The 144,179-nt window shown below is 45.7% G+C and overlaps 1 protein-coding gene across 1 annotated transcript; it reads left to right on the plus strand.

The window, feature by feature from the left end:
* The first annotated feature begins 8,713 nt into the window (after window positions 1-8,713).
* ABHD3 (abhydrolase domain containing 3, phospholipase) lies at window positions 8,714-108,189 on the plus strand. The gene is made up of 9 exons (XM_044295289.1): window positions 8,714-8,935; window positions 9,017-9,180; window positions 43,347-43,529; window positions 62,344-62,389; window positions 77,221-77,333; window positions 98,368-98,541; window positions 100,818-100,866; window positions 103,741-103,906; window positions 107,258-108,189. The coding sequence occupies exons 1-9, from the start codon at window positions 8,777-8,779 to the stop codon at window positions 107,434-107,436; spliced, it is 1,233 nt and encodes a 410-aa protein (XP_044151224.1). The 5' UTR covers window positions 8,714-8,776; the 3' UTR covers window positions 107,437-108,189.
* Window positions 108,190-144,179: the final 35,990 nt, after the last annotated feature.

Raw genomic sequence — 144,179 nt, forward strand, 5'->3', positions numbered from 1 at the left:
GTTAGCTATTAGCCTTAGGGTCCATTCACACGTCCGTTTTTTCTTTCCTGATCTGTTCCGTTTTTTGCGGAACAGATCAGGACCAGATCAGGACCCATTCATTTTCAATGGGTCCTGGAAAAAATCGGACAGCACAATGTGTGCTGTCCGTTTCCGTTGTTCCGTTCCGCATGTCAGTTTAAATATAAAACATGTCCTATTATGTTCCTGAAAAATCGGATCCTGGTACAATGCAAAGTCAATGGTTCCGCAAAAAACGGAAGACATTCGGATGTCATTCCGTATGTCTTCCGTTTTTTGCGGAATCCGTTCCTGGAAACACATAGCAAATTTTTTTTTTTTTTCAAAGAAATCCAAACAACTTTATTTGATTATTGAAATGTATACATGTTTCCGTTTTTTGCGGATCCGCAAAAAACGGATGACATACGGATGACATACGGAAACATTTTCAGGAACAACGGATCCGCAAAAAACGGACCGAAATTCGGATTATAGAAAAATACTGACGTGTGAATGTAGCCTTACACTGATTGGCTGGCCGGAACACTTGATACCAGTTTATATAGGAGCCGATGTCCCGCGCTCGGATCATTCAGTGTCAGGAGGAGTAGACAGTAGGCAGGGACAGATAGCTTTTTGCTGGAAATTCTGAGATTTAACTCCAAAAAAAACTATTGAAAGACCAAACAGTCCTCTTAAGGACTACAGTATGTGTTTGACAGCAGTGCAGCACCATTTTTTTTTTTTTTTACCAGGGGTTAAATTCAGCAGTATTAGGGACAGGAAGGGACATACATTATAAAAAGGGGCTTATCCGCTAGTGTTTGTCTGCAAGTGAGATCTACAGTACGCCATCAGAAAGCAGTGTGTTTAGCAGACACTATAAAAAGGGGCTTATTCACTAGAGTATGCCTGCTAGTGAGATATACACCGCGCCTTTAGGGAATTTTTTTCTGGCGAAATTAACCTAATTTGTACTACATCTGTGTATGCGTTCAATCCGCAACCGTTATATTCAGTACTCCAGCAGATAATTATTTATATTTTGGGCAAATGTAACTAGTTTTTGGCACATCTGTGTTTGCATTTAGGCCGCAACCACATATACAGTATTCCAGCAGAGAATTATTTGCATTTGAGACAAATTTAACTACTTGTGGGCACATCTGTGTGTGCGTTCAATCCACAAACGTTATATACAGTATTCCAGCAGAGAATAAATTGTAGTTTAGGCCGCAACCGTATACACAGTATTCCAGCAGATAATAATTTGTATTTGGGACAAATGTAACTAGTTTTGGGCATATTTGTATGTGCGTTCAATCCACAAACGTTATATACAGTACTCCAATGTTTTATACGGTCTGCTCACCTGTAGGCCCTCACCCTTAATGTTTTATGCGGTCTGCTCACCTGAAGGCCCTCACATATAATGTTTTAGAAGGTCAGCTCAGCAGCAGGCACTCACCCCTAATTTTTTATAGGGTCACCAGCATGCCCTCGTTCCGAATGTTTTGGAGGGTCACCAGCAGGCCATGAAGGATAATTTTTCAAGGGTGTGTATTACACCCTTTGTGTAAGAAAGGGTGTATTGGAGTGCCGGTTCCTTGTAATATTTGGCAGCCCTTTCACTTAGTGCAGTGGTGCCCAACCATTTTTCATCTGAGGGCCGCACTAGACTTGGTATAAATTTTGTGGCCCGGAACCAGGTAGCTTTGCCAGAAAGAAATGCAAACGCTGTGAGGGGGCACGTGTGAGCATTACTACTGTGAAGAGGGCACATATCTGGCATAACTACTGTGAGGTGGCACATATCTGGGCATAACTACTGTGAGCTGTGAGGAGGGTACATATCAGGGCATAACTACTGTGAAGAGGGCACATATCGGGGCATAACTACTGTGAGGAGGGCACATATCGGGGCATAACTACTGTGAGGAGGGCACATATCGGGGCATAACTACTGTGAAGAGGGCACATATCAGAGCATAACTACTGTGAAGAGGGCACATATCTGGGCATAACTACTGTGAGGGGGCATGTGTGAGCATTAAGTCTGTGAAGAGGGCACATATCTTGGCATTATTACTGTGAGGGGGCATGTGATGTATACATGTGTGTAATGTATGTAGTGCAGTATGTAGTGCAATATTATCACACACTGCACTACATACATTACACACATGTATACATCACATATTGCGCTGTCACCTTCTTCTGCAGGTCTACCTTGATGTCTGGTTTTTAGGCTTCAGTCAGATCCTCCACCGCCATGCTTGCGCCGTGTGCCCGACACTACCAGGAGCTGGCCCCTCCTCCTTTCATCTCCCGCCGGCTTCTCCTACAGCAGGGCGCTCTATCGCTCCAGTGCCCGCCCAATCTTAACAATCAGGGGTGTAGCTAGAAATGACTGGGCCCCATAGCAAAAATAATTATGGCCCCCCCCCACATACCTATCACCCCTTCCAGAGCTCCCACCCAAACACCCCTCCAGGACCTCCCACCCCAACATCCCCCTAAGTGTCCTCCACAGATCCCCCCCTTCAGTGTCCTCCACAGATCCCCCCTTCAGTGTCCTCCACAGATCCCCCCCTTCAGTGTCCTCCACAGATCCCCCCCCCTTCAGTGTCCTCCACAGATTCCCCCCCCTTCAGTGTCCTCCACAGATTCCCCCCCCTTCAGTGTCCTCCACAGATCCCCCCCCTTCAGTGTCCTCCACAGATCCCCCCCTTCAGTGTCCTCCACAGATCCCCCCCTTCAGTGTCCTCCACAGATCACCCCCTTCAGTGTCCTCCACAGATCACCCCCTTCAGTGTCCTCCACAGATCACCCCCTTCAGTGTCCTCCACAGATCCCCCCCCCTTCAGTGTCCTCCACAGATATCCCCCCCACCCAGAGCCGTTTCCTAGCTAATTTATTCACTGCACTTGCCTCTGTGAAATTGAAGAGAAGCGCCGAAATCTCGCACAGGCGCACTGGCAGAGGCCAGGTGCCATTTGCAGCGCGCCCTGTGCTGATAAAGTCCGGTCACTGCGCGGGCCACATGACACGGCTTCGCGGGCCGCAGGTTGGGCAGCACTGACTTAGTGCATAGGCTTTAGGAGTGTAGCAGTGTACCTGAACAATTGTAGCACCATGTGAATAAGGCCCTCCTTTATGTGATATACAGGCTGCATCGGAGTGCTTCTTTCTTGTAATTTTTTGGCAGCACTTACACTGTATATACAATTGAATATACAGGAAAGGATGTTTCCTAACAATTTTTCCTCTAAAAAGGTTGTTTTTTTGGGGGGGGGGGGGGTAGGGCGGGGTTTTCGATGTTTTTCTGTCGGTCTGTAAAAGTGGCGTACAACATGGTTCCCAGCAGCGACATTGGAGTCTAAGATGCCCCTGCTGTTCCTGATCGATTTCAGAGGTGTTTTCATCACTTTCAGACCTTTTCCTATGAACCAGCCACCCTCCCCTCATCCGAGAAGGGAGTGCCTGGTTGTCTCCTATTGACTTCCATTATACTCGGGTGCTATCATGTGATACTAGCAAAACTGTCGTGATATTTCCTGTTAGGAAGCACTATACTGGCCCATTGTTGTTTATTTGATCGAACAAAGTAATAGGAATATCCATTAATACACATATATCTCGCAGGTACTGTAACAACTATATATAAAAAAAGAAGTCTATCTAGCCTTCGCTGGACCGTCATTGGCTGTGGAACACACCCGAACTTCCGGTCCACGCTCCACAGTCATGCGCACCATATATCGCAAGAGCCAAGGTTCCTTAGTCTGAGATCACAACCCATGCGTCTCGGGACAGAATGCAAAGCGCTGCAACTTATCGGAGCAACAGATTATAATAATAACAGTGCGACTATCAGGAGAATTTAAAAAGCAATCGTAATCTTATGTCACGTGGGGGGAAAAAAAAACACTGCACAATGTCTATATAGACCATGCCACTAGGCCAGGATAAGGAAGTAGGTCACCTCCTATGCATCCCTAAATACAATTCCTGACCTCCTGACTGTATGAGCCAACCCTAATGGTGGGAGGGCTCATACCCGGAACCTTGGACCCCAATTCGCCCTGATGATAATGTAAGGAGAAAGAGACAACCGGTTCCTCAAAGACACAGAAGAACTGGAGTCTCCCACAGGCCTAGCAACAATGAAGGAGCAGAGAGCAAGCATAAACAAATAATGGCAGGTAAGAGCCCAGTGCAAACGAAACGCACTGGAACAACCACCACTTACCTGCCACAACGACAGGGTGGAACAACTACAGCTTGCTGACTTGTGGTTCACCCCTCAGGGAAACCATGGTACCCACTTCCGCAGGCACAGATAAATGTCAAACAACCATGCTGGACTACAAACACCAAATAGACCAGACATGGAACACCAAATGACATACAACAAACACCCTGTACATAAACCCACACCAAACATCATAAAACAGTTGAGGAAGGGTAAGGGGACACTGGGAAACATTGAGATGACATTGCCAAAGACCTTGATGTTCCACAAGGAGGCCCTCAAGGACAGGTGACACATCCAGAGAGAGCAAAGCTCCTACTCATACAAAGGCAGACATACAACTAACCTCAAGCTCAGAACTCCAGTGCCAAGAGGCCCAGCTCCACCTAGCACACTCCTATAACCTTAAACAAACAAAAATGGGAAGGATCACCAGCCTTAAAGGGGAAGTGTAAAAAAATGCTAACAACACGTTGCCACCAGCAACAAGCATGCAAGGCAAAAGTGTCATTGTCCACTACCACCAAACCATGACAGCCTTGACATATTGCATGAGTGAAAAAATATTGTATATTACATCTAAATGCTATAAATATGATAAAAGAATAAAAAGAATAAAAAAACTAAAGTAGTTGTGCTGATCTAGTGTACATGAATAAATCTATCCTTCATATGTAGTTCGATCATGGAGTCTTTAAGGCAAGTATGATCAATGAGTATGAACAGCCATGCACTCGTCCAATCTCCCTAAATCAACACATAAAAAGTGTAATAAAACCATAAAAACAGTATTAAAACCAAGGAAGAAGAAAAAAGGAGGACATTAAGCGGAAGAGACGACACAAGAGAATATAGAATAAGGACAGTAAAAAACAACTGTCCTATAGAAATGGGGCAAAACTGATTCTCAGCGCTTTGTGTTCCGGCCCGAGACGCATGGGGTGTGATCTCTGACTAAGGAATCTTGGCTCTTGCGATATTTGGTGCGCACGACTGTGGAGCGCGGACCGGAAGTTCGGGTGCGTTCCACAGCCGATGACGGTCCAGCGAGGGCTAGATAGACTTCTTTTAGTATATATAGTTGTTACAGTACCTGCGAGATATATGTGTATTAATGGATATTCCCATTACTTTGTTTGATCATATAAACAACAATGGGCCAGTATAGTGCTTCCTAACAGGAGATATCACATTTTTGCTAGTATCACATGAGAGGATATCACATGACCTCTTCCCTAGTATCACTTGATAATACTTGTTAGTATCACATGAGAGGATATCACATGGTAGATTTACTAGCATCACATGATAGGAAATCACATGACCTCTTCCCTAGTATCACTTGATAATACTTGTTAGTATCACATGAGAGGATATCACATGATAGTTCCAGATAGTATCACATGAGAGGAAATCACATGATAGTTTTACTAGCATCACATGATAGTACCAGATAGTATCACATGATAGGATATCACATGACCTCTCCACTAGTATCACATGATAGTACTTGTTAGTATCACATGAGAGGATATCACATGATAGTACCAGATAGTATCACATGATGGTAACACATGAAATAACTGATTGAGGTTTAGCCCAATACTCCCATGTGTTTTTAATTAGAGGTTATTAACAGGGTATAAATAGGCACAGTAATCAGTAGTATATTGAGATGGATGTAGCTCATTGAATATATATTTACCGCACTACCAATGTATTCTCTTTGCTTGCACGTGTATGCTGCTGTTATGGCTGTTTTTATATGTTCATGATTTGCATAATTTAATAAAGATATAGATTTTTGGTATTTGTCTGTTCTTTATTAGTGGGGGGACATTAATTCTTTTTGGTGTATAGATTAGTCTGGCCCCACTGGATCCCACTGACAGCATTAGTTGGTGGGCTCCATCTTTTGATGGGGAATTTTAAAACAGGCAAAAAACAGGAAAACTCCTTTAAAGCATAATGTTTTGTTTGAAAAAAAAAAAAGCATAAAAAGTGATGTTTGTGACTAAAATTCTGAGCCAAGCAGAAGCCGAGATACACAACACCTTCTAAAAATAAAAGGACAAGATGTGCAGAGTTCCCACGTCACATCTCCATGTTGACATGCACATGCTGCATTCACCGGAACTGAAGAGATCAAAAATCTCCACATTCCAGATGCTGTAAAATATTTGAGTTGACATGTTAGCAGATTAGATGCAGGGGTGATAAGAAAAATAAAAGCTCCCCTAAATGTGACAATTAGGGAGCGCATATCCACCCTGATTGGTAAGAGGGGTGATGACATGAAGACAAGTCATAATCACTAACTTTTCTGGAAGAGCTGGCAAATCTTCTGGGCACCCCTTATATTCCCCCTGGGTGCTGCTGCAGACATCCTGGCCTTAAACACTTAGGAGGGGAGCTAAGGTGCTGTCCGCATCCATATGTCCGTTCTGCAAATTACAGCACATGTCCTGTTCTGATCCACAAAATGAAGTCAATGGGTCAAGAACGGTATCCGTATTTTGTGGATCTACGGCTTGCGGACCTGTACAATACATACAATCGTGTACATGAGGTCTTAAGCTACTTTCACACTGGTGTTTCGGCTTTCCGTTTGGGAGATCCGTTCAGGGCTCTCACAAGCGGCCCAAAATGGATCAGTTTTGCCCTAATGCATTCTGAATGGAAAATGATCCGCTCAGAATGCATCAGTTTGCCTCCGTTCCGTCTCCATTCCGCTTTGGTGTCAGTCTGACGAAATTGAGCCAAACGGACCCGTCCTGACACACAATGTAAGTCAATGGGGACGGATCCGTTTTCTATGACACAATCTGGCACAATACAAAACGGATCCGTCCTCCATTGACTTTCAATGGTGTTCAAGACAGATCCGCTTTGGCAATGTTAAAGATAATACAAACAAATCCGTTCTGAACGGATGCAAACGATTGTATTATCTCGACGTATCCGTCTGTGCAGATCCATGACGGATCCGCACCAAACGCGGGTGTGAAAGTAGCCTTATTTACACATGGCCTTGCTTGGATGGCTTCCATTTATAATGGACCCCATAAAGCCATGCACGCCCTTGACTAAGGCCTTTTTCACATGAGCGAGTTTTCTGTCAGGGTGCGATGCGTGAAGCAAATATATAGCATCCGGACTGAATCCTGACATATTCGTTTCCTGTTTTATATTCTGCGTTTTTCACGCAGCCCTGGCCCCGTAGAAGTGAATGGGGGCTTCAGTGAAAAGCAGATTGCATCCGGATACAATGCGGTTTTCACTGCTGGTTGCTAGGAGATGTAGATTGTTAGCCTTCAGTTTTTTTTGCATGCGCATGAAAAACGTATCAAAAACTGATTGCACCTGTGCGGAAACAAATGAAACACTGAATGCAATCACAGACAAAACAGACTGAACTTGCGTGCAAAACCATCCGTTTTTTCCTGAACAGATCCTGACTTTATTCGTCTTATTCGCGGGTCCATTTGGGTATTTTGATTCTGCCATCAGTAGCACTGCCTGCTGCACTAAGGGCGTGTTCACAGCGGTGCTGTATAGGGACGCATACCGTAACGTCCATCACGCAACAGACACAAACGGCTGTAATGGAGTCCATCATGCAACCCGCCATTGTACCGGACAACAAAGCCCACCATACTGGACTATTCCGTTCCATGTTTTTGATGTACTCTGCTACAGGCCCCTAAGGGCTCATGCACATGGCCGTTCTGTTCTGCCATTTGCGGTCCCGAATGCACGGGCAACATCTGTGCGTATTCCGAGCCATCTTGAATGGGTCTGTGGTCCATCTCACCACAAAACAATAGAAAATGCTCAATTTTTTTTTACAGTATGGAGGCACGGAGAGAAACGACAGCGTGCTCCCGTACCGCGCCTTCCAGATTGCGGACTCATTCAAGTGAAAGGGTCCGAATCCAAGATGCGGTGAGCACACGGCGGGTGCCCACGTATAGTGGACCCCCTGTTTGCGAACCGCAATACAGGCATGGCTGGGTGCATGAGCCCTAATACAAATGTAAACAACCCCTATTACTGCCAAATGTGAGAGAAACCTTGAAGGACCCCAACCCAAAGGAACAAACCCAGGTGTGAACAGAAGCTTATACTCATAAGGAAATAATCTAGTGAGAGCATGAGGCTAAGGACTGCTGGACACAGACAGAACCGCTGACTGCTTCCTTGCCCCGGGCACGTGACTGGCACCCCCCCGGGCGGGCACACACTGGGGAGAGGACCCGGAGCCGATGTGACAGGACGAGGTGATGCTGCTTTGTCTGAGGTTCCTCCGCTCCTGCCCGCCGCTAATTGCCCACCCTGGGAGCGTTGGTCCAAGCTGATTGGCGGCAGTCGGTGAGTGGGCGGAGCTTCCGGACTTCCCAGGCGCTGATTGGTTAGAGGTGGAGCGTAGCACAATCTCCCCATCCCAGCGCCGGCTGGTGTGCTGCTCCTCGCCCGGTGTCCTTTGCATGTGGCTGAAGGGTGACAGCAGGAGGAACAATGCTGGGCATCATCAACCTGCAGGGGCTGACCCGGGAGCTGACACTCTACCTGGAGAGCCAAGTGCGCGTGGGTCTGTTCGGCTCCGGGGTGGGCTTGTCCTTGGTGCTGGGCTTTGGTGCAGCCTATGCCTGTTATTACCTCAGTGTCATCGCCAAGGTAAGAGATTGTCAGCCCGGGCATCCTGCCACCTGTACCATTCCCTGTGCCCGGGGTGTAATTGTCGCTTCTTGTCACCAGAGACCTCAGCTGGTGGCCGGGGGAGAAGCCTTATGTCGCTTCGTGAAGCAGCACTGCCCGGCGGTGACAGAAACTTACTACCCTACGATGTGGTGCTGGGAGGGCAGAGCCCAGACCCTGCTGAGACCATTCATCACTGTCAAGGCGCTAGTGCATTACAACAAGTGAGTACAGCTCCTCTAGCGTCCGCCTCCATGTGCCAGTGATGCCAGCCCTGCCCACCGGAGGAGTCTGCACCCCCACAATACCTTACCCCTCATCCTGCAACCTGGAGAAGGAGGGGGACGTGACGGGCTCCAGTGCCATGCACAACGCCCACTGGCGCCAATAATGGATTCAATCCTTGTGGATTAGGATTTATTAGGATCACCACCTGGACTGGATCCATCATTGGTTTTGCACCACCAGGCGTTCTGCATGGCAGTGGTGCCCATAGCATCCTCCTTCTGTGGATTCTGCTGACATCCAGACCCAGGTTATTGGGACGCGGCAGCACCCGATGTATCATACGCGGTCCTGTACCAGCTGTTGTTACACACTTAGGCCTAATGCACACGACCGTATGTATTTTGTGGTCCTCAAAAAACGGATCCGCCAAAAATACGGATGACGTCCATGTGCATTCTGTATTTTTCGGAACGGAACAGCTGGCCCCTAATAGTGCAGTACTATCCTTGTCCGTTATGTGGACAATAATAGCAATTTTTTTTGCGGAACAGACATACGGAAACGGAATGCACACAGAGTAACTTCGTTGCCCATAGCAGCAAATCAGATTCCATTTCATTTTCCAAAGGAGCTCTGAAAAATGAATGTTGGAATATGATTGGTTGCTACAGGCAAGTACCGTATTTTTCTCCCTATAAAACGCACCTGCCCATAAGACGCACCTAGATTTTAGAGGAGGAAAATAAGAGAGAAAAAAATTGGAACCAAAAGGTGTGCTTTTGGTGGGTTTTGAACTAATAGTGGTCTGTGGATGACTCTATTATGGAGGATCTGTGGGTGACACTGTTATGGAGGATCTGTGGATGACACACTGTTATGGGGGATCTGTGGATGACACTTATGTAGGGGATCTGTGGATTACACTATTATGGAGTATCTGTGGATGACACAATGTTATGGGGGGATCTGTGGATGACACAATGTTATGGGGGATCTGTGGATGACACACTGTTATGGGGGGATCTGTGGATGACACACTGTTATGGGGGATCTGTGGATGACGCACTGTTATGGGGGATCTGTGGATGACGCACTGTTATGGGATTTCTGTGGATGACACACTGTTATGGGGAGGGGGATCTGTGGATGGCACTGTTATGGGGGATCTTTGGATGACACACTGTTATGGGGGATCTGTGGATGACACACTGTTATGGGGGATCTGTGGATGACACACTGTTATGGGGGATCTGTGGATGACGCACTGTTATGGGATTTCTGTGGATGACACACTGTTAGGCCCCTTTCACACGGGCGAGATTTCCGTGCGGGTGCGATGCGTGAGTTGAACGCACTACACCCGCACTGAATCCTGACCCATTCATTTCTATGGGGCTGTTCACATGAGCGGTGATTTTCACGCATCACTTATGCGTTGCGTGAAAATCGCAGCATGTTCTATATTCTGCGTTTTTCACGTAACGCAGGCCCCATAGAAATGAATGGGGTTGCGTGAAAATCGCAAGCATCCGCAAGCAAGTGCGGATGCGGTGCGATTTTCACGCATGGGTTCTAGGTGACAGTCTATTCACTGTATTATTTTCCCTTATAACATGGTTATAAGGGAAAATAATAGCATTCCGACTACAGAATGCTTAGTATAATGGTGCTGGGAGGGTTAAAAAAAATAAAAAAGTTAACTCACCTTATCCCCATGATCGCCTAGTTCCCGGTCGGTCTCTTCTTTAGCTGTGGCTAAAGGACCTTTGGTGATGTCAGATCACATGCTCCATCACCATGGTGATGGACCATGTGATTGGAGCATGTGATCTGACATCACCAAAGGTCATTCAGCCCAAGCCCACAGCTAGAGAAGAGACCGACCGGGAACTACACGATCTTGGGGATAAGGTGAGTTAACGTTTTTATTTTTTTTTAACCCTTCCAGCACTATTATACTAAGCATTCTGTATTCAGAATGCTATTATTTTCCCTTATAACCATGTTATAAGGGAAAATAATAGAATCTTCAGAACATCAATCCCAAGCCCGAACTGCTGTGAAGAAGTTCGGGTTTGGGTACCAAACATGCGCGATTTTTCTCACGCGAGTGCAAAACGCATGACAATGTTTTGCACTCGCGCGGAAAAATCGCGGGTGTTTCCGCAACGCACCCGCACATTTTTCCGCAACGCCCGTGTGAAACCAGCCTTATGGGGAGGGGGATCTGTGGATGGCACTGTTATGGGGGATCTTTGCATGACACACTGTTATGGGGGATCTGTGGATGACACACTGTTATGGGGGATCTGTGGATGACACACTGTTATGGGGGATCTGTGGATGACACACTGTTATGGGGGATCTGTGGATGACACACTGTTATGGGGGATCTGTGGATGACGCACTGTTATGGGATTTCTGTGAATGACACACTGTTATGGGGAGGGGGATCTGTGGATGGCACTGTTATGGGGGATCTGTGGATGACGCACTGTTATGGGATTTCTGTGGATGACACACTGTTATGGGGAGGGGGATCTGTGGATGGCACTGTTATGGGGGATCTTTGCATGACACACTGTTATGGGGGATCTGTGGATGATGCACTGTTATGGGGATTTGTGGATGACGCACTGTTATGGGATTTCTGTGAATGACACACTGTTATGGGGAGGGGGATCTGTGGATGGCACTGTTATGGGGGATCTTTGGATGACACACTGTTATGGGGGATCTGTGGATGACACACTGTTATGGGGGATCTGTGGATGACGCACTGTTATGGGATTTCTGTGGATGACACACTGTTATGGGGAGGGGGATCTGTGGATGGCACTGTTATGGGGGATCTTTGCATGACACACTGTTATGGGGGATCTGTGGATGACACACTGTTATGGGGGATCTGTGGATGACACACTGTTATGGGAGATCTGTGGATGACACACTGTTATGGGGGATCTGTGGATGACACACTGTTATGGGGGATCTGTGGATGACACACTGTTATGGGGGATCTGTGGATGACACACTGTTATGGGGGATCTGTGGATGACGCACTGTTATGGGATTTCTGTGGATGACACACTGTTATGGGGAGGGGGATCTGTGGATGGCACTGTTATGGGGGATCTTTGCATGACACACTGTTATGGGGGATCTGTGGATGATGCACTGTTATGGGGATTTGTGGATGATGCACTGTTATGGGGATTTGTGGATGACGCACTGTTATGGGATTTCTGTGAATGACACACTGTTATGGGGAGGGGGATCTGTGGATGGCACTGTTATGGGGGATCTTTGGATGACACACTGTTATGGGGGATCTTTGGATGACACACTGTTTTGGGGGAATCTGTGGATGACACACTGTTTTGGGGGAATCTGTGGATGACACACTGTTATGGGGAGGGGGATCTGTGGATGGCACTGTTATGGGGGATCTTTGCATGACACACTGTTATGGGGGATCTTTGCATGACACACTGTTATGGGGGATCTGTGGATGATGCACTGTTATGGGGATTTGTGGATGATGCACTGTTATGGGGATTTGTGGATGACGCACTGTTATGGGATTTCTGTGAATGACACACTGTTATGGGGAGGGGGATCTGTGGATGGCACTGTTATGGGGGATCTTTGGATGACACACTGTTATGGGGGATCTTTGGATGACACACTGTTTTGGGGGAATCTGTGGATGACACACTGTTATGGGGAGGGGGATCTGTGGATGGCACTGTTATGGGGGATCTTTGCATGACACACTGTTATGGGGGATCTTTGCATGACACACTGTTATGGGGGATCTGTGGATGACACACTGTTATGTGGGATCTGTGGATGACACTTATGTAGGGGATCTGTGGATTACACTATTATGGAGTATCTGTGGATGACACAATGTTATGGGGGGATCTGTGGATGACACAATGTTATGGGGGATCTTTGCATGACACACTGTTATGGGGGATCTGTGGATGACACACTGTTATGGGGGATCTGTGGATGACACACTGTTATGGGGGATCTGTGGATGACACACTTATGGGGGATCTGTGGATGACACACTTATGGGGGATCTGTGGATGACACACTTATGGGGGATCTGTGGATGACACACTGTTATGGGGGATCTGTGGATGACGCACTGTTATGGGATTTCTGTGGATGACACACTGTTATGGGGAGGGGGATCTTTGGATGACACACTGTTATGGGGGATCTTTGGATGACACACTGTTATGGGGGATCTTTGGATGACACACTGTTATGGGGGAATCTGTGGATGACACACTGTTATGGGATTTCTGTGGATGACACACTGTTATGGGGAGGGGGATCTGTGGATGGCACTGTTATGGGGGATCTTTGCATGACACACTGTTATGGGGGATCTGTGGATGACACACTGTTATGGGGGATCTGTGGATGACACACTGTTATGGGGGATCTGTGGATGACACACTGTTATGGGGGATCTGTGGATGACACACTGTTATGGGGGATCTGTGGATGACACACTGTTATGGGGGATCTGTGGATGAAACACTGTTATGGGGGATCTGTGGATGACACACTGTTATGGGGGATCTGTGGATGACACACTGTTATGGGGGGATCTGTGGATGACACACTGTTATGGGGGATCTGTGGATGACACACTGTTATGGGGGATCTGTGGATGACACACTGTTATGGGGAGGTGGATCTGTGGATGGCACTGCTATGGGGAGGGGATCCGTGGATGGCACTGTTATGGGGGATCTGTGTATGGCACTGTTATGGGGAGGGGGATCTGTGTATGGCACTGTTATGGGGGATCTGTGTATGGCACTGTTATGGGGAGGGAGATCTGTGGATGGCACTTTTATGGGGAGGGGGATCTGTGGATGGCACTTTTATGGGGAGAGGGATCTGTGGAAGGCACTGTTATGGGGAGGGGGATCTGTGTATGGCACTGTTATGGGGAGGGGGATCTGTGTATGGCACTGTTATGGGGAGGGGGATCTGTGTAAGGCACTGTTATGGGGAGGGGGATCTGTGTATGGCACTGTTATGGGGAGGGGGATCTGTGTAAGGCACTGTTATGGGGAGGGGTTCTGTGTATGGCACTGTTATGGGGGATCTGTGGATGGCACTGTTATGGGGAGGGGTTCTGTGTATGGCACTGTTATGGGGGATCTGTGGATGGCACTGTTATGGGGAGGGGGATCTGTGGATGGCACCCTGTTATGGGAGATCTGTGGATGGCACTGTTATGGGGATCTGTGGATGGCACTGTTATGGGGAGGGGGGATCCCCTCCCCATATATAGAATCTTATGCTATATATGTGTCATCCACAGATTCCCCCCCCCCCCCATAACAGTGTCCCCCAATACACCGGGCCCCTCTGCTCACAGCAGTATTCATATGTAAACTGTAATCCTTAACCTCTTCTTAACTTTAGTTAAAGTAGCGCTATACCGTGTACTACTACTTACTATCAAGCTCCCGTACCGTAGCAGGCAGAGCGGCCGGCAGCGTAACGTCACTCACTCACGTCACGCGCATGATCCGTCTGCTTCATTCATAAAGTGGGAGGAGCATGCGCGGAACGTGAGTGAGTGACGTTACGCTGTCGGCCGCTCTGCCTGCTACGGGTGCTTGATAGTAAGTAGTAGTACACGGTATAGCGCTACTTTACCTAAAGTTAAACAGAGGTTAAGGATTACAGTTTACGATTCCAGCAGTTGCCAGTCTCCAGCCCCTCCTCCGTCCCCCTGATACATCGCCGCGCTGTGCAGCATCGCAGCCGGCGATGTGTCAGTGTTAGCGATGTAAAAATGGCAGCATGGGCCCCATAAGACACACTGCCATTTCCCCCCACACTTTTTGCAGACAAGAATAGGCAGTTCTATGGGGGGGTGCCGGCCGGACGTGTGAATGGACCCTTACCCTGTACTAGATTTCAGAGCTAGGAGCGATGACACGGGAGAAGCCATGGACTCTCAATCAAACAAGAGGTGGGGACGCTGGGCGGCGTTACTGATGGTCCGCCCATGGTGCACTTAAATACTAATTTGCATTCAAATATATTAAGGGGTTCATTTATTAAGACCGGCGTTTCAGAGTTATGTAGAGGCATAAATGACCCCCTAAGTGTTTGTTTTCTCAGGATTACAGGGCAGGATTTTCCCAAGAAAGGTATGTTTGTGATTCAGGGAAACCGACCCCTACATCACAATATGCTTACTTGGAACCTGTGGACTCCCTTTAAAACGTTGCTATCTCCTCAGCGCATTACCCTATGGAAGCAGTGGACGTGTCGATGACAGATGAAGGCCACGTGTGGATGGACAGTCATACTACCGTTTGTCCATCCCTGTACTGACAATTGCTGCTTACACGTGCAGGTCACGAGCGCCGATTGAAATGCTGTTGTCATCAGTCAGTGCTTATTATCAGGCAGAATATCTGCCCGTGTAAGCATCTCGAGCATTTAGACAGTCATTTTAGGTACTTTGGAGGCTCTGAAAAACTAAACATGGGTACCATTAGTGTTATGGATCTGCCTCCCACAGAGCTATATCATCAGTTTCAAACATGTTATGTAGGTGACAGACACCTTTAAAGAGTAACTAAACCTTTACATAAACTTTTAACGTGTTGTCCCTAATGCCCTAATAAAACTCTCTCTAATATACTTTATTTATTTATTTTCTATTTTTACTCCACTTTTCCCTGCCTAAATCCTTGAGCAGTCTGGTATTGAAGTCCTCTCTATAAAGCTCTGACCTTGATAACGATCTACATGAGTCCGGGACCTTCTTGCTCTCATACATGTGGACTATAGACATGTCTTGAAGATCACTATATGAGTATATCTGAGCCAAGATTGGACAATCTTCCAGCTTACCTCAGACTCAGCCAGGTGCAAGAATCATGGCCGCTCTATGTGTGTCATCTCATGACGTCTGGACTGTCTAAATGCTCGAGATGCTTACACGGGCAGATATTCTGCCTGATAATAAGCTCTGATTGATGACAACAGCATTTCAATCGGCGCTCGTGACCTGCACGTGTAAGCAGCAATTGTCAGTACAGGGATGGACAAACGGTAGTATGACTGTCCATCCACACGCGGCCTTCATCTGTCATAGACACGTCCACTGCTTCCACAGGGTAATGCGCTGAGGAGATAGCAACGTTTTAAAGGGAGTCCACAGGTTCCAAGTAAGCATATTGTGATGTAGGGGTCGGTTTCCCTGAATCACAAACATACCTTTCTTGGGAAAATCCTGCCCCAGTGCCCTGTAATCCTGAGAAAACACTTAGGGGGTCATTTACTCCTCTACACAACTGTGCGCTTAAAACTCAGTTCTCTGTACACCGCTGACAGCTCAGTTGTGTATGGAGTACACAGTACATTTTATCAATGGGGCAGCAGCAGCGCTGTGAGTACGGGCAGGAGCGCATATTACCCGTACTCCCCGGACGATAACTAACTCTTGGCATAGCACATGGGTACCCTGGGAGCGCCATGGCTTTCTCTCCTCTTTTCCTAGGCCAGTAATGACACGTTCATGCATCACGTGGTCTAGGAGCAGCTCAACCCTATTCAAGTGAAGCAATAGGGTACCAAGCACAGCCGCTATGCGATGTACGAATCTGTGCTCGGTGAACTTCAAGAAAGTCACGGTGCTTACAGTAGCGCCGGTGCCTTCATATAAGAGCTGATCGGCAGGGATACCAGGTGTCGGACCCCCACCGATCAGATACTGATGACCTATCCACAGGATAGGTCATCAGTATAAAAATCTTAGAAAACTCTTTTAGAGGGGTTGGCCACCTTTTGGGGGCTTTTCGGACCCCCTGATCCTTGGCAGACCTGCAAAGAACAGCATACTTACCTGCTCCCTGCTGTCGGGTCCTTTTCTCTCCGGCTGCCTTGCTTGAGTCCCCCACTGTCTATATCCACTTTGACACTGCTGCAGGCATTCGCTGGCTGCAGGAGTGACCTGCTGTCCTTGTGTCGTGTCAATTGGTCACATGACTCCAGGGGAGCTGGTCACCGCTGTGGCCAATGATTGGCTGCAGAGGTGTCAAAGTGGATAATGACTGTGGACATTAGAAGATGTTTGCAAAAAAAAAAGCTTTCATGAGCGATGAATGATTGAGTTTACACCCAACATGTGACCCATGATCTGACAACCGTTCTGATGACACATTATTGGAGCGTTCACCTGATTCACTGCAGTTACACACAATGTACATCAGGCAGCTACAGGGTCTTATTTGCGGTGGTGATCACCATTTGCAGATCAGTTATTATCGCTATAGTCATGCGGCATTCATTTCTACATACACACACCTTTAGTTTATGGATGCTACAGTGACTCATGAGCCTATCATATAAAATACTGGCTTACTAATGTCCCCATTAACACAGTGAGCCGGTCATACCAGTTACTCCTCCATGACCAGTTTATCCACTACATCTCCACCGTGATCAGCTATCTAGATCTGGCCACACTATCATCAGGGATAACCTTCCACTTGTGTGATAACTGGAACTTATCTCTGCAGAACCAATACAGTTATTACTATTATCACTGTCGTAAGATGGCTAACAGCTAGGTCAACCAACTCTAGTTTAACCACCTCAGCTCCCCTAGCTTAAACCCCCTTAATGACCAGGCCACTTTTTACAATTCTGCACTACACTAGTTTCACGGTTTATTGCTTGGTCATACAACTTACCACCCAAATGAATTTTACCTCCTTTTCTTCTCACTAATAGAGCTTTCATGTGGTGGTATTTCATTGCTGCTGACATTTTTACTTTTTTTGATATTAATTAAAATTGACCGAAATTTTTGCAAAAAAAACTTTCTGTTGTAAAATTTTTCAATTAAAACTACATTTCTATATAATGCAATAAGTGTATATGTATTGGTTTGGGTAAAAGTTATAGCGTTTACAAACTCTGGTGCAAAAATGTGAATTTACGCACTTTGACTTTCTGAGCACCTGTCATGTTTCCTGAGGTTCTACAATGACAGTAGAAACACCCCACAAATTTCGGAAAGTAGACACCCTAAGGTATTCGCTGATTGGCATAGTGAGTTCATGGAAGTTTTTATTTTTTGTCACAAGTTAGCGGAATATGATATATATTTTTTTTCTTACAAAGTCTCATATTCCACTAACTTGTGACAAAAAATACAATTTTAGGTATTCCGTGAGGGCCATGGCGAGTTCCTAGAATATATATTTTTTGGCACAAGTTAGCGGAAAATGATTTTGTAAGAGAAAAAAAAATAATAATTTCCGCTAACTTGTGCCAAAAAAAAATATTCTAGGAACTCGCCATGCCCCTCACGGAATACCTTGGGGTGTCTTCTTTCCAAAATGGGGTCACATGTGGGGTATTTATACTGCCCTGGCATTTTAGGGGCCCTAAAGCGTGAGAAGAAGTCTGGAATATAAATGTCTAACATTTTTTTACGCATTTGGATTCCGTGAGGGGTATGGTGAGTTCATGTGAGATTTTATTTTTTGTCACAAGTTAGTGGAATATGAGACTTTGTAAGAAAAAACAAAAAAAAGATTTCCGCTAACTTGTGCCCGCCAAAAAAAAATCTTCTATGAACTCGCTATGCCCCTCAAAAGTGATCTTTATAGCGCCGCAGCGATTTTACAGTGTTTTTGCAGTGATCAGAAAAAAAATATTCTGTCACTGCGGTGGGGCGGACTGAACGTAAGTGTGCGCACAAGATCAGGCCTGATCGGGCGAACACTGTATTTTTTGTAGAACCTATAGAACATGTCCTATTCTTGTCCGCAATTGCGGACAAGAAAAGGCATTTTCTATATAGTTCTGGCAAAATGCGGAAAGCACATTGCCGGTGTCCGTGTTTTGCGGATCCGTGGATCCGCAAAACACATACGGACGTCTGAATGGAGCCTTACAGGGGGGCGATCAATGACAGGGTGGTGATCAGGGGTTAATAAGGGGTTAATAAGTGGCGGGTGGGGGGGGGGGGTGTAGTGTAGTGTAGAGTGTAGTGTAGTGTGGTGCTTGGTGCTACTTATTACAGAGCTGCCTGTGTCCTCTGGTGTTCGATCCAAGCAAAAGGGACCACCAGAGGACCAGGTAGCAGGTATATCAGACGCTGTTAACAAAACAGCGTCTGATATACCTTTCAAGGGTTAAAAAAAAAAATCGCATCTACAGCCTGCCAGCGAATGATCGCCGCTGGCAGGCTGTAGATCAACTAGTTTACCTTCGGATCCTGTGAACGCGCGCTCCTGTGAGCACGCATTCACAGGAAATCTCGCGTCTCGCAAAATGACGCACCAGCGCGTCAAGGAGGAATAACCCGCCGCCCGCAGGACGCAATCCTGCGTTAGGCGGTCGGGTATCGGTTAAAGGGCACCTGTCACCATCAAAATGCAGTGCAGGCAGCATGTTATAGAGCAGGAGGAGCTGAGCAGATCGATGTATAGTCTTATGGGAAAAGATTGAGTATAATTTGTGTTTTATTCATCTAAATCTCTGCTCATTCTGAGCAAAGAAGAGCGAACTGGGCTCGAACTGCTCTGTCTGAACCCGGTTCATTCCTAACATTCATCCATCCATATCAGTTCCATATAACTTGCATGGCGAATGCACAAGACTAAGAAGTCTCGCGTTCCTGTGGGCCATATCTACAAAGCTTCATCGGAGCCCATACATGTTATACTTGTACGGAACTGCTATGGATGAATGAATGTTAGGTATCCGGGTTCAGACAGAGCATGGAAGGATGTTAATATCTGATAGGACCGCTGACATGAGCAGAGATATAGATGAATAAATTACCAGTCTTACTGAATCTTTTCCCATAAAACTATATACCAATCTGCTCAGCTCCCCTTGTTCTACAGTCCTGATCAAAAGTTTAAGACCAACTGAAAAATGGCAAAAAATCTTATTTTACATTGTTGGATCTTAACAAGGTTCCTAGTAGAGCTTCAACATGCAACAAGAAGAAATGTGAGTGAGACAAAACATTTTTGGAGCATTCAATTAATTGAAAATAACGAATAAACTGAAACAGGCAGTTTTTCAGCTGATCAAAAGTTTAGGACCACATGCCTTTAAAAGGCCAAATCTGTGCAAAGATGTGGATTCATTGTCATTTCCTGTCAGGTAGTCACACGTTGTGATGGCAAAGTCAAAAAAACTCTCCCTTTTTGAACGTGGTCGGGTTGTTTAACTGCATAAGGCTGCTTTCACACTAGCGTTCGCTGGTCCGTTCGTGAGCTCCGTTTGAAGGGGCTCACGAGCGGACCCGAACGCAGCCGTCCAGCCCTGATGCAGTCTGAATGGAGCGGATCCGCTCAGACTGCATCAGTCTGGCGGCGTTCAGCCTCCGCTCCGCTCGCCTCCGCACGGTCAGGCGGACAGCTGAACGCTGCTTGCAGCGTTCGGGTGTCCGCCTGGCCGTGCGGAGGCGTGCGGATCCGTGCGGATCCGTCCAGACTTACAATGTAAGTCAATGGGGACGGATCCGTTTGAAGATGTCACCCTGTGGCTCAATCTTCAGGCGGATCCGTCCCCCATTGACTTTACATTGAAAGTCTGAACGGATCCGTCCGAGGCTATTTTCACACTTAGCTTTTTTTTAGCTAATATAATGCAGACGGATCCGTTCTGAACGGAGCCTCCGTCTGCATTATTATGAGCAGATCCGTTCAGAACGGATCCGCCCGAACACTAGTGTGAAAGTAGCCTAAGCAGGGTCTCTCACAGCGCGCCATCGCTGCTGAGGTGGGACGCACTAAGACAGTAATTTGGAATTTCTTAAAGGGAACCTGTCACCTGGATTTTGGGTATAGAGCTGAGGACATGGGTTACTAGATGGCCGCTAGCACATCCGCAATACCCAGTCCCCATAGCTCTGTGTGCTTTTATTGTGTATAAAACCCGATTTGATACATATGCAAATTAACCTGAGATGAGTCAGAGCTTGAAAATATGACTGACTCTTCTATGGTCACACAAGTAAGATATGACTCTTATGTTAATTTGCATATGTATCAAATCGTTTTTTTTTACACAATAAAAGCACACAGAGCTATGTGGACTGGATATTGAGGATGTGCTAGCGGCCATCTAGCAACCCACGTCCTCAGCTCTATACACAAAATCCCGGTGACAGGTTCCCTTTAAATGATCCTGATTATCCTGGGTTATGGAACAAAAAAGTCAAGTGGAAGACCCAAAAAAATGTCATCAGCACTGAGCCAGAGGATCCAATTGGCTGTCAGTCAAGACACTGGATGATCCTCGACCCAAATTAAGGCCCTTACTGGTGCTGACTGCAGCCCCATAACCATCAGACGGCATCTGAGACTGAAGGGCTTCAAAAACAAAAAACGTCTTCAAAGACCTCGTCTCCTTGAACGCCACAGAACTGCTCGTTTGGACTTTGCAAGAGAGCACCAAACATGGGACATTCAAAGGTGGAAGAAAGTTTTATTCTCTGATGAGAATTTTTTTTACCTTGATGTTCCTGATGGTTTCCAGCGTTACTGGCATGACAAGCAGATCCCACCTGAGATGTTTTCTACGCGCCACAGTGGAGGGGGCGCCATAATGGTCTGGGTTCCTTCAGTGGAACAATGGAGCTTCAGGAAGTCCAGGGGCGTCAAACGGCCGCTGGCTATGTCCAGATGTTGCAGAGAGCATTCCTCATGACTGAGGGCCCTCGTCTGTGTGGTAACGACTGGGTTTTTTAACAGGACAATGCTACAGTACACAATGCCCGCAGGACATGGGACTTCTTCCAGGAGAATAACATCTCTCTTTTGGCCCATCCTGCGTGTTCCCCTGATCTAAATCCAATTGAGAACCTTTGGGGATGGATGGCAAGGGAAGTTTACAAAAACGGACAACAGTTCCAGACAGTAGATGGCCTTCGTGCGGCCGTCTTCACCACTTGGAGAAATGTTCCCACTCACCTCATGGAAACGCTCGCATCAAGCATGCCGAAACAAATTTTTGAAGTGATAAACAATAATGGCAGAGCTACTCATTACTGAGTTCATGTTTGGAAGTTGGATTTCTGTTTTGGGGGGGGGGGGGGGGGTTAGTTTTTTTTTGGGAGGTGTGGTCCTAAACTTTTGATCAGCTGAAAAACAGCCTGTTTCAGTTTATTCGTTTTCATAAAATTGAATGCTCAAAAAATGTTTTGTCTCACTCCCATTTCTTCTTGTTGCATGTTGAAGCTCTACTTGGAACTAGGGCTGAAACGATTATTCGAATAACTCGATTAAATCGAGTCAAAAAATTCATCGATGCAGTTTCCCTGCATCGAGGAATCGTTTACATCACGTGATCACGGAGCGGGAGTGAAATTAAGCGTCTCACTCACCGCTTCCGTGTCCTCCGGAGGCCAGAGAGGCAGGACTGAGCCGGCCGGCACAGCGGAGGGAGGAGGAGGGAGTCTCTCCCTCCCCACTGTGCGCGGCTGCCGCTGAAGACCAATGAGGACAGAGTAGGAGGAGGAGGGGAGGGACTGTGGCCACTGCGCCACCAATGAATGTGCCGGCCATATCCCACAGGGTCCCCCTCCTCCCCCCCATCATTGGTGGCAGTGTCAGTTCCGATCGGAGCCCCAGCAGTGTAATGCTGGGGCTCCGATCGGTTACCATGGCAGCCAGGACGCTACTGAAGTCCTGGCTGCCATGGTATGTTAGTGAGCAGAGAGCAGCGCATTATACTCACGTGCGCTGTGGCCGCCGGTCGCTCCTTCTTCTGTCTGTGCGGCGGATTGCTAATGCTTACAACATTAGCAATGCGCCACACAGACCTATGAGAAGGAGCGACCGCCGGCCACAGCGCACGTGAGTATAATGCGCTGCTCTCTGCTCACTAACATACCATGGCAGCCAGGACTTCAGTAGCGTGACTCCTGGCTGCCACGGTAACCGATCGGAGCCCCAGCATTACACTGCTGTGGCTCCGATCGGAACTGACACTGCCACCAATGATGGGGGGGAGGAGGGGGACCCTGTGGCCACTGCCACCAATGATTAATACTGGGGAGGGAGGGGGGGTTGCGTTACCAGAGGGGGCAGGCAGATCAGAGGCTGGGGGGAGGGGGGGGAGGCAGATCAGAGGCTGGGGGGAGGGGGGGGAGGCAGATCAGAGGCTGGGGGGAGGCAGATCAGAGGCTGAGGGCAGCCAAATCAGAGGCTGGGGGCAGGCAGATCAGAGGCTGGGGGCAGGCAGATCAGAGGCTTGTATAAAGTTATTGGTTTAGAGAGGGGTTAATGAAGGCACCTCCAAGGCTGGGGGGGGGAGGCAGATCAGAGGCTGGGGGGGGAGGCAGATCAGAGGCTGGGGGGGGAGGCAGATCAGAGGCTGGGGGGGGGGAGGCAGATCAGAGGCTGGGGGGGGAGGCAGATCAGAGGCTGGGGGGGGAGGCAGATCAGAGGCTGGGGGCAGCCAGATCAGAGGCTGGGGGCAGCCAGATCAGAGGCTGGGGGCAGGCAGATCAGAGGCTGGGGGCAGGCAGATCAGAGGCTGGGGGGAGGCAGATCAGAGGCTGAGGGCAGCCAAATCAGAGGCTGGGGGCAGGCAGATCAGAGGCTGGGGGGAGGCAGATCAGAGGCTGAGGGCAGCCAAATCAGAGGCTGGGGGCAGGCAGATCAGAGGCTGGGGGCAGGCAGATCAGAGGCTGGGGGCAGGCAGATCAGAGGCATGTATAAAGTTATTGGTTTAGAGAGGGGTTAATGAAGGCACCTCCAAGGCTGGGGGGGGCAGGCAGATCAGAGGCTGGGGGGGGGAGGCAGATCAGAGGCTGGGGGCAGCCAGATCAGAGGCTGAGGGCAGCCAGATCAGAGGCTGGGGGCAGCCAGATCAGAGGCTGGGGGCAGCCAGATCAGAGGCTGGGGGCAGCCAGATCAGAGGCTGGGGGCAGGCAGATCAGAGGCTGGGGGCAGGCAGATCAGAGGCTGGGGAAGAGGCAGATCAGAGGCTGGGGGCAGCCAGATCAGAGGCTGGGGGCAGCCAGATCAGAGGCTGGGGGAGAGGCAGATCAGAGGCTGGGGAAGAGGCAGATCAGAGGCTGGGAAGAGGGCAGATCAGAGGCAGATCAGAGGCTGGGGAAGAGGCAGATCAGAGGCTGGGGAAGAGGCAGATCAGAGGCTGGGGGAGAGGCAGATCAGAGGCTGGGGGGGGCAGGCAGATCAGAGGCTGGGGGGGGCAGGCAGATCAGAGGCTGGGGGGGGCAGGCAGATCAGAGGCTGGGGGGGGGCAGGCAGATCAGAGGCTGGGGGGGGGCAGGCAGATCAGAGGCTGGGGGGGGAAGGCAGATCAGAGGCTGGGGGGTGAGGCAGATCAGAGGCTGGGGGGTGAGGCAGATCAGAGGCTGGGGGCAAGCAGATCAGAGGCTGGGGGGAGGCAGATGGAGAGAGAGTGGTTAATGGAGGCTGCAAGCACCACCTTGGCATGTATAAAGTTATTGGTTTAGAGAGGGGTTAATGAAGGCACCTCCAAGGCTAGGGGGGAGGCAGATCAGAGGCTGGGGGCAGGCAGATCAGAGGCTGGGGGGGGGAGGCAGATCAGAGGCTGGGGGGAAGGCAGATCAGAGGCTGGGGGGGGAAGGCAGATCAGAGGCTGGGGGGGAGGCAGATCAGAGGCTGGGGGGGGGAGGCAGATCAGAGGCTGGGGGGGGAGGCAGATCAGAGGCTGAGGGCAGCCAAATCAGAGGCTGGGGGCAGGCAGATCAGAGGCTGGGGGCAGGCAGATCAGAGGCTGGGGGCAGGCAGATCAGAGGCATGTATAAAGTTATTGGTTTAGAGAGGGGTTAATGAAGGCACCTCCAAGGCTGGGGGGGGGCAGGCAGATCAGAGGCTGGGGGGGGGGAGGCAGATCAGAGGCTGGGGGCAGCCAGATCAGAGGCTGAGGGCAGCCAGATCAGAGGCTGGGGGCAGCCAGATCAGAGGCTGGGGGCAGCCAGATCAGAGGCTGGGGGCAGCCAGATCAGAGGCTGGGGGCAGGCAGATCAGAGGCTGGGGGCAGGCAGATCAGAGGCTGGGGAAGAGGCAGATCAGAGGCTGGGGGCAGCCAGATCAGAGGCTGGGGGCAGCCAGATCAGAGGCTGGGGGAGAGGCAGATCAGAGGCTGGGGAAGAGGCAGATCAGAGGCTGGGGAAGAGGCAGATCAGAGGCTGGGGAAGAGGCAGATCAGAGGCTGGGGAAGAGGCAGATCAGAGGCTGGGGAAGAGGCAGATCAGAGGCTGGGGGAGAGGCAGATCAGAGGCTGGGGGAGAGGCAGATCAGAGGCTGGGGGCAGGCAGATCAGAGGCTGGGGGGGGCAGGCAGATCAGAGGCTGGGGGGGGCAGGCAGATCAGAGGCTGGGGGGGGCAGGCAGATCAGAGGCTGGGGGGGGCAGGCAGATCAGAGGCTGGGGGGGGAAGGCAGATCAGAGGCTGGGGGGTGAGGCAGATCAGAGGCTGGGGGGTGAGGCAGATCAGAGGCTGGGGGGTGAGGCAGATCAGAGGCTGGGGGCAAGCAGATCAGAGGCTGGGGGGAGGCAGATGGAGAGAGAGTGGTTAATGGAGGCTGCAAGCACCACCTTGGCATGTATAAAGTTATTGGTTTAGAGAGGGGTTAATGAAGGCACCTCCAAGGCTAGGGGGGAGGCAGATCAGAGGCTGGGGGCAGGCAGATCAGAGGCTGGGGGGGGAAGGCAGATCAGAGGCTGGGGGGGGGAAGGCAGATCAGAGGCTGGGGGGAAGGCAGATCAGAGGCTGGGGGGGGAAGGCAGATCAGAGGCTGGGGGGGAGGCAGATCAGAGGCTGGGGGGGGAGGCAGATCAGAGGCTGGGGGGGGAGGCAGATCAGAGGCTGGGGGGGGAGGCAGATCAGAGGCTGGGGGGGGAGGCAGATCAGAGGCTGGGGGGGGAGGCAGATCAGAGGCTGGGGGGTGAGGCAGATCAGAGGCTGGGGGGTGAGGCAGATCAGAGGCTGGGGGCAGGCAGATCAGAGGCTGGGGGCAGGCAGATCAGAGGCTGGGGGCAGGCAGATATCCTCTGATCTGCCTGCCCCCAGCCTCTGATCTGGCTGCCCCCAGCCTCTGATCTGCCTCACCCCCCAGCCTCTGATCTGCCTCCCCCCCCAGCCTCTGATCTGCCTCCCCCCCAGCCTCTGATCTGCCTCCCCCCCCAGCCCAGATCAGAGGCTGGGGGCAGGCAGATCAGAGGCTGGGGGCAGGCAGATCAGAGGCTGGGGGCAGGCAGATCAGAGGCTGGGGGCAGGCAGATCAGAGGCTGGGGGCAGGCAGATCAGAGGCTGGGGGCAGGCAGATCAGAGGCTGGGGGCAGGCAGATCAGAGGCTGGGGGCAGGCAGATCAGAGGCTGGGGGCAGGCAGATCAGAGGCTGGGGGGGCAGGCAGATCAGAGGCTGGGGGGGGAAGGCAGATCAGAGGCTGGGGGGGGAAGGCAGATCAGAGGCTGGGGGGGGAAGGCAGATCAGAGGCTGGGGGGGGGAAGGCAGATCAGAGGCTGGGGGGGGAAGGCAGATCAGAGGCTGGGGGGGGAAGGCAGATCAGAGGCTGGGGGGGGAAGGCAGATCAGAGGCTGGGGGGGGAAGGCAGATCAGAGGCTGGGGGGGGAAGGCAGATCAGAGGCTGGGGGGGGAAGGCAGATCAGAGGCTGGGGGGGAAGGCAGATCAGAGGCTGGGGGGGAGGCAGATCAGAGGCTGGGGGGGGAGGCAGATCAGAGGCTGGGGGGGGGAGGCAGATCAGAGGCTGGGGGGGGAGGCAGATCAGAGGCTGGGGGAGGCAGATCAGAGGCTTGGGGGAGGCAGATCAGAGGCTGGGGGCAAGCAGATCAGAGGCTGGGGGGAGGCAGATGGAGAGAGAGTGGTTAATGGAGGCTGCAAGCACCACCTTGGCATGTATAAAGTTATTGGTTTAGAGAGGGGTTAATGAAGACACCTCCAAGGTGCTTTCATTAACCTCTTCAAACCAATAACTTTATACATGCCTAATGCCAAGGTGCTTCCATTAACTCCTCCAAACCCAATGGGCATGTATAAAGTTATTGGTTTGGAGGGGTTAATGGAAGCACCTTGGCATTAGGCATGTATAAAGTTATTAACCCCTTCAAACCAATAACTTTATACATACCTAATTACGTACGTTATTTTAAGTAGCTTTTTCTTATTAGATTACTCGATGAATCGAGAAATATAATCGATAGAATACTCGATTACAAAAACATTCGTTTACTGCAGCCCTACTTGGAACCTTGTTTAGATCCAGCCATGCTAAATATGATTTTTCAAGTGGTTTTAAACTTCAGGACTGTATAACTTGCTGCCTGCCCTTTAAATAAGCAACCAATCATTTTCTTCATTCACTTAGTAAAATCCGCAAGCGGAAAATCCGCACCGAATCAGCATTGGCCGCACATATTTGCCTGCGAACACCTGCGGATTTCAGTGCGGATTTTCTGCACATGAACTAACCACAACCACTTTTTAAAACTGGAATGAGTGATATTTTATTATTTTGGAATTTTTGAAGCCACAGTTCTGGAGTGCAGTTTGACTAATGATTTTTTAAAGTGCTAGAAGTATGCTCTCGTTACGTGTATTTCTACCTCCTTTGATGCACCCCGTTAGCATTTTAGCCTTGGCAGCAGCTGCCTGACACTGGTTGCTACAGTTAGGTTTACTATCAACTGAAATCCTCAAGCTTTTTCCATGTCAGTTTTACCCAGTGTTTTATCATTTAGTATGTACTAGTGACTTGCATTTCCCTTCCCATGTGCATTGGGGTCATGCATTGTGTTCTGCTGTCACTTATATGAATCGGAGCATTGTTTAAAATTGACACTTTCATTGCCAGCCTGGGTATCACATTCCTCAGAATGTCACATGACACAGATGAATGTGTGAACTATATATATCCCTAGTCTGTCCTGTTTGGGCTCTGCGTTTTTCATTGTAAAGAAGTGACGTATCCATCTAATAAATTCATTCATTTCACTATGTCCTTCTTTAATGGCAAAGCCAAAAAATGTTGGAGCTGTTGGCAAAGGACGCTTTCTGCGTAGTTTTCAGGTATGAACATACTATTGTTTGGAGTATGACACTCTTACGCCTTGTTCACATGCATTGCATAAATCAACGAATCTAACAACAAAAATAGGAAACTGTGTAATATATCTTGTGCATATATTCACAGGCAGAAGTTGAAGTGCGTTATAGAACGTTTGCCCCCATTAAAATACTACCTCTCCTGTGTGTCCCACATAGAGATCTTGAAAAAAGTACTTTATAAAGTTATGTAAATTAGCTTTCTCTGCCTACTATGGCCGGAGGCACTGATCTTAACGGTCCGCATGCACAGGCCCGACGGAGATCTCAAAGCTAGAGGAGGAGGACGAAGTAGGAGAGGAGGGCGGGCCATAGGACTGCAAGGGGAGAAGTTATCTGGGCACAAAGCTGCGGGGCCTGGGCATTTGCGTCCGTAACTCTGCCCCAGGGCACTTCTGACAGATAAAAAAATAACGGAATTCGTAAGACTGAATTCAGAACTGAAAGCTTTAGAGGCATTCCGTTATTCATTCCGTCATAATAGAAGTCTATGGGCTGCATAACGGATCCGTCCCGTTTTCGTTATGGAGTAGAGGACTCCCCTGCATAACGGAAAAGGGATGAATCCGTTTTGCAGCCCATAGACTTCTATATGACAGAATGAATAACAGAAAGCCTCTAAAGGCATTCCGTTATGCATTCCGTCATAGAATTGCGTTATAGTCCGTGGTAATGGAATCCATAACGCAATTCTGCTTTTACCAGTAAACGAATCGCAAATGAATTTCAAAATATGAAATTCGCTCATCTCTAGTTGTGATCTGCATGACAGGGAGATGCAGCGACGGCTGTAGAGGGATCTGGGATCTGCTTGGATCTGGGAGGACACAGGCATTGGGGACCAGGTAAGTATTGTCTGAATGAGGGGCCTGGCCATTGTGTGTGTGGGGGGAGCGGTTACAGCTTTGGATAATCTATTTAACACATTTTGGTAAATTTAAGGCATTAAATTTCTGCCTCAGGGAATGCCCCAAACTTGGCCCGGACCACCCGCTTATGGGTAGGATCCATTTTTGGTTTGGGGCACCCACATTTTCCAGGATTATCTCTGAAAAGTAGGGACAATCCCTGCAAATTCTGGACTGTTGGCAACTGTGTCATGAGGGAGGACGGTTCCCTACTCAGCACCCCAGTCTATATGCCAGAGAGGAGACTTACTGCAAGAAGCAGCTCCCACTTTTTAAGTGTGTTTTCCACCCAATATTTCTTTGAATAGGCTCAGAATACTGTAAAAAAAAAAATTGTGGTCACTTCACCATTCTCTGCTAACTGGTCCATTCAGCCAACGACTGGCCGCAGCAGTGACCGGCCGCAGCCAGTGATTGGCCAAGTGGTCATTTCCTGCAGGTCGAGGGGGGCCAGGAAGTAGAGCCTGGCAGGGGACCTGGTAATGGTGGATTTACATGTGCAGATATTCGGTCAGATTATCAGGGACGAATGTTTCTGCAAACGCCCGTTCTTGACAATCTGCCCAACCAAAGGTGCAGCGGATCACTTGATCAATAAGCGAAACGCTTGTTCATTGGGTGGAACTCATTAGTGCAGGCAGGTAAATGTTAGTTTCTGGGCAGGAGATTGTGCGGTCTAATCTGCTGCCCAGAAACAATGGAGCTGTATGAGGACGGGCGATAGCAATAGGTGTTCGCTGCATGTAAACTTTATAAACCTGCAACTATTATTTCTTAGTCCTATTAGGGAACATAGTTTTTGTAATGCACTGGTATACCTTATATATCAATGGATTGTAGCCAGTACAAGTGACAGGCTTCTATTAGGCTGTGTCTGCTGCACAGTCTAATAGACATAAAGGGGGTCATTTATCAAACTGGTGTAAAATAGAACTGGCTTAGTTGCCCATAGCAACCAACCAGATTCCACCTTTCATTTTGCTCCTTTAGAAAATGAAAGTATGAATGTGATTGGTTGCTATGGGCAACTTAGCCAGTTCCACTTTACACCAGTTTGATAAATGACCCCCAAATTCTTGGCAGTTCTGGGGGCCTTTCTTACCCCCCCCCCCCAGCCACCATGGACAATGGTGACAGGGAGCCCTATCAATTCAACTGCGTAGATTCCACATTGCAGCATCTAGTGAGGTATGTCCGATGCCGGCTGTTACAGTGGGAGCCCGGCTTCACTCAGTGCTGTTATTTGAAGCCTGTATCAGCTTCCTGACCTCCTCACCAGGATTAATGGTGCGGGTGGCAGGGACTTCAGGCTAGACACACTGCACTGATACCTGTACCGCAGAAAGTCTCATGTGTAGAAAGATTCAGAAAACTTTTTTCAGAGAGTAAAATTGCCTGTACAGGCGTCTATAACTCTTGTACAGGCGTTATTGCGACCTCTGGTTGCATTAAAGCCAGGGGCGTTGCTAGGGTCTCAAAAGATCCGGGGCACAAGCCCCAATAAATATGTCGCCCCCCCCCCCCCGCACTATGCTGTGCTTGCTATACAGCGGCACTTACCTGTCACATCCAGGGCCTCCAGGTGACGTCTCCTCTCTGTCATCATCTTCTTCACTCGGTCTGGACAACTTCTCTCAGCCGCCTCGTCTCTGCAGAGTGTGACACACAGACATCTGAGCTTCCTCACTTTCTATCATTATCCCCCAACTGGAGTCCTCACAGTGTTATCCTGCTGCTTGCTATGCCAAAACCTCAACCCCCCCCCCCCCCAATACCCCCAAATACTATCCTAAAGAAACATTACTGCCCCCCATAGTAATTGTACTCCTCATAGTCCCACCAATAGTAATTCCCTTCTAGAATGCCCTTATTAGTAACACTGCCCCAACCGTGATAATGCTCCTCAACAATGCCCTCAATCCCTCCATATTAATAATACCCTCACAGAGTCCCTAGTAGAAATAAGGCCCCCTATTGTTCCCCCAGTGGTAATAAAGCTCCCTACAGACCCCACAGTAGTAATAAGGCCCCCATAGTGCGCTTAGTAGAAATAAGGCAGATCTATAAGACCCTCCTATAGAGCCCCCAGTAGTAATAAGACCGCCTATAATGTCCCCTGGATTTGCAGTGCCCCCTGCAGTTATAATCCCCCCTCCACCATACAGTCCCATGTAAATAACATCACCTCCTCCCCAGCTGCCTCCAACGCACAATCCCATGTAAACATCACCCCCTAAGGCTACTTTCACACTTGCGTTCGTGCGGATCTGTCATGTACTTGTACAGGACGGATCCGCACCGATATAATACAAACGAATGCATCCGTTCAGGACCGATCCGTTTGTATTAGATTTTAATTTCTAAGTCCCAATACAGATCCGTCCTGACTTACATTAAAAGTCAATGGGGGACGGAACCGTTTACAATTGCACCATTTTGTGTCAATGCAAAGGGATCCGTCCCTATTGACTTACATTGTTAGGCTACTTTCACATTAGCGTTCGGGTATCCGCTTGTGAGCTCCGTTTGAAGGCTCTCACAAGCGGCCCCGAACGGATCCGTACTGCCCCAATGCATTCTGAGTGGACACGGATCCGCTCAGAATGCATCAGTCTGGCGGCGTTCAGCCTCCGCTCAGCAGGCGGACACCTGAACGCTGCTTGCAGTGTTCAGGTGTCCGCCTGGCCGTGCGGAGGCGTGCGGATCCGTCCAGACTTACAATGTAAGTCAATGGGGACGGATCCGTTTGAAGATGACACACTATGGCTCAATCTTCAAACGGATCTGTCCCCCATTGACTTTCAATGTAAAAGTCTGGACGGATCCGTTCAGGCTACTTTCACACTTAGATTTTTTTTTACAATATAATGCAGACGGATCCGTTCTGAACGGATCCACCGTCTGCATTATATGAGCGGATCCGTCTCAGACGGATCCGCTCTGAACACTAGTGTGAAAGTAGCCTAAGTCAGGACGGATGCATTTGGCTCCGCAAGGCCATGCGGACACAAAAAAACGCTGCTTGCAGCATTTTGGGATCCGCCTCCAAAATGGAACGGGGGACCGCACGGAGCCGAACGAATGCATTCTGAATGGATCCGCATCCATTCAGAATGCATTGGGGTTAAACTGATGCATTTGGGGCTGATTGTGAGAGACCTGAAACGGATCTCACAAGCGGATCACCAAACGCAAGTGTGAACGTAGCCTAAAGTAGTGTTTCCCAACCAGTGTGCCTCCAGCTGTTGCAAAACTACAACTCCCAGCATGCCCGCACAGCCAAAGGCTGTCCAGGCATGCTGGGAGTTGTAGTTTTGCAACAGCTGGAGGCACACTGGTTGGGAAACACTGGACCCTAAACATTAAGTCCCATGTACATAAACATCATTCCCCCCCACCATCCACTTTCAACATACAGTCCCATGTAAATAACATCACTCCCTCCCCCAGCCACCTCAAGCACACAGTTCCATGTCAATAACATCCCTCCCTTCAGCCCTAAAATACATCCCAGTTAAATAACTACAACTCCCAGCATTGCTCTGCCTCTCCCTTCACTTACCTCTCCTGTACAGACATCACCATTAGGCTCCTTCTCCTCTTCACTCCGGTGTCCAAGCCTGCACTGGTCACATGATGGTGACATCATCCAGGTCATCCTATCACAGCCTGTTTTGCTGATCACATGACCTGTGATGTCACCAAAGGTCCTTCGCCTCTTCCCAGTGTAAGATTCAATTGTATTTGCCGTTCTGTGTACGGCAATACAGTTGTATCTAGCAGGCAGGCAGGACATTCGGGGCCTGGGACAAAACATCCGGGGCCCAGGCCCCGAATGTTTTAACCTAGCGACGCCCCTGATTAAAGCGATGTGACCAACAGGGGTGCACCTAGCCTTTCTGCTGCCTGAGGAGAAAATTGAAAAAGCGCCCACCCCCACCCATACCAAATTCTCAACTTAACCCCTTCCCTTCTAACTTTATGTATATCACTACATATCACATACAGGCTAATACAGCCCCACATACCTCTTACATCCAGTGATGTCTCCTTTGATGTAGATGTTCTCTTTCCTCATCTCCTCCTTTCAGACCAGACCACCATTTTCAGCCATTTCTCATCTCTGCACCATCCTCCCATCTTCTGGACAAATCATCCTACCACCCCCAACACTGTGCCGCTGTGCTCTCCAATATCATACTGCAGAAACAGATAGACCCCCCTGATAATACTAGTACCACACAGATAGTGCCCCCAATACTGTGCCCACTGTGCTCCCCAATACTATACTGCAGAAACAGATAAACCCCCTGACAATAGTAGTACCACAAAGATAATGCCCTTCAATAATTATTGGCACGCAGTGTCCTAAAATAACTGCGCCCAGCAAATGGTGTCCCTGCCACTAATAGTGTAAACATACTGTCCCCCCCAAAGATAACTGTTATAAGTTGATACTGTGCCAAGGTGCTCCACAGTAAAAGTGCTCCCCAAAGTCCCACCAATAGTAATAATTATCTGCTAGAGCACACATGGTAGTAATGATGCTCCTACAGTGCCCCCAACATGTCCCCCACTGTTCCCCAGAAGTAATAATGCTCCCATAGTGCCCATACTAGTAATCATGTTCCCCATGGACCACCAGTAGTAATAAAGCCCACCACAATTCCCCCCCAGTAGTAATAATTCTCTATATAACGTGATATTACAAAAAATGCCCCGTTATAATGTGTGCCAGTGCAAAATAATACCCCCTTTTAATGACCCCAGTTGAGCTAATGTCCCCATAGTGCCCCCATAATGTGCCAGTATAAAATACCCCTATATAGTGCCCCCAGTAAATGCCCCATAGTGCTCCTCTCCCCCTTCCTCCTAGTGCCCCCATAATCTACCAGTATAAAATGCCCCTATATAGTGCCCCAGTGTCCCCCATAATTTGCAAATATAAAATACCCCTTCTTAGTGCCCCCCGTAGAGTAGCCCATAGTGCTCCTCTCCCCCCTTCCCCATAGTACCCACCATAATGTGTCCCAGTATAAAATGCCCCTATACAGAGCCCCCCCCCATATAAAAATACCCCTTCTTTGTGGCCTCAGTAGAAGCCCCTATAGTGATAGTGTTCCTCTTCCCCATAGTGCCCCCCATATAAAATACCCCTTCTTTGTAGCCTCAGTAGATGCCTCCCAATAATGTGCCAGTAAGAAGTGCCCCCAATAATGTGCCAGTAAGAAGTGCCTTCATAGTGCCCCCCAATAATGTGCCAGTAAGATGTGCCCCATAGATGCCCCCCAAAAATGTGCCAGTAAGAGGTGCCCCCCCATAGATGCCTCCAATCATGTGCCAACAAGTGCCCCCCATAGAGGCCCCCCCAAACATGTGCCAGTAAGAAGTGCCCCCCCCCCCCAATTATGTGCAAGTAAGAAGTGCCCCCACAGCTCTCCTGTACTGTACCATATAAAAAAAAGAAATACTTACACTGAGGCCTCATGCACACGACCGTTGTGTGTACCCGTGGCCGTTGTTCCGTTTTTCCCCTCCCCCACGACAGCACCACTGAGAGATGGCTCCGCCTCCATGGACAGGAAACCTGTAGCATAAAAAGGTGGAGCCGCTCTCCCACCTCAGTGAGGTTTCCTGTCCCTGGAGCAGGAGACTTGTAGTATTTTCTTGCAGGGACCCATGGCTTGGAAATCCTAGGAAAGCCTAGAGAGCCATGGGTCACGCCAGCCCTTACCAGTTCGTTGCTGAGGGACGGGAGTTGGTCCGGGCCAGCTGTTGCTCCTAGGGGCTGAAGACACCGGTCCCTCAAAGGAGAGGCCCGAGTGTGGCCGCGAGGCAGGCGGCGAGGGGGAACATGCCAGAGGGCAGACATCCCTGGCGCGCACCCAGCGGGGACTGCGGGCAGACGCCGGGCAGTGGAGCGTGTCGGAGCGCCAAACCGGAAGTCGCAGGAATGACGTCGATTATGACGTGCGTTCCACTGACGAGACTTCCGGTTCCGGGCCGGATATAGGAAGCGTTTTGCGTTCCAACAGATCGGAACACAGCGGCGATCAGTTGGAGGATAGCTGTGCTCTCGGCTGGACAGAGGAGGACCAGAATTCGGCCAGACTCCCCTTTTTCCTTGCAGTGAGAGGTTGGCAGCATCTTGGAGGCGCTCCCAGGGAACATGCGGAACTCTCAGAAGAGAGGTGCTGTTCCCTGTGCTGTATTGACTCTTCTATTCCCTATACCTCCAGGGTTATCATGGAGGAAGAGAAGAGACCAGAGGAGACGGAACCAGAAAAGCAGCCGGTATAGGACAGGCTTCCTATGGGGTAAGGCACTGAAGTTTTATGAAGTCTCTGATGTGTACCTTGTTCTGTTATTGGTTATAGATGGCAGCTAAGAAAGCCGCATCTAAGAAAAAGAACAAAGAGTGTGCTTTATGTAGATGTCCCCTGGCCTCGTCATATAGTAAAAGGTTATGCCAGGACTGTATTGAAAAGACCCTGGCGGAGGAATCCCCCAACCTTATGCGAGACATTAGGAGTCTCATTAAAACAGAAGTTAAGGAATCCCTTAAGACGTCAAAGAAATCTAAGAAGGTGGTAGATAAAACAGATTCAGAACCGGATTCGGTTAGCGAAGAAGATAGAGATGACCGGTCCGAGGATTCATCATTTGCGGAGGAAGAACAGGAGAAAAGATTCATGTTCCCAGTGTCGGATACAGAGAAATTATTAAAAACGATTAGGGCCACTTTAGAGCTGGAGGATATCAGGGAAGATAGGTCCGTTGCAGATGCAGTCTTTGAGGGATTGCGAGGAAAGAAGAGGAGATGTTTTCCATTGCATAAAAGCATATCGGCCCTAATAGAAAGGGAGTGGAAAAAGCCGGATAAGAAGGCCTTTGTTAGTAAAAATTTTAAAAGGAAATACCCATTCGAGGAAGAGGCTTCCACTTCATGGGATAAAGCGCCAAAGCTGGACGTGGCCATTTCCAAGGTGTCCAGGAAATCTTCATTGCCGTTTGATGACATGGGTTTTTTGAAGGATCCGTTAGACAAAAAAATCGACTCTTGCCTAAGGAATACTTGGGAAGCATCCACTGCCTCCTTTAGGCCCAACATTGCAGCAACAGTTACTGCCAGATCCCTAGCTTTATGGTTAGAGAGGTTAGAAGGTCAGTTGAGGGATAAATGCCCCAGAGACCAGATTTTAAACTCTCTACCGACCCTTCAGAAGGCTGTAGATTTCCTATCAGACGCCTCGGTGGAGGCAGTTCGTTTAGCAGCCAGGTCTGCGTCCACCTCTAATTCCGCCCGTAGGGCCCTTTGGCTAAAAAACTGGAGGGGGGGCGACATGGCCTCAAAGCAGCGCTTATGTGGCATCCCCTGTCAGGGACAGTTTTTATTCGGGCCTGAATTAGATGCCCTTCTGGAGAAGGCGGCTGATAGGAAAAAGAGAATGCCTCAGGAGTCCTCTTTTTCCCAGTTTCGGCCCTATAGACGTCCCTTTCAGTACGGCCCCAGATCTCAGGGGAGAAGACAGCTGGGAGATAGAGATCAGTTTCCCAGGCCCAGGGGTTCAGGGAACAGAGGTTTCATGTTTGGAGGTTCCTCTTCTTCCCAGAAGGATAAACCTTCAAAGAAATGACGCCAGATTGCAGGTAGGGGAAAGACTAAAGTTCTTTCCCTCCGCCTGGAGAGAGGTAGCAGGGGCATGGGTGAGCAACATCATAACAGAGGGCTTAAGGTTGCAGTTTCTAGGTCATCGTCCTCAAAAATTTATAGTGACAAAGGAATCCAGGAGATTATCAGAAGAGGTAGATCTGCTAATAGGGAAAAAGGTGTTAGTCCCAGTGCCAAAAACAGAACAGGGAAAAGGCTTCTATTCCACACTGTTCTTAGTCAAAAAACCGGATGGATCTTACCGTACAATTATAAATTTGAAGCATTTGAACAAACATCTAATAATAAAAAAGTTCAAGATGGAGACCATAAAATCTGCGATTCATTTGGTGTTCCAGGGCTGCTTTATGGCAGTGGTGGATCTAAAGGATGCATACTTACATATCCCGATGCATCCCCTTTTTCAAAAATTCCTAAGGGTAGCAGTGACAGAGGGTACCAATATCAGACACCTTCAGTTCCAGGCTATGCCTTTCGGCCTAGCAACTGCCCCGAGAACCTTTACCAAGGTAATGGCGGAGGTAGCGTCCTTCATTCGGAAAGAAAACATCTTATTCCTTCCTTATTTGGACGATCTCTTGATTATTGCGGGATCACGGGAAATATGTCAGAGATCAGTCCAGACAGTAATTCAGATCCTGGGAAGGCTGGGGTGGATGATCAACTCCAAAAAATCAAGGTTGGAACCCAGCACAAATCAAATATTTCTGGGTCTTCGGTTAGATTCTCTACAACAAAGGACTTTCCTACCAGCAGAAAAGATAGGGAAGATCCAGAACGAAGCCCGCAAGGCTCAGCAGAACCCAGAGATGTCGGTCAGGAAAGCAATGTCTCTATTAGGATTAATGACGGCCTGTATCCCAGCAGTCCGTTGGGCTCAGTTCCATTCAAGGACGTTACAATGGGAGATTTTAAATTGGACAAAACGAAAAGAGATAATGTTAGACTCTCAGATATGTCTCAGCCAGAGGACACTGAGCTCCCTCAATTGGTGGCTAAAGGTGAAAAACTTAGACCAGGGCACTCCATGGAGTTACCCCAATCCAGTAGTAATCACTACGGACGCCAGTCCTTGGGGGTGGGGTGCACATTTTCAGGGTCGGTTGGAGCAGGGAATATGGTCCCCGGTACAGAGACAGTTTTCATCCAACAGGAAGGAATTAAGGGCAGTGTTACTGGCTTTACGAACAGCCCTGCCAGAACTCCAGCACCAACATGTCAGAGTGATGTCGGACAACAGTACAGTGGTTTCGTATCTGAACCGCCAAGGGGGTACCAGATCCCTATCTTTGATGAGGGAGGCAGAGATAATATTCTCAGAGTTCGAGGAAGAGCTAATCCACATATCCGCCCTACATATAAGGGGGAAAGAAATGTCCAGGCCGACTTCCTGAGCCGTCATCGTCTAAGACAGGGGGAGTGGTCTCTGAATCCAGCCATATTCACAAAGATTGTGGATCGGTGGGAAGTGCCAGAAATAGATCTATTTGCCACCAGGGAGAACAGACAGGTAGAGAGGTTTTGCTCCCTAAATCCCTGCGAATCCCCTTATGGGGTAGACGCCTTCCTCCTGGATTGGACATTCCGCCTAGGTTATGCCTTTCCCCCCCTACAGCTCCTACCCAGAGTTCTCAGGAAGATAAGGGAAGAGAGGTCGGACATGATAGTCATCGCCCCCTTTTGGCCAAAAAGAGCCTGGTTCTCCCTACTCAGATCCATGTCGATAGCGGAACCATGGGTCCTTCCCGACTTTCCGGATCTCCTGAGGCAGGGCCCAGTAATGCATCCAGAGATAGGATCTTTACATCTAACGGCGTGGAGATTGAGAGGGTGTACCTGATTAGGAAAGGCTTCTCAGAAGCCTTGACTTCCACCATGCTTAGTAGTAGGAAGAGGGTAACTAATACCATTTATGCGAGAATATGGAAGAGATTCCTTTCCTTTTCAGGTATAGACACAGAGGTCTGGCCTGAGAAAATCTCCACCAGGCAGGTCCTAGAATTCTTACAGAGGGGTCTGTCGTTAGGTTTGGCCAAGAGCACTTTGAAGGTGCAGGTTTCGGCCCTCTCAGCATTAAGTGGTAGGAGTCTGGCTATGGATCCCTGGGTAGTCAGGTTCTTTAGGGCAGTAGATAGGGTTGCACCTGTCAGGGGCCCCAGGTTCCCCCCCTGGGATTTAAACTTAGTTTTAAAGGCTTTGACCAGCCCCCCCTTTGAGCCTATGGTGGAAAGTTCTATTAGGAATCTTACACTAAAATTAGTCATGCTAATAGCATTAACTTCGGCTCGTAGGGTTAGCGAGCTTCAGGCAGTGTCCATCAACCCCCCGTTTATGTCCATACGGGAAGATAGAGTGATTCTTAGGCCAGATCCAAAGTTTATCCCCAAAGTACCTTCTAGAACTAATAGGGTACAGGAAATTGTCTTGCCAGTCTTTTTTCCAGACCCAAAAACTGAGGAGGAAGATAGATGGCACTTATTGGACGTAAGACGATGCCTGATCCATTATCTGGAAAGATCAAAAGACTGGAGAAAAACCTCTTCCTTGTTTGTATTATTTGCGGGGGCTCGGAAAGGTAATACGGCCTCTAAGAGTACTATTGCTAGATGGATACGAGAACTTATTTCTCTAGCCTATTCGTGTTCTGGTCTTTCTCCTCCACTGTCCCTGAAGGCTCACTCTACCAGGGCAATGTCTACCTCCTGGGCAGAAAGGTCCAATGTTTCTATTGACCAGATCTGCAGGGCGGCCACATGGGCTTCTCCTTCTACCTTTTATAAGCACTATAGGCTTCAACTCGACTCTGTTTCTGACCTCCTTTTGGTACTAAGGTGTTAGAAGTGGTCACCCTCCCTTGAAGTTCTATGTAATCTCTCTCAGTGGTGCTGTCGTGGGGGAGGGGAAAAATGATGATTACACTTACCGGTAATCGGATTTTCCTGACCCCACGACAGCACCCGTCTAATTCCCTCCCTAAGGTGGTGGTTGGTGAAGAAGTTCACGTGGTGTGATGCAAAAAAAAAAAAAAAAAAATGTGTGTGTATATGTCGAATTAACCAAAAGGGGAGTCCCTCTCATTCTCTGTAAACCCACTGAGGTGGGAGAGCGGCTCCACCTTTTTATGCTACAGGTTTCCTGTCCATGGAGGCGGAGCCATCTCTCAGTGGTGCTGTCGTGGGGTCAGGAAAATCCGATTACCGGTAAGTGTAATCATCATTTTCCGTGATTCTCTGCGGATCCATTGACTTTCAATGGGTCTGTTGAAAACTCGGAAAATGCACCGTTTGTCATCCGCCTCCGTGATCCGTGTATCCTGTCCGTCAAAAAAATAGGACCTGTCCTATTTTTTTGACGGACAACGGTTCACGGACCCATTCAAGTCAATGGGTCCGTGAAAAAACACGGATGCACTCAAGATTGGCATCCGTGATCCGTGGCCGTAGGTTACTTTCATACAGACGGATCCGACAGTATCGTGAAAACTCAGATCCGACAGTATATTCTAACACAGAGGCGTTCCCATAGTGATGGGGACGCTTCTAGTTAGAATATACTACGAACTGTGTACATGACTGCTGCCTGGCAGCACCCGATCTCTTACAAGGGCCTGTGATCCATACAATTAACCCCTCATGTGCCGCACCTGAAGGGGTTAATTGTGCGTATCATAGCCCCCTGTAAGAGATCCGGGGCTGCCAGGCAGCAGGGGACAGACCCCCCTCCCTCCCCAGTTTCAATTTCATTGGTGGCCAGTGTGCGTGTCCCCCCCCCCCCCCTATTGTATTTATAACATTGGTGGCCAGTGTGCGGCCCCCCCCCTCCCTCCCTCTATTGTATTTATAACATTGGTGGCCAGTGTCCGAAGATCCGTCTGCATAAAAGCTTTTTCAGAGCTGAGTTTTCACTTCGTGAAAACTCAGATCCGACAGTATATTCTAACACAGAGGCTATCCCATAGTGATGGGGACGCTTCTAGTTAGAATATACTACGAACTGTGTACATGACTGCCCCCTGCTGCCTGGCAGCCCCTGATCTCTTACAGGGGGATATGATACGCACAATTAACCCCTTTAGGTGCGGCACCTGAGGGGTTAATTGTGCTGATCACAGCCCCCTGTAAGAGATCGGGTGCTGCCAGGCAGCAGGGGGCAGTCATGTACACAGTTTGTAGTATATTCTAACTAGAAGCGTCCCCATCACCATGGGATAGCCTCTGTGTTAGAATATACTGTCGGATATGAGTTTTCACGATGTAACTCAAATCCGATGGTATATTCTAACATAGAGGCGTTCCCATGGTGATGGGGACGCTTCAAGTTAAAATATACCATTGGATTAGAGAAAACTCCGATCCAATGGTATAAAAGGGACTCCTGACTTTACATTGAAAGTCAATGGGGACGGATCCGTTTGCAATTGCACCATATTGTGTCAACGTCAAATGGATCCGTCCCCATTGACTTGCATTGTAATTCAGGACGGATCCGTTTGGCTCCGCATTCATGTCCGTGGATCCTCCAAAAATCAAGGAAGACCCACGGACGAAAAAACTGTCACGGACCAACGGAACCCCGTTTTGCGGACCGTGAAAAAATACTGTCATGTGCATGAGGCCTAACCTTCATCAGGCTGGCAGCGATGCGATGCAGGCCTCTTCAGGCCTGTGTCCCACGCTGTATGGCTCAGGCGGCACGATTACGTCATCGTGCCACCTGCACCGGCCTCTGTTAGGTTGCAGGCACTAGGCCTACAGCCTTTCAGTGGAAAGGGGAAGGGAGACGCCTCTCCCCTGCCCCGCAGCATCCATCTGTATCGTTGTCCTGAGGACGGCGATACAGATGACTATGGAGATGAGCGCTTCCACAATGGAAGCACTCATCTCCTTGTGCTCTGCCACCGCCTCCCACTTGTCACTAGGGCCGCGCCACCTGAGGCGATCGTCTCACCTCGCCTAATTGGCGGTGCGGCCCTGGAGACCAATAAACATGATGCACTGGCCTAGGAAGAGGCCACAGCACTCACCGGAGCACCAAGGCCTCCTAAAACTCTCTGAAAACCCCTTTAAATGAACATTGGGATATGGTGTTTATTGGATACTAAATGGCGGACTGAAACAAATGGATCGCTGTATTGGGTTACTTGATAGGCACTGCATGGCACTATTAATTGGAATATCCACATTGACGGATGAGGGAAATCGACTTCCTCTTTTATGCTTTTTAAGCCTATTATACTTCATTATTCGTGAATTATTTATGTATGAATTTCTGCTAATGGCCACACCGCAATGTAATCCTGCAGACAGCGGACATTTGCTTACAGGGGTTAATTAAGAACCCTGGCAATAGCTGTAAATGTGATAAAATAACTAAAGAAGTTATACTTGCCACTTTTTTCCACTTCAAGAGTGGCACTCTGGTTCTTTCGGTTTGGGAAAAACGGGCCACATGTCAACTGCATCACCCCGACCCGAACTGACTGAATCAGGATCCAGACTCATTCAACTTGAATGGGTCCGTGATACGTTCTCACATGTTCTACTTTTTTGTGGTGCGGATCACGGAGAGAAACCCCACAGAAGCACTCCGTAATGCGTCCGTGGGGTTCCGTGCCTCCATTCCACACCGGACCTTCTGTATTGCAGACCCAATAAAGTGAATGGGTCCGCATCTGTGATGCGGGGTGCACACGGCTGGTGCCCGCATATTGCATGAGCCCTGAGAGTTTTTGGAGTGCACCATATTTATAAAGTACATGAATACCATTTTTTATTTCCTCATGTTCAAAAGTTTTAAGTTTCGGCTTTGGTTTGGGTCTCACAAATTTGCATCAATTATATAAAGAACATACAGTGCTTTTTTGTGGTTTTGCTATATTATAGTTTTGATGTTTGCTATAATTTGTTGTTTTAGTGTTTTGCTATATTAGATTGTTTTGATGTTTTGTAATATTATGCTATTTTATACTTTTACTAGATTATACTTTTGATGTTGTGCTATCATTTGTTGTTCTAGTATTTCGCTATATATTGGATTGTTTTAGAGTTTTGCTATATCATATTGTTTTGATGTTTTGCCATGTTATGTTATTTTGCGAAGATGACGTTTCACAAAGGCAGATATGATGACTGATATGATAGAGATGCTGGTGCTGTGCCTGGACATAATGTTGTCTTTTCAGTGCAGTAGCTGTATACCTGGCAATGATATATTGTGAGATATATGTCCAAGGCTGAAACAAATGATTCCGTTTTTCAGTACACTTTTTATGTCTCCCTTCCCTATTGGGAGGCAAGGTGCAGCTTCGCTGTCCTTTCCCCCTTTGATGTCTCATAACCCATCTTGTACTGGCTGAAATCTTTGTAGCTATCATTACAGCTTCTTAGCAGAAATCTAATTAAAGTGTACATTTTTTATTGTGCCTTACAGTGAGCTTATTAAAACAGCAGATGGAGGGCAGATTTCACTGGACTGGTTTAGTAATGATGATAATACACTCTACCCTGATGCCGGCACAAGACCTACAATCCTTTTACTGCCTGGTCTCACAGGGACAAGTCGGGAATCCTACATTCTTCATATGGTTAAGCACAGCGAAGCTCTTGGATACAGGTAATGCTCAATAATGCAGAATGCCAATGCATGCTTTTAGCAGCTATTCTTACTTGCAGTTCAATAAGCTGGGAGCAGAACTAGATGTCTAGTGTCTATCTGATGGGGCTGAGACCATTGCCGTACACAGGGCAGAGACCGCGATTTTATTTGCAATCTAATTGTACAACTGGAGTCAAATACAGAATAGACGGAAGATGCCAATCCAAGTAGACCAGCTCACCAATACATTTCCATTCTCCACCACCTGTGGGTGCACTGCTTCGTTTCATTACACTGGCTCTTTTCACAATCGTATGTAGTAGAGCTGAGATGCAAATTGTGCCCAATATAGTATAAAGACGCCATGCAATCACTTGGCGACTTCAGCGGTACATGTATGCAGGGGAAATATGGCACGGGATCAGGAGGTGAGCTTGTGCCATAGCCGGTGGGTGACCGCTGTGTTACACAGCTGACACTCACGTGTTCAAAGATAACTCTAGTCATGGAAACTTAACCCCTTATGTGGTCAATACTGACAGCTGCATCTGATTCTGAGCAGTTAGTCGTGGGGGAAGGGGGTGAACCCAATTGCTCCCTCACTGAGTGGGGGAGGGGGTGAACCCAATTGCTCCCTCACTGGCAACTTGCACGGTGCCTATCAGTTGTCATGGCAGCTTGGGACCTAAAGTATTACAATGTATGGTATAAGTAAGAGATACAACAATCATCACATGTTCAAGTAATATAAAAAAAAAAAAAAAAAAAGGTAAAAACATAGTTTATAAGGCTGAAAAAAGACATTTGTACATCCAGTTCGGCCTGTTATCCTGCAAGTTGATCCAGAGGAAGGCAAACCTGTGAGGTAGAAGCCAATTTAGGGGAAAAAAATTCCTTCCCTGGTCCAATCAGGCAATCAGAATAACTCTCTGGATCAACAACCCATCTCTAGTAGCTATAGCCTGTAATATTATTACGCTCCAGAAATACATCCAGGCCCCTCTTGAATTCCTTTATTGTACTCACCATCACCACCTCCTCAGGGAGAGAGTTCCATAGTCTCACTGCTCTTACCGTAAAGAATCCTCTTCTATGTTTGTGTACAAACCTTCTTTCCCCCAGACGCAGAGGATGTCCCCTCGTCACAGTCACAGTCCTGGGAATGAATAGATGATAGGATAGATCTCTGTACTGACCCCTGATATATTTATACATAGTTATTAGATCTCCCCTCAGTCGTCTTTTAGTGAATAACCCTAATTTTGATAATCTTTCAGGGTACTGTATGCCACCCATTTCAGTTATTACTTTCGTTGCCTCCTCTGAACCCTCTCCAGCTCTGCAATGTCTGCCTTGTTCACAGGAGTCCAGAACTGTACACAGTTCCATGTGTGGTCTGACTAGTGATTTGTAAAGTGGTAGGACTATGTCCTCATCACGGGCATCTATGCTCCTTTTGATGCAACCCATTATCTTATTGGCCTTGGCAGCAGCTGCCTGATACTGGTTTCTACAGCTTGTTGTTCACTAAGATTCCTAGATCCTTTTCCATGTCAGTGTCACCCAGTGTTTTACCATTTAGTATGTCCGGGTGACTTGCATTATTCCTTCTAATGTGCATAATCTTACATTTATCAGTGTTAAACCTCGTCTGCCACTTCTCTGCCCAAGACTCCAATCTATCCAGATCCATCTGTAGTAGTATACTGTCCTCTTCCGTGTTAATTACTTTACACAGTTTAGTGTCTACAAAAATTGATAGTTTACTGTGCAAGCCTTCTATAAGATCATTAAAGGGATTCTGTCACCTCCCCTCAGCCAAAAAACGATTTAAAAGCAGCCATGCAGCACAGCTTACCTGGATTAGGCTGTGCTGTTTTATCTTGAAATCCGTCCAGCAGTTACTTCAAAAAACGACTTTGATCAATAAGGAAATGCGTCCTGAAGGTGCCCAGAGGGGCGTTTTTTTCTTCCTAGTGAGCCCAGTACCGCCCCTCTTTCAGTGCCCAGCCCGCCTTCCTTGTATTTTCTAACCGCCGCCCCCAGCCTGCCACAGCCTCCCCTCCCTCTCCTCCCCCTCCCTCACGCCGAACGAAGTCTCGCACAGGCGCAGTACCCACTGAGGGCTGCGCCTGTGCGATCATCAGGAGACTGAGGGCGGCAGCTTCATCTTCGTCACTGGGCATGCGCCGAGCCCAGTGACGTCCGATGCTCGCTCTTCCCTCAGTCAGCAGGGAAGAGAGAGCATCGGACGTCACTGGGCTCGGCGCATGCCCAGTGACGAAGATGAAGCTGCCGCCCTCAGTCTCCTGATGATCGCACAGGCGCAGCCCTCAGTGGGTACTGCGCCTGTGCGAGACTTCGTTCGGCGTGAGGGAGGGGGAGGAGAGGGAGGGGAGGCTGTGGCAGGCTGGGGGCGGCGGTTAGAAAATACAAGGAAGGCGGGCTGGGCACTGAAAGAGGGGCGGTACTGGGCTCACTAGGAAGAAAAAAACGCCCCTCTGGGCACCTTCAGGACGCATTTCCTTATTGATCAAAGTCGTTTTTTGAAGTAACTGCTGGACGGATTTCAAGATAAAACAGCACAGCCTAATCCAGGTAAGCTGTGCTGCATGGCTGCTTTTAAATCGTTTTTTGGCTGAGGGGAGGTGACAGAATCCCTTTAATAAATATATTGAAGATAATAGGGTCCAATACTGACCCCTGTGGTACCCACTAGTGACAGTGATCCAATCTGAGTGTGTACCTTTTAATAGCAACCCTCTGTTTTCTATCACTGAGCCAGTTACTTACCCACATACAGACATTTTCTCACAGTCCGAGCATTCTCATTTTATATACTAACCTTTTATGTGGTACAGTGTCAAATGCTTTGGAGAAGTCAAGATATAAAACATCCATTGATTCGCCGCGGTCAAGTCTAGAACTTACCTCCTCATAGAAACTGATTAAATTAGTTTGACATGACCGATCCCTCATGAAGCCATGCTGATATGGTGTTATTTGCTTATTTTCATTGAGGTACTCCAAGATACAGTTGAAAAGTTTACATACACTACATAAAAAGACACATATGCGTGTTTTTCTCAATATCTGACAAGAAATCAGAATTAACCTTTCCTGTTTTTGGTCAATTAGGATTACCATAATTTATTATTATTATTTGCCAAATGCCAGAATAATGAGAGAGAGAATGTTTTAAGGCATTTTTATTACTTTCTACAATGTCAAAAGTTTACATACACTAAGATTACTATGCCTTTAAACAATTCTGGACTGCCCATATGATGATGTCATGTGTTTGGAAGCTTCTGTTAGGTTTGTTGGCAACATCTGAGTAAGGGTGCATTCACACAACCGTATAAATGGATCCGCATCCGTTCCGAAAATTTGCGGACACATTCATTTTAATGGGGCCGCAAAAGATGCGGACAGCACACTGTGTGCTGTCCGCATCCGTTGTTCCGTGCCGTGGCCCTGCAAAAAAGATAGAACATGTCCTATTCTTGTCCGCGGACAAGCTTAGGCATTCTCTATATAGCGCTGGCCATGTGTGGTCCACAAATTGCAGAACGAACACGGCTGGTATGCGTGTTTTGCGGACCGCAAAACACCTTACCGTTGTGTGAATGCACCCTTAATTAGAGACACACCTGTGGATGTATTTAAATGCACACCTGAAACACACCGCTTCTTTGTATAGCATCATGGGAAAGTCTAAAGAAATCAGCCAAGATATCAGGAAGAGCATTGTGGACTTGCACAAGTCTGGCTCAACCTTGGGTGCAATTTCAAGATACCTGAAGGTGCCTTGTTCATCTGTACAAACAATTATATGCAAGTACAAACAAGATGGGAATGTCAAGCCATCATACCGCTCAGGAAGGAGACTGGTTCTGTGTCCCAGAGATTAACGTGCTTTGGTCCGACATGTTTATATCAACCCAAGAACAAAAGCAAAAGACCTTGTGAAGATGATGGCGGAAGCTGGTAAGATTGTGTCAATATCCACAGTGAAACGAATACTTTATCAACATGGTGTCACAGGTTAAGGGGAAGGGAAAACACCAAATGCACACCACAATGAATAGACAACAATCTATGCCTCAAAAGCTAAAGAAGAGGGATGGTGACCTCCTAGTAATCCCTAGGCCTTTCCCTAACTCCTGCCAGTATGAGCAGATCCTGATGGTGGAAATACTCATACACCGGATACCTAAAGCTCTGCTAAAACTGACGCGCCCTAGGATAGGTAGCAGGGGATAAGACAGCTAGTCCCTTCTAGAATTAAGGAGCCTGTGTCTCCCTGAGGCCTTGAAATAACACACACACACCACATAATAAGAAACAGTGAAGACAACAAGTACTTAGCTTAGAGATGTATGAAGAAGCAGGAGATCCAAGACAAACCAGCACTAGCAACTCCAAGCAGAAGCTATCAACCGCATAGTCAGCAGTGTGAGTCGGATCTAAATAGAGCCTCATCACTGATAACGAGCGGCACCTAAGGAGAGCTGAGATCCTGCAAAACAACAACATACAGTAAAGACCAAAAGTTTGGACACACCTTCTCATTCAAATAGTTTTCTTTATTTTCATGACTATGAAAATTGTAGATTCACACTGAAGGCATCAAAACTATGAATTAACACGTGGAATTATATACATAACAAAAAAGTGTGAAACAGCTGAAAATATGTCATATTCTAGGTTCTTCAAAGTAGCCATCTTTTGCTTTGATTTACTGCTTTGCACACTCTTGGCATTCTCTTGATGAGCTTCAAGAGGTAGTCACCTAAAATAATTTTCACTTCACAGGTGTGCCTTGTCAGGTTTAATAAGTGGGATTTCTTGCCTTATAAATGGGGTTGGGACCATCAGTTGCGTTGTGGAGAAGTCAGGTGGATACACAGCTGATAGTCCTACTGAATAGACTGTTAGAATTTGTATTATGGCAAGAAAAAAGCAGCTAAGTAAATAAAAATGAGTGGCCATCATTACTTAAAGAAATGAAGGTCAGCCAGTCCGAAAAATTGGGAAAGTGTCCCCAAGTGCAGTCACAAAAACCATCAAGCGCTACAAAGAAACTGGCTCACATGCGGACCGCCCCAGGAAAGGAAGACCAAGAGTCACCTCTGCTGCGGAGGATAAGTTCATCCGAGTCACCAGCCTCAGAAATCACAGGTTAACAGCAGCTCAGATTAGAGACCAGGTCAATGCCACACAGAGTTCTAGCAGCAGACACATCTCTAGAACAACTGTTAAGAGGAGACTGTGTGAATCAGGCCTTCATGGTAGAATATCTGCTAGGAAACCACTGCTAAGGACAGGCAACAAGCAGAAGAGACTTGTTTTGGCTAAAGAACACAAGGAATGGACATTAGACCAGTGGAAATCTGTGCTTTGGTCTGATGAGTCCAAATTTGAGATCTTTGGTTCCAACCACCGTGTCTTTGTGCAACGCAGAAAAGGTGAACGGATGGACTCTACATGCCTGGTTCCCACCGTAAAGCATGGGGGAGGAGGTGTGATGGTGTGGGGGTGCTTTGCTGTTGACACTGTTGGGGATATATTCAAAATTGAAGGCATACTGAACCAGCATGGCTACCACAGCATCTTGCAGCAGCATGCTATTCCATCCGGTTTGCGTTTAGGTTGACCATCATTTATTTTTCAACAGGACAATGACCCCAAACACACCTCCAGGCTGTGTAGTAAGGGCTATTTGACCATGGAGGAGAGTGATGGGGTGCTGCGCCAGATGACCTGGCCTCCACAGTCACCGGACCTGAACCCAATCAAGATGGTTTGGGGTGAGCTGGACCGCAGAGTGAAGGCAAAAGGGCCAACAAGTGCTAAGCATCTCTAGGAACTCCTTCAAGACTGTTGGAAGACCATTTCAGGTGACTACCTCTTGATGCTCATCAAGAGAATGCCAAGAGTGTGCAAAGCAGTAATCAAAGCAAAAGGTGGCTACTTTGGAGAACCTAGAATATGACATATTTTCAGTTGTTTCACACTTTTTTGTTATGTATATAATTCCACATGTGTTAATTCATAGTTTTGATGCCTTCAGTGTGAATCTACAATTTTCATAGTCATGAAAATAAAGAAAACTCTTTGAATGAGAAGGTGTGTCCAAACTATTGGTCTGTACTGTACATAGAGTGAAACAGAGAGACCTGTCAGATAGCCTCACGTGCAGTAAGTCTATCCGATCTTCTCACCTCTCTCACAAGAGAGACCGTGACACATGGGCTGAAAGGCCACTCTGCCAGGGTAGAAGCCATTACTCCAAAAGAAACATAAAAAAGCCAGATTAATGTTTGCAAATGCACACAGGAACAAAGACCTACATTTTTGAAGACTTGTCCTGTGGTCTGATGAAACTAAAATTAAACTTTTTGGCCATTGTGATGATCGTTACGTTTGGAGGAAAAGGCTCGGAAGTCTAAGAACACCATCCCAACTGTGAAACACGGGGTGCCAGCATCATGTTGTGGGGTTGTTTTGCTGCAAGAGGGACTGGTGCACTTCACAAAATAGATGGCATCATAAGGAAATAAGATATGTGGAAATACTGACGCAACATCTCAAGACATCAGCCAGGAGGTTAAAGCTTGGGCGGAAACGGGTCTTCCAAATGGACAATGACCCGAAGCATTCTGCCAAACTGGTTACAAAGTGGCTTAAGGATAACAAAGTCAATGTTTTGGAGCTGCCATCACAAAGCCCTGATCTCAATCCTATTGAACATTTATGAGCAAAGCTGAAAAGGCAGGTGCGAGCAAGGCGACCAACAAACCTGGATCAGTTACACCAGTTTTGTCAGGAGAAATGGGCACAAATTCCGACCAAATATTGTGAGAAGTTTGTGGAAGGATATCCAAAACGTTTGACCCAAGTCATACAGTTTAGGGGCAATGGTACCAAATATTAATGAAATCTATGTAAACTTTTGACTTTGCAGAAAGTAATAAAAATGCCTTAAATCATTCTCTCTCTCTCTCTCATTATTCTGGCATTTGGCAAATAATATTAATAATTATGGTAATCCTAATTGACCAACAACAGGAAAAGTTAATTCTGATTTAATGTCAGATATTGAGAAAAACATGCATATGTGTCTTTTTATATAGTGTATGTAAACTTCTGGTTTCAACTGTAGCATCTCTTAGAAAACCTTCAAACTGTTTACCCACAGGCAATGTTAAACTTACCAGCCTATAGTTTCCGGGCTCTGTTTTTGAACTTTTTTTGAAAGTTGGAACCACATTTGCTATGCGCCAATCCTGTGGAACACTCCCTGTCAGTATAGAGTCCTTAAAGGTTTTTTTTCCAAGTTATGAAAAAAAAATTATATAGCACTGTAATTCTGATAGGCAGTAATATATAACTAAGCTAAGCAAGTTTTAGGCAAAAAAATTATATTTCCTCATTTCTCTGGTTCTCTTCTGGCCCTTTGTTTACCTGCAATAACAACAATCTCTTCCCCTCCCCCTGCTCTGCAAAGGGAGTGAATACAAGGGCTGCCCTGAGTGACATGTCTGACTGCTAGGATGCTCAGCAGCATGTTGTATGTGTAGGACTACAAGTCCCAGCTCTACAATGACACTGCTAATACACACAGGATCCTCCTCCTACCTGTTCTTGTGCAATGCTCTGCAGAACTCCTCCAGTCGGTCAGATCCTGTGCCTAGAATTCGTCTCCTCACTGCCTGCAGCTACTCAGTAAAGCCTTCAGCCCTGGGTCTGTGCTGCTGAAGGGGTTAAAGTTTTTCCTGAAGAATCCAGGGAGAGAGAAGACAGCAGCAGCCAGTGCAGGGGGACGTGGCCAGCCCAGTGACGTCTCGTGTACAGACACATATCTGCTCTCTCAGGCTTGTGCACGAAACCTTATCAGAGCAGGGAGAGAATCTGACATCACAGGTCATGTGACCCTCAGTGAAATCTGAGAAAGCAGCCACTGCAGATAAGGTAAGTGCATGGTAAAGCTGTTACATTTGATTAGTTAGAGACATACAAAGAACAAAAAATTAACTCGGACAACCCCTTTAACCACCTCCGGACCGCCTAACGCACATGTGCGTTCCGGAGGTGGCAGGCTGGCGCACAGTCACGCATATATGCGTCATCTCGCGAGACGCGAGATTTCCTGTGAACGCGCGCACACAGGCGCGCGCGCTCACAGGAACGGAAGGTAAGCGAGTGGATCTCCAGCCTGCCAGCGGCGATCGTTCGCTGGCAGGCTGGAGATCCGAATTTTTTAACCTCTAACAGGTATATTAGACGCTGTTTTCATAACAGCGTCTAATATACCTCCTACCTGGTCCTCTGGTGGTCCCTTTTGTTAGGATCGACCACCAGAGGACTCAGGTAGGTCAGTACAGTCGCACCAAACACCACACTACACTACACCCCCCCCCCCCCCGTCACTTATTAACCCCTTATAAACCCATGATCACCCCATATAAACTCCCTGATCACCCCCCTGTCATTGATCACCGCCCTGTCATTGATCACCCCCCTGTCAGGCTCCGTTCAGACGTCCGTATGATTTTTACGGATCCACGGATACATGGATCGGATCCGCAAAAAGCATACGGACGTCTGAATGGAGCCTTACAGGGGGGTGATCAATGACAGGCGGGTGATCACCCATATACACTCCCTGATCACCCCCTGTCATTGATCACCCCCCTGTCATTGATCACTCCCCTGTAAGGCTCCATTCAGATGTCCGCATGATTTTTACTGATCCATGGATCGGATCCGCAAAACACATGCGGACGTCTGAATGGAGCCTTACAGGGGGTGATCAATGACAGGCGGGTGATCACCCATATACACTCCCTGATCACCCCCCTGTCATTGATAACCCCCCTGTAAGGCTCCATTCAGACGTCCGCATGCGTTCTGTGGATCCGATACATGTATCCATGGATCCGTAAAAAATCATGCGGATGTCTGAATGGAGCCTTACAGGGGGGGTGATCAGTGACAGGGGGGTGATTACCCTGATCACCCCCTGTCATTGATAACCCCCCTGTAAGGCTCCATTCAGACGTCCGCATGCGTTCTGTGGATCCGATACATGTATCCATGGATCCGTAAAAAATCATGCGGATGTCTGAATGGAGCCTTACAGGGGGGGTGATCAGTGACAGGGGGGTGATTACCCTGATCACCCCCTGTCATTGATAACCCCCCTGTAAGGCTCCATTCAGACGTCCGCATGCGTTCTGTGGATCCGATACATGTATCCATGGATCCGTAAAAAATCATGCGGATGTCTGAATGGAGCCTTACAGGGGGGGGTGATCAGTGACAGGGGGGTGATCACCCTGATTACCCTGATCACCCCCTGTCATTGATAACCCCCCTGTAAGGCTCCATTCAGACGTCCGCATGCGTTCTGTGGATCCGATACATGTATCCATGGATCCGTAAAAAATCATGCGGATGTCTGAATGGAGCCTTACAGGGGGGGTGATCAGTGACAGGGGGGTGATCACCCTGATTACCCTGATCACCCCCTGTCATTGATAACCCCCCTGTAAGGCTCCATTCAGACGTCCGCATGCGTTCTGTGGATCCGATACATGTATCCATGGATCCGTAAAAAATCATGCGGATGTCTGAATGGAGCCTTACAGGGGGGGTGATCAGTGACAGGGGGGTGATCACCCTGATTACCCTGATCACCCCCTGTCATTGATAACCCCCCTGTAAGGCTCCATTCAGACGTCCGCATGCGTTCTGTGGATCCGATACATGTATCCATGGATCCGTAAAAAATCATGCGGATGTCTGAATGGAGCCTTACAGGGGGGGTGATCAGTGACAGGGGGGTGATCACCCTGATTACCCTGATCACCCCCTGTCATTGATAACCCCCCTGTAAGGCTCCATTCAGACGTCCGCATGCGTTCTGTGGATCCGATACATGTATCCATGGATCCGTAAAAAATCATGCGGATGTCTGAATGGAGCCTTACAGGGGGGGTGATCAGTGACAGGGGGGTGATCACCCTGATTACCCTGATCACCCCCTGTCATTGATAACCCCCCTGTAAGGCTCCATTCAGACGTCCGCATGTGTTTTGTGGATCCGATCCATGTATCCATGTATCCGTAAAAAATCATGCGGATGTCTGAATGGAGCCTTACAGGGGGGGTGATCAGTGACAGGGGGGTGATCAGGGAGTCTATATGGGTGATCACCCCCCTGTCATTGATCACCCCCCCTAACTTGTGACAAAAAAAAAAAAATTCTAGGAACTCGCCATGCCCCTCACGGAATACCTTGGGGTGTCTTCTTTCCAAAATGGGGTCACTTGTGGCGTAGTTATACTGCCCTGGCAATTTAGGGGCCCAAATGTGTGAGAAGTACCTTGCAATCAAAATGTGTAAAAAATGGCCTGCAATATCTGAAAGGTGCACTTTGGAATATGTGCCCCTTTGCCCACCTTGGCAGCAAAAAAGTGTGACACATCTGGTATCGCCGTACTCAGGAGAAGTTGGGGAATGTGTTTTGGGGTGTCATTTTACATATACCCATGCTGGGTGAGAGAAATATCTTGGCAAAATACAACTTTTCCCATTTTTTTATACAAAGTTGGCATTTGACCAAGATATTTTTCTCACCCAGCATGGGTATATGTAAAATGACACCCCAAAACACATTCCCCAACTTCTCCTGAGTATGGCGATACCAGATGTGTCACACTTTTTTGCTGCCAAGGTGGGCAAAGGGGCACATATTCCAAAGTGCACCTTTTGGATTTCACCGGTCATTTTTTTACACATTTTGATTGCAAAGTTCTTCTCACACATTTGGGCCCCTAAATTCCCAGGGCAGTATAACTACCCCACAAGTGACCCCATTTTGGAAAGAAGACACCCCAAGGTATTCCGTGAGGGGCATGGCAAGTTTTTAGAATTTTTTATTTTTTGTCGCAAGTTAGTGGAATATGAGACTTTGTAAGAAAAAATAAAAAAAATAAAATCATCATCATTTTCCGCTAACTTGTGACAAAAAATAAAAAGTTCTATGAACTCACTATGCCCATCAGCGAATACCTTAGGGTGTCTACTTTCCGAAATGGGGTCATTTGTGGGGGTTTTCTACTGTTTGGGCATTGTAGAACCTCAGGAATCATGACAGGTGCTCAGAAAGTCAGAGCTGTTTCAAAAAGCGGAAATTCACATTTTTGTACCATAGTTTGTAAATGCTATAACTTTTACCCAAACCATTTTTTTTTTTGCCCAAACATTTTTTTTTTATCAAAGACATCTAGAACAATAAATTTGGCGAAAAATGTATATATGGATGTCGTTTTTTTTGCAAAATTTTACAGCTGAAAGTGAAAAATGTCATTTTTTTGCAAAAAAATCGTTACATTTTGATTAATAACAAAAAAAGTAAAAATGTCAGCAGCAATAAAATACCACCAAATGAAAGCTCTATTAGTGAGAAGAAAAGGAGGTAAAATTCATTTGGGTGGTAAGTTGCATGACCGAGCGATAAACGGTGAAAGGAGTGTAGTGCCGAAGTGTAAAAAGTGGCCTGGTCATGAAGGGGGTTTCACCTAGCGGGGCTGAAGTGGTTAAATCTGCCTTAAACATCTAACCCCCCCCCCCAAAAAAAAAAAACAGTATTAAAAATTCTAATCATCCCAATTTTACATGTAAAAATAATAATCAACAAAAAAAAAACACAATTTGTATCACCATGCTCAAAAATGTCTAGACTATTGACACAGTAAGTATTATACAGTAAGTACAGCGGATTCTCAAGTTAAAATATTAATTGGTCCAGGACGACTATTGTAAGTTTAGTAATTGGTTCCAAAGCCCCAAAATGTCATCCAAAATAAGAGAAAATGAAGATTTAAAACTTACAGATAAAACAAGTCCTTACGTATAACAGTCAGGAGTGGCTGGTAACTAGCAACTACAGTAATACAGTTATTTTACTAGAGAATTGTGTGTCAAAACAAAATTGTCTGCAGAAGCTCCATGAGATTATGGGGGTCATTTCAGATACAATCAGAAATACATTATATATATTAGGCGGATTTCTGGTGCAGATTGAGACGCAAAAGTTACTTGTGCCGCAATCTGCAACTTTTCCCAATTCACTCCAGGTGTAAAAAAGTGGGCGTGGGCAGGGAGGGGGATGGGGACGGGTCGGTAGGCCCCTCTCATTTATCATTTTCTACAACTGTTTTAGGCATAGAAAATGCTCTAATTTTAAGCTAGCAAGGAAGCTGGCTTACATTTAGACCAGCGGTGGATGCGCTTGAAGTTATATAGAGGCCAGCGCCTCTTCATAACTTCGGCAGATCCACCAGCGCAGGGGTTATTAAGACCAGCGTCTAAAACGGTGTTCTTAATAAATGACCCCCTATGTTGACATGGCATATTTTTCAAAGGGATTCTGTGAGTGTATTCTGTTGCCCATTGATTTCAATGGAAATCTGCACCATAGTTCTGCTCTGAATTATTTACCCCCAGATTTTAAATCCTTGTCACAAAAAAAGTTCTTGCCAGGAATCTGCACGGAAACTCTGGCTGTGTAGCCATATGCGGATTAGTTCCATTGAAATTAGGCTAAACCATGTGCAGATTCCTGCGTGACAAACCGGCTCATCATTGGATTTTAGTCATAGATTTCTGCCATGGATTATGTGTTGGAAATCTTCAGTGTGAATACACCCTAATACAGTAGTCCCCAACCTTTTTTGCACCAAGGACCAGTTTCATGCAAGACAATTTTCCCAGGGACTGGGTGGGGGGGATGGGGCAGGGCTTAGGGGGTGCTAGTTGGCGCTGACTGATTCACGCGCATAGCAAAACACAAGGTGCATATTAAAATATATAACGACTATATAAACTGACTAGGGTCTCTTCTGCACTGGTCTCTGCTGCACTGTACCGTATTTTTCGCCCTATATAAGAGGCGACTAGGTTTTAGAGTAGAACAATAAGAAAGAAAAAATTTCATTACACCTCAGGTCAGACCAGCAATCAGACCCCCAATGTTAATTAGACCTCAGATCAGACCCCCAACATTTAGCCATCTATCAGCCCCCATGTCAGCCATCAGACCCCCATGTCAGCCATCAGACCCCCATGTCAGCCATCGGCCCCCCATGTCAGCCATAAGCCCTCATCTCAGCCCCAGGTCAGCCATCAGCCCTTATGTCAGCCCTCGCAAATAAACTAAAATAAAAAAAACACTTACCTCTCCTGCTCCTGGTCACCATCGCAATCCTATTCATTCTGCTTTCAGCTGTGTATCGCGGCGCACAGTGTGAGGTCACAGAGCGACCTCATGCTGTGCGCAGCCCTGCACAGTCGATAGCCGAGCCGAGGACCAGGAAGAGGTGAGTACAGATCCTTCACCGCTTCCTGGTCCTCCTGTACTAATGAAGCGCCTCCATAATAGAAGCGCTTCATTAGTACCGCGTTAAAGACGGCCCTGATCGCCGCGGCCTGGCAAACAATCCTCAAGGTCCTGGGCCGCGGCCCGGCGGTTGGGGACCGCTGCCCTAATACACTGTTATAGCCTAAAACAGTGTTCACTTAAGAAATGTTATCCACATGCAACAATAGATCCACAGCATAAACTGGCCTGCGGATCGGATGCAGCCTTGGAAAATCCGTCTGTGTGACTGTACCATTAAATTCTAAATTTGTTTCTTACAGTGTAACAGTGATCTAGGGTCCAGGCGTGGGTGATAATAGAAGGGAAGTTACCCCTACGTCTTCAGAGCTGCTTCCATATCAGTGTACCACTAAAAGCATAGCCGTCGTCATCAAGATCACTTCTTCGTCTAAATCAGGGGTGCACAACCTGCGGCCCGGGGGCCACATGCGGCCCTTGATACCATTCTGTGCAGCCCCAACCATCTGGTAACAGACATGTATGCCTATGTCTTGTGGCTGCTCACATATATTTTTCATGTATTTCTCCCATTAGATGGGAGTCCTGGAAGTGTAACTAGACATTAATGGTATATAATGTGTGTTCAATATGCCATAAGTACAATATTTCAGTTGTTAATACACCTTTAAATTTTAATTTCTGCTCTTGTCATTGGTTCAGTCTGGCAATGTGGCCCCCAACCAGGAAACGTTGTGCACCCCTGGTCTACATGGTCCAAGTGTCTGTTAATAATATAGTATCATCAGCATTTTCTGCATTGTCTATTTCCCCAGAGTTAAGCCTCCTGCCCACGACCGTATCTGTTTTTGCAGTCTGCAAATTGTGGATCCGTAAAACACGGATACCGACCATGTGCATCCATCATTTTCCTTTTGCGCAGGTCTCACACTATGTTAGAAAATATTATTCCTGTCAGCAAAACAGAAAAGAACAAGACATGTTCTATTTTTTTGTGGTGCGGCCGAATGAAAATACGGATGTAGACAGCAAACGGTGTGCTGTCCGCTTCTTTTACCGGACCAAAACTACGGTCGTGTGCATGAGGCCTTAGAAATAGATAGTGTTATTCCAGTTTTTTTCTGAATTTGCATACCATGTCAGAAGTTAACCAAAATCCCCGTGTCCCGTCTCTGGTCCCAGTGAAGGTGTACGTAGTATATTAATGATCCCTTATACAGAAGATACAATTTGGTATAATAAGCATCTCACCCACACAGCAGATGGTGCAGCGATGCTTTCAACTTCACATTTCTTTTGGCGCCTTCGCAAGACTAAGCACTGGATCATGACGCTGAATTAATGCTCTGTCATTCCAGTAGAAGCCGGTACTTCATAAATGGCGGATATCCTTCTATAAATGAGTATCCGGAATGCTGTTTGCAAGACACAGTGATAGCTGATGAAATATACAGAGATTTCGGAAAATATGGGAAACAGAATTAATAAATTATTATTCTTTACACATTTAGAACATTTTGATGCTGTAAATTGCTTTTTCAAATTTATCTATAAAGATTAAGGGGGGACATTTATCAAGACCGTCTTTTTTCACCCCAGTCTTGATTCGCCCTGCGCCATCACTGTATGCGACCTTGCATCCTTCTCCTTGCCATGCGACAGTCTGAAGTCTATGGCAGCCTCGTTGCAGCCGTAGATTTCTCTCTTTATTCACACCAAAATATTGGTGTGAATATAGGTAAATGTGTCAGACATGCTGTGCCGCCTGATCCCCGCCGTACCCATGCCCACTTTTCTCACCACTTCTGAAAAGTTTTTTAAAACTCCACTATTTTGGGAATCTGGCACCAGTTTTATGCTGCTAGGTTCTAACAGCTCCGGCACATGCCAACAAGTCCTGATATTCATGAGCTTCTGGCTCCCCGCCCCTCTGACTGACAGCTTTTTCCAACTGAATTAGCAGCAGGGGGAGGAGAAAATCAGGAGCTCATGAATATTCATGACTTATCGGCATGTGTTAGAGCTGTTCAATACAGAATTTTAGCAAAAGGACTGGGTCAGTTAAAGAAAGTGACCTAGCATTTTGCTAAGGGGATCTGTCACTAGTTTATGTTTTCCTTAGGTAGGACACCATAAAACGGGTGGCAGATTCCCTTTAAAATAACGCCCCCTAAATCTATAATAATCTATAAGTGTAATCCATTTAACAATAAAAATTTATACCCTAAAAATTAGTAGCTGTGGGTCACATAGTATATCAAATATTAAATGAAAAATAAACATAAAAAACATGCAAAAAATAAAAATGGAAATATCACAAGTCTCCCTCCCACAGCTATGTCACTCTCCTCCTCCTTATTATCCTGTGTCTGGCAGTAAGACAACTGGCTGCAGCAGGGGCCTGCTTTCTCTACTCTGTGCTCAATAGGACAAAACGATTGTTAATCCAAGCCCTGCCTTCTAAGGCTACTTTCACACTAGCGTTCATAGGTCAGTTCGTGAGCTCCGTTTGAAGGAGCTCACGAGCGGACCCAAACGCCTCCGTCCAGCCCTGATGCAGTCTGAATGGAGCGTATCCGCTCAGACTGCATCAGTCTGGCGGCGTTCAGCCTCCGCTCCGCTCGCCTCCGCACGGACAGGCGGACAGCTGAACGCTGCTTGCAGCGTTCAGCTGTCCGCCTGGCCGTGCGGAGGCGAGCGGATCCGTTCAGACTTACAATGTAAGTTCAATGGGAACGGATCCGCTTGAAGATGACACCATATGGCTCAATCTTCAAGCGGATCCGTCCCCCATTGACTTTACATTGAAAGTCTGAACGGATCCGCTCAGGCTACTTTCACACTTAGAATTTTTTCTAAGTTATTAATGCAGACGGATCCGTACTGAACGGAGCCTCCGTCTGCATTAATACGATCGGATCCGTTCAGAACGGATCCGATCGAACGCTAGTGTGAAAGTAGCCTTAGCTGTTTCACAGACAAAAAGGGAACAGATCCGCAGAGTCTCTGTAGTATTTCCTCAAGTCCTTTTGGTTCAGGAACAAGCAGAAAATGCTTTAGGCGCTTCTTCTCCACAGCAGTTTGTTAGATATAAGTAAGTGCCAATATTTGAACACCATTTTCATTTCTATGTACAATTTTATAATCCACGACACCAAGGTTAGGGCTCCTTTTTTTTAAATGTTACATAGCACCAAATCCTATGCTTTGTAGTTCTATTGGTTTATATTTAGTATTTTAGTATTGTCTAGAGACAATGATGTTCAGCATTTTTGTAATGTACTTTATTAAGGTGTAAAGAGTCTCCTTAATAACACTCTGAGCGTTGCTAAGAAGTCCATCATCAATATCCGCGGTGTACGGGGACTTGGTACACTTACTGTCAGCGCTAATCGCAGGTAGTCTGGTCTCCTCTCTCTTTCTTATTAGTTACTGAGTGTGGGAAGGAGACTAGCCGCACTGACAGTGGGTACAGTATACAGAAACATTACTCTTACTGTCAGTGCTTAGTACTGGCAGTTCCATTCTGCTCTCTCAGTAACTAGCAGAGAAGCACAGGGAAGAGAGAAAAGTATAGAGCTGTCAGGGACACAGGGACAGAGGTGACATACAGGAATTCAGGGGCTTGGGTAGTGAGATAAGAGGCAGGCTGAGAAGCCTGCATCTGTATATTCCATGTAGTCGTCTTCAATGCCCATTAGAACACTGACAACCGATTCTCCTTAGCAACGCTCAGTGAGGCTGGGTTCACACCTGAGCGTTTTACAGCGCATTCCTACGCGCTGTAAAACGCTCAATAGGCAAGAACCAATGATTCCCTATGGGAATGGTCCTCACCTGAGCGTTTTACAGCGCGTACGATCGCGCTGTAAAACGCCCGACGCCCCAAGAAGTACAGGAGCTTCTTTGGGGCGTCTTGTCGCGCGTTCCCGTACATAGACTTCCGGGAACGCTTGACAATGGGCGTTCGCTTGTTCCAGAGCCGCGATTGTAAACGCGCATACAATCGCGCATACAGAGCGCTCCATCCAGTACGCTCAGGTGTGAACGCAGCGTTAGACTGTTGCTAAGGAGTCTCATTACACCCTGCTTTCTAGTGAAGATAAGCACCTTTCCCTAATAAAGTAGATTACAAAAATGTTGAGCATTCCTGTCCCTACACTATATTAAAAATAAACCAAAATGCCAGTTACACTTAAAGGGGTTGTGCCATAAACTACTTTTCGTTCTAAGGGCTTGTTCACACGAACGTGCCCTATTTTGCGGTCTGCAAATTGCGGATCCGCAAAACCCGGATGCCGCCCGTGTGCCTTCGGAAACTTGCGGAATGGAATGGATGGCCCTTTATAGAAATGCCTATTCTTGTCCGCAAAACAAACAAGAATAGGACATGACTCTTTTTGCGGGGCCGCGGAACGGAGCAACGGATGTGGACAGCACACCGCATCTGTCCGCATCTTTGTCGGCCCATTGAAGTGAATGGGTCCACACCCGAGCCGCAAAAAATGCGGCTCGGATGCGGAACCAAACTACAGTCGTGTGAATGAATGAGCCCTAAAGTGTAGTTTCAGAAATTTCTCTGGCTCCCATTCCTCCTTGGATTGTTTTTTTTTTTTTTATTTACATCTTTTGCTGTTTTCTCTTATCCATCATGTTTGAAACCTACTTCCTGGTTTGTCATGTAACTACTGACCCATCCTGCCTTAGGGAAGTGAGATGCGCCCTGACATCAGCAGGTCATGTGACACTAACCACGCCCCTTGTTCTTATCAATGAGGCTTCCTACATTATAAGGCTCCACTGCAAGATGTGACCAACAGCAACTGAAAATAGAAACTGATTTTCCACAGGGTGTAATGGTAGGCTAATAACTTTAGAATAAGGCCTCATTTCACATACAAATACCCCTGGTATTCAGGTTACTGTGTAACATTTGATGTAAATGTCTGAGGTGGACCCTCCAGTAAACACTGATATTTTACTTACAAATATATCATTGACATAGAAATAGGTAATTATATGAATACATTATATAAATGAGAAAAAAAATCTACAATTCCAATGTAGAAGTTTGGATTCTGTGGTAAACTGAGGGCCATAATCGAAGTGGAAGTCAGGGTTCATTGAGATTTCTGCACAGGGTACTGTAAGACCCCTCATCAGACACTGAGGGAGATTTATCAAAACTGGTGTAAAGTAGAACTGGCTTAGTTGCCCATAGCAACCAATCAGCTTCCACCTTTCATTTTCCAAAGGAGCTGTCAAAAATGAAATGTGGAATCTGATTGGTTGCTATGGACATCTAAGCACTGATTCTGATAAATCTCCCCCCGTTTTTTTTTATGACCATAATCATACAGTTTTGTTTTATTTTATTACAAACTTGTGTATATTTATATAATCTTAATTTTTTTTTTTTAGGTGTGTTGTTTTCAATAATCGAGGTGTTTCTGGGGAAGATCTCTTGGTAAGCATTTTCTCCACTACAGTGATGTAGTTCTTCACAGTTTTCTTTTTCTTTTTTCTACATTTGGATGATATGTCGGGAAAGCTCCTGGTGCACACACTGAACATATTCATACGGTCCAGTGCACCCAGTATACACCTAAAGTATGTTGTTTTGGTATATGCCAGACTAATATGGTTCAGTATATGTTTTCGATAGAAAAGAAAATGGGAGAGGGCTTTAAAGTATAATAAGTTAAAATAAATGATATAGTAGTAACGTGGTCATCAGTTTGACCATCAGTTATGTTCACCTTGTGGAGCTGAGGACATATAGGGGGAGATTTATCAAAACTGGTGCAACGGAAAACTGGCCCAGTTGTCCATGGCAACCAGTCAGTTTCCACGTTTCATTTTTCAGAACTCCTTCGGAAAATAAAAGGATTAACCTGATTGGTTGTTAGAGGCAACTGTCAGTTTTCCATTGCAGCAGTTTTGATAAACCTCCCCCATAGTCTGTTAGCTGCTGCCATCTTGCTTCTTTATCTCTTTTTGTTTATTTTTTATGATTTTTTTTTTTCTCTCCCCCCCCCCCCCCCCCCCCCCATTTATTTCTATGGGGCGCATGATGTGCTGCCCGGATCCAGAAATGCGGACCCGTAGGTCCTGGTCCGCAATTCTGTTCCAGAAAAAAATAGAACATGTCCTACTCAATTGCGGACAAGATTAGGCATATTCTGTTATAGTGCGGTCAACGGTGATGTGCGGGCCGCAAAATGCGGAACGCACATTGCCAGTGTCCGTGTTTTGCGGATCCATGGATCTGCAAAACACACACGGATGTGTGAATGGACCCTTAATTGGGAGCAGCAGCAGTGCAGCGTGTGTGTGGAAAGGGTACGATATAGTGGCATTCGGCTACAATAGTAGCAGCAGAAGCAGCATAGCATGGAACATACAAGGCTGTCTATGGGTAGTAGTAGTAATAGTGGTAGTAGTGGCAGATGCTTTGTATTAATATGGTGGCAGTAGAGGATTAGCAGAAAGTAGCAGCTGCGGTTGAGGTAGCAGCAGCTGCATCAGCAGCCATATGGTACCTGTTGGCAGGCAGGCAGCAGAATGATGTAAGCAGCAGCAGCCATACAGAACGTGATGATTGTCAGGTCGTAGCAGTGGCATGATGACTGCGGTGGCATGATGGAGGCAGCAGCCATACAGAACATGATGGTGGGCAGGTCGCAGCAGTGGCATGATGGAGGCGGTGTCATGATGGAGGCAGCGGCAGCTGTACAGAACATGATGGTTGGCAGGACACCGCAGTGGCATGATGGTGGCAGCAACCATAGAGAACATGATGGTTGGAAGGCCACTGCAGTAGCATAATGGTGGAAATGGCATGATGGAGGCAGGCAGGCAGCAACAGTGGCAAGATGGGGCACCGCCAGCAAGGCCAGATCTATTCATCGGCCTTAGCCGGATAGTGTGAAAATCCTCCCCCATCCAGGCTTGGGTGTCACCACGCCCCTTGCGGCACTTAAAACCCTCTCCAAGATAACACCGGGGACAGGGCAACAAAGAAGAAAGAGAGTTAGCTGTGCCAGTTTGGGGCACTGTTCCAGTCTGCCCGCCCTGAAATCCAAGGTGTTAGGGAACAGGGTATGCGCCAAAGACCCTCCAAAGTTTGGGATCAGACTGAAATGGCTGCTGCTGCGGCTTCTGCTGCTCCTGGTGGCGGGAGGGGGGTGCCTCAGCACAGGGCGGAGAGGGATCTCCCTTTCAAATATGCTGGCGGCAGGCATCTGCTCGCCACAAGCTGCATACACAGTGTTTCCTGGAAAACAGGTATTTTTCCTCCTTTTCTGTGAAAGTAAAACATTCCTCCATTTTGCTTTGATAGCAAGGGTCTAAAAGCATGGCTATACAGTAATCATCAGACTGCTTGATGTCACCAAACCGCCTGTCACTGCATAAGTAAGCAAGTCTATAGGTCTGCATTTTGGTCACCGTACCCAATGAGCTAGTTCTTTCCACCTCTGCCCCCCAATGAGACGCTTGGGTGTCATGGTCAGTGTCACGTCATCATCATCATCATCCTCTTTCTCCTCCAACTGCTCTTCCTCCTCCTCAAGTGGCAGCACCTCCTCCTCCACCATGGGAGCTAAAGGGCAGACAGCAAGATGCGTTAGCTGTTCTTCTTCCTCCCCCTATGTTGCCACCTGTTGCATGAGTGTCAGCTCCTCTTCAAAAATACATATGAGAGGGATTAGGGACAACTGGAGCATGAATGGCATGAGCTACCACTGCCTGACCTGGAAACAACACATGCTCCCTGCTGAGGCGGTCTGGTGCATGAAAAATTTGTTCATGGCTTTCTGCCACTCGTACAGCGAGTTGGAACATCGTGGATTAAGCGGTATTGTTGCAGTGTATTGCAGACGCTGCAAGTCCAGGAGAGCGTTCCTTACTATGTCAGAATGGCTGAAAAGAGGACATTGCAAGCATCTTGCGCAAGCCAGAGCATTTTTTTTAAAAGGTCATGCAGGGAGAATGTGTTCAGGGCGGACAGGATGTTTTGCTCATTGTTGCTGATCACCTTGCCCAGTTGGAGTCGGCCGGGTGACAGCCAGCGGGATGTTTGCTGCTTGATGCACTTTAGCTGTAACTGCTTGCTGGTGTGGTACTGTCACCCAGGCCAATCAGCTCCAACACAGAGTTGCAATGCTTGACTTGACACATCTGATAGGAAGGAGGAGGAGTGCGAGCTACGCCATTCCCTACTGCTGTTGGGGGTGGGACTGTGTCCATAGAGGAGGAGGCAGAAAAGTATCCAGCCACATGATATAGTGGGAGGCTATCAAAAGGACCTGGCCATGTTGCTGGGGTGCTGCCTGTCCACTGCCGCAAAAAACATTGACCCAGTGGGCCGTTAAAAACATGTACTGTCCCTACCTGTAACAGCTGCTCCAGGTGTCCACCATGAAGTGCAGCTTGCCACACAGCGAGAATCATAAGTGGCCTACATTCTTCATCATGTGAGAGTACAAAGCACTACTACAATGGTACTGCAGTGATTGCACCGCCAGCAACGTGTCCAGGTGGGGGTTCAGCTTGTAGACAAGCTAATTGCTGGTGGAGAAAAGTTTTTTCATGGCCAAACATTCCATTATAGATGTCTCTCAATAGAGTCGGGGACAAGCAGGAGAAGAAGAAGGTATCGATGACAAAGATTGCATATTGCGTTTTGGGCCTAACCCAACCATAGTGTCAGTGGCATCGCCAGATCCCAAACTAGAAGTGGCCCTGGCTCTTTTTTGGGAAGAATGTGGCCTCTGCACTTATTGCTTTTGCCACCGCCCTTCTCCACTGATGTTGCCTCCTCCTCAGCTCCCAAATCCAGCTCTTAGGTCCTGTCCAGCACACAATCATCATCAGAGTCCTCCCCCCGCCGCTTTTATAAGACTGTGTGATATCATGATGAGCTCCTGGGGCCCCCTCCCCTGCTCTGCATTTTCCTATTTTCCCCGACTGTCAGTGTCACTGTCCCCATCGCCGATGCCAGAGGCGTAGGTGCTACTATTAGCACCACCATCAACGCAGGTATGCATAGGGTCTCTTGACTATTTGCCATAGGGTGTAGTGGAGTTTTCTTGCCACTTGTTAGGAAAAAGGAAGGCGTCCCTCTAGGAATAGACTGAGAAGGCTCCACATAAAGCCTTATCTGGAGCTGCAAGGAGGAGGAGCAGGAGGAACGCTGTGACCCCTGGCTCCACGGAATGTTTTGGACTCTGAAGTCACCTCAACATCATCTTGCTGTGACTGAGAGGAGTGAGCCATCCAATCCACAATCTCATCTTCTTTCTCCTCAACAATAATGTTGCACCTTTCCAAACAACTGCGGTCCACTACTACAACTTCTGCCAGATAGCTGGTGCTGCTACTACCCACATTTTGGCTCTGGGTCTTTTGTTTAGAACCCTTCCATAGCACTGACATTTTAGGCCTCAGATAATTTTGTGCACTACCGTATGTATTGATGTAGTAATCATGTATATATGCTGGTTTGAATATGATTCAACCCCCCACCCAAAAAAATAATAATTTTGATTGGAAATGTGTGGAGACAGAAGTAAAGAGAAATGGATTTAGGCCTAAATTCGTTATCGCTCGCAGATCATTTTTCAGCACTACCCTGTGTATTGGTGTAGTAATCACATATATGTGCTAACTGCCGCAGATCGCAGCGCCCTGTCATAGAGGTCGGGTGCCAGCTATGTGATTCTGCCGCCGGCACCCACCTACTGTATTTGTATTAAAAGGTTACTTATCTTCATTGGTGGCGCAGTGCGCCCCCACTTCCCCAGCGCTAAAAACATTGGTGGTGCAGTGTGCCCCCCCCCAAACCCCCCCAGTATAATAATAATTTGTGGCAGTGGCCACAGGGTCCCCCCTCCCCTCCTCCTTATTCATTGGTGGTGCAGTGGCAGCTTCTGATCGGAGCCCCATCAGTGTAATCCTGGGGCTCTGATTAGAGATGAGCGAACTTCTGTTTTAAGTTCGGCGTCTAAAGTTCGGGTTAGGATTAGCGGAGAATCCCGATCTGGAACCGGATATGGATTCCGACTTCCGTTGTGGTCCGTGGTAGCGGAATCAATAATGGCCGATTATTGATTCCGCTACCACGGACCACAACGGAAGTCGGAATCCATATCCGGTTCCAGATCGGGATTCTCCGCTAATCCTAACCCGAACTTTAGACGCCGAACTTAAAACAGAAGTTCGCTCATCTCTAGCTCTGATCAGTTACCATGGCAGCCAGGACGCTACTGAAGCCCTGGCTGCTATGGTAAACTCTCTGCTGCTGTGTGTACTATGCACAGGGCAGCAGGGAGAGTGTGAAGTCCTATTCACCCTAATTTGGGTGAATAGGACAAGATATGAAAAGATCCCAGTTTCTAGCCCCTAATGGGAGCTAATAGTTATTAAATAAAAAGTAAAAAAAAAAAAACTTAAACAATTTTAAGTTTAACCCCTTAAGGACACATGACGTACCAGTACGGCATGTTTCCCGAGTCCTTAAGGACACATGACGTGCCGGTACGTCATGGCTTTAAATCGCTATTCCGGTGCCGCGGGGGTTAATCGGAACGGGATGCCGGCCGTATCGGCGATCACAGAAAACCGCAGGTCAATTCAGACCTGCGGTTTTCTGCGTTTCCGGTCCATTCGGGTGTCCTGTGACCCGATGAACCGGAAAAAGACTGCGATCGGTGGCGTAATTCTACACCACCAATCACAGTACGAAGATTTGAAGAGGCGGTGCTGGCCCTGGTGCTGAACGCCGCTGTCCAGGGTGCTGATTGGTGCAGGGGAGAGAGGCGCGAGATTCAAACTTCCTGCGCTCCTCTCTCCCCTCCTCTTCCTATTCTGCACGAGCACCCGACAGCACCGTCCAGCACCAGCTCCTGCGTCCCCCTAATCGCAATCCATCACCCTCCTGCACCCATCGCCACCCAGGTAGGTTAGGGTCAGTGAGGGAGAGGCACCATTAGGAAGGGAAAAGTTAGGAAAAAAGTTAGTTAGGAAAAAAGATATGAACTTTTACCCTAAACTTTCTTTGATCCATCTATCAGACCCCAGACCCCCACCTGCCACTTGCCCCCCACAGAAGTAGAGAAACTGAAACTTTGAAATTTGCTAATTTTTCAAAATTTTGGGTAAAAATTGTATTTTTTTTATGCAAAAAAATTAACTTTTTTGACCCAATTTTAGCAGTGTCATGAAGTACAATATGTGACGAAAAAACAATCTCAGAACGGCCTGGGTAAGTCAAAGCGTTTTAAAGTTATGAGCACTTAAAGTGACACTGGTCAGATTTGCAAAAAATGGCCTGGTCCTTAAGGTGAAATAGGGCCGTGTCCTTAAGGGGTTAAATCACCCCCTTTCCCAATTTTACAAATAAAATATATAAACAATAAATAAATAAACATATTACATAAAACTTAAAATAAAAAAAAATCTCCTATGTGGTGAATGCTGTAACAGAAAAAAAAAATAACTAAAAACCGTGCGATTCGACATTATGGGACAGACGTTCCATAAAATGCGGAATGCACGCTGCTTTTTTGGTGTTTATATATTTTTTTCAAATGGTATTGAGTATCGCAGTAGTTTTTTATGGTATCGAAATCGAATCAAAATTTTGGTATCGCAACATCCCTACATTGAACCCCCCCCTAAAAAAAAAAAAAAGGAAATTTCAGCCATGTGGAAATAGAATAATTGAAGTTTGAAGTGGACAATTGAGGCCCGACGCTAAATTTCAACTTAACAATCACAGGTAAATAGTTGCCCTAGCCTGTGTATTGGTGTACTGATTACCTATATGCTGGTTAAATTAAAAAGTCCCCAAAAAGTTAAATTCTAACCGTGTAGAGAAATGAATGAATGTAAATGGATGATTAAGGGCCAGGCCTGATGTTCAATTTTTACGTTATCACTCACAGGTAAATAGTTGCCCAACCCTGTAAATTGGTGTACTGATCACCTGTATGCTGATTTTATTAAATTGAACAAGTCCACCCCCCAAAAAAAAAACAACCAACCAAAAATTCCAACCATGTGGAAACAGAATATATGGAAATGGACGATTGAGGCCTGACCCTTAAAGGGATATTTTCATTTAAGACAATGGGAGTATATCGCTAGGATATGCCCCCATTGTCTGATAGGTGCGGGTCCCACACCTGGAAATATTTTTTGTGTGAATAACCCCCATAAACAATAAAAAAACAATACCTAATTGGTAATGCCACATCTGTAACACCCCAAGATGATCGACTCAGATGATCGAATGAGATGACCATGTCATTTAACTGTGCAGCCTCGTACAGTTAGATCACCATGTCCTGAAGACCAAAATAGGTCATATTATTAAAGAAGTGAAATAATGTCCTTACCACTGTAGAGTTTGAGTCAAAATGTGACCCTAGAAACTTGTCTCGGCAAGTGGCAATAAGAGGAACACCAAGTAAACAAACAGCAACAGGTAAACAGACTAGGCCCCAAAGCTAGGGGGGAGGGAATGGTAACCTCCTAACAATCTCTGAGCTTCTCCCTGACTGCTGACAGTATGAGCAAGTCCTGTTGGTGAATGAACTGATACTCTGGATCCTAAGCCCTGCTGACACTGAAGCAAACCCTAATTTAGGGAGCGAGGAATGAGACAGCCAGTACCTTCCACCGTGAAGGAACCAGCGACTCTCTGAGACCTAGAAGCAACACACGCACAAAAGGGGTTACAGGAGGACTTAGCTTGAGACGAGCGGGAAGTTGAGGATCCACAAACAACGGAAAATATCAACCACAAAGTCAGCAGTAAGAGGCGGACTTAAATAGAGCCTCTTAAACAGCTAACGAGCAGAACCTGTGGAGAGTGTGGGATCCTGCCCACAACCACAAACAGATGGGAAACATAGAAAGACCTGTCAGATAGACTCAGTTGCTGCAAGTCTATCCGATCTTCTCAGATCTCACAGGGCAGGCAATGACAAAACTTCAGTCCACATACATCCCCTCCCTGAGAGCTCTGCAGAGCCCATCCTTTTTTTATTGTCTTTTGACTTTAGTCTATTCAGAGCAGTTTAGTATGCACTTAGTACCAGGCATTTGCCTAACAGTCCTTTCACCAGATGCAGACTAAAGGAAATACTTCTATGCGGAGCTTTGAAAAATATCGCTCTTTGGATCAGATACATGTTTAAGGCTTGAAAATTAAATATAATATTATAATTTAATAGGCATTAATGAAAGACTTTAGAATGCTCAGAAAAAAAAGTACATTTGACTCATAAATGAGAATTCAGTAGTCGTTAAAGGTACTCGTTAAGATGCCCTAATCATCAATCCGTAACATCCTAGGTCTGGTTCCACAGAACTCTGCATCATTACCGTGAACTCGTTCTTTATCTAAATTGAACATTCTGTGCTGGTGAGATGTACTGATTTTGTAATGTATGTTCAGAGCCCTTTACGGGGGGTTGTGGCAAAAATGGGAGTGGATTCAAGAGGTGTGTCTTTTTTTATAGGGGGGAATGACGTAAAAAGGAGCTGTCATCTCTCCTGAAATATCTGTTTTATTGACTACTTGAATCCACCTTGTAATAACAATTCCGGAGCATTGGTTCTTATGACTCTGATGTTCATTCCCTTATTATGTGTGCTAGAAGTTATGAATGAATTACTAGCAGTTTACAGTGAAGGTCCAGAGGGGTGTTACCAGTTGGGGTGTCCTTCTACAGGCTGACACTGCAGCACTGATTGCATAGAGTCAGGAACAGTGCAGGGACAACCCCCATCCCCCCCCCCCCCCCCCTAACTCCCACCTGGACCTTCATTGCAGACTGCTAGCAATTTGTTTATAACTTATTAACAGGATTAATAAAGGAATGGCACAGCATACTGTCCTAAGAATAGATGCTCAAGAATTATTACTAAATGGGGAATGCAAGGAGTTTACTAAAATAGACATGTCAGGAGAGGTGACACATCTTCTAATATATTAAGACCTCCTCTATGTACAGAATTTAAAAGCACAAAACTACAATTTATATTACTAATCATATACAATATCATGCAGCGGGTGGGAAGGGGGGCTATTAATAGTGTAACACATCCCCCCTTCCCCCAAAATTAGGAGTCAGAATTCTCATCATGAGCATTCACCCTGCAATAGCCACAAGAAATGTTATACTAGGTACTCCACACACCATAGGCTTCTGCTGCTAATGAAGAGACACATCCCCATGTGTCCCACCCAGAAACCTGCAAACAGGGTTCCCCGGCAGAAATGTTCCTCCCTAAACAGCACCCTGCACATCCTGCACTGAGCTTTACTATTATCTATTTAAATGTGGATGATGCGCCCCTTCCCAGGCAGTCAGATTGAAATGTAATATCCCTTGACGGGATGAGGAAGGTTCATAATACAGTGATTGCTGGTAATACTGGGTGAATTTACATGTCTGTATCTTTATAGAGCGTGGAGCTCTATACGTCTAGACTAGTAAATAGGAAATGTCAGACACCTTACATGCATGTTTTAGTAAGTGCTTGTATTCCTCATGAAATGACAATTCTGGAGCATATTTTAAAGATGCCATTCCTCTGTTATTCCTACTAAAATATAATGACACCTTGGTGTTACCTGTCCCTTTGTCTGAGGGGTGTGTCCCTAAACAGCATTGGATCAACATTGTGAGAGTGTGAGAGACATACACTCCCAACTGGTAACACCCATTTGAAAATGTTAACAGAGGAATGGCACGATGCAGCGTTCTGATAAAAGATGCTCCAGAATTGTTATTTTTATCCTGAATGAATGAATAACTTATATAGCGCTACAATTGCGAACTAAATCGCCTCAAGGCACTTTTGCAGCCCATGACCGCCTGTGCTTTCAGAAGAGGTGGGTCTTGAGCTTCTTCCTGAAGGCTAGATGGTTTTCTTCTGAGCGGATCTCCGCACGTAGAGTGTTCTATAGCCGGGGTCCTTGGACTGCGAACCTTCATTCGCCTTTTGATTTGTAGCGGGTGTTGGGGATATGGAGGAGGTTCTGGTTAGCTGACCGGAGGGGGCGACCTGGGGTGTAGTGCTTTATTTTTTCGCAGAGGTATTGGGGTGCTTTCCCTTGTGTACATTTATGGGTGAGGCAGAGGGTCTTGAATTTGATCCGATCCTTCACGGGTAGCCAATAGAGGGTCTTCAAGGACGAAGTAATAGATTCCCAGTTTTTTTTTCCAGTTATCAGTCTGGCGGCTGTGTTCTGGACAACTTGTAAACGTGAAATTTGATATTTGGAATTAAGTCCTAGATAGAGGAAGTTTGCGTAGTCCAGTCGGGAATTGATGGTTATTCCAACTACTGCTGCTGCGTCTCCTTCAGGGATGAAGGGAATGAGTCTGCGCAGAAGGCAAAGAAGATGATGGGATCCACTGACTACTGATCCTATTTGTGCATCCATTGTCATGTCAGAGTCAAAGATGACTCCAAGGTTTTTGACTTTGGTGCTGGGAGTAATGGTTTGTCCAAGGATGGTGGGTGGCGTGCATGTCATGCTAGAGTTTCTGTTTTGGTTTTCATGAAGGAAGAGGAGTTCTGTTTTGGAACCATTGAGTTTGAGAGAGCTCTCAGTCATCCACTCGTCGATCAATGAGAGGCAGATTTCCAGGGCGTGGTATTGATCTTTTTTGTTGGTAATGCGTAAATACAATGCCACGACCGCTATCCCAGCAGCAGTCGTGTCGCACCAGACGGAGGGGAAGGGGGACCCTTATCTACGGATGGGAAATAGAACGGTCACCCCTGACTAACCCTAAGCTGGCACCTGTCTGCCCTGATACCCTAGACGGGGTGTGAACCCGTGTGGCGAGCAGGATGCCTAAACCCTCAGTCACCCTAACAAGACTAGACTGGGGAAAGGCAGATGGGAGCACTAGTCACCATCACTCACGTCTAGGAGAACAACAGGGGAAGACAGCAACAAAAAAACAATCTATAACATAGATAGACTTATCCAGTCACGAGCAGAGAAGGTGATCCCAATAACGACAGTCCATGCCAGACCAGAGCTCCACAGCAATACCGTCAAACGATCTCCTTCAAAGGTCAGAATAGCACTGGAAGTAAGGACTATATCTGGCAATGACTGCAAGTGAAACTGAAACTAATATAGTAGCTGGGAGTGGCAGACAGGACTCACCTGAGAAGGATGCCTACAAACTCCCAGTCAGGACAAAAAGGTTCACAAGGCAAAACCCGGATGACATACCCTGAACCACGGAGCAAACTCACAAGCTATCGCGAGTAGCAAATCGCAGCGGCATTCTCCTCCCAGACCTGTCTGGATCAGTCACAGTCGTGACATACAAGTATTCAGTAAAACGGACGTCAGGATAACTGGCAGGTCCTATTTAAATGATAACATGTTGTCTGCCAGCACAAGTTGGAGTTTAGGAGCTTAGTGCTTATGGATTTATTATGGAGTTCAATGTAGACAGTAAGCGTCTAAGCTCCCCCTAGTGGTGGCTGTAGGCAGACAGAATGTATGTTTTAGATCTGTGTCTAGGCAGGGCTCTGGTATACTATATATATTAAGAAATGTTGGAGCTTAGGTATATTATCTTCGAGCTGTACTGTACATGATTCAGAAGAGTTACGATTCTCCACCAGATGCTTGGTAATGCATGACAGAGCAATACCTCCGCTTGCAGAGCAATTTTTGAAACTCTTTTAAAAGCTTACAGTCTGCAGACTAGAAGGGCTTTTTCTATTTTATGAACCGTCATATCATTATATGTGACGGTCACACCTAGTGGCGGGTCTGAGTCACCTTGTCTATAAATGAAACCAGTCCACCAACCTTACCCTGCATTTCACACGTTTTCTAAACCTTTGGAAGCTTTTTTTTTTTTTTTAACCTGGAGAATAAATGATTTAGTACAAGGGACCACAATGCACATTTGTGGCAAGCGGTATGAAATCCTTATTAACACAGCTCAAGTGCATTCATGAAATAAACCCCAGTGGGAGCAGATCTGGTAATCAGCTTTAAATATCTCGGCATGTTAAGCGCCTGCTCTGTGTTTAATGTGCTGTTTGCCAAGGTGTTAATCCCATATTAAATTTAGATGTTCTGTCTCGCTGTGAAGTACGGAGGGGAAATATGTGGAGGTTTAGAAGGAAATCTTTTCTCTTCAATGAACTGTTTGAGGGAAACATTTTTTGTGCTAATCAAATCCTTCCTGACTGAACAAGGGGGTCTCTAGAGGTCTCCACGTGGCTTTCACTGTCCTCAGTGTAGGGCCTCATGCACACGGCCGTGCCGTTTTTTGCGGTCTGCTCCGCAAAAAACGGAAGCCTCCCATGCTGCCTTCCGCAGTTTGCGGAACGAGCGCCTGCAATATAAATGCCTATTCTTGTACGCAAAGCGCGGACAAGAATAGGACATGTTATATTTTTTTTGCGTTGCCTCGGAACGGAGCCACGGATGCGGACAGCACACGGAATGCTGTTCGCATCTTTTGCGGCCCCATTGAAGTGAATGGGTCCGCATCCGAGCCGCCAAAACGGCGGCTCGTATGCGGACCCAAACAATGGTTGTGTGCATGAGGCCTAAGAAATACTACAATAACTAGATATGACAACTAAACTACACTGTTTAACCCCTTCAGGACCCTGCCATTTTTCACCTTAAAGAGGACTTTTCATCTGGCAAAACATTTTGAACTAAGTGTCATGATCTATACAGCGGTGCCCAGGGATCTCACTGCACTGACTATTATCCCTGGGCGCCGCTCCGTTCTCCTGCTATGCCCTCCGGTATGTTCGGTCACTTGGTTATAGTAAGCGGAGACTTAGGGGACTTGGTTATAGTAGGAGGAGACTGCCCTTGTTCTCCTGGGCATCTCCTTCTCCCAGGCTGTGAGCTCTGCGCTGCGATTGGCCAGCGCTACAGCCTGGGAGAAGGAGATGCCCAGGAGAACAAGGGCAGTCTCCTCCTACTATAACCAAGTCCCCGAACATACTGGAGGGCATAGCAGGAGAACGGAGCGGCGCCCAGGGATAATAGTAAGTGCAGTGAGATCCCTGGGTGCCGCTGTACAGATCATGACACTTAGTTCACAATGTTTTGCCAGATGAAAGGTCCTCATTAAGGACCAGGCCATTTTTTGCAAATCCGACATGTCACTTTATGTGGTGATAACTTTAAAACGCTTTTACTTATCCAAGCCTTTCTGAGATTGTTTTCTCGTCTAGTATTGTACTTCATGACAGTGGTAAAATGTAGTAAAAAATAAATATTTTATTTATTAAGAAATGCCAAATTTACCCAAATTTTTTGAAAATTTGCAAATTTCTAAATTTAAATTTCCCTACTTTTATAATAGATAGTAATACCTCCAAAAATAGTTATTTCTTTACATTCCCCATATGTCTACTTCATGTTTGGATAATTTTGTGAATGCCATTTTATTTTTTGAAGACGTTAAAAGGCGTAGAAGTTTAGAAGCAAATTTTTCTGAAAATTTCTAAAACCCACTTTTTTAGGACCAATTCAGGTCTGAAGTCAGTTTGTGAGGCTTACATAATAGAAAAAAAAACAAAATGACCCCATTTTAAAAACTACACCCTTCAAGGTATTCAAAACTGATTTTACAAACTTTGTTAACCCTTTAGGTGTTTCACAAGAATTAATGGAAAATAGAGATAACATTTCAAAATGTCACTTTTTTGGCAGATTTTCCATTTGAATCCATTTTTTCCAGTTACAAAGCAAGGGTTAACAGCCAAACAAAACTCTATTTATGGCCCCGATTCTGTAGTTTACAGAAACACCCCATATGTGGTCATAAACTGCTGTAAGGGCACACAGTATTGCGCAGAAGGAAAGGAACCCCATATGGTTTTTGGAAAGCAGATTTCACTGGGATAATTTTAAGCTGCCATGTCACATTTGAAGACCCCCTGATGCAACCCTAGAGTAGAGACTCCCAAAAAGTGACACCATTTTAGAAACTACACCCCTCAAGGTATACAAAACAGATTTTACAAACTTTGTTAACCCTTTAGGTGTTCGACAAAAATTGATGGAAAATAGAGATGAAATTTCAGAATTTCACTTTTTGTCAATTTTGTCTCTGGGAAATCTCCACTGCGGTAAAATGGGTGAAAAAAACACCAGAAAAAGATATACTGAATATATATATATATATATATATATACACAGTTGCAAGAAAAAGTATGTGAACCCTTTGGAATGATATGGATTTCTGCACAAATTGGTCATAAAATGTGATCTGATCTTCCTCTAAGTCACAACAATAGACAATCACAGTCTGCTTAAACTAATTACACACACAGAAATAAATGTTACCATGTTTTTATTGAACACACCATGTAAACAGTCACAGTGCAGGTGGAAAATCACGACAAGCAAGTGTTTGTTTGTTGGGTGATCGGCAACACCTTTGCACAGGCCCATTGCTGGGAAGAAGTGTTCATAGGACCCTTTGCTGTAAAAGCACCCTAGCTCTCTGGCTCCTGGTGTGGATCATGAGTGAGAAGCTTAGTTATTAGGGTTCTTCATGCAGGGTCACCTACAGGTGACTTGTGTGCCTAAAGGTAAATCCTGCTCTGCATATTACAAACCTCATTGTCCTTTCTTGTTTGCTTTTAAAGTATCATCTGTACAATTTCTACAGTGCTATGGAATGTTGCTACATGTATGTTGACATAGAATTGGAGTAGTCTACCTTTTCTGTATGTCCTTGATATTAAATGCATCTGTCAGCAGACTTGTACCTGTGAAACTGGCTGGCCTGTTGTATGTGCACTTAGCAGCTGAAGCCATGTATGTGGGTTTTAATATATACAAATGAGCCGCTAGGAGCAACGGGGGTGTTGCCATTACACCTAGAGGCTCTGCTCTCTCTGCAACTGCAGTGCCTTCTGCACTTTGATTGACGGGGCCAGGGATTATGGTGTTTTCACTACCTCTTCCTGTCAATCAAAGTGGAGAGGGTGCTGCAGTTGCAGACAAAGCAGGGCCTCTAGGTGTAACGATAGCGCCCCCGTTGCTCCTAAAGGCTGATTTGCATATATTAAAACGTTGTTATTTCTAGCAATGCGGACACGTATGAACATGGGACCAACATGGATGCCTTCAGCTCCCAAGTGAACAGTGTCATAGGTACAAATCTACTGACAGGTGCCTTTAACTTTATAATTAAGGGTGGCTTTTACTAGTAGTTACCGTATATTATTCTTATTGTAGTGTCTTCTGACTTCTTCTCTCAGACACCAAGGACCTATTGTGCGGCGAACACAGACGATTTGGAGACAGTCATTCAGCATGTGCATACACTATACCCAGAAGCTCCACTTATGGCAGCTGGTGTTTCCATGGGCGGGTAAGATCCATTACAATCTGCCTGCTGTAAAATATTCCACACGACATAGGATACGATAAGCTGTTCGGCACAGAAAACCAGGAAGTATTAACAAATTTTACTATGCAACATTCTTTTTACTTTTTAAAATTCTTTTTATTATCATTTTGAATATATAGCAACAACATAGGCGATACAGGTTGCAAATATAGAGGTAGAAGTGGAAAGTACAATGGTAAATATGCTCATGATCGTCAGTTTTTACAGAACTGGTAAACCATTGTGCTATTACAATGCATGTTCAGTTAAACAAAGTCGCCAAGTAGGCAAAATCTAGAGACAAATCGAAAGTGAACAATAACAGCAGTTCCAATTTGGTTATTAGGGTACTTTCACATTAGCGGCAGGGGACTCCAGCAGGCTGTTCCGGCGGGTGAACAGCCTGTCGGATCCATCCTGCTGCTAGTTCATGTGTGCCCCCGGACTGCCGCTCCGTCCCCATTGACTATAATGGGGACCGGGGCGGAGTTCCGGCGGCAGCACGGCAGTGTACGGCGAGAGGAAGCCGGACTAAAAGTACTGCATGCAGTACTTTTAGTCCGGCTGCCTCTCGCCGTGCCGCCACCGGTACTCCGCCCCCGCCCCCATTGTAGTCAATGGCAACGGAGCGGCAGTCCGGGGGCACATGTGACCTAGCAGCAGGACGGATCCGACAGCTGTTCACCTGCCAGAACAGCCTGCTGGAGTCCCCTGCCGCTAATGTGAAACTAGCCTAAGTCTTATTGTTGTAACATAACTCGAAAAGTAAAAACGGGATAACAGGGAGGGAGGTCTAGGTGAGAGGGGGGAGGGGGTTAATGGCTCTCATAACCCACTGTAGTGTTCTATTTTGTTCAGACTAGATTATATGTTCCTAGAAGAATAGGAATGTGAGAGGGGAGAAGGGTATTTAATATTGCGGAGGCCGAATTTAAGCTCCATAAAAGTCTCTTATAAGGCTACTTTCACACTAGCGTTCGTCGGTCCGCTCGTGAGCTCCGTTTGAAGGAGCTCACGAGCGGACCCGAACGCCTCCGTCCAGCCCTGATGCAGTCTGAATGGAGCGGATCCGCTCAGACTGCATCAGTCTGGCGGCGTTCAGCCTCCGCTTCGCTCGCCTCCGCACGGACAGGCGGACAGCTGAACGCTGCTTGCAGCGTTCGGGTGTCCGCCTGGCCGTGCGGAGGCGTGCGGATCCGTTCAGACTTACAATGTAAGTCAATGGGAACGGATCCGCTTGAAGATGTCACCATATGGCTCAATCTTCAAGCGGATCCGTCCCCCATTGACTTTACATTGAAAGTCTGAACGGATCCGCGCAGGCTACTTGCGCACTTGCGAATTTTTTTAAAGTTATTAATGCAGACGGATCCGTACTGAACGGAGCCTCCGTCTGCATTAATATGATCGGATCCGTTCAGAACGGATCCGATCAAGCGCAAGTGTGAAAGTAGCCTTACTCGAAGTGTCTGAATTTTGCCCAGAGAGATCTGGAAAAACTATGCAACATTCTTATTAGGCCTTATGCACACGACCGTTTTTCGGGTCCGCATCCGAGCCGCAGTTTTTTTTTTTTTTCAACGGGCCGCAAAAGATCCTTTGCTCCGTTCCGTGGCCCCTCAAAAAAATATATAGCATGTCCTATTCGTGTCTGTTTTGCGGACAAGAATAGGCATTTCTACAATGGACCAGCCGTTCCGTTCTGCAAATTGCGGAAGGCACACGGGCGGCTTCCGTTTTTTTGCGGACCGCAAAAAACTGAACGGTCGTGTGCATGAGGCCTTAGGGAGATTAAAAAAATGAACTATTCTGCTTATAGGGATGGCAGTATGGCTGCACTCAGACTACACAGGGTTCATTTGTAGTCTGTTACCTTGTAGACTCAAAATTGTACAATGATTTTACCCAAGCAATAAAAAAAGACATTGAGAAGCTGTACATGCCCTTTAAGCCCGCCTAACAGATTAGGGCTTGTTCACATCTGTGTTGAGCTTTCGTCCTTCTGATCCTTGAGAACAACAGAACTATTGAAAAAAGTGATCTGTTAAATGGATCGAATGATGAAAAAGATTCTGTTTATATCCGCTATCTATTCACTAGCATGTTAAAAAAACTGATCCCTCCATGACATCATGCATCTGTTATTTTTGTCAAAATAGAAAGTTCTGCTGACAGGACTTTTAATTCCTCCAAAAATGACAGTAACTAAGCATACATGATAATCTAAACCAGCCATTTAAAGAAATGGGGCATAAAACAAATTTTTTAACCAGAAGACTGGAAAAGTCTTCAGATAAATGTGATCCCGTCACCTAATCTCTGATAGCAGTGAGGATGGGGCATCATTTTGTGTCCTGTAAAGCTAGAGGCAGCACGGATTATACTGGGCAGCAGGGATTATACTGGGCAGCAGGGCACAAATATTACAGTTTTCCCTGAGCTCTGCGTGCAGGGGAAGAGACATGCAGAGGAAGTATTCCAAATTTAAGTTACTGCAAAACTTTGAAATAAAAAATAAAGGAACCAAAAGTGGAAAAAAACTGCTTATGTATATTATTAGAGTATACTCTGCCCTGAACCTCTGAAGACGCCAGGTTAGCTGGCGAAACATGTCGAGGGGCAGCGTTTGAGATTTTAGACAGCTAGTGTCAATGGTTACAAGGAATCAAAGAATATCTAATGTAGCATTCAGTGCAGGAACAGAAGCAGTTAGAGCAGGCATGTCCAAACTGCGGCCCTCCAGCTGTTGCAAAACTACAACTCCCAGCATGCCCTAATAGCTGTAAGCTTCCCAGGCATGCTGGGAGTTGTAGTTTTGCAACAGCTGGAGGGCCGCAGTTTGGACATCTAGAGCATGTGGCAGCTGCTATCATGGCTCACTTTATACCTGTATTTGGGGAATGGTGGAGGTCACCGTTACGGGGACTGTAACCTATGGTCAGTGTTAAGGGGTGGGTGCTGTAGAGGTTACTGTTAAGGGGGAGGTCACTGTCAAAAGGGTGGGTGCTGTGGAACTCCCTGTTAAAGGGGCGGGCTGCTGTGAAGGTCAAAGTTAAGGGGGTAGGCTGCTGTGGAGGTCACATTTTAAGGAGGCGAGGCACTGTGGGGGGTCAGTTTTAAGGGGTGGGGGGCTGTGGAGGTCACTGTTAAGGGGGCGGGGTACTGTAGATGTCACTGTTATAGGGGATACTGTCGATATCTTTTAACGACACACACAAACATTAGATGAAATATACCCGTGCAAAGCCGGGTCCTTCTGCTAGTGTTATATAAGGCACATTTGATGGTTCACAGAATGTTACATTTTTATGCTTAAAGGCTAATTTTATGCTTAAAGGCTAAGGGTATATTCACACATTGTGGTCATATGACATGGGGCCAGCAGAATGTGTAAATATATCCTAAGAAAACCTCTAGTTCTATGCACATTTTGCCAATTTTTCTACTTATATCCAGTGTATCAGCTAGGTCTGTAGGGAGACTAGACTGATCCCTGGTACTGGAAATTATGTCCTCTGACAGATGAAGACAGGAGGACATCATGTGGAGCAGATTGAGGACACAGTAAAATGTCGCCTTTTTTTTTATTTTTATTTTTTTAATTCAACTTGGACAAAAGGGTTTGTTCCAACTTACATTCATGGCATGTGGCCCCAAACATTAAAAATCATGAGTGTTTGCAATTGCAATTATCTTCCAGCTGTAGCTCCCTATATAAAAGGTTGACCATGTGCGCGTCTCTTCTTCTATCTGTGCACTGAGATGGCGTGTGCGCAGTCTGGCTGTTCAGCTGCGCTTCTCTGGTGTGGAAAAAAAGCCTCACTCCTAGTGACCACTAGAACCAGCAGTGATATTACAGAGAGTGTGAATCAGCACACACAGAGCGATTATGGGAAATGTAGTTTTCACTACATCCGTGAGCACTGGACTGCCCAGACAGACATGTTAAATAGCCAGTATACCAGAGTCATGGGTGTGGAGAGGCAGGACGGTAGGAGGTTGGTAAATGGTTCATTAGTGTACATATACAGAATCGTGATGATTTGAGAATTTGAAAAGTAAGATGGGAACTTGGTATGACACTTCTAAATTATACTACAGTCTTTTTTCTAATTGCTTTGAATTAATTATTTGATTCAGCACCAAAGAAAGAAAATGTTGCTAGGGCTCTGTACCAGTTTCTGCATCCCCCTTCTCTAAGCAATGGAGTTCAACACCAACCAAGTGCTTACTATCATGGAGAACAAGGGGTTACAAATCATCATCCAGATACAAGCACAGCTATTTATTCTTTCTGTGTTTCCAAATGTTTATCTCTTTATATTGTACTGTATTATCGTCTGCAGCCAATATGACAATTGTGATTTCTTAAGCTTAATATTTGTATTTTAGGGGTGCTATATATGCCATGAAATATAAAATACTCAATGAAATTTATTCATTTCAACAACAGGCTGGCCATGCACATTAGATACACTATGTGGAAATAAGAATTGGACCACCTACACATTGCACCTGTAGGAGCTTTTATGACATCCCATTCTAAATCCATAAGTAAAAGCAAACACAAAGCAACAACACCCTGCAAATATAGAATATAAGAGCCAATGCTGCATTCACTATATACAATGAATGAAAGGTACTTGGCAAATATATTTTCATCAAAATCATATGTGCCCACCCACCATTTCAAGGTGACCTCTTTTTGATGGGAACCTACTCCATAGGATACCTCTCCTTGCACCAACTGCACCTGAAATGAATTCAGGGAGAGCAAACTTCAGCTACAGGTGGAACTCGAAAAATTAGAATATCGTGCAAAGTTCATTTATTTCAGTAATGCAACTTAAAAGGTGAAACTAACATATGAGATAGACTCATTACATGCAAAGCCTTTATTTGTTATAATTTGGATGATTATGGCTTACCTGCCTTCTGACCCCATGCACAACAAGGTCAGCGATAGTTTGTGACACAAACTCACCCAACCATACCTTGGATCTTGCTTTCACTGGGGCACAGTCATGCTGGAACAGAAAAGGTTCTCCTGGCATTTACCAAACCCAGACTTGTCCCTCAGACTGCCAGATTGAGAAATAGCATTCCTCACTCCTCAAAACATACTTCCACTGGTCCAGAGTCCACTTTACAACACATGGTATTGTGCCTGATGTTATAAAGCTTTCATGCCACTGATGTCCATGAAAACCCATGCCATGAAGCTCCAGGCACACACTTTTTGTGCTGATGTTAATGCCAGAGATTTTGAACTCTGCAGTTATTGAGTCAGGACAGAGTTGGTGACTTTTATGCACTATGGGGGAGATTTATCATGTGTCCCCAATACTTTGGTCGATATAGTGCAGCAGTCAGTTAAAGGGGTTGTTCGGGTTCAGAGCTGAACCCGGACATACCCTTATTTTCACCCAGACAGCCCCCCTGAGGCTAGCATCGGAGCATCTCATGCTCCAATGTGCTCCCTTGCCCTGCGCTAAAGGGCTCTTTTGTTTTCAATAACACACTGCCAGGCTGAAACTTCCGCCCTGCAGTATGTTCGGTGACTTCACCGGCTCTGAGGGGCGGGCTTTAGCTGTGCCCTAGCCGTTTTACTGGCTAGGGCAGAGCTAAATCCCGCCCATCAGTGCCGGTGACATCACCAGGGTTCCTGGCAGCCCCATGGAGAGCCCGCTACGTCACCGGATCTCCAAAAAATGCCATTTAGAAAATTGAAATCACAAGTATCGCTAGTCAGTATAAATAAGTGTTTCGATTGACTAAGCGATATTTAATCATAATGTACACCACAAAACTAACAGACACAAAATAAATGCACACAAGTACGTCCCCTAACCAGGTAAAATCAGCATCTTAGATTGAAAGCAAATTAACCCTAGAAATACCAGAATACATATAATAATATACTGCAAATAATATTTGTGGATGTAGCTGTGTAATTAAAACCATAAAATGTGAAATCCGTGCACCAGGAACATCCCTTGGCTGGACAGTGGGTGAATATACTACCCCAGACTGTTAGCTGGTCCTGACAGAAACAGCTAACAATAGTATAACATGTATGGAGCCTTAAGACTCCTCTAGACACCACTGATGGCATCTTCCTTAAAAAGAAAATGATAGGGCAATCCATCTGACCACTCCTTTTCTTTCACCCTGACATGTGCCTTAGGAGCAGAGATGGGAAGGTCAGCTGGTAATAGAGAGGGGGAGAAAGGTCCCTGCCAATAGAGTTTGTGATGTTACGTCACAGTTTATGTAAGGAAATACTATGGTCACCATCTGGAACTGAAGCCAGTAAACTCAGCAACTGCTACCAGTATTCCTTAACCACTCCAGTTAGTAGGAACTAAAGATACCCCCTAGGCTCTTCACCAGAGCCCTCACCAAGGCTGGTTGAACTTGGCTGCTAGGTACCCAGGTTTCTTCTGCGTACTAAGGTATCAGAAAACAGGTGCAAGCTCTGTAGTAGCAGGCCTACCAGAATGACCAGGGAGGGTACAAAAGAGTAGTCAGCAAGTAGGTTCAAAACAAGGAGAGACAGATACAGCCAAACAGCAGAAGAGTTTGAATTAAATCCTCTGCCTATCACTACAGGGATGCATATAGGCTAATGGCAACGTTTCTGCATCCTTTAAGCTGGGAAGGGGTATGCGGCAGGGCTGCCCGCTGTCCCCCCTCCTTTTCGCAATTGCTCTAGAACCTTTGGCAGCAAGGATTAGAGGGTGTGTGGACATAGCGGGATGTAGGTATGGTCCTAGGGGAGGAAATAATAGCCCTATATGCTGATGATATGCTGTTATTCCTGGCAAATGCGTCTGACTTCATACATGGATATTATACATACCTTTGGTAATTACTCTGGATTACAAATCAACTGGGGAAAGTCAGTCCTGATGCCAGTGGATCCCTGGCTGCAACATGGGGGGGATAGAGTAGGGGAATAGCAGTGCGTTGCCACTTTTCAATATCTAGGGAACAAGATCTCTATAAAACCTAAAGATTACATCCCTCTTAACATACCCCCTCTGCTAGATGGCGATAGCGAAGATCTTCTTTCAATCTAGAAAACTTCTAGCATCCTTCTAGCTGGTGGCCGGTTCTACCTTCTTTAAAAAATATCAATTTATTATAAAACCAATATATTCAACATTCATGTAGTGAAATAAAAACAAATTCATAAAATAAAAGCAATTCATATAGCTTGTGCGCACTTTTTGTGTTCACGTGTACTCATACACTGCGATAATGGTAATCACAGTCCCTCTTTTCCTGTTGCGGACCTTACGCAAAACAGGAATAGTATGGCGGTGTTATGTAGGAGATAAGTACGTGTCTTGCACTGTATATTTATGCAGTAATAGCTTTATATCACTGAGGAAGAAACCAATTGTGAGTTTCGAAACGCGTCTGATGAATTAATATATAGCGGAGGAGAAAAGAACCATAAGTACAAGAAAATCTCTTACGAAATGAAGTCAGAGTCCCTGTCTCCCTAGACCGCATGCACAAGGAGCAAAGATACGAGCAAAGGCACAAGCGGCAGCGCATAGTGAGGATCGCAGAGGAGAGAAAACAGCGGGATAGCAGCCACGTATGTATCATACGGTTACCCAATACATAGATTAAACACACTAGGAAAAGGGTAAGCAACAAACTAACCCAAGTGTGTACTATATGTTATATTTGATGGACAACAGTAAGAAAGGGTAACATAAAAACATTAATACAAAAGACATAAAATAAAGCACTAATATGGCGCAGGATTGAAGTGCTAAACATATCAACCTGCTGATTATACGCATATTGCAATATAAGGGACCAGCGACAACAGCCTATTACTGCATAAATATACAGTGCAAGACACGTACTTATCTCCTACATAACACCGCCATACTATTCCTGTTTTGTGTGAGCTCCGCAACAGGAAAAGAGGGACTGTGATTACCATTATCGCAGTGCACACAAGCTATATGAATTGGTTTTATTTTATGAATTTGTTTTTATTTCACTACATGAATGTTGAATATATTGGTTTTATAATAAATTTTTATTTTTTAAAGAAGTTAGAACCGGCCATCTGTTTAATATTTTATAATTACAGCTGAGTGGTTTCAGCTGGGCCGTGTTATATTTCGGTGAGCAATCCAAACGCATTTATTATTATCCTTCTAGCTGGATCCAGTTGCTCCAGCCATATAGCGCTCAAGAAAAGAATGTTCATCTGCAACAGCTGTGTGCATGAGGTCTTAGCATTAGGGCCCTGAAGATTCCGGGGACACCTCTAACCCATTGCTTTTGCAGTCCATCCCCACTCTCTATAGCTGCCCCCTTTAATACTGCCATTCTGTGGCTTCCACCAATACTGTGATTGCTTCTGCCCAATCTGCCCCCATTAATTTTCTTTTAAACTGCTTAGATTGTTAACAAAAATAATAATAAAAGCATTGATACCTTTCTGATCCACCGCTACTCTCCTACCAGTCATTGGCCACAGTGGTCAGATGTCTAAGTGGAGATGGACTAAGTACAGAGATTAACGAGGAGACAGAATCCGCAAAAGAATAGGGGCAGGGAGCAGGAAGGTATCACTACTTTTATTTTAATCAGTTTTAAAAAATTCATTTTTCATGGCTGAACATCCTCCTAATGCATAGTCCAGATGAGATCCCAGAATTAATACTCATCCTTAGACCCCAAAATTAACACAGCTCCCCAAACTAGACACTAAAATTAAAGGGGTTGTCCAGTCTTGGAGCCAACAACCCTTGAGGCCCTATCCTGTGCTCCTGAACATACAAACACCATTCACCAGCCTGCTGTCCCACTGCTGCTCTGTTTGGTCACAACTGTTAGGTACCATTCAAGCCACTGAGTCCACTGATGCTTGTGATTGGCCACAGTGGTCATGGGACTAAGCCACTTGCTGGTCCAACAGGGACCAGAAGCAGCCAGGAATGGAGCAGAGCTGGGACCACAGCCAGGTGAGTGGAGATTTTAGGTTCAGGGGCAGATTAGGTCCCTAGGGGCTTTTCGCTCAAAGGCACGAGAGCCCCTTTAATACAGACCTCCAGACAGACCCAAAAATGAATGCAGACCCATAGACCCCAAAAATAATAGAGACCTCCAGACCAGATCCCACAATTAATGCAGACCCCAGATCAGCCCTGAAATTCATACATTAGCAATGCGCCGCACAGACCTATTAGAAGAAGCAGCGGCCACGGCGCACGTGAGCTATAAGCATTAGCAATGCGCCGCACAGACAGAAGAAGGAGCGCCCGGCGGCCACGGCGCACGTGAGTATAATGCTGCTCACTGACATACCATGGCAGCCAGGACGTAGCGTCCTGGCTGCCATGGTAACCGACTGGAGCCCCAGCATTACACTGCTGGGACTCCGATATCGGAACTGCTGCTGCCACCAATGATGTGGGGGGGAAGGGGGCCCCTGCCACCAATGATCAATACTGGGGAGGGAGGGGGCACACTGCCCACTACCACCAATGATGGGGGGGGGGGGACCCTGTGGCTACTGTCACCAATGATTAATACTGGGGAGGGAGGGGGGTGGGTTTGAGTTACCAGAGGGGGCTGATAAGAGGGAGAGGCTGGGGGGCACATCAGAGACTGGGGGGCTACATCAGAGACTGAGGGGCTACATTAGTGGCTGGGGGGCACATGAGAGGCTGGCTGCCATGGTCAGCTCCCTGCTGTTGTGTGCACAAAGCACAGGGCAGCAGGGAGAGTGTAAAGTCCTATTCACCCTAATAGAGCTCTATTAGGGTGAATATGACAAGGGTTCTAGCCCTTAAGGGGGCTAATAGTTATTAAATAAAAAGTAAAAAAAAAAAGTTCAAACCTCCCCCTCCCCCCCAAATATAGAAAACAATATATTGCGATATATATCGCACATGCTTAAAATTATATCGCAATATAGATTTTAGGCCATATCGCCCACCCCTAACTCCGCCCATGTTTATCATGTGATGATGAGTTAAACCTGCTATTGGCTAGGTACTACTCCCCATGCCAACAGATAGCATTTGACCTAATGGTGCTTATAATCCTAATGCGCTGAAAGCGAATCCACCATACAATCACCAATGATAGCGTCAGCATGCCTCTGTGCTGCTGTGTTATTCATGCAATCACGGCTCCCTCGATATTGCGATCACATGACTTGTTCACGTGATCCTTAACAATATGGCCGTGCGTCTCACCTATGAAGCTAGTGGAACGCACGTTCGATGTCCGGGTCACGTGACGTACTCACGTGATGCAGGAAAATTGCCACGCGCTCCACCGATATGCACAGTGGAATGCAGTGCCTTGCGCTTAATCGGTATGTGTAGCCAGACAGATCGTAAGGGAGTACGCCACTCCATTGCTACCATCCCATATACGTCCCACACTCATACTCCAGACTCTCCCAAAGAGGAGGGAGAGGGGGGCGTATAATGGTACTTATGTTTTATGACCACACATTAAGAGGACAGCATGGGAGTGTATTTTTTCGAATTATAAAATTAGTGAGTGTGCCGTAAACCAACACCTGTTCTTGCCAACACATAGATACATTAGATATATAGATAGACTCTCAGATTTATAGAGCTGTCTCCTAAATAGTGACATGACACTTCTTGTGTCGATAGCATTTTCTATCAGTTATAGGAGGTGAAGCGTATTGAATACAGCAAGGGGCTAACCATATTTGAAGTAGGTGAAATTATAATAGTTACAAATTCAAGGTTAAATAAAGCATGAGAATGTAAGTTTCTCATTAAGCCCCCTTAGTGACTGAGAGCGGAATCTGTAGATCCATTCGGTCTCTTTTTGAAGGATTCTCGGCTCCCAGTCCCCCTTTCTGTGGAAGGGTCTCACTAATTCCAGGGCTGAGAATTTCAGGGACTTCAGATCCCCACTATGTTGTTCCCACATGTGATTCGCTATAGGGGTATCTTTCTTTTTCTTGATGTCGTTAGTGTGTTCAAGAATACGTCGACGGAATTCCCTGAAGGTCTTTCCCACGTAATCCTTAGGGCATGTACATTGACAGAGATACACTACCCCCTTACTCCTACAGTTAACAAAGTCTCTGATGTCGTATCTCTTGTTTGTGACTGAGCAGATGTTGGTCTTGGTGCTTTTCAGAGAGCAACAGGCCAAACATGTCCCGCAGCGAAACGTGAAACTCAAAGGTAAAAGATAAGCCCAACTCATTTATATTAAGTGCCTTAACAAATGTTTCAAATTCCTTTGCGTCACCGTTCCATATTACAAAGACATCGTCAATATAGCGTGTCCAGAAGACAGTCTTGTCACCCCACCAGGTTTGTACATCAGGAAAGACCACCTTATCCTCCCACCAGCCCAGGAGGAGATTAGCGTATGTAGGGGCACAAGGGCTCCTCATCGCGGTCCTCCTGAGCTGGTGGAAGAACCGCGGTCCTCCTGAGCTGGTGGAAGAATTGAACAGAAAAAAAATTATGGGTAAGGACAAATTTGAGGAGGGTCACTACAAAGTCATTATGGAACCTATAATATACAGCCCTCGTTTTAAGAAACTCGGCTGCCGCCATCAGTCCTTTACAGACCCCAGATAAGACCCCAAATTTACACAAACCCCAGATCATGCAGACCCCTGTCGCCCCTCTTACCCCAACCTCACCCCAGACAAAAACTATTCTCTCCCTCTGGGTGCCACTGCTACCACTTTCAATCTGCACTCTCTTGTTGCAACACTGTGCCCTGATGTTGCACAGTGTCAGGTCATAGTTAGCGACTACACACACTACATCCTAAAGCTGTACACTATTTGGGCACACTGTAGTGCAGGGGACAATGAGTAATGCTAGCACTAGGAGTAACATGTTCACTGCTTCCTATAGTAATTAGTGCTTCCACAATGGAAGTGCTCATTAGTAGATTACCGGTAGCGAAGCAGTGCCCTATGCATGCGCCAGCTTTTGCCTTCACATCGGCCTTGCATGCAGAATCTGTGAAAAGCTGGGTAACCACACCTATGTGTCACCCATTATATGTGTAGAATACTCAAACAAGTCAGATATTTCCAGGTTTAGGTGGCAGTGTTCTTCGTGTGTTCTTCCAAGTCTTTGTAATTGATGTCACTGCACAACAATGGTTTTGCTACTGAGAGAAAAACAAGTGATTTATACTAAAATGAGCTCTCTGATTCTAAATATGAATCGGAATTTGCCTGACCCGTCTAGATTTTAACCGCTTATGGACCCTGGGATTTTCCATTTTTGCGTTTTCGTTTTTCACCCCCCCCCCCCCCCCCTTCCCATAGTCCTAACTTTTTTTTATTTTTCCATTCACATAGCCTTATGAGGTCTTATTTTTGCGGGACAAGTTGTACTTTCTAATGGCACCATTTACGGTTGCATACCATGTAGTAGGAAGCGGGAAAGAAATTGCAAATGGGGTAGAATTGGGAAAAAACTGATTCTGATAAGGGTTTTTATTTTTCTTTTTTTACACTGTGCACTATGCGGTAAAATGTACCTGTTATCTTCATTCTTCAGCTCAGTACGGTTACAACGATACCACACTTGTATACATTTTCTTGCGTTTTAATACTGAAATTTTTTTTTTAAACCTTTGAGGAATTTTTTTTATTTTTTTTATAACCATATTCTGACCCCTGGAACTTTTTTGGAGTTATGTGTACGGGGCTGTGTGAGGGCTAATTTTTTGCGGAACAATCTGTGTGCGACTTTTTGATCACTTTTTATAAAAAAAAAATTATTGGGTAGGTGAAGTGACCAAAAATGGCAAATTGGCTGTTTTAATTTTTTTTTCCCGTTACGCCATTTGCTTTATGCCATTAATATTGTTATATTTTAATAGTATGGGCATTTTCGCACACGGCGATGCCCATGGTGTTTATTTTTTTTATTAAGTATTTTTATTTTAAGGAAAGTGGGGCGATTTGAACATTTTTTTTTTTTTTTTAAGTCACCTTGGGTGACCATAACTGGTAATCATTAGATTGCCTATTGTGTTCATTGTTGTCTATATAGACACCATTGAACACTTAATTTGCACTATAACAATACAATGCTTCCACCTACTGGCCTGTATTGTTATAGTCATCTAATAAGCACCGAAGCCTGCTTGAGGCTTCAGCCTGTTAGATCAATGTACCAGGTTCCCCCGATCTCAGCCGTGGAACGCTGTTAACGGAGCAGAAGTGCACGACTTCCGCTGCCGGACTGCGCAGATAACGTGGTCAAATTTGACCACGGCATCTGAAAGGGAGAATGTATGCTATCAGCCTTATGGCTAATCGCATATATGTGCCGCGGGTCTCTGCTATTTAAAATAGCAGAAACCCGGCACCTATGGCGCCCACTGCACGTGCGAGTGGGTGCCATGTTTGGGGATAGATATGCACCTGTGACTATGAATATGAATGTGCTAGCCTAAACTTTCTTGTAGTATATATTAAGGGTAGCAGCCTCTTTTAGACTGAGGAACACCCATCTGCCTGGGGATTCTGAGCAGAGTATAAATGTAGCTGGTTCCTACACTGCCCTGAATATTGTAGGCTTAGGTAAGTCCAAGAGAGGCGGTATAATAGTGTTAGGTACCCATCTGCGGAAGCCACCTTGACACCTGGTAGATGGGCCCAACACACGTTTGATCAAAAATGTGCGCAAAGAGCTTCTATTTTTCCATTTATAGTAGGTATACATGTACGGTGGAGGTCCTTAACCCCGGAGTTTTTTTTAATTTTTTTTTATTTTTTTCTACCCTATTTTCCGTGAACCATAACTTTTTTATATTTCCGGTCACATAGCTGTATGGAGGCTTATTTTTTGTGGGACAAGTTGTACTTTCTAATTCCACCATTAATTATGCATATAATGTAGTGGGAAGCAGGAAAAAAATTCCAAATGGGGTGGAATTGGAAAAAAACCGCAATCCCTCCACCGTTTTACAGGTTTTGTTCCCACGGCGTTTCGTTTACGGGAAAACTGAACCATGCCCTTCATTCTCCGGGTCAGTACGATTACAACGATACCTCATATGTATAGGTTTTTCATGTCTAAATAGTGTAAAAATAAATTATCACCATATTCTGATCCCCATTACTTTTTTATACTTACGTCTACTGAGCTGTTTAGGGGCTCATTTTTTGCAGAACAATCTGTACTTTTTATTGACACCATTTTGGAGTGGGCGTGACATTTTATTCAATTTTTGGGGGTAAGAGAAGCAATAAAAAAATGGCAAATCGGCCGTATTGGATTTTTGGTTTCTATTTTAATAGTATAGGCGTTTTCGGTTGCAGTGATACCCATGATGTTTATATTTATTGTTATTTAGGTATTTAATTTTTAATTATATGGAAAGGGGTGTGCTTCAAATTTTTTTATTTTTTTATTTTTATTTTTTCTGTTCAAAATTATTCAATGGTTTCCAAGTGCTTGATTCATTTAGGCATACTTATGCATAGCCTGATTCACTGAATAGGAATGGACGGTTTAAAATGAAAATACCAAAACTTTATTCGTCTTTTAGATTAGAAATGATACCCCCTAATCAATATGTTATAAATGCTAGAGTAGGTGGGCAGCATGTGAGTGTGAGCATAAATGGTTGCCTTCCTGTCACAACCAGACAGCTGAGAAGCTCTGACAGAAGCCTTTCAGAACCTCCTCCTTGAGTTTTCTTTGTTTTGATTTTCAGTTCCTCATCTCGTTAGCCTCTCTCAGCTGTCATGTAGTTGGACTGATTGCATCCCTTTAAATTCCTCCCCATAATGCATTAGTGTGCGGTTTATACAGCTTCCTGGAGTGTGTGTGCATGCTGATCCTATTTCCCAGTCTTCTACAAGTTAAGTGTTGTACATTCATTTGTGATTTTCTGTTTGCTGGATCCCAGGTGACCCTGACTCTCTCCGTGTCTAGTGTAGGGAGCCGGTGGTCGTGTCCCTTCACTATTGTAGGGTGTTCAAGTGTTATATAGTCGAGGTACGAGGATATGCGATCATCCACCATTGGGATTATCGCATAGGCTGAGCAGTAAGGGAGAGAGCCAGGTCTGATGCAGGGGTCTCCCTTTTTGTTCCTTAGTTTTGGATCCAGTGAGTCATATATTCATTTTGCATTGTCTTGTTTCCTGTACACCTTCCGTGACATTATAAACCGCCAAAACCGTCTCAAGCATGGATCCGGTTTCACTTTTGACTGAACGCTTCCAGGGTCTTTCATTGAAGGTAGCTGATCTCCGTAAGACTCTTTCTCAGTTTCTAGTGACCGGTTCAGCTTGCGTTCATGGAGTTTGTTCTGAGCCTAAGATCTCGCTCCCGGATACGTTCTCCGGGGGTAGTGAGAATTTTGTGCGTTTCAGAGAGGCTTGCAAACTCCATTTTCGCCTTCTTCCCCATTCCTCTGGTGATGAGGAACGGAGGGTGGGGATCATTATATCGCTGCTCAGGGGTAACGCTCAGTCGTGGGCCTTTTCGCTGCCGGTGGGGGCACGGCCCCTCCGTTCAGTGGATGAATTCTTTTTAGCCCTGGGTCAGATATATGATGATCCGGATCGTGTTGCTTTGGCTGAGTCTAGACTATGTCTGTTATGCCAGGGTAAACAATCCGCAGAGATATACTGCTCAGAATTTCGGAGATGGGCAGCTGATACTGGTTGGAATGATGCTGCACTCCGAAGTCAATTTTGCCATGGTCTTTCAGAGGGATTGAAAGATGCATTTGCCTTTCATGAGAGGCCTATTTCTTTGGACTCTGCTATGTCTCAGGCCGTTCGTATTGACAGGCGTCTTGGAGAGAGAGAGGAGAGATCTCTCCTTCCTGTCATACTCAGTCCCAGGACAGTGCAGCGGTCTCATTCTGTGCGCAGGGGTCTCAGTCGCTGTCAGCCCCTTCTGAGCAGGAGCCCATGCAGCTGGGGTTGATTGCCTCTGACAATAGAAGATTCAGCCCGCATGGGAAGGTTTGTTTTTGTTGTGGAGGTATAAATCATTTGGCAAATGTTTGTCCCTCTAGGAGATTCAGGCAGTTTTCTGGGAGTAATAAAGAAACAAAAAGGAAAAAATCTTTTAAAAATGTTCCATCTGTTACTATTGGCAGGGTTGAGGCGGAAATTAAAGGTTTTCCGTTTGCTTGTAGTTCCTGTTTTGTCCTGCCTGCCAGGGTGGCGCTAGAGAGCAAGAACATTTTTTGTGAGATTTTTGTAGATGGTGGAGCAGCTGTCAATCTCATTGATAATCATTTTGCGATAACTCATGGTTTCCAGGTGTGCACTTTGGGAAAGGATATTCCTGTTTTTGCTATTGATTCCGCTCCACTTTCTCAGAAATCATTAAAGGACATAGTTCACAATATTCGTTTAATTGTGAGTGATGCTCATGTTGAGGATGTGTCATGTTTCGTCCTTAGCGGATTACCTACTCCTCTTGTGTTGGGGCTACCCTGGCTCACTAAACAATAAATGGTTGGAGTGACTTTTGCAGAGAGAATTGCCTCACGACATCTGTTTCTGAGGTTTCTACTAAGACTGTACCACCTTTTCTCTCTCAATTTTCGGATGTCTTCTCTGAGAGTGGAGTTCAGGATTTGCCCCCGCACAGGGAGTACGATTGCCCTATTAATCTCATCCCAGGCGCCAAGCTGCCTAAATCTCGTTAATACAATCTTTCCCAACCTGAAAGGGTCGCTATGCGTGCTTATATCTCGGAGAGTCTGAGAAAAGGACACATACGACCCTCGAAGTCACCTGTTGCCGCTGGTTTTTTCTTTGTTAAGAAAAAAGATGGTTCTTTAAGACCATGTCTGGATTTCAGGGAGCTGAACAGTATCACTATTCGTGACCCTTATCCGCTTCCTCTGATCCCGGACCTGTTTAACCAGATTGTTGGGGCTAAAGTCTTTTCCAAATTAGATCTAAGAGGGGCATACAACCTGGTCAGGGTCAGAGAAGGAGACGAATGGAAGACGGCCTTCAATACCCCTGAGGGCCATTTTGAGAATTTGGTTATGCCTTTTGGTTTGATGAATGCCCCAGCCGTTTTTCAGCATTTCGTGAACAGCATTCTTTATCATTTAATGGGAAAATCTGTATTAGTGTATTTGGATGACATTTTGATTTTTTCTCCTGATTTCAAAACTCATAAGGAACACTTACGTCAGGTCTTACTCATCCTGCGGGAGAATAAATTATACGCAAAACTGGAAAAATGTGTGTTTGCGGTTCCAGAAATTCAATTTCTGGGGTTTCTTCTTTCCGCTTCTGGTTTTCGCATGGACCCTGAGAAGGTCTGCGCTGTGCTTGAGTGGGAGCTTCCTGAGAATCAGAAGGCGCTGATGCGTTTTTTGGGCTTTGCTAATTATTACAGGAAGTTCATTTTGAATTATTCCTCTATTGTTAAACCACTCACTGATATGACCAGAAAGGGGGTAGATTTTTCTTCCTGGTCGGTAGAGGCGGGTAAGGCCTTTTCTAATATCAAGGAGAGTTTTGCTTCCGCTCCCATCTTGGTACAACCTGATATTTCTCTACCCTTCATAGTTGAGGTTGATGCTTCTGAGGTGGGTGTGGGTGCGGTCTTGTCTCAGGGTTCCTCTCCTGCCAAATGGCGACCGTGTGCCTTTTTCTCGAAGAAACTCTCCTCCGCAGAGAGAAATTACGATGTGGGAGATAGGGAATTGTTGGCCATCAAGTTGGCTTTTGAGGAATGGCGCCATTGGCTAGAGGGAGCCAGACACCCTATTACCGTGTTTACTGACCATAAAAATCTGGCCTACTTGGAGTCAGCCAAGCGTCTGAACCCGAGACAGGCCAGATGGTCTTTGTTCTTTTCAAGGTTTAATTTTGTTGTCACGTTCCGCCCTGGGCTTAAGAATGTGAAGGCAGATGCCCTGTCACGTTGTTTTCCGGGAGGTGGGAATTTTGAAGACCCGGGTCCCATTTTGGCTGAAGGTGTGGTGGTCTCTGCTCTTTTTCCTGAATTGGAGGCAGAGGTGCAGGCAGCCCAGTCAGAGCCTCCTGATCTTTGTCCTCCTGGGAGGTTGTTTGTGCCTCTCGCTTTAAGACACAAGATTTTTAAGGAACACCACGATACGGTCCTTGCTGGGCACCCAGGGGCAAGAGCCACAGTGGATCTCATCGCTCGGAGATTCTGGTGGCCTGTGCTTCGTAAGTCGGTTGAGGGTTTTGTGGCAGCCTGCGAGACTTGCGCTCGTGCCAAAGTCCCTCATTCACGGCCATCAGGTCCTCTCCTTCCCTTACCCATTCCTTCCCGTCCTTGGACACATCTGTCCATGGACTTCATAACGGACCTGCCTCGTTCCTCGGGGAAGACTGTGATTCTGGTGGTGGTGCACCGTTTTAGCAAAATGATGCATTTCATCCCTTTTCCTGGTTTGCCCAATGCTAAGACGCTGGCGCAGGCATTTATTGATCACATTGTCAAATTGCACGGTATTCCTTCAGACATAGTCTCTGATAGGGGCACGCAGTTTGTTTCCAGATTCTGGAAGGCTTTCTGTTCTCGCTTGGGGGTTCGGTTGTCATTCTCTTCTGCTTTCCACCCGCAGTCGAATGGCCAGACAGAGCGCGTCAATCAGAATCTGGAGACATATCTGCACTGTTTTGTGGCGGAGAATCAGGAGGATTGGTGTTCTTTTTTGTCCCTTGCTGAGTTTGCTTTAAATAACCGTCGTCAGGAGTCCTCTGATAAGTCACCATTTTTTGGTGCATATGGGTTTCATCCGCAGTTTGGGACTTTCTCGGGAGAGGGGTCTTCTGGTTTACCTGATGAGGACAGATTCTCCTCGTCTTTGTCATCTATTTGGCAAAATATTCAGGATAATCTAAAGAGCATGAGTGAGAGATATAAGCGTGTGGCAGATAAGAGACGTGTGCCTGGTCCGGACCTGAATGTTGGTGATCTGGTGTGGTTGTCTACCAAGAATATCAAATTGAAGGTTCCCTCCTGGAAGTTGGGTCCTAGGTTTATTGGGCCTTACAAAATCCTGTCTGTCATCAATCCTGTTGCCTACCGTCTTGATCTTCCTCAGACTTGGAAGATCCATAATGTTTTTCATAAGTCCTTATTGAAACCTTATGTTAAACCCATTGTACCCTCGCCTTTGCCTCCTCCTCCGATTATGGTTAATGGGAATCTTGAATTTCAGGTCTCTAGGATTGTGGATTCTCGTCTTGTCCGCGGTTCTCTCCAGTACCTCGTTCATTGGGAGGGTTATGGTCCTGAGGAGAGGATGTGGGTCCCAGTGACGGACATTAAGGCCACTCGTCTCATCAGGGCTTTCGATAGGTCCCATCCTGAGAAGGTGGGCTCTGAGTGTCCGGCGTCCACTCGTAGAGGGAGGGGTACTGTCACAACCAGACAGCTGAGAAGCTCTAACAGAAGCCTTTCAGAACCTCCTCCTTGAGTTTTCTTTGTTTTGAATTTCAGTTCCTCATCTCGTTAGCCTCTCTCAGCTGTCATGTAGTTGGACTGATTGCATCCCTTTAAATTCCTCCCCATAATGCATTAGTGTGCGGTTTATACAGCTTCCTGGAGTGTGTGTGCATGCTGATCCTATTTCCCAGTCTTCTACAAGTTAAGTGTTGTACATTCATTTGTGATTTTCTGTTTGCTGGATCCCAGGTGACCCTGACTCCCTCCGTGTCTAGTGTAGGGAGCCGGTGGTCGTGTCCCTTCACTATTGTAGGGTGTTCAGGTGTTATATAGTCGAGGTACGAGGATATGCGATCATCCACCATTGGGATTATTGCATAGGCTGAGCAGTAAGGGAGAGAGCCAGGTCTGATGCAGGGGTCTCCCTTTTTGTTCCTTAGTTTTGGATCCAGTGAGTCATATATTCATTTTGCATTGTCTTGTTTCCTGTACACCTTCCGTGACACTTCCACTTGTATTGTAGACATTAAGTCAGCTGTGCAGGCAATGTACACTGAGCCAGTTCACATCGACACCCAAACAGTGCCACCATTCAAAGTAATGACTATGTCTAAAGTGGGGTTTATGTATTGTACTGTCCCAGCTGTGTCACCACCTTATTATTAGTGCAGGGTCCTTGTCAATGTTGAATAGCGATCAGTTTGTACCTAGATCAGCCAAGACTCTACCGCCGCTAGACTACAATCTGGCTACATAAACCTAAGCCCTGCTCGACGCGTTTCTAATGACCCTGTAACGGGTCTTTCATCAGGAGCAACAGGGGCATGAGCACAGAAGTATCGCCTGTAAAGCAGAGAGAGCTAGCGTTTAGGCTGCACGTGGGCAGAGCGGCAGCACCAGTACTGGTATGGCCGTGCGCGCGCTCGGACCTGCTAATTAAATAGAGGCGACAGATTATTGGACGGGAGGCTTGGCTTGAGCAACCAATCACTGAGAGAGGGGTGTGGCGCTACAGCGTGTGCCGCTCCAAGTCTCGGTGACCTGCTTAATAATATGCTGTAAGGCGTCCCGACCTGGTAGCAGGTAAAGGGGGGGACATTTAGGCGGCCCTAATATAATAGGTGGAGAAGAAGGGAACAGCTTGAGACATGTAGGTTAGAAGAACAGTATATGACGGGGAGGCTAACAATAAGGACCTATAGTTTATATCATAAAGCACCTCAATGGTATCATCTTCTTATCATAACAATAGTGAAGGTTGACATCTTATGAGATGGATGCCAAACTGGGTAACATTATTGTCAGGGAACTAGGAGGGTTCTCTTGAGGGCTTAACCGAGTCTTATGTACCATAATGGTACAAAATCAGAGACACCAGGTAGCAAAATTTTGTGACGTGTTACAACAATTCTGACTTCGGATTTGTTATCCGCACACTCGATTTAGTATAGGACAAATGTTTTTTGCCCAGTAGCAGACAAAAAGGTTTTTTTTTGTTGAGTAGTGTGTTGAGAACTAATGACAATTGCTAAATCTAATATTATTTCTAACTTCATTATGAGTAATCCGCCCTTTCACATTTATTTATAGAATGCTGCTACTGAACTACCTAGGAAAAACTGGGCGTCAGACCCCGCTGCTGGGTGCGACTGTGTTCTCTGCTGGTTGGGAAGTATTTGAATCTGCAACTCTCCTAGAAAGACCTCTTAATTGGATACTCTTTAATTACTATCTAACAACATGTCTTCAAGCATCAATTATGAGGTAAGCCTCAACTACTTTAATTAGCAGTGATGTTCACTTTCCTAGTTAGGGTTCCTGTATGTCACGTGGCCTGCCATGGGATTCTTATGCAAGTTACCTCTACAGTAGTTGCCAGATTGCATTCTGAAACAATGACAAGTACAGGTGCAGCCTGACAGTTAGGGTCCATTCACACATCTGCAAATGGGTCTGCATCCGTTCCACAATATCGGGAACGGGTGCGGACCCATTCATTCTCTATGGGGCCGGAAGAGATGCGGAGAGCACACTATGTGCTCTCCACATCCGCATTTCTGGGGCGCGGCCCCGAACTTCCGTGCCGCGGCTCCCCCAAAAAATAGAATATGTCCTATTCTTGTCCGAAATTGCGGACAAGAATAGGCAGTTCTATGGGGGGAGCCGGCCGGGTGTATTGCGGATCTGCAATACACTACGGACGTGTGAATGGACCCTTAGAGGCAATCTGCTTGCAGCCCCATGGCTGGGGTGCACCATGTACGAGCTCCCTAAGACCACTGTTGTCACGGCGAACAGGAACTCAGATACACAGACAACCAAATACACAAGTGTCTAGGCTAGATGCTGATCCATGCATAAGTCCCTGTGCAACTTGCCAGGTAAACGGATGCATCACTGAAAGTCCCGGGTCCTGGGTCCCACTGGCACGGACGGAGTCCCAGCAATCTTCAGTCAGTAGCTAGCAGTACTGACCTGCACCTGAATAAGAAAGGATCACAGTGGGCACTGACCGACCTGGGAGGCCACCTTTTATATGCCTGCTAACAAATCCCAGGGCGCCAAGTGTCCACTCCCCATAGGTCATTATCCTGCCCTACACCTGTGTACAAGGCTTTGGTCTGTCATTAGTCAATTAGACCAATGCTTGCCCCCTAATCTGCTTTGAACTTGCGGCCAGGTGCTATTCCCTTCGCTGGTCGGCGAAGCGCATAAGAAGCGCGTACGTGCAACCGCGTATCACCTTGCCAACCCGTCTTCGAACATACACGCGGATGCACGACAGGCTCTGCGAGAGTGCGCAAGCGCGTCAACATGGACACCGGAATGGAATCCGCAATAAGCACCAGAGACAAGCTCGGCCGCAGCGCACTCGGCTAACTGTCCCCGAAAGCCATGCGGTCTTCCCCTCCGGCGCACATGCAAACCCATCCCCGCGTCGGTTCGCAAAGGGATCGGAGCTGGTGTATCAATGGAGACACGCATAACCTGTCCCGCAGCTCCACGAGGACCCTTTTTGGTCACACCTGAGTGTGAGACAGGTGAGGATCTTACAGTTGTATTCACAATTGATTAGTTTGTCGAGCTGAAATCTCACAACATGCCAATATCTGAACTGACATGGCTGTGCTGATTTGCATGATGGGAAATGTCACATTTTTACAAAGCACTGTTCAGTAATCTGCTGTTGGACACATACATGTCTGTTGATGAATAGAGACCAAAGTAATGGATATCTCCATTGTTTTTTTGTTTTTGTTTTTCATAAATCTCTTTTTATTAATTATAACAACAGTCTACAATTTAGCCATGACCATGAAAGATAGCCACTCGCAGGTGTCTCCATTGTTTTTTTACACTGACCAATGACATGTGAACCTTCAGTGTGTCACATCCGTGTGCTGTCCATGTTCTCCATGGGACAAGGGATCCCCCCTTCACTCTCTTTAACCATTTAGATGCCAAAGTCATCATTGCTAAAGGGTTAAACAACGGATCAGAGTTATTTCTGATCCTGGCAGAGCGGGGTGTGAGTTGTGAAAGCACAGACCCAGCTCCTGAGCCCGTGCCATCACTGGGCCCTTACAGTATGGCAACTTGCAGGAAGTACTATTAGGACACTGGGAAGGGGGGGGGGGGGGGGGGGAGAGGTTTTTTTTTTTCGATTTTCAGACAACCCTTTAACTTCTTTATAAAGCATGTAATGTGTAATAAATGTTATATGCATGTTGTTAATTTGTACAGTGTGTTATGTTTGCTTATTGATGTTTAGAGGTGAAATACAAAGAATCTAATTCCTTACAATTCGACATATAGCGTAATAACAAACTTACTAAAGATACATGCAATATGTGATTATGCCTAATACATGTACAGAATGTGATGTTACAGTGCTTGCTTGCACAGCTTCTGTTCTGTACAGTACAGGATGCAGAACACATGAGGCACATGGCCACCCCTGTGCATTATCCACTTTAGAAATCATCAGATAGTTTTGTAGATATTACTTTATTGAAATCCATTTATTTGTTATTTTATAGGCACCGCCCAGTACTGGAAAAACAATTTGACATTGATTATGTTATGAAGGTAGGTATGTTTGTTATATATGTGAACTCGGTACTGTCATACGATCCGATCTCATATATAATAGTTGTGACTTGATCATGTCTGAGTAGACAAGCAAGTGGCAACCATACCAAATTCACTATGTTTTGAGCACAGCACTACACTTGGCCAATACAGGTCACCATAATAACCACGGCTCTAACCTGGCGTTTTTCGTCTTCTCTTTGAAAGAAGAAAAGTGGCAGGGAACACTATCAACACCAATACTGATGTGTAGGAAATCCGTGCATGTGCACATGAGCTCACACACTTATTTTTGCATATAAAAAGGGAAATTAAGCGCTGCTTATGATCCACATAACTTTAAAAAAAAATGCTATCATCAGCTATGATATAAGTGATCTGTTTTCAATGCTGAAAAATTAGAATTTCCCAACTTTAAAAATTTGTAGCATGTAAGGTAACTTTGAGAAGTAAAGATGAATAGGTCGTACAAGGTAAATGACAAAAGCACGTCAACATCATTGCACGAGGAATATAATGTTGAATGATCTCAACAAGCACAATAACCCTCTGGCATGTCACACAAAGTTAGCAATTTGTGTCCTGGCACATTTATTAAGATCAGTGTTTTAGACGCCAATCTTAATAAACCCCTAACCTGGCCTCTCCATAACTTCAGCGCATCCAGCGTCAGCTCTAAATGTAAGACCACTTCCTAGATGTCTTATATTTCAACCTTTTTCTACGCCTGAAACAGGCATAGAAAATGGTAAATGAGACCGGTCTCCCGGCCTGTCCCCTTCCCGGCCCACAATTTTAGACCTGGCATGACCGGTGAGAAGTCGCAGATTGCGGCACAACTAGCCATTGTGCCACAATCTGCACCTGAAATACACGGGGTGAAATGCGGCACCCCACTTTAAGATGTCCATATGCCCTGATAGGACATATGGACAGAGGTGTTTTAAAGAGACAATCCCATTAAGTCAGTCCAGAATTTGGTTGTATCAAAGTGTATCTTTGACAGTTCAGGAAGCACCACATGGTCTTGGTCAGTCCAGTATCTTCTCCCTGTCTCATCCGAGCCTCAGGATACTGCCCTGTCCCTCCTTCAAGCTTTATACTGCTGCTCTTTCAGATTGGTAGCTTCATAGCAATCCAGAAAGCATTGCCTGGAGAGCTGGTTATAAACTGCAAACAACTACTAACGGAGAATTGCTACATATGATTTACTCAATCCATTGAGCTCCAATTTACACAGGATCTTATTTTTTTAACCTGTAGGGCAATGCTATTAGGCTAGGTCTACACAACGACATTTGTCGCGCGACAATAAGTCAAGCGACATATAGGGCACAACTACACTGCAACATTTGTCGCGCAACATTTTGTTGCACCCATGTCGCGCAACAATTTTTTATAATGGCAGTCTATGGTGTCGCACTGCAACATGTGACATCTCCAGTGGATTTTCTGCAACTGTTGCGTCGCAGCATGTTGCAGTGCGACACCATAGACTGCCATTATAAAAAATTGTCGCGCCACATTGGTGCAACAAATGTCGTCGTTTAGACCTAGCCTTAGTTTGGACAAGTAGCTTTGCAATACACTATTTTTCTCAAGAGAAGAGGGCTATCAGACTGAAGTTCTTTGGTCCTTAGTCAGGTTTCACACTCCAGCAATACAAAAGAATGTTGTGTTCATGTTATAGTTGGACATACTGCACAAATCAATATTTTTAAAACAACGCATAAGAAATTGACTTTTAGTCAAAAGTTATTGAGGCAGATATACTAAGACTGGCATTACAAATGCCAGCCTTAGTCCGTAGGCACATACCTTTTAAAAAATTTAATTAGTCGCATCTCCCTTCAGTCTGTGCTCCAGAAATTCATATCTATACCAGCTATCTGCTGGTGTAGATTTGAACTATAATTTCCAACAGTTTCTGCCAGTAAATCTGTCGGCTAGTGGGAGGCAACGCTCCCTCCTGCTACTCCTACCCACTTTCCATTTCACTTTTGAAAACTAGTGAGAGAAATGAAAAGTTGCAAATTATGGCGCCAATCATTATTATTATTATGATGTCACAGATTGGGACCACCGATATTGTGGTGGGCTAGTCCAACCTTGATAAAGAGTAGGGTAATACTGTCATCAAAAGATTTCCATAGCTTCATTCATTTCATTGCACTGCAATCTATTCACTGAGGTTCAGGACTGGCATTAAAGGGCATCTGTCCACAGATTTGTACCTATGAAACTGTCTGACCTGTTACATGTGCGCTTGGCAGCTGAGGGCATCTGTGTTGGTCCCATCTTCATATGTCACCGTATTGCTGAGAAAAATGAAGTTTTAATATAAGCAAATGAGCCTCTAGGAGCAATGGGGGCGTTGTCATTACTCCTAGGGGCTCTGCTCTCTCTGCAACTGCCCTGTCACTTTGGCAGGTCCAGGCAGTGTAAACGTCATCATGCTTGGTACTTCTCCTAAAGTGGAGAGGGCGCAGCAGTTACAGAGAGAGCTGAGCCTCTAGGAGTAATGGCAATGCGCCCTGTTGCTCCTAGAGGGTCAGTTTCTGCATATATTAAAACATAATTTTTCTCAGTAATGCAGGCACATATGAACATAGGACCAACACAGATGCCTTCAGCCGCCAAGCGCACATGTAACAGGTCAGCGTTTCATAGCTACAAATCTGCTGACAGATGCCCTTTAATTTTAAAAGTGCATTCACGTATTAGATGTTAGATAAAATATATGATTGACATGGTTTTATTGTAAATACGCTCTGGAAGTTTACTGTTAGTAAATAATCCTAATTTTTACCATACATTTCATTGTATGGGACTCGATCTGATTCTCCTTCCTCTTTGACCTTTACATCACAGGCTAAGACCATTAGAGAGTTTGATACAAGATTTACCTCAGTAATGTTTGGTTATCCAACAAACGATCACTATTATAAGGATGCTAGCCCATGTCACAGGGTGAAATCAATCGAAATACCAGTGTTATGTCTGAATGCTGTAGATGATGTCTTCTCCCCTGGACATGGTGAGTTTATATGTGCATGCAGTAATGGTAAAATATCAATAAGATATCATTATCTAGCAGGTCTGCATGTTAATATTTCTTGGGTCTGCAGTATAACAAACTTAAAATGCTAACAGAAGACGACATATAATAGTACACAGGCCCAATTTATAGTTATTGGCCTAAAGTAGTCCCCCTTCTAATTCTGTACACTTTGTGGGGTTTCGCTCTGGTAGATAGGGTAAGCGGGCGCAGTACAGAGGCAAAATACAAGTTCTTATCTTAAAACGTCACTGTTTGTTCACACTTGAGGCAATTGCACAAAACAGCACGTAACTTTTCAGTCTTGGTGTTAATTCACAAATAATGGAAAGTTAATATAACATAAGTCACCTTGCTGGCAGTTCTGCCTCCAGTAGTCTACAGCAGGCTTTAGGGGGCCTGTTTCCCCAGCGTGATTCTCTCAGCCCTCCAGCACGGCACAAAGCCTCAGATCCCAAAAACAGAGACTTCTCTGCTGAGCCCCTGCCTATTTAAGGACAGCCAGGTGCTGCCAAAACCCAGACCGACACTTAAACTCCGGTCCGGTATTTGACCTCATCTGGCTGGAAACCAGCCCAGCCGCACATGCTGGGAGGAAAATACCTGTCTTGCCAGACACAACCCCTCACTGTGTCACAACATGCACGTGTTTGGTCAGACGTGGATCCAGTTCCTGCAATATGATACAAGTTATTTGAATAGATTTGAATCATTAGCAGACATATTGTTAAAGGGGTTTTCCTTAAATAGGTCATCACTGTCAGATCAGTGTGGGTCTGGCTCGCCTCTGATCAGCAATTTTCAGGAGCTGGTATGGCCAGAACCAAACACCGGACCTCCACAGCTCTGTACACCGAGCAGCACTACAGTAACCAGACCTGTCCACTACACAGCGGTCGGAGCTTTGTCATTCTGGCCAAAGCAGCTCCTGAAGACAGCTGATCCTAAGGACAGGTCCTCGGTAAGCAAGACCTGGAGAACCACTTTTTAACCCACAGGGCTTAGAACTAGATCAGATGCTTTCTCATCCTCAAGTGGAGTATACCTTCTCTCTCTAGGACTGTGGATCTGCTACATTCTACCATGCTACTTGAGCAAATTAAAAGCCCAGGGTCACTGTAACTGGGTGCCTTTCTTCCACCCTGGTGGGGTGCAGTGGATGGGCAGATGGATGTGAATGATGTCACATGCACCTGCCTGCCAGCACAATTCATTGTACTGATGTCTACGATGTCTACTGTATATGGAGTGATCCAGACTTCTGTATATCCCCTATGGCCAGCTGAGGTAAGCAGTAGCCTACAGTCATTCATTATGATGACAGCCCATGTGATCTCGCTAGTTGATCTATTCTTCTTGGGCAAGGGTTGCATCTCACTATTCAGTACCTAACATTTTGTTAATTGTTCTGCACCCTGTATGTATTTTTAATAAGGATAGTTATTTCTTAAAGGGGATGTGTCAACAGAAAATGACCTAGTTTTTAAATCACTCTTTGGTTTTCTTTTTAAAATTGTTTAAAACATATATTTGTTTTAATTTTTATGTTACTATATAAAAAAAAAAATCTAAAACTATGCTGTTTTCAAAAAGGCCACTAGGCCTTATAATAGGTTCAGACTTTCTGTTCTGTTCTGGAAACTTTTCAGTAGCTATCACATTATCATCACAGGCACAATTACAATGACAGATATCACCCGTCTTTAGACAACACAGGATGCACCATTCACAATGGGTGATATCATATCTTATCTTCTCCCTCCTGACCTCTGCACAGGTCACAGAGCATGACTAGAAAACTCTCCCATAGAAGTCAATAAGGTTCGTTCCAGTCCAAGGTGTACAGTCGTGGCCAAAAGTTTTGAGAATTACATAAATATTGGAAATTGAAAAAGTTGCTGCTTAAGTTTTTATAATAGCAATTTGCATATACTCCAAAATGTTATGAAGAGTGATCAGATGAATTGCATAGTCCTTCTTTGCCATGAAAATTAACTTAATCCCCAAAAAACCTTTCCACTGCATTTCATTGCTGTCATTAAAGGACTTGCTGAGATTATTTCAGTAATTGTCTTGTTAACTCAGGTGAGAATGTTGACGAGCACAAGGCTGAAGATCATTATGTCAGGCTGATTGGGTTAAAATGGCAGACTTGACCTGTTAAAAGGAGGGTGATGCTTGAAATCATTGTTCTTCCATTGTTAACCATGGTGACCTGCAAAGAACCACGTGCAGCCATCATTGCGTTGCATAAAAATGGCTTCACAGGCAAGGATATTGTGGCTACTAACATTGCACCTCAATCAACAATTTATAGGATCATCAAGAACTTCAAGGAAAGAGGTTCAATTCTTGTTAAGAAGGCTTCGTTGACATTTTGGGTCCATGGCCTGGAAACTCCCCAGATCTTTATCCCATTGAGAACTTGTGGTCAATCCTCAAGAGGCGGGTGGACAAACAAAAACCCACTAATTCTGACAAACTCCAAGAAGTGATTATGAAAGAATGGGTTGCTATCAGTCAGGAATTGGCCCAGAAGTTGATTGAGAGCATGCCCAGTCGAATTGCAGATGTCCTGAAAAAGAAGGGCCAACACTGCAAATACTGACTTGCATAAATGTCATGTAATTGTCGATAAAAGCCTTTGAAACGTATGAAGTGCGTGTAATTATATTTCACTACATCACAGAAACAACTGAAACAAAGATCTAAAAGCAGTTTAGCAGCAAACTTTGTGAAAACTAATATTTGTCATTCTCAAAACTTTTGGCCACGACTGTATATGGCCCATGTGACTGCTCTCAAAGAACATGAAGTCTTACCATACTGTTATATTAGGCACACAGGTAGATCAACAGATAGGATGGCACTACTCCAACTCTCCTCCACGGTTTTTACATCAAGGGAACATTCTCTGCAATGGTGACACCGGGGCTCACAACAGACTTTAGTGGTGCTCGGTCAGATCAAACGAATATGAGGTATGAAGATGAAAGACGGCACTCGCCAATAAAAGTCCAATTCTTACTTTATTGTTTCACATAAACACAGAAACGTACAGGCAGACGATAGGGATGCAGGACGCCACACAGGCACCATGGCCTTGTTGCCTGTGTGAAAATATGATTTTAGTGTTGTTTTTTAAAATATAGACACGTGGAACGTAAAAATAAAAAACACCAAAAATGATATACAAAATCTGTTAAACATAAAAACTTGATTGAAACAATCCCCTTTAAGTTTCATGACAATTTGACTTTCGACAATAAGATAAAAATCCACATTTATTTTTGATTTATGAGTTTCTCTTTTTCTTTTCTTTTTTTTCAGCCATCCCAGTGGAAACTGCCAAACAAAATCCAAATGTTGCACTGGTGCTTACGGCTTACGGAGGCCATATAGGGTTTTTGGAGGGCATCTGGCCAAGGCAGCAGACTTACATGGATCGGATTTTCAAGCAGTTTGTACAAGCGATTTTTGAGCATGGAAGTGAGCTTTCCAGCATGTAAATTCCCAAAGCGATGCCGATTTTTTTTTTTTTTTTTTTTTTTTCTTTTTTGTTTGTTTGTTCTAAGATTATCATAGGGCGGCAAGTTCTAAAATGTAGGTTCAGCTTATGCACAAGTTAACCCTTTAGGTGCTGATGAATCATGACATTATACCTCTAAGGAAGCACAAGGGTTAACGTTCAATTATAGCAAGCCGGTAAGCCAGCAAGCTAGATCTCAGGCTCTAGCATCAAGCACTTGCAAATAAATAAATATATATATATTGTTTTCTAGCACAGAATTTTCATACAGGAATGTTAGCATTTTATATTTCATTTTTTTTTTATGTTACCAAGAATGACCTTAACTATGATTACTCTTTGCGTATACAGAACCATTCTCTACACAGACATACATTCCTCAGGGTTATCACATCAACCAGTTTCTCTGCCTAGAACTGCAAGCATTACCAGAATACAGTGTGACGGATTTCTGCATCCTGATATGTTTTAATGTAATGCATGCTCATGACGGCACTGCAAAAAGAGTAATACTAAAACTGCAAGAATGAAGAAGAAACTGCACAAAGACAATAGATATACATCTATATCTCAAGTATAGAGTGCAAGAAATCATGAACTGTAGCAGTATTAGCTAGAACCTTTATTCAATTCTTTCATACAGCCTTTAAACCATGTATAACTTATTTTATTTTTCATGTGCCCTTTCCATATTTATTTTATAACTGATTGAAATGTACTTGAAATAAATATATTTTAGTTGACCCCATTCAAATAAAAAAATTAAATAAAAAAAACTTGTAATTTTAGAAACTGTGCTGATTCCATATTATTTCATGATATGATAATTGTGTTCAGTGTGTGCATTGTTTCCGTCCAGACTGGATGCATGTTAAACAGGCGTGATGAAAAACTGAAGAATAACAATCTACACCTCCTAGCAACCATCAGTGAAAACCGCATTGCATCCGGTTTTCATCCAAGCCTCATACATTTCTATAGAGCCAGGACCGCGTAAAAAAGGCACAATAATACAACATGCTGCGATTTTTCCTAAACACAGAACCGATGCGTGAAAAAAAAAAAAACACTGAAATGAATGGGTCAGAATTAAATCCGGATGCCATGTGTTTGCTTCACGCATCACTCCCTACAGAAATCTTGCTCGTGTGAAAGAGGTCTAAATTACTGAATTGTGAATTTAGCTATAGTTATAATGGAAATGAAAACGTTAGGCCTCATGCACATGGTTGTATATTTCATCCGTGTGCGATCTGCATTTATTTGCAGATAGCACACCGACTCTGTGGGGCCATGCACACATCTATATTATTCTAGCGCGTGTCCTGGTCTGCATTGTGGATGAGAATAGTGTTTTTTATTGATGACAGCGAGAAAAATGCAGCATGCACAAGGGAGGCATCAGTATTTTGTCGATCTGTGGTTTGCGGCCCAAAATACAGACATGGTCGTGTGCATAAGGCCCCTTGCAGACGAGCGAGTTTCCGCGCGGGTGCAATGTGTGATGCGAACGCATTGCGCCTGCAAAGAATCCAGACCCATTCATTTCAATGGGTCTGTGTACATGAGCGTTGTTTTTCACGCATTACTTGTGCGTTGCGTAAAAATTGCAGCATGTTCTATATTCCGCGTTTTTCACGCATAGAAGTGAATGGGGCTGCGTGAAAAGAGACGTTGTTCGTAAACTTTCAGTTTTTTATCGCACGCGTGAAAACCGCATCAATGCGCATTGCCCCCGTGCGAAAAAACAGAATGCAATCGCAGACAAAACTGAATGAACTTGCTTGCGAAATCACGCATTTTTCACTGAACGCATCTGAACCTAATCCGCCACGCTCGTCTGCAAGGCCTAAAAAGGAGTTTACGAGATTGGAAATTTTTTATATAAACAGCACCACTGTTTTCCATGGGATGTGTCTGGTATTGTAGCTCTGCACCATTCATTTGAATAAGATAAAAAAAAACTTAGGGGGTCATTTACTATTCTGAAATAAGCCTAAGTTAGGCGTATTTCAGGTGCACATGGCGCCCAATAGTTAGTTGTGCCACTATCTGCAACTTCGCCCCGCTCATGCGAGGTCGAAAATTGTGGGAGTGGCGGGGCAGGGGACAAGCAGGTAGGCCCGTCTCATTCATCATTTTCTACACTTGTTTTAGGCGTAGAAAATGGTCTTAATGTAAGACAGCACAGAAGATGTCTTACATTTAGAACTGGCACTTTATGCGCCAAAGTTATGGAGAGGTCTGCGCCTCTTCATAACTTCGGCAGAACCATCGCCAGCTATGGCCTTTATTAGGACCTGTGTCTAAAACGCCAGTCTTAATAAATGTTCCCCTTTAAACGTTTAAAGGGGGAATTCCAACACCTCAATCAGTGATGAAGCCACAAGGTTTCCTCCACTGTGTAGTTTCCGATGCGGGCGTACTGCAGCTTAGCTGTCAGCCACTTGAATGGTAACTGAGCTGCAGTACTCCGGCACAACTACTACACAGTGGTTCCAGCTCCATCTACTGTATCGTTTCCAGCAGCTGCCCATTACAGATGATTGGTGGGGGTGCCAGGTTTTGGAACCCCTTTAATATGATATTGATGACCTATACTGTGAAGAGGCCATCTATATCTATAAGTATTGCATTAGCTCAGTTTTTTTGCAGTATTACAAGAATCTGTCCATGGGAGAGTACATACGATGCGCTAGTAAACAGTATGTATACATGTTGACATGTACACAGTTGTGTCACGTTATTATGACCATTTCCTATGTTTAAATACTGTAGTGCGTAGCTCAGGAAGGAAGCCACTTGTTGTGACCTGGCTTGGTGAGTATATCAGGTGTGTGATAGGCTGTATGCCCACATATCCCTCGTGTTTGTCATAGGTAAAAGGGGTGATTTATCACACTTGAAAAAAGGGATGATTATTAGCTTTTAGGCCAAGGATGTCCAATGTCATGGAAGAGCATGACTAAGAGCTCCAAGTACTACCCTGGCTCCCTAGTTCCCCAGACTTGAACCCAATTAAAGGGGTATTCCCATCTGAGATAATGAGGGTATGTCGCTAGGGTATGCCCCCATTCTCTGATAGGTGCGGGTCTTAACTCTGGGACCCGCATCTACACCTAGAATGGAGCAGGGAAGGCGGTGGCCGGAGGACCCCGGGTTTCATCGGGTCCAGCCACCACCAAGCATTCTCCCCACCGTGCTTGCGTGGCCACCACTCCCATTCATTTGTACGGCTATTTTCGGCAGCCCCATAGAACTCAATAAAGGGCGGCTGCACATGCAGTGCGTTCTTCACAACTTTTGGGACTCCGTTCTCAGTGTAGGTGCAGGTCCCATTGGTGGGTCCCGCACCTATCAGATATTTTTTTGAGATGGGGTAACCCTTTAAGCACCTGTGGGACCACCTCAATTGTCATGTTCACTCAATGGAACCTCTGCCACTCACCCTCCAGCAGCTGTGAGACACAGTCAGCATGGCTCCAGATACCTGTGACAACCTACCAGGACCTTATTGAGTCACTTCTAAGTACATGCTGCACACAGCAGTTACTCTGGATATTAGCTGGTGGTCTTAATAATGTGATTCTACTGTGTATATGTGGTATCACTGCTATGTATGAACTCCAAAGTGGTTATGTAAGTAAATATCTCCTTGTAACAGGGGCATTGCTAGGGTCTGAAGACACCCGGGGCACGAGCCCACACGAAGCCACGCCCCCACCCTATGAAGCCCCACAGTGCCTCTCTTCAGCACCCCAGTGCCTCATATCAGTCCCCAGTGCCTCATAGCCCCCCAGTGTCTTATATCAGCCCCCCAGCGTCTCATATCAGCACCCCAGCAGCCTCTCTTCAGCCCCCCAGTGCCTCACATCAGCCCCCAATGCCTCATATGAGCTTCCCAGCAGCCTCTCTTTAGCCCCCCCAGGGCCTCACATTAGCTCCCAATGCCCCTCTTCAGCCCCCCAGTGCCTCACATCAGCCCCTAATGCCCCATATCAGCCCCCCAGTGACTCATATCAGCCCCCCAGCAGCCACTTATCGGCCCCCAAATGAAATAAAATAAAATAAAAACTCTTACTGTTCCTGCTCTGGATGCTGCCACTCTTCACTACTCAGTAATCCGCTTGTATAGTCTGCGCAGCCTTCACAGTGGAGCGCCGAGGACCAGGAAGGAAAAGGTGAGTATAGCTCTTCCTGGCCCTGACAGAACCTCAGCCCACCACCAGCTGCCAGCATAAACATTTGGGACACTGGACAAACATTCGGGGCTCCAGCCTTGTAATAAAGTTTGTCAGAAATATGGAACAGTTCCATTATCTATGGCAATGGAATGGCATTACAGATGGATATGAAAAGGAAATATATAGTATTTTTTGCTTTATAAGACGCACTTTTCCCCCCCAAAAGCAAATACTAATGAGCGCCATTATGGAAGCGCTTATCAGTACCAGAGGACCGGGAAGAGGCGAAGGCTCTGTACTCACCGCTTCCTGGACCTCTGCTGTCGGTTGTGCTGTGGCTACGCGTTGGGTCGCAGCACAGCCGCAGCAGGAAGAAGACAGAGCGTGCTGGAGGTGAGCGGCGGCGTCCAGGAGCAGGAGAGATAAGTGTCTATTTTATTTTATTTGATCTGTGGCATGGGGGCTAATAGCACTGGGGGCTTATAATGGGGGCTTATAAATGGCATGGAGGCTCATAATGGGGGCTAATAAATGGCACTTGGACTGACAAATGGCATGGGGGCTCATAATGGAGGATCATAGATGGCATGGGAGCTGATAAATGGCATGGGGGGCTGATCTGAGGCATGGGGAGGCTGATCTGAGGCATGGGGGGCTGATCTGAGGTCTTGCTGGGGTCTTATTAACATTGGGGGTCTGATCGAGGGTCTTATTAACATTGGGGGTCTGATTGGGGCTGTCAGATGTGATCTGATTAACATTAGGTGTCTGATTGCTGGCCTGGCCTGATCTGAGGTCTAATGAAAAATATGTTTTTCTTATTTTCCTCCTCTAAGACCTAGGAGCGTCTTATCATCGGGTGCATCTTATAAAGCAAAAATTACGGTACATTTTGTCTTAAAAAATATATAAGCGTCGAGTACCAAAATTCATCAACTATTTGCATAACTGGCAATCTGAATTTAAGCTCTACCTTGCTTCTATAGATGTCTGTGGCACCAAAGACTTAATCAGCCATATTCGGTCTTGGTTTGGGGAACGAGTACTACCTCTTTTTCCAAAACATGCAGGTACTTCATAGTTCCTGAATTCACAGTCCTTAAATAGACCTGAACTTTACATAATAAACTTCCCTACGGCATTAAAAATCCTTCACAAAGTTCTGCTCTACTGACTCCACAAATGACTACATGTGCTGAGGGGTAGTTAAGAACAAATTATTACACTTTCCAGTGTCTACCAACCTTCAGGCATCTTGCAGGCATTCACTATCTACACACAACTTCTGTCAGCACCGATATCTTTAGACTAAGAAAAGGGACTATAGCCTCTGATCTCCTTACGTTATACAACTCCTGCAGATAACCATACAACCAGGGGCAGACTGGGAGCTTAAAGTGGCCCTGGAAAAAAAACTAAAAGTGGCCCCAGATACCACAGTGCAGCACAAAATACTGCCTGATGCTGGGTACCCCCCCCCCCCCCACCCCTACGGATGACCTCCAGACACCCAGGACCGACCTTATCCGGATGGGCCCTGTGAAAGGCTTTCACAAGGCGACTAGCATTAACGTCGGCCGCTGGAACCCACATTCGATGGCGATCTGAAATTCAAGGATACCGTCCACCATGACAGGAGCAAGAGGCAAGGAGGACAGTTCAGCAGGATTGACATATCTCTTCAGCAATGATTTGTGAAAAACATTATGAATTTTTAAAGCCTGCGGAAGTTCAAGACAAAAGGCTACCAGGTTAATAATGGCAGAGATCTTATATGGACCAATAAACCTTGGACCCAACTTCTAAGAAGGTACCTTGTTTCTTGTGGACAGCCATACAGAATCACCAACTTTCAGGTCCGAACCACTCATACGTCTCTTGTCAGCCATCCGTTTATACTTGTTGCCCTTTTTTTTAATTATTATTATTTTGAATTTTACACCAAATAGATGACAAAGAAGAGGACAATCTTTCCTCTTCAGGTATACCAGAAGTCTCATACCAGAAAATGTGCCAAACTCCGGATGGAACCCATATGCCCCAAAAAACGGCGACTTATCAGTGGACTCCTGCCTACGGTTATACAGTATATGGCAAACCGAATAAAGACTACTCCTCCTGGTTCTCTGAGACAAAAATCTCAAATAAGTCTCCAGATTCTGGTTAGTACGTTCAGTCTGTCCGTTCGACTGGGGATGAAAGGCCGAAGAGAAGGACAATTGTACCCCCAGGCGAGAACAGAACGCCTTCCAGAATCTGAAAACAAACTGAGTCTCCCTATCAGACACCACATCAGAGGGAATACCATGTAGCTTCACGAGGTTATCGACAAACGCTTGTGCAAGAGTTTTAGCATTAGGTAGACCTGATAATGCTATAAAGTGCGACATCTTGCTGAAGCGATCAACAACCACCAGAATCACTGTTTTTCCTAAGGAATTCGGCAAATCTGTGATAAAGTCCATGGACAATTGAGTCCAAGGTCGGGACGGTGATATGCAACTGACAACAACATCTTGTGTAGGATGCTTTTGTGGTGCATGTGGTCCGCTGCCGACATCCTCCATTGTATGCATTTTTGCTGGGGATTGCCGTTAGCAACGGATCACATACGGAGGAATTGCTCCCCCGGTTATAAACACGCAACAGTGTTTGGGGTTTTTGAGCATTTCCTCCTATTTAGGCCACATTATTTCAGTTATTTTTCTTGATATGTTTAGAATGTGCCATTGCGTACTGCTGGTAGCCTGTGTCACATTGCCTGTTAAAGGTGGGGCTTACAGCCTTATCATCTCTCCCACTACCTGAGTGATCTCACTATGGAGGTATGTGGGAGCTTGGCTGTAAGTTGTATCTTAGCACCTCTCAGACCGTGTTCACACACCGTAGGTAGTCTAGTGGTAGGAACCCATGCCACACTGAGATAACTTGACAGTGGTGCAAAAGGGCTCCGATGTGTTCCTCACAGGTAAACATTGGCTAAAGTCTCAGTTCTTAACATCAGCTTGAGGCATTAGCCAGTGCTGTCAGTTGCATATCATTGTGGTGCTCCTTTCCCATTGATTTATGTATTTTTATATTCGCATCCACACATTATCCCATCTTGTGTAGTATGCTTTTGTGGTGCATGTGGTCCGCTGCCGACATCCTCCATTGTATGCATTTTTTCTGGGGATTGCTGTTAGCAACAGATCACATACAGAGGAATTGCTCCCCCAGTTATAAACACGCCACAGTGTTTGGGGGTTTTGAGCATTTCCTCCCATTTAGGCCACTTTATTTCAGTTATTTTTCCAAGGTTGGGACGGGATGGACAACGGAAGTAGAGATCCTGATGGCCGAGTATGTGTCACCTTAGCACGTGCACAAGTCCACAAGCTGACACATATCCCTTAACACATTTATGCAACCCTGGCCACCAGAATCTACGAGAAATTAGATCGACTGTGGATCTGCTCCCAGGGTGTCCTGTAAGAACTGTACAGTGATGTTCCTCGAATTCGGAAGAAACAAACAACTTACCCGGAGGACAGGACTCCGATGCATCTCCCTGGCTGGGCCTCCCAAACCTCTGCCTCAAGGTCGGGATAAAGGGCGGATATTGCCACCCCTTTAGCCAATATCAGACCAGGATCTTTCGAATCACTCCCCAGGAAAGGTACGCGACAAAGCGTCTGCCTTGACATTCTTAACCCCAGGGCGATAGGTAACAACCAAATTAAATCTGGTAAAAAACAACGACCATCTGGCCTGCCTTTCTGTTCAGACATTTAGCCGACTCCAGGTAAGCCAGATCGGTAATTACCGTAATAGGATGAATTGCTCCTTTCAACTCATGACACCATTCCTCAAAAGCCAACTTATTGGCCAGAAACTCTCTATTACCCACATCATAATTTTTTTCAGCAGTTGAGAGCTTCTTAGAGAAGAAAGCATTTACTTGGTGAACGGCCCTGTGACAAGATTACTCCTACCTCGGATGCGTCAACTTGCTCAATGAATGGCTGTGACACATCCGGTTGCACCAGTATAGGAGCAGAAGCAAAACATTCGTTACCTGCTGAAAATGCTCGTAATGCCTCATTAGACCAGACTGAGACAACCAAACCTTTCCTAGTCATGTCCGTTAAAGGTTTAACCACAGTCGAGTAGTTCAAAATGAATTTACGGTAGTAGTTGGTGAACCCCAAAAACCGCATAAGCGCTTTCAGATTTTCGATCCCAGCCCAACACAGCACGGACCTTCTCTGGATCCATATGAAAACCTGAAGATGAGAGTAAGTACCCCAGGAATTGCACTTCCTGAACTGTAAATACACACTTTTTCAACTTAGTATCCAATTTGTTCTCTCTTTGGATCTGTAACACTTGTCTCACGTGATCCTGATGCGTGTCCATGTCAGGAGAATAAATTAGAATATCATCCAGATACACTACCACAAACCTGCCCACCAGATGATGAAAGATGTCATTGATGAAATGTTGAAAGACCGCACGGGCATTGGTTAGCCCAAAATTCATGACCATGTTCTCAAAATGACCTTCAGGGGTATTAAAGGCCGTCTTCCATTAGTCCCCCTCCTTGATCCTTACCAGATTATATGCCCCCCTCAAATCCAACTTAGAGAACACCTTGGCATTGACAATCTGATTGAACAAATCCGGGATCAAAGGAAGGGGATAAGGATCACAGACAGTAATGTGATTAAGCTCACGGAAGTCCAAACATTGCCTAAGAGTTCCGACTTTTTTCTTAACAAAGAAAGAACCAAGCATCCACTAGGGATTTGGATGGTCTAACATGACCTTTAGCCAAACTCTCGGTGATATATTCTCGCATGGCTGCTCTTTCAGGTTCAGAAAGATTATACAACCGAGACTTGAGCAATCTTGCTCCGGGAACAAGGTTGACAGGGCAATCATACTCCCGATGTGGAGGTAACTCCTGGTTTCCACTTTAAGAGAATACATCAGAAATAAACGAAGGTGGGGGGCGTGGCCTGTGAGCGCATGGAGTAATACGCACCGTTCACTGCTCCTGCTAGTATCCTGTTCTATTCTATCGGTAGCACACTTTGATCACTTGAAAAACCTTACCTGGTGAGAGTAAAGTGTTCGGTGGCTGCTGTGTCACGATCGGGAATCTGGAAATACCGAGAAAATCAAGTAAAGTCTCTAAACAAGACCGGCTGGAGGTGGGCCAAAATTGCGCCGACGGTGAGGAGGTGACGGCGCTGCAGGAGATGGTGAGCCAGAGCGCGGCAGCTAAACTTAGCAAGTTTGCCCGGATAGATAGCGGAGTGGGCGACTGGGCTAACGACAAGGGGACTGACATACTTACCTCCTCTGATCAGGAGGACGGTTCCATTGATGGCGACGGCCCGGACACGGCTGGTCAGCCTTTGCCTACTCCTGCAGGCCCTGCAAATGTTACAGTGGGCCCTCGGGCCGAATCTGCAAAGGAGCCCACTCTGAAGGACATAATGGCTGCTGTAGCAAGTTGCAATAGTACCCTTAAAGTGCTCACAGTACAAGTTGGCAGTTTGCGGTCTGATGTATCTATAATTAGACATGATTTACACAAGATTTCTGAGCGCACCTCTGAATTGGAAAAGAGGGTGTCCTTATTGGAAGATGTAGTTCAACCTTTGCAAATGGTGTCTAAGATGACTATGAAGGACATTGCTGCCCTGTATGCTAAAACAGATGACCTAGAGAACAGGTCACGGAGGAACAATCTGCGAATTGTAGGAATGCCAGAGAACACAGAGGGGGCCAATGCCACTGAATTTGTGGAGAAATGGTTGTAACAGTTATTTCATGAGAAGGGCCTATCTTCCCTGTATGCGGTGGAGCGGGCGCACAGAGTGCCCATGCGGCTGCTCCCGCCAGGCAGGCCTCCTCGCCCTATCCTGGCGAAGATTTCGCATTTTAAGGACCGGGACACTATTCTGCGTCAGTCCAGGGACAATGATGAGATGGTCCTGAATGGGGTCAAAGTGTCCATCTTTCCAGATTATTCGAATGAGGTGCAGCGGAGGAGAAGCCGATTTATTGATATCAAGAAAAGGTTTTGAGGGTTACAGGTTCCATATGCCATGCTGTTCCCTGCTAAATTGTGAGTAGTGGCATTGGGATCCACCAGATTTTATGAGGATCCAGATGAAGTGGCACAGTGGCTGGACGTCCACGAACGGCAACTGAGAAATGGGGCCCTGGACACTTGAAGGAGGCAGATATGCATTTTGGGTTTACTTTACATATGTGTTTGCACCTTAATGTCACTTTAATGTTACACCAGTTAAGAAGTGTACTATGTAATGCTACCGCATGGTAGATTCTGAGGTGGGAGTAGGCGGTTGGGGGATTGTAATGTGTTTCCCAGTTGTGGAAAGGAAATGATTATTGTTTACTAGTGGGCAAGTTGCTTATAGGTTGCCCTGTTTTAGGGTTTGATGTTTGAGAGAGGGGGACTGATGTTCTCATTTACAGTAACCTGATCAATGGGGAGGGGGATGGGGGGGGTGGTAGGGAGACAGTTAGGGGATGGGATAAGGGCGTGAACTCTGAGAGGATAAAGATTGAGTGGGGTGTGAGATCCAGATATGTCACAATGTTTTACCATGACACAGGTGATTAAAGTTTTGAGCTGGAATGTAAGGGGTATGGCAGATGCACGGAAAAGACAATGTATTTTTCAATACTTGGGGCGTTTTCAGCCGGCCATATGTTGCCTCCAGGAAACGCATTTGACTAGTGATAATGTACAGTGGCTGAGAAAAAACTGGGTGGGACACGTGGTACATGCAATCCATTCCTCTCATTCCAGAGGTGTAAGTGTGATTGTGCATAAAAGTATTAGATATGAACATGTGCAGCAATGTGTGGATGCTGAGAGCAGGTATGTATGTGTTGTGTGTGAGAATGATGGGATCCAGGTGGTGTTGGTGTCAGTGTATGTGCCTCCACCGTTTGCTTCTCCCTTGATACGGGATATTATGACCTTTGTGGCGGACTTGCCTGGGTTACCATGGCTTCTAGTAGGGGACTTCAATTGCACGCCGAATGACTCCTTAGATAGATGTCGGGTGGAAGGGTCAGGTGGATCACCGGGGAGTGTTGCTCTGAGGAATATTATGAATGAAACCGGCGTATTTGATGTATGGAGATTGCGTAACCCTGATAGACGCGAATACTCGTGCAGATCTGCTACGCATCATTCACTATCGCGCATAGACCTGGCTCTGGTTAATGATGTTATGCTACCACTAATTAGGGATGTTATTTATCACCCTCGGTCGTTGTCTGACCATTCTTTGGTGCAGATTGACTTGTCCCTGGGGGCACTCAGACAGGGACCGAGGTTGTGGAAATGTAACCCGCATTGGCTAAATGTACTGGATGACCTATCCAGGGTTTCTCTGGCGGTCAGGGAATACTTTGCCATTAATGGAGGGACGGCTTCAATACACGGAGTCTGGGATGCTATGAAAGCGTTCTTGAGGGGAGTACTGATAAAATAAATTTGTAAGCATAAATCTAAGTCCAGAGAGGCTGATGTTAAAGCACATGTACAAGTGGCTGAGGCCGAACGGGTGTTTGGTAGATCACCTACCCTGGCTAATAGTGAGGCACTGGCGGTAGCTCAGGAACAGTTGATGTGTCATTTAATGCAGGCCGCAGAGTGGAAACGTAGTTTTTACCGCCAAAGATCTTTTGAGGAGGGGGAGTAGGTAGGTCATCTGCTGTCAGTTGTTTCTCAGGCCAGTGGGGCTCCTCTTGCATACAGGAACTGAGGGATGGAACTGGGAATAGTAGCTAGGACACAAAAGGAATATTAGACATTCTAAAAGGTTTTTATGTGTCTCTATACGCTTCTACTGTCTCTAGCTCTGAGGAGGCTTTGACAGCCTTCTTGGCGGAGGCACAGTTATCAGTGTTATCAAACGAGGATAGGGAAAGATTAGAAGAGCCAATCTCCCTTGAGGAGCTGGAGGCCGCACTTGGGGATATGGCGAATGGTAAGGCCCCAGGGGCAGATGGCCTACCAGTGGAGGTATACAGTATAAGAAATTACAGGGGGTACTCCTCCCCGAGTTGCTCAAGGTTCTTGAACATTCAGTGGAGGTGGGTTCGCTACCACATTCTATGCAGGAGGCTATCATTGTAGTTATTACTAAGCCTGGGAAGGATCCCAAATTCCCTGATTCTTATAGACCAATTTCGTTTTTAACAGCGGATGTAAAGCTCCTAGCAAAGGTGTTGGGGAACAGGTTGTCCAGAGTGATTCTGACCATTGTGCACCCGGATCAGACGGGCTTTATGCCTGGGAAATCGACTGCTATAAATATCCGCAGATTATATGCTAGTTTGAATATTCCGGCAGATAATTGTGGGGACAGGGCCTTACTTGCTCTTGACGCCGCCAAGGCGTTTGATAGTGTTGAGTGGAACTACCTGTGGGGGATCTTGAGAGCCATGGGCTTTGGTGCGCGGTTCATTCAGTGGGTAAGGGTGCTGTACTCGAGTCCCAGGGCGAGAATTAGAGCGAATGGGGGGCTGTCGGATAGCTTTGCTTTGGCCAGAGGCACCAGACAGGGGTGCCCACTGTCGCCCTTGTTGTTTGCTCTAGCAATTGAGCCACTCGCGGCCCTTATTCGCTTGTCACCTCATATCGTGGGGTTTAGGTACGGTGTGGTGCAAAATAAAGTGGCTATGTACGCTGATGACACTTTGTTATTCTTGGGCGATACTGGGACATCTCTGGATGCGGCCATGGCTTTAATAGTTAGATTTGGGAGCTTCTCTGGGCTTCGGATAAATTGGCAGAAGTCTGCTTTGATGCTGGTGGATGGGCAGGCCCTGTCAGGTGGGCGAGTCAATAGTACGGTACCCTGGGTAGTTAAATATTTAGGGTTGTATATAACACCTAGACTGTTGGATTTTGAAGAACTTAATTTGACCCCGTTGGAGGGGGCGGGAATGCATGCGGGGAGAGAGAAGGTCTTGCTTATTGAACTTATGAAGAAAGTTTGGGCGAAGGTGAAACAGCTTAGAGGTGTGGGTGGAGTCAGTGAGCTTTCCCCAATATGGAACAACAACTTGTTGCCAGAATTCTCGTCTCTGTCAGGACTCCGGAACTGGGAATCTAATGAGGTAATGAGGATAGGTCAACTGACGGAGGGTAATGTGTTTAAATCATTTCAGGGTTTACAGCAGCAATTGAATATCCCCAAGGTTTGGTTCTATCAGTATCTTCAATTCAGGCATGCCTTTGAGGTCACGATGCGGAAAGGTTGTATTATAGCTAAAATGATGTGGTTCATAAACTTGTTCTCTCGATAGGGGGGAAGAGAGGATTGATATCGCAGGTATATACTCTTTTACTGGACAAATTTCGAGAAGGGTTCCCGCTTACAAGGATGAAGAAATGGGAGGATGATCTGGGGGACATTTCTAAAGATCACTGGGAAGATATACTGGAGGTAGTTCCCAGAGTGTCCCTAAGTGAACAGGGCAAGTTGTCACAATTATTCATCATCCACAGAGTATATAAAACTCCAGTATTTTTACGGAAAGTTGTAATGTAATGTGTAATAGCTGTTTTTCTTTGCATTCATTGTATGTAGCTGTATGGTGATTATCTCCTGTTATTGTCATATGCTACTGCTTTGTTTTGACTCTCAGCATTTGTGAATGAAGAGACAATTTATTTGATCAATAAAAATGATTTGATTAAAAAAGAAATAAACGAAGGTACAACTTTAGTGGTTACCACAGAAAGCGATGTACTAAGACAGTTGTCTATGCAATAATCACTCTAATCAAGAATCTGTCTCGCTTGCCAATTGATGGTAGGATTATGTTTGCTTAACCATGGTAACCCTAGCACCAAGGGAGCAGGCAGACCCTCCAGCACAAAACACAAAATGGATTCTTGATGAAAATCACCCACTTTTAAACGGATGTCCTGCACCATTTGTGACAAATATTTCTATGTGAGCAGAATCAATTGCAAACATCGAAATATTTTTGTCTAATGCACCTGTAGTCAACCCATGCATATGGACAAACTGACCATCTAGGTTAACCCCTGCCCCACTGTCAATAAACACTTCAATTCCCACAGTTCTAGAATCTATCACCACCTCAGCAGACAGGAGAAATAGGGTACTACTGGCAAATTACAAAAGTAAATTCTCAGATTCCCCACCCACACCACCAAGAGTGAGATGAGGATTAAATTTTTTTTTTTCCTTTTTCATTTTGACGCTGAACATAAGGACATACGTTAACAAAATGTCCTCTTTTTCTACAGAAAAAGCTGAGTCTCCTCTTAAGCCTAAAGTTCTTATCACCAGGTCCAGGAGTAACTCCTCCCAGCGATTGGTTCGTCACCACACATAAACTCAAGTGTCTCTCTACCCAAAGTGTCAGAAGAGGCTGCCACCTTATATGATAGTACTTCCTGAGAGTGAGGAACCTTAGATCTCTCCCTCAGGCGTCTATCAATACGTACAGCAAGGGACATGGCCGCTTCCAATAACTCAGAATATTTGTGAAACGCCAACGCGTCCTTTAGGCTCTTGAATAACCCTTGACAGAATTGACTATGGAGAGCTGGATCATTCCACTCCGTATACATAGCCCATCTCCTAAATTCTGAGCAATAGGTCTCCACAGAACACTCTCCCTGCCATAAGCCACGCAACTTACTCTCAGCCAGGAAGATCTGATCTGGGTCATCGTAGATAAGACCTAGAGCTCTGTAAAATTTATCTACCGACCAAAGGGACTGTGACTGTGAACGAAAAAGCCCAAGATTGAGCATCACCCTTAAGTAACGAAATGATTATACCCACTCTTTGATTCTCGTCCCCAGAAGTGTTAGGACGTAATCTATAATATAATTTGCACGACTCCCTGAACTGAATAAAGTTGGCACTTCCCCTAGAAAATCTGTCTGGGAGAGCGACCTTAGGTTCAAGGCAGGCCTGGTTCCCGCTGCCGGAACCAGACACCTGTGGTCTCTGGATCTGTGAGACGGTCATGCGGACATCAGTCACCTCCAAAGACAGCCCCTGCATCTGTTCGACCAGTGCAGAAATCATATCCATCGATGCACTGACACAAACAAAATGGCGGTTTTTCGTCAATTAATAATGTCACAGTGTAGGGCGAAGAACACCAGAATGACAACAGAAGGAAAATGACCAGGAACTAGGCCTTAAGGCTAGGGAAAGGGAAATGGAGACCACCTAAGGAAACCCTAAACCTAGCCCTGACTCCTGTCAGTATGAATAGACCCTAAAGGTGGAAATATTAATACACCGAAAACCTAGGCCCTAGTAACCCTAAAAATCCCTAGGATTAGTGACAGGGTCTGAGACTACTGGTTCCAGATGAACAAACCAGCGTCTCCCTGACGCCTAGTAAACAAAAAGCAAATGGGAGCAACAAAATACAAAGAAAAGTACACTTATTTTCAATAGAAAATGGATGAGCAGGAACTCAGATGAGGACCACACACCAGCTATTCAAACTTCAGGCAGAGAATATCAACCGCATGGTATAAAGTGTGAGTCCAGACTAAATAGAGGAGCAGTAATGACCACAAGCTACACCTGACACAAGAGGTGTGGTCATTACCAACAATAACACTGCAACAAGTGAAAACAGATAGGCTGTCAGATAACCTAACGTGCAGCCAGTCTCTCAGATCTTCTAACCTCTGTCACTGGAGGGACCGTGACAAAACATATTTTATATATATTGGATACAAGTCCACTCCCATCTTCCATGGCTATTATATCTATCAGGAAATGTGTGGTAGTAGGGGCACAGCTAGATGGTAATAGGCGCAATTTGCAGCAGGCATTGACCTTCCAATTAAATTTTCCCATTAGTGCGCCTACAGTGTTGGGTAAAAAATCTAAAGGCTTGTTTACAAACTGGATTTTGTGCGTGGATCTCTCACTGAAAACCATGTGGAATAAGAATCCACCTCCTATTTTTGTCAGTGGGGATGATTTGCACGTGGAAACCACCTCTGTGTTCTGATCCAAACAGATGGGAAGGAATTGGGTCTATGGGTAGGAGAACTGACTTAACCCCAGATCTTTTGCCAAAGTACATGATAATGATCCTAATTGGATCTATGGTTCCAAATATACACTCACCTAAAGAATTATTAGGAACACCTGTTCTATTTCTCATTAATGCGATTATCTAGTCAACCAATCACATGGTAGTTGCTTCAATGCATGTAGGGTTGTGGTCCTGGTCAAGGCAATCTCCTGAACTCCAAACTGAATGTCAGAATGGGAAAGAAAGGTGATTTAAGCAATTTTGAGCGTGGCATGGTTGTTGGTGCCAGACGGGCTGGTCTGAGTATTTCACAATCTGCTCAGTTACTGGGATTTTCACGCACAACCATTTCTAGGGTTTACAAAGAATGGTGTGAAAAGGGAAAAACATCCAGTATGCGGCAGTCCTATGGGCGAAAATGCCTTGTTGATGCTAGAGGTCAGAGGAGAATGGGCCGACTGATTCAAGCTGATAGAAGAGCAACGTTGACTGAAATAACCACTCGTTACAACCGAGGTATGCAGCAAAGCATTTGTGAAGCCACAACATGCACAACCTTGAGGCGGATGGGCTACAACAGCAGAAGACCCTACCGGGTACCACTCATCTCCACTACAAATAAGAAAAAGAGGCTACAATTTGCACGAGCTCACCAAAATTGGACTGTTAAATACGGCAAAAATGGTTTCTTGAACATGACAATGAGTTCACTGTACTAAAATGGCCCCCACAGTCACCAGATCTCAACCCAATAGAGCATCTTTGGGATGTGGTAAAACGGGAGATTCGTGCCCTGGATGTGCATCCCTTAAATCTCCATCAACTGCAAGATGCTATCCTATCAATATGGGCCAACATAATTGGTAAATATTCTGTAAAATTATCGATAAAATATTCTATCTACTGTCCATAGGAGAGATATATATCCTAAAAACGATGATAAAAATTTGATTCTAATAAAAATCGGTTGTGTACAGTGTTCTGCAGAAAGTCAGTTTAGTAATGTCCGATAAATTCGAGACCAAGAAACAGTGATCTTATGGCAATTTACCCACACCTGGAACAGCGGCGTCCCACTTAAACAGGGTAGGCAGCGGCGTCCCGGCCGCTACTCAATAACTTGCAAGTCACTTTACCTTCAGATCGACTTCACCTCTTGCCAGACCTCGAGATGTTCTTGCTCCCCAAACGTGCCTCCGTTATTTGTAGCACTATTTTATCGGGAGATTTTCACTGATGAGAGATGATCACTCTTTGAAAATTCTGTGCTTTCAACTTTCGTCGAAAGCACAGAATTGGTCTGACCTCTAGTCACTGGCAGCAGATAGTCGGTGTTCAGTCTTTCTGTGCAGAAAAAGTGGGGGATGTAGCACCAGACACGTTTCGGGGTCCCAGTATTCAACCCTTCCTCAGTGGTCCACTGAGGAAGGGGTGAATACTGGGACCCCAAAACTAATCAGACACCAAAAACCAACACTCAATGCATCAAAAAGAAAAACCAACATGTATATATTACTGAAAAACTATAAAAAAAATCTTTTAACGATATTGTAAAATCAGATCGTGTTTTCTGTTCAGACCTGTGGGAAAGCAACTTCCCAATTCAAACATCCAATATGCCTCATGGGGGAGGAGTTTTCATTTGTGATCTCCTCCCCTAATGGGAAGAGTAACCCTTTCCACTCCCTGAACAGAAAACGCTGTATGATGTCACTGTATGATATTCCAAATCTCTGTAACCTGTCACAAAAGTTGCAGGCTTCCCATTATCTTTTTTTTTTTTTCCTATCCGAAACTGCCTTTTGGGGAAATATTAATTTCTTTCTGTCTAAAGAGAGAGCCCATGTTTTGGGCACTCAAAAAATGGGCTCTCTCTTTAGACAGAAAGAAATTAATATTTCCCCAAAAGGCAGAAAATAACAAAAAAAGATAAAAAAAAGGGAAGCCAGCAACTTTTGTGGCAGGTTACAGTAAGGAATACACTGAGATTTGTAATATCATACAGTGACATCTCCCTGTATTAAACTTTGAGCAGGAGTGGAAAGGGATAGTCAACGAGGGGGTTAAATGTGTGGCCACAACCATAGGACAAAAAATCACCCCTAGTCTTTTCCAGGAATGATCAGCAACTCCATGTGGCTCACTTATAAAGGGAGCTACAAATGTGGTAGTAACAGATGTATCTGTTGTAAATACAATGTGACATCTACTGTAAATGGCAAGAATTTCATCATAAAACAATAAAACAATATTGGAACTGTAACAGATTATGCAATTTATTGAATCACCTGCAGAGATTGTCTTCTACAACATGTAGGTTGCACTACAAAACAAATAAAGGCAGAATACGCATTTATCAGATATACCATATTATGAAACTCGCAATGTATCTGCAGTCAGTTTTCACTTTGCCACTGTGCACACAGGAGATACAAGAGCGTTTTCTGTTCAGGGAGTGGAAAGGGTTATGGTACTTTTACACTAGCGTTATTCTTTTCCGGTATTGAGTTCCGTCCTAGGGGCTCAATACCGGAAAAAAAAACAGATCAGTTTTATCCTAATGCATTCTGAATGGAGAGCAATCCGTTCAGTATGCATCAGGATGTCTTCAGTTCCGTCCCTTTACGGCTTTTGGCCGGAGAAAATACCGCCGCATGCTGCGTTTTTTTCTCCGGCCAAAATTCCGGAACACTGCCGAATGCATTAACGGATGCATTAACGCCGCATCCGGTACCAAGTGTTCTGGAAATTGCCGTGTCGCGGGATCCGGTTTTACGGTCTGCCCCTGCGCGGGGATATAAGAGGAGCTGGTGGCGCAGCTTCCTGTTTGTCTCTTTGCTCCAGCCTGCGAGGGAGAAGGAAGCACGCCATTGAAGGTGAGTGTAAAGTTTTTTTTTTTTTCATGTTGCAACAATAGAAAAATGTAATATAAGCAGCTACTTATACATAGGAGCTGTATGTTATAAGTACATAGGTGATGCTAGGAGTAGTACTACCTAGGTGCTACTACTCCTAGCATCACCTATGTACTTATACTACCTGCAGTCCCTATGCAAAAGTACATAGGGACTGCAAGTAGTATGATTACATAGTGGATGCTAGGAGTAGTAGTCCTAGGTACTGCTTCTCCTAGCATCCACTATGTACTTATACTACCTTCAGTCCCTATGCAAAAGTACATAGGGACTGCAGGTGGTATAAGTACATAGTGGATGCTAGGAGTAGCAGTACCAAGGTCTACTACTCTTAGCATCCGCTGTATACTTATACTACCTGCAGTCACTATGTACTTTTGCAAACGTACATAGGGACTGGAGGTAGTATAAGTACATAGTGGATGCTATGAGGCTTGCTGTTCTGTAAAGCAAATAAAAAAAATAAAAAATTAGCAATTGTATTTTGGTGGAGAACCTCTGGATAGAGGTGAGCAAAGCGACTTCTGATGCTACATAGGAAGATGCATTGCAAAAAAAATTCTGTTCAGGGACCAGGACGACTGATCCATGTAAAGGAAAGAATGAATGAGGCCATGCATCGTGAGATTTTGAGTGAAAACCTCCTTCCATCAGCAAGGGCATTGAAGATGAAACGTGGCTGGGTCTTTCAGCATTACAATGATCCCAAACACACTGCCCGGGCAACGAAGGAGTGGCTTCGTAAGAAGCATTTCAAGGTCCTGGAGTGGCCTAGCCAGTCTCCAGATCTCAATCCCATAGAAAACCTTTGGAGGGAGTTGAAAGTCCATGTTGCCCAGCGAAAGCCCCAAAACATCACTGCTCTAGAGGAGATCTGCATGGAGGAATGGGACAAAATACCAGCAACAGTGTCTGAAAACCTTGTGAAGACTTACAGAAAATGTTTGACCTCTGTAATGACCGGCGTCACACACAGGGAGGAAAACAGGGAAAGCCCTGCCCAAGGGAGAGGGAAAGGTGGTGACCCCTAACTCACCTTGCGGCTGGCACCTGACTGCCCTGACGTCCCTAGACGGGTTCCTCACCCGTGCGGCGATCACGTGCCTAAACCCTGGCTTTCCCTGAAATGAGCCCTAGATAGTGAACGGGCCGGTGGGATCGCAAGTCCGCACCACTGCACTAAGAGGGAAACACCAGGGAGAGGACAGACAAATACAAACAAACACAAACACCCAGGTGGGCGACCACAGCAGTCCACAAAGGTCCAACAGGGATCCGGAGGGTAGCGTTCTGAAACAACCATCCGAGAACGCAGCAACACAGCTCCAGTGGGTCAGAATAGATGTCCAGGCAGGAAGCTCTATCTCTGGCAACCAGAGAAGTGTGAGAGAGGAATATAAGGAGGTTTGGGAGTGCTGGACAAGGAACAGCTGAGGAGAAGGAGCTACGGATCCCTGAGTGAGCCAAAAGGGTTTGCAAAGCAAACCCAGAAAGCTACCACAAGGAAAACAGCCCTATCTTAAATAGAGCGTGCAGCCAACCTCTGCGACTTCCTGACCCCGGGTATAACGGAGTCAGGCGTGGTTCTCGATACCCTCGTGACAGTACCCCCCTCTCTACGAGGGGCCTCCGGACACTCAGGACCAGGTCTCTCAGGATGAGAGGCATGAAAAACCCGAACTAACCTGTCGGCGTTTACCTCAGACGCAGGAACCCACATTCTTTCCTCGGGACCGTAACCTCTCCAATGCACCAGATATTGAAGAGAGCGGCGGACCCGACGAGAATTAACAATTTTGGATATCTGAAATTCTAGATTACCATCCACGACAACAGGAGGGAGTGGCAGCGGTGATGGTTCTATAGGTGGAACATATTTTTTGAGTAACGACTTATGAAAAACATTATGAATTTTAAAAGTCTGAGGTAACTCCAGGCGAAAAGCCACGGGGTTGATGATGGCTACAATTTTGTAAGGGCCAATAAACCTAGGACCCAATTTCCAAGAGGGAACCTTTAATTTAATATTCCTAGTAGACAACCACACATAGTCATTCACTCCTAGGTCCGGACCTGGCGACCGTCTCTTATCAGCCATGCATTTGTATTTACCTCCCATATTTTTCAAGTTAGCTTGCACCTTCTGCCATACCGATGAAAGAGATGACGAAAAACGTTCCTCTTCGGGAACCCCAGAAGACCCCCCCTCTTTGAAAGTACAGAATTGGGGATGAAAACCATATGCACCAAGAAATGGTGACTTGCCAGTGGATTCCTGACGACGATTATTTATGGCAAACTCAGCTAACGGTAAATATGATGACCACAACTCTTGGTTTTCAGACACAAAACATCTTAGATATGTCTCAAGGTTTTGGTTGGTACGCTCAGTCTGTCCATTCGACTGAGGATGGAAAGCTGAGGAAAAGGATAAGTGTACCCCCAAACGGGAACAAAAAGCTTTCCAAAATTTAGAAATAAACTGGGTACCCCGATCCGAAACAACATCGGAGGGGACCCCGTGAAGCTTCACGATTTCACTGACGAATACCTGAGCAAGAGTCTTAGCATTAGGTAGTGCGGGTAACGCAATGAAGTGTACCATTTTGCTAAACCTGTCCACTACTACCAAAATAACTGTTTTACCCGCAGACAAAGGTAAGTCAGTGATAAAATCCATTGACAGATGTGTCCACGGTCTATTGGGAATGACGAGTGGTAATAGAGACCCTGCAGGACGTGTATGTGAAACTTTTGCGCGCGCACAGGTAGAACAAGAAGACACAAAATCTAATACATCCTGACGCAACCTTGGCCACCAAAAACGACGAGACAATAGCTCCAAGGTTGCTTTACTACCCGGGTGCCCAGCAAGTGCCGAATTATGATGTTCCTTTAATAATTCGAAACGCAGGTTCAACGGTACAAACAATTTCTCTGAGGGGCAAGAGACCGGGGCGTCCCCCTGGGCCTCTAGCACTTTCCCCTCCAAAACAGAGTGTACCGCAGAGACAACCACTCCTCTCTGTAGAATGGGCACCGGATCACTCACAGTACCCCCTCCAGGGAAACAACGAGATAGTGCATCAGCCTTGGTGTTCTTTGCCCCAGGACGATAGGTAATCACAAAGTTAAACCTGGTAAAAAATAGCGACCACCTAGCCTGTCTAGGGGTGAGACGCTTAGCTGATTCGAGGTACAGGAGATTCTTGTGGTCCGTAATCACAGTGACGGGGTGGACTGCCCCCTCTAAGAAGTGACGCCACTCCTCAAACGCAAGTTTAATAGCTAATAGTTCCCTATTGCCAATATCGTAGTTCTTTTCTGCTGCAGATAGTTTTTTAGAAAAGAAAGCACAAGGGCGCCATTTGCCAGGAGACGGACCCTGAGACAGCACAGCCCCCACTCCCACCTCTGACGCATCGACTTCAACAATAAAAGGCTGAGAGACATCAGGTTGGACTAATACAGGTGCTGAGGTAAACCTCTCTTTTAGAGAGGAAAAAGCAACTTTAGCGGCGTCAGACCATTTAGAAAAATCAGTCCCCTTCCTAGTCATATCAGTAAGCGGTTTTACAATAAGTGAATAATCTTTAATGAATTTCCTATAGAAATTTGCGAAGCCCAAGAACCGTTGTAGTGCTTTGAGGTTCTCAGGAAGATCCCAATCTAAAATTGCCTGGACCTTCCTAGGATCCATACGGAAACCTGACGCAGATAAAAAATAACCCAGGAATTGTATCTCCTGAACGGCGAAGACACATTTTTCAATCTTAGCATATAATTCATTCATCCGTAGGACCTGCAGTACTTGTCTGACATGCACCTCATGTGTTTTCAGATCAGATGAATAAATTAAAATATCATCTAGGTATATTACCACAAACCTGCCGATTAGATGACTAAAAATGTCATTAACGAAATGTTGAAAGACGGCAGGAGCATTGGTCAGACCGAAAGGCATAACTAGATTTTCATAATGCCCCTCAGGGGTGTTAAACGCTGTCTTCCACTCATCCCCCTCCTTAATACGAATCAGATTGTAGGCCCCCCTAAGATCAAGTTTGGAGAACCACCTAGCACCCGCAATCTGATTAAACAGGTCAGGAATGAGAGGAAGAGGGTATGGGTCTCGGATGGTTATCCGATTTAATTCGCGAAAATCTAAGCAAGGACGCAGGCCCCCATCTTTCTTTTTAACGAAGAAAAACCCTGCAGCCACGGGTGAAGAAGAGGGTCTGATGTGTCCCTTAGCCAAGCTCTCGGAGATATAATCTTTCATGGCTTGTCTCTCTGGACCCGAAAGATTATATAACCTGGTCTTGGGTAATTTTGCGCCGGGAATAAGGTTAACCGGGCAATCATAAGGACGATGAGGTGGTAACTTCTGACAACCTTTTTCAGAAAAAACATCCTCAAAATCCGAAATAAATGTAGGTAGGGTAGTTATGGAGGCGACTAAGCAATTGCTATTTAAGCAATTTTCTCTGCACTGCTCACTCCACTCCAATATCTCCCTGGCCTGCCAATCCACCACTGGATTGTGCGCTACCAACCAGGGAAGGCCCAGCACCACCGGAGTGGGAAGCCCCTCCAGAACATAACCTGAAAGCATCTCGTTATGGTGGTCCCCTACCCGAAGGTGTAAATTATGAACGATGTGGGTGAGGTTTCTCTGAGACAGGGGAGCAGAATCAATAGCGAATATGGGAATGGGTCTCTGTAACGTACAGAGAGACAAACCCAAAGAGCGGGCAAAATTGGCATCTATCAAATTTACCCCTGCTCCACTGTCTAGAAAGAAAGAAATAGTCTCTGTCTTATCACCAAAAATAATAACCGCTGGCAACACAAATTGCGATGTACGTATGAAGGAGACGTATACCCCCCGGCTGACATCCTCCACACAGCCTGGGGTTAGTAGTTTTTCCGACGGTCTTTTGTTTCTGAGGAAAGAACGACAGACATTAATGAAATGACCCCTCTCCCCACAAAAAAAACAAACCCCACGCCTACGGCGAGCCTCAGGAGGACGGACCTGACGAGTAGTTCCTCCTAGCTGCATAGGCTCGTCTAAGTCCGTACAGACTAACTGCTGCTTGGGAGGGGTTACCAATTTCTCCGGTTCTTTCAACCTGTCCCTAAGGCGTCTCTCTATACGGATAGAAAGGGACATAACCGCATCAAGGGAAACGGGGGTCTCATATAATGCAAGCGCATCCTTAACCCTTTCGGATAACCCAGAGCAGAACTGACTCCTGAGAGCCGGGTCGTTCCATTGGGTATCCGTAGCCCACCTACGGAATTCAGAGCAATAATCCTCTACCGGCCGCTCTCCTTGTAAGAGTCTCTGTAATCTTGATTCAGCCAGTGCTACTCGGTCAGGGTCGTCATATATGAGACCCAAGGCCCCGAAAAACTCATCCACTGACCGAAGAGCCTGGGAATCAGTAGGTAAAGAGAACGCCCAGGACTGCGGGTCCCCCTGCAGCAGGGAAATAACAACCCCCACCCGCTGATCTTCATTACCAGAGGAGTAAGGGCGCAGTTTAAAGTATAACTTACAGGCCTCACGGAACGTCAAAAACTTGTCCCTTCCCCCAGAAAATCTGTCAGGGAGAGGGACCTTGGGTTCCGCAACAACCTGGTTACCAGTAGCAACCGCTGGGCTTGCGGTCGGTTGTAATTGCTGCTGTTGCTGGAGGACCGACGCCTTCAATCCTACCACCTCCAAAGACAGGCCACGAAATTGTTTGGACAGAGCAGCAATTTGATCCATACTGGATTTTTTTTACCTACACAAAATAAGGGCCAGAGATAATGTAATGACCGGCGTCACACACAGGGAGGAAAACAGGGAAAGCCCTGCCCAAGGGAGAGGGAAAGGTGGTGACCCCTAACTCACCTTGCGGCTGGCACCTGACTGCCCTGACGTCCCTAGACGGGTTCCTCACCCGTGCGGCGATCACATGCCTAAACCCTGGCTTTCCCTGAAATGAGCCCTAGATAGTGAACGGGCCGGTGGGATCGCTAGTCCGCACCACTGCACTAAGAGGGAAACACCAGGGAGAGGACAGACAAATACAAACAAACACAAACACCCAGGTGGGCGACCACAGCAGTCCACAAAGGTCCAACAGGGATCCGGAGGGTAGCGTTCTGAAACAACCATCCGAGAACGCAGCAACACAGCTCCAGTGGGTCAGAATAGATGTCCAGGCAGGAAGCTCTATCTCTGGCAACCAGAGAAGTGTGAGAGAGGAATATAAGGAGGTTTGGGAGTGCTGGACAAGGAACAGCTGAGGAGAAGGAGCTACGGATCCCTGAGTGAGCCAAAAGGGTTTGCAAAGCAAACCCAGAAAGCTACCATAAGGAAAACAGCCCTATCTTAAATAGAGCGTGCAGCCAACCGCTGCGACTTCCTGACCCCGGGTATAACGGAGTCAGGCGTGGTTCTCGATACCCTCGTGACAACCTCTGTTATTGCCAAGGGTATATAACAAAGTATTGAGATGAACTTTTGTTATTGACCGAATACTTATTTTCCACCATAATTTGCAAATAAATTCTTTAAAAATCATACAATGTGATCTTCTTTTTTTTTTTTTCTCATTATCTGTCTCATAGTTGAGGTATACCTATGATGAAAATTACAGGCCTCTCTCATCTTTTTAAGGCCTCATGCACACGACCGTTGTGTGCATCCGTGGCCGTTGTGCCGTTTTCCGTTTTTTTTCGCGGACCCATTGACTTTCAATGGGTCCGTGGAAAAATCGGAAAATGCACCGTTTTGCAGCCGAGGCCGTGATCCGTGTATCCTGTCCGTCAAAAAAATATGACCTGTCCTATTTTTTTGACGGACAACGGTTCACGGACCCATTCAAGTCAATGGGTCCGTGAAAGAACACGGATGCACACAAGATTGGCATCCGTGTCCGTGATCCGTGGCCGTAGGTTGCTTTCATACAGACGGATCCGAAATCCGTCTGCATAAAAGCTTTTTCTGATCTAAGTTTTCACTTTGTGAAAACTCATTTCCGACAGTATATTCTAACACAGAAGCGTTCCCATGGTGATCCCCCCCCCCATCAGGGCTGCCAGGCAGCAGGGGGCAGACCCCCCCTCCCCAGTTTGAATATCGTTCCCCCCCCCCCCCATCATTGGTGGCAGCGGAGTTCCGATCGGAGTCCCAGTTTAATCGCTGGGGCTCCGATCGGTAACCATGGCAACCAGGAAGCTACTGCTTCCCTGGTTGTCATGGTTACTTAGCAATAGTACAATAGTAGAAGATTCATACTTACCTGCTTGCTGCTGCGATGTCTGTGACCGGCCGGGAGCTCCTCCTACTGGTAAGTGACAGTTCTTTAGCAATGCACCGCACAGACCTTTCACTTACCAGTAGGTGGAGCTCCCGGCCGGTCACAGACATCGCAGCAGCAGGCAGGTAAGTATGAATCTTCTACAATTGTACTATTGCTAAGTAACCATGGCAACTAGGGATGCAGTAGCTTCCTGGTTGCCATGGTTACCGATCGGAGCCCCAGCGATTAAACTGGGACTCCGATCGGAACTCCGCTGCCACCAATGATGGGGGGGGGGGGAGATGGAGGGGGGCGATGGGCACACACTGTGCCACCAACGATTTTTAACTATAGAGGGAGGAAGGGGGGGGGCGATGGGCACACACTGTGCCACCAACGATTTTTAAATATAGAGGGAGGAAGGGGGGGGCGATGGGCACACACTGTGCCACCAACGATTTTTAACTATAGAGGGAGGAAGGGGGGGGCGATGGGCACACACTGTGCCACCAACGATATTCAAACTGGGGAGGGGGGGTCTGCCCCCTGCTGCCTGGCAGCCCTGATCTCTTACAGGAGAATATGATAGTACAATTAACCCCTTTAGGTGCCGCACCTGAAGAGGTTAATTGTGCTATCATATCCCCCTGTAAGAGATCGGGTGGTGCCAGGCAGCAGGGGGCAGTCTTGTACCAAGTTTGCAGTGTATTCTAACCTGAAGCGTCCCCATCACCATGGGAACGCCTCTGTGTTAGAATATACTGTCGGAAATGAGTTTCACGAAGTAGCTCATATCCGACAGTATATTCTAACGTAGAGGCGTTCCCATGGTGATGGGGACGCTTCAAGTTATGTTCGGGTGTCCGCCTGGCCGTGCGGAGGCAAGCGGATCCGTCCAGACTTATAATGTAAGTCAATGGGGACGGATCCGTTTGAAGATGACACACTGTGGCTCAATTTTCAAACGGATCCGTCCCCATTGACTTGCATTGTAATTCAGGACGGATCCGTTTGGCTCTGCACGGCCAGGCGGACGCCAAAACGACTTTTTTTTCATGTCCGTGGATCCTCCAAAAATCAAGGAAGACCCACGGACGAAAAAACGGTCACGGATCACGGACCCCGTTTTTTCGGACCGTGAAAAAAAACTGTCGTGTGCATGAGGCCTAAGTGGGAGAACTTGCACAATTGGTGGCTGACTAAATACTTTTTTGCCCCACTGTATGCAACTAGACTCAATGTATGGTTTTATAGTATTAAAGAAGAAAATTGCGATGGCACACTCTCATTTGGATAAAAACTATTTAATGTTTTTAGTTAAGAAATGTTTAGTTTGTGATAAAATTTCTCTATATAATAAGATTTAAATAAAAATGAAAATGATAGCGAGAGTTCAAAGTCTTTTAAAGAGTCTCTTCAGTGAATCTTGGCTAGTGGTATCATATAGGACAAATTAGAATAGTTCACTTTTGTGGGTTGGCGTTGTCCTTCCAAGACTGTGCAATGTAGTTAGTGCAAAAAAAGGTCCAGTATATCAAAAAGGTGGTGCAAAAAATATTTAAAACATAGAAACATTTTCAGTTGATTAAAATATAAAACTTGAAAAAAAGTGCTCAATTGAGACAAATGATGTGCACAACAAAAGTTGGTTGGTGTCTGTGTGTTGTCTGCAGACTGGTGGGTATATCTTATATTAGGTATTTCTGTGTTGTAACACTGACCGGTGATAGTAGGTATAAGTGCCACAGTTTTTGTCCTTATGTTCACCGGGTTTCCCAGTGTTGGGATCTCTGCCTTATGAGGAGATGACAACTCTGCTAGCAAATGTTCAGTATACTTTAAAAATCTATTATATGCTCTCCCAGTAATGTTCTATTATGATCGCTACTGTTTGCAGTGCATATAGTTACAATGTAGAGGAACAGTAATGATGATACTGTACTTTACCCTTCTTCATCTGTTGCGGTACTTTTCCTTTAGGCAAGGACCTGCGTGGCGTCCCACGTGATCTCTAGCCTTATCATGTGATACGCGCACGTGATTGTGATGCGGTTTGACGTCACTTGGTATTTGGTCTCTGATTGGCCAATCCTTTCCACTGCGGGAAAATTTGAAAGAATATCGCGGTGGTTGATATTTTTCATCCAAATGCTTTTCAATTCCAATATGTCCGTTTTTATTGTAGTCCTTACTAGTTCCTCAGACCAGACGCATTTCGGGACACTTATGGTCCCTTCCTCAGTGGTCAAGTTGTGGTGTGTCCGGAGCAAGTGAGGATTTATGTGCTGTTTTCTTTAAGGGGTGTTGCTTTCAATTTACTTGGGTTGTTTGAGAATCCTGGTCCGGATTTTATCAGCGGCTGTATGATATGTCTGGCAGCAGTTTGTGGGTTATAACGTTTGTAGTAGAACCATGGGCCCAGTCACCAGTCACCGGCAAGTGAGCACCTCTATCCATATAGACCGACAGGTGAGCCTCAGGAACTATTCTATTAATGTATGGTTTTAACCTCTTAAGGACACATGACGTACCGAAATGTCATGTATGGTTCCGATCGCCGCAGCTCACTAACACCATCACACAATAATCATCTACAATTTAGTCGCATTAACTGATCCCCTCTATCATCATTATAATAATCATCATCATCACTGTTGCCATTATCATTATTATCGTCATTTATTATCACCCACATTGACCACCACACTTTTATACCCTCAGGTTGCCCCCTCAATCTACCTCATCTCATCCCAGTTTGTCCACCCATGTATCACCAACCACCCATATTACTGACATCAGGTATACTGAGCGCACTGACATCAACAGAACTCACCGCAGCAGCCCGTAAGTAGCCCCGCCCCCCCGCCTTCTCACATCCTCCAATGGACTGCCGGCAAACTACCACACCTTCCCCCTCTGTTCGGCTCTTAAAGCCGCGCTACACAGGACCCGGCACCAGGTAATGCTCTGACCATTTAAACCAACACCATGTATCCCAGTGAATCAGATTATTCAAGTTAATAAACCACTCAAACCAAATTTTGAACTTTAATCCAACATAGAAAATAATGTCTTTTCCTTTATTCTAACTCTAGTAATTGAACCAGCCCTGTCAATCGTGTATACCCGGCCCCTAAGGTAACTGCCTCCATCATCTCCCCCCATGTGCCTCCCCTTACCGCCACTACACCTATCTATACCATTATATCTTTTTGACTGTTGTGCATGTGTATGTATGTATATGTGTATCTATATGTATAAATTTGCTTCTTATTCCACATGCGGATGTGTGTGTGTATATTTATGGCTCATCACCACCCAAGGTACCACTGACGGCATACCAGGCCCACTGTCATCTTTCAACTAAAAGTACACTTGTGGTTAGCCCAATCGCAACTGGGGCAGTTATACAACCAATTAATTATGAACCCCCTGACAGTTGCACCCATATTTATATTTACATTTATATTCATTTTTATTTTATTTTAATCATAATATTATATCATTCCATCTGTTCTCAGCTTCCTCTTGCATTTTAATTTTTTAGCGTGAATTTTATACCGCGAATTTTAATCCCACATCTATTGATCTATTATCATTATGATCTGTTATTATTATTATTATTATTATTATTTACATACCTATATATATATATTGTTGTTCGTTATGTTTTATCCTTATGTATTATCCCCTGACACCACTACTTCACATACTACTGTTTCTTTTAGACTTGATAAAGGAGTATTTTTACTCCGAAACACGTTGTCATCTGAACAAATAAATATTTCTAAAAAGACGACATTCGCTATTGTGGTTTTGCGCCAAAAGGTATCACAGTGTGTACAAGCTAGTACACAGCCCTTTCACAGTCTCTATCTGCTGGTCCATCTCTCCCTCTGAACTCCCCTCCTCTTCCTCTCTTGTGGGCACCCACGTGACGTCCATCGACATGTCATCATCAACTTCACCTTCCCCACCACTAACATTAGAGATCTCGGAGTAGGCAGCAACAGCAGGGACCAACCTCCTTGGGCTGATCTGGGTACTGTCGTCAGATTGCTAAGTGGCAGCCGTTGCTACCTCCTCTTCCTGATCCGATGCCAAGAATGGCTGCGCATCGGAAATTACTTGTAATGGATCGAAAAATAATTCCTGTGACTCGAGTGGGGGGGATATGGTGGTGGTGTCTTTGGGGATGCACACAGCAGAGAGTGAAGAGGGTGCAGATAGAAAGGATGAGGAGGGTGCAGAAGCGGAAGGCTGAGTGAGCCACTCAACCAAGTCTGGTGCGTCCTTTGACGAAATTGAACGCACCTTCTGCAACTTCCCACTTAGGCTCTGGCCTGGTGCTCCTGCCCGACCCCTACCACCCCTGCGGAATGGGCCTGCCTCTTCCTCTGCCTGTCATTTTTTAAATGACCCTGTGACAAAAGTCTCTATAGAAGCGCAGTATTTGTGGAAGTAGGTGTATAACAACCCGCTTCAAACAGCTGTTTTGGGGGGCGACTGGTATATCACACCATTTATAATTATTTTTTTCCAGTACCGTTTGTCACTGTGTGTAGCAGAGGGAAGGCAGCAAAACAGCAAACAAATGCTGCAGTACTCAAATACACTATAAAGAAAGTATATTGGTATATAACACCCCGCTTCAATCAGTCGTTTTGGGGGGCCACTGGTATATTACACCAGTTATAATAATTTTTTGTAATTGTGTTTGTCACTCTGTGTAGCTGCAGTATCGCTGCAGAACTGCTCACCAGTCACCACCACTGCTGCACAATACAAATGCACTATAATATACTTTCTATGTTAGAAAGTATATTATAAGTGTATTACACCCCTCTGTACTGCACACCTATTAATAGTACACCTATACCAGTCCTTAAAAGGACTTTTGTGGACCTATTAGCTAGTGATTTGTCTCCCTAACAGTCTGTCCCTTCTCCACACAGCAACCTCTCCCTACACTGACAAAGGACAGAATGTCAAATGGCGGCCAGATCAGGTCTATTTATAAAGTAGGCGGTATGTCCATGTGCTGAAACTTTTCAATTGGTTGTCCTGTACCACCTTATGGGTGTGTCATGGGTCAAAGTTCTTCACAATGTAAAAGAATATGGCGGGCGCGAATATCGTCATATGTTCGCATGTTTGGCGAATCGCGAACACGCAAAGTTCGCCGCAAACCGATCACCGGGCCATCTAGTCATCTGGTCCTGCTCCATATATTCACGACACCAAGGACAGAAAGCTACGTCGTCATAGGAGTATTTTATGTGGACCATATTTCAATGGACATTTATCAACATATATACGCCACTTCTTTGCAGTAAAATATGCAGCTTTTCCCCCGCTCACATCACTTTTCTGAAGTTTATCATTGATGGGGAAGCAGGCGGGCTAACATGGAGCTGGTGTAGATTTAAGGCTGTCACACGGCCTGCTGGAGAAAGCGCCTCTATATAATTCCAACAGCACATAAGGACTTAAATGACCCCCTTTAATTTCACTGATGATACATGCATTCAATAGTCAGTATGCAATAATTAAACATAGTTTAAAAATGTTATATTGTGGTGAACTAATATTTTCGATGTTTGAGTTATCTTGTGAGTCTGGTATCTATCTGTTCTAAAGGTTTTTGGGTTTATAGCCACAATAGCATGGCGAGCCTGGTGACAACCATATTTAAGAATAGATCTAGAACAACCATTTGGCTACTCCCAGTTGGGATTCATTTACCCAGCTGCAGTGGTGGTATCACATAGACAACACATACAGGTCCTTCTAAAAAAATTAGCATATTGTGATAAAGTTCATTATTTTCTGTAATGTACTGATAAACATTAGACTTTCATATATTTTAGATTCATTACACACAACTGAAGTAGTTCAAGCCTTTTATTGTTTTTATATTGATGATTTTGGCATACAGCTCATGAAAACCCAAAATTCCTATCTAAAAAAATTAGCATATCATGAAAAGGTTCTCTAAACGAGCTATTAACCTAATCATCTGAATCAACTAATTAACTCTAAACACCTGCAAAAGATTCCTGAAGCTTTTAAAAACTCCCAGCCTGGTTCATTACTCAAAACCGCAATCATGGGTAAGACTGCCGACCTGACTGCTGTCCAGAAGGCCATCATTGACACCCTCAAGCAAGAGGGAAAGACACAGAAAGAAATTTCTGAACGAATAGGCTGTTCCCAGAGTGCTGTATCAAGGCACCTCAGTGGGAAGTCTGTGGGAAGGAAAAAGTGTGGCAGAAAACGCTGCACAACGAGAAGAGGTGACCGGACCCTGAGGAAGATTGTGGAGAAGGACCGATTCCAGACCTTGGGGGACCTGCGGAAGCAGTGGACTGAGTCTGGAGTAGAAACATCCAGAGCCACCGTGTACAGGCGTGTGCAGGAAATGGGCTACAGATGCCGCATTCCCCAGGTCAAGCCACTTTTGAACCAGAAACAGCGGCAGAAGCGCCTGACCTGGGCTACAGAGAAGCAGCACTGGACTGTTGCTCAGTGGTCCAAAGTACTTTTTTCGGATGAAAGCAAATTTTGCATGTCATTCGGAAATCAAGGTGCCAGAGTCTGGAGGAAGACTGGGGAGAGGGAAATGCCAAAATGCCTGAAGTCTAGTGTCAAGTACCCACAGTCAGTGATGGTCTGGGGTGCCATGTCAGCTGCTGGTGTTGGTCCACTGTGTTTTATCAAGGGCAGGGTCAATGCAGCTAGCTATCAGGAGATTTTGGAGCACTTCATGCTTCCATCTGCTGAAATGCTTTATGTAGATGAAGATTTCATTTTTCAGCACGACCTGGCACCTGCTCACAGTGCCAAAACCACTGGTAAATGGTTTACTGACCATGGTATTACTGTGCTCAATTGGCCTGCCAACTCTCCTGACCTGAACCCCATAGAGAATCTGTGGGATATTGGGAAGAGAAAGTTGAGAGACGCAAGACCCACCACTCTGGATGAGCTTAAGGCCGCTATCGAAGCATCCTGGGCCTCCATAACACCTCAGCAGTGCCACAGGCTGATTGCCTCCATGCCACGCCGCATTGAAGCAGTCATTTCTGCAAAAGGATTCCCGACCAAGTATTGAGTGCATAACTGAACATAATTATTTGAAGGTTGACTTTTTTTGTATTAAAAACACTTTTCTTTTATTGGTCGGATAAAATATGCAAATTTTTTTAGATAGGAATTTGGGGTTTTCATGAGCTGTATGCCAAAATCATCAATATTAAAACAATAAAAGGCTTGAACTACTTCAGTTGGTGTGTAATGAATCTAAAATATATGAAAGTCTAATGTTTATCAGTACATTACAGAAAATAATGAACTTTATCACAATTTTTTTTAGAAGGACCTGTACAGCCACTCACTAGCTTTAGAAATGCATCATAGAGGCCAATAGGCTGCAGTTGTCATTTATAGTTGAAGTTATGTCACGGTCACAGCCAGCTAAACAAGCCCGGACAGGAGAACCAGAAGCAGAGACACTACAATTGTTATGTAAGTACTGCTCAGTTCTTTATTGTAGGCCATTCTCCAGAGTTGTCTGTTTTTCTTGCTGGAACTGATCAATCTCTTTAATATATGGTTCTTCCTTATACCAATTCCCACCTGTTGTATTTTTTTTAATAGAAAAAAGAATGATAACTTCCTGTAAAGTAATTATTTTTTATTGTTATAAAACTAAAGAAATAATTATAATTCAGTTCTTTCATCCTGGAAACATTGATGATTTAATCTCCAGACCGTCAGACGTTACGTTAGGGTGTCTATGTAATCTGATGATAATATTTCTCAAAGACGGATCGAACTGTTTATATAGATTTTCCATTTTACTGTAAATGTTGATATTAAAGTTTCTGATATGATGTTATTATAAGATCTGTGATGTTAAGAGATGAACTATGATGGTATAGTTGGTTATTCCAATGTATTGATGGAGCAGCAACAGAAGATGGCTCTAAGGAACCGTGATGGACGATGACTCTCAGTTTTTTTGCTTCTGCTGTTTTTTCTTAGACATTTTGGAATCCACCATCTTCTTATTGGTAAATCCACACTTGGCCAGGCCTCCTTCACCTCAAGTACTGAAGGTATGAGTGAATCCATGCTTGGCCAGGCCTCCTTCACATGAAGTAGTGAAGGTTTGGATGAATTCACATTTGGCCAGGCTTCTTTCGCATCAAGTTCTGAAGGTATTAGTGACTCCACACTTGGCCTGGCCTCCTTCATATGAAGCACTGAAGGTATGAGTGAATCCATGCTTGGCCAGGCCTCCTTCACATGAAGTAGTGAAGGTTTGGGTGAATTCACACTTGGCCAGGCTTCTTTCACATCAAGTTCTAATGGTATTAGTGACTCCACACTTGGCCAGGCCTCTATCATATGATGTCCCATAGGCCTGCTGATGTCCATTTCCTCTCTATCGAAAATGTTCTCCTCTTCATTCTCTCTTTCCTCCTCCTCTTGCTCTTCATCCACCTCTAGAATTGTCTCTAGGGTTGGCCAAAAATTAACTTCACCAAACTTTGATGGCCAGAATGCCGGCTCAGCCTCCTCCACCATCTGCCTCCATATCACATCTGTGAACTCCTCCTCTTCCTCGGTCTGTTTCATTTTGGAAATATCCAAACCACTCACAATCGCAACCAGTACTGAAATAAAGGGGGAAAAGGATTAAAATGGATACAGGGATAGATAGATATATAGATAGATAGATAGATATAATAACAAAAGACGAGGCAGAACTCCAAGTACGGTGAATGGGTGAGGACCCGTTTATTTCCAAGCCTTTCAAATACACGGGTCCTCACCCATTCACAGTACTTGTTTTCTTCTGTTATTAGATAGATAGATATATAGAATGGATGGACACTGTTATAATTGTCTCATGAGATAAAATGAAGCTTCTAATCTTAGTAAGTAATGGAGGGAGACAAAGATACAGAACAGTTGATAGACGGACATCACATGGAGGAGACTTATAGGTAGAAAACAAATAGAAAAACATGAAGGATGCGACAGACTCCTCCAGTGCAGACTTACCACCACTGACAACTAGAACCTTCAGGTGATTCTGAGCTCTGCCACTCCTTATATAAGGTGTGTGATGTCATAATGTTTAGGGGCAGAGCCAATGATGACAACATTCCGTGACCATAAATAAGCAGTGGCTTTTTTTTTTTTTTTAAAGGGACAGCCAATCACATTTACGGTTGATATACACACATACTAAAAATGCAACATATACAGGTGAAACTCGAAAAATTAGAATATTGTGCAAAGTTCATTTATTTCAGTAATGCAAATTAAAAGGTGAAACTAATATATAAGATAAACTCATGCAAAGCGAGATATTTCAAGCCTTTATTTGTAATAATTTGGATGATTATGGCTTACAGCTTATGAAAACCCCAAAGTCACAATCTCAGGTACCCTTTGCTCAGGGGGTAAGGATTAATTAGCTGACTAGAGAGTGACACTTTGAGCCTAGAATATTGAACGATATTCTAATTTTTCGAGTTTCACCTGTATATAAAGGCAGGCTCGGACTGGCCCACAGGGGTGCAGGTGAATCACCCGGTGGGCCCTTGAGCAAGTGGCACATAACACAGTAGACTTACTGCAAAACATACATATCCTCAATGTACAGCACCTCAACCAGCCTATGTTCATATAAAAAACTTGATAGATTATAAAAGAAACTCCCCAGTTTATTATTAGAGACACAATCAGAGCTGAGAAGACTTCTACGTATAGAGTAAAGCTAGCCGGTATCCTCTTTTTTCCAGGTCTTACCTGCAGGGACCCCCATATTCAATCATCTGGTAGCATCTTGGGTCCGCATCCGGACCCTAAAATGGGTCCGCATCCGTTACGCAGCTTTAGCGGAACGGTTACAGACCCATTGATTTTCAATTCCAGTCAGCAAAATTAGGCGTTCACAGGATAAATATGTAAGTGAGGGCGAGTACAGGCCCCAAAAATGAGCCAATAGGCGTTCACCTGACAGCAAAGAACTTTGTATTATGTGGCTGGAGGTACATCAGCCGTTCACAGGATAAATAAGAGTCAGCCAGTGCAGGCCCCAAAAATTAGCCAATAGGCGTTGACCTGACTGCAAAGAACTTTGTATTACGTGGCTGGAGGTACATTAGCCTGTCACAGGATAAATAAGTAAGTGTCGGCCAGTACAGGCCTCAAAAATTA

Source organism: Bufo gargarizans, chromosome 5 (genome assembly GCF_014858855.1).
Source record: "Bufo gargarizans isolate SCDJY-AF-19 chromosome 5, ASM1485885v1, whole genome shotgun sequence".
Lineage (NCBI taxonomy): Eukaryota > Metazoa > Chordata > Amphibia > Anura > Bufonidae > Bufo > Bufo gargarizans.

What these genes read in the sequence shown, in the direction of transcription:
- ABHD3 (XM_044295289.1), top strand. Translation starts at nt 8,777, where the DNA reads ATGCTGGGCATCATCAACCTGCAGGGGCTGACCCGGGAGCTGACACTC. An exon ending in GCTGGTGTTTCCATGGGCGG is followed by an intron (nt 77,334 to 98,367) that starts GTAAGATCCATT and finishes ATTTATTTATAG; the next exon opens with AATGCTGCTACTGAACTACC. An exon ending in TGTCTTCTCCCCTGGACATG is followed by an intron (nt 103,907 to 107,257) that starts GTGAGTTTATAT and finishes CTTTTTTTTCAG; the next exon opens with CCATCCCAGTGGAAACTGCC.